The sequence below is a fragment of the Odocoileus virginianus genome, chromosome 9, assembly GCF_023699985.2.
Source record: "Odocoileus virginianus isolate 20LAN1187 ecotype Illinois chromosome 9, Ovbor_1.2, whole genome shotgun sequence".
In the NCBI taxonomy this organism is placed as follows: Eukaryota; Metazoa; Chordata; class Mammalia; order Artiodactyla; family Cervidae; genus Odocoileus; species Odocoileus virginianus.
In genome coordinates, this window is record NC_069682.1 from 53,520,900 (window position 1) to 53,662,261 (window position 141,362).

The following is a 141,362-nucleotide window of genomic DNA, read 5'->3' on the forward strand; positions in this document are numbered from 1 at the left end:
TCATGGATAGGTTCAGGCAGGACTCAAAGGGTGTGCTCTCCATTTGGAGGGAAGGTGTGGGTGGGTGGTGGGGCTGATGCTGGCCAGGCTGCTCTTGTGTGGGCACAGGGGCTGTGGGGTGATCTGACCCCTCCCTGTGCCGAGGACAGACCCTCTGACAGCCCCCCTGCAGATTACAGGCTTGGGTGTGTCTATCTTGCTACCGCCCCACCGCACCCCCCCCTCCCCACCACCTGAAGCCTGTCGGTGCCCTTTGCTTACAGGACATGCTGCCTCCGCCACCCCTACAGAGTCAGGGCTGAGCTGCGCCTCAGTCTTGGGCTATCTCGCCATAAGGCATAGCCACGTCCCCGCACTGATCACCATGATGGTGAGTCCTGGGGAGGGAAGCTGAGCATGCATGCACACACCAACAGATAACTTATAATGTGTCAGTTTCAGATGTATGGCAAAGGGATTCAGTGATACACATATATATTTCAGATTATTTTCCATTATAGGTTATTATAAGATATTGATTATTGTTCCTTGTGTTATATAGTATATCCTTGTTGCTTATCTGTTTTATAAATAGTAGTTTGAATCTGTTCATCCCAAACTCCTAATTTATCCTTCTCCTGCTTCCCTTTCCTCTTTGGTAACCATATTTGTTTTCTATGTCTGTAAGTCTATTTCTGTCTTGTATATAGATTCACCTGTATCGTTCTTTTTAGATTCCACATATAAGTGATATCATATTATACTTGTTTTGCTTTGTTTGGCTTACTTCACTTAGTATGATAATCTCTAGGTCTGTCCCTGTTGCTGCAAACAGCATTATTTCATTCTTTGCTATGGCTGAGAAATATTCCATTATACATACATACATACATATATATATATATATGTATATGTATATGTATATGTATATACACCGCATATTCTTTATCCATTCATCTGTTGATGGACATTTGAGTTGCTTCCATGTCTTGGCTGTTGAAAATAGTGCTGCTGTGAGCATTGGGGTGCATGCATGTTTCTGATTAGACTTTTCATCTTTTCCAGATAAATGTCCATGAGTGGGATTACAGGGTCAAACGGTAGTTCTATAGTTAGTTATTTAAGGAATCTCCATATTGTTCTCCATAGTGACTGCACTAATTTACATTTCTACCAGTGTAGGAGGGTTACCTTTTCTCCACACCCTCTCTAGCATTTCTTATTTGTAGACATTTTGGCGATGGGCATTCTGACCACTGTGAAGTGATACCTCATTATAGGTTTGATGTGCATTCTCTAATAATTAGTGATGCTGAGCATCGTTTCATGTGCCTGTTGGCCATCTGTGTGCTCTTTGGAGAAATGTCTTCTGCCCATTTTTTGATTGAGTTGTTTTTTTTGATATTGAGCTGCATAAGCTGTGTATTTTGGAAATTTAGCCCTTGTTGGCTGCGTCATTTGCAAATATTTTCTCCTGTTCTGTAGGTTGTTTTTGTTTTGTTGATGGTCTCCTTTGCTGTGCAAAAGCTTTTAAGTTTGATTAGGTCCCATTTGTTTGTCTTTGCTCTTATTTCTTTTGCCTTGGGAGACTGATCTAAGAAAATGTTGCTACGATTTATGTCTGAAAATGTTTTGCCTGTGTTTCTTCTGGGAGTTTTACGGTGTCGTGTTTTACATTTAGGTCTTTAAACCGTTTTGAGTTTTTGTATATGGTGTGAGGGAGTGTTCTAATTTCATTGATTTACACGAGGCTGTCCAGCTTTCCCAACACCACTTACTGAAGGGACTATCTTTTCTCCATCGTATATTTTTGGGTCCTGGCACTTGCAATGAAGCTCAGAGAGCTGGAAAGCACTTGGCATACTTGATGAAAGATCCCATGTGAGCTGGGGGTGTCCTGACCGGGGCCTGAGTGCAGGAGGAGTTGGGCTGGAGGCCCATGTGTCCTTCTCAGAGAGGCTTTTTTTTTTTTGTGATAAAATGCTTCTGCTTGTCCTTACCACTGGGATGGCCAAGCTTGCATCACCTTTACAAGGGAAGGAAAAACCTCTTATAAGGGACAAGTCTCCTGGTTATAAGAGGGTCTCTGGGGAGGGCTGGGCTGTACCAGCCATCCCCTCTTGCTGGGATGTAACTCCCCACAGTGGCTCTGAGATGGGGAGTAGGGCTGGAAACCCCGAGTCCCCCACTACCCTGCTCAAAAGGGAGCTTTGGCTGCTGACCAAATGCATTTATCCAAAGTTTTACATCCAAAGTGGATTTGAGAGAGGGACCATACTAATGGCTGCTGCACAGGGGAAGTCCTACTTATCTGCCCAAATAATGGGGGCTCCTGCTGGGTGTAGGGGGAGTTGCTGGATTTGGAAATGAAGTGTTTTTTTTTTTTTAAGATTTATCTGTTTATTTAATTTTGGCTGTGGTGGTGGTTGTTATTGTTGTTGTTTTTGCATGCAGGCTTTCTCTAGTTGCAGCACACAGGGTCTACTCTCCTGTGGGGAGCACGGGCTCTAGGTGACTAGGCTTCAGTGGTTGGAGCACGTGGGCTCAGTAGTTGCAGCTCCCCAGCTCTAGAGCACTGGCTCAGTAGTTATGGCACATGGGCTTAGCTGCTCCTCAGCATGTGGGGCCTTCCCAGACCAGGGATCGAACCTGTGGCCCTGGCATTGCAAGGCGGATTCTTAACCACTGGACCGCCAGGGAAGACCTGGAAATGAAGTTTCAAGAAGGCTCAGAGCCCCTGGTCCTTGAGATGTGCTCTGAGAGGGGCTGCCCCTCCGCAGGTGTGGAGCATCTGCTTCACAGGCTGGCCAGGCTGCTTGCTGCTGCTCTGGGCCTGTGTCATCTGGATGGCCCGGGATCCCTGCCACCTGGCCCTGAGAAGTGCACCCTTCCTGGTCGGCTACGCCAACGTCCTGATCGTCCTCAGTTTTGTGGCGGGCCTCCGTGTGTCCCGAGAGGAGCTGTTCCCCGGGGCCCCCGGCTGGCTCCTCGCTGACCTGGACCTGAAACCCTACCTGCAGCCATGTCTCCACCTGGGTGCCAAGGTGAGCTCTGGGGATGGGGATGGGGCCAGGGGATTTAACATTTCAGAAAAGACCCCAGCTGAGGGCTGGAGACAGTGGCCACGGGGGCGGAGGAGGAGGCAGGGCCGAGGGGGTCCACCTTGGCTCAGCTCCCGGCTGTGGGAGACCCTGTGTGCCTTCGTCTTCACGCCGCAAGATGCAGGGGGAACATCATGAGCACCTCGTCTGACCCCCATTGTCTCCGAGGGGCATGGGTGATGTGAGCCCAGGGTGCACCAGGCTGTGGCGGGGACACGTTCCAGCCGGCCCCCGACGCCCCCTTCTACGGAGCTGCTGCGGCTCTTGCACCCTAGATGACAGGGCTCTGAGAGACAGAAGCCTGTTTCCAGCCCCAGCCCCTGTGGCGGGAGGGAGACCATGGCTTGCTTTCTGGGAGGTCCAGGGTGAGCCGTAAAGGAAGCCGTGTTTCCACTGCAGAGTCTCTGTGCATCTGTGTTCTGGCTGCTGCTGCGGCTGCAGGTCTCCGAGAGCCAGAGGCCGGCAGAGGAGGAGGCCTGGAGGGGGGACCTCGGGGACGTGAGCGGTGAGGACCTCAGATGGACTGGCTCCTGCCCTTTCTCATGCCATTTATGTGCATGTTTGAAGTTAACCATTTCCCCTAGGAATCCCAGAATCTTAGGGTCAAAGGAGCCTCCAGGCCCTTGTTTCTGGTCTGCCTTCAGCTGGTTCCCTGCTGGCTCTCAAAGGTCACACAGCTAGTGGTCCCAGGAGACCTGGCTCATGCCCAGAAACTCAGAGCGGGGTGCAGGGGTAGCCTGTGGTCTGGGAGGTGCCCAGCAACAGGGCTTTGCTCTTCAAGAGTTCAGATCTAGAACTTTCTGGCCCCAGATGGGATATGAGCCACAAGCCCCTTCCTGAGCAGAGTGATGTCCCTGGATGGGAGGGGGCTTTGGGGGAGGCTCTCTGGGCCCTCGTGGTTCAGAGTCCAGTGTCCCAGCCCTGGAGACACCACCTCCCCAACCTGTCTCTCAGTGGAGTTGGACCTGAAGGCTCCTGTCGGAAGGGGACAGGGAAACACTCTGGCTGGAGTCCCAGAAATCTGAGTACTCCTCTGCCTCTTCCCCTGCACAGGGCCCAGCAGCGTCCTGCTGAGCATTCCTGCCACCATCGTCAAGAGTCTCCTAGTCGAGTACTGGCTCTACCTTGGTGCCGCCCTGCTCTTTGCTGTCAGCTTTGCTGGCAAAGTGGTGGTCTACAGGGTCGTCTACATCCTCCTCTTCCTGTTCTGGGTGGCCTGGTACCAGGTGAACCTTGGTGGGACCCCGAGCCCCCAGCCCCTGCCCTGCTTCTCTGCCCCAGGATGCTTCTGCCTTCTGCTTTCTGACTTTTGGCCCTGCTGTGCGGGGTTGTCTCGGGGCTGGCACTCTCCTCGTGGAGGGGGGACCACGAAGCTCACAGGCTTCACACCCACAGCTGCTCGGCCAAGCCTCTGACCCAGGTGCCCATTCACACTTATCAATAAGGCCACACAGCCTGCTCCATGACCAGACGCACCAACCCTGCCTCCAGATACGTGAGCGGTTCCAACACATGGGTGGAGAGAGAGTGCATGGAACCTGGGAGCCATAGACAGAGGGAGTGATCAATTTCCAATACCACCTGGACTGCTCAATATATAGACAGAACTCCCAATGCCACAGCTTCCTGGCTGTCCGGGGGCGGGGGGTGGGGAGGGGGTTACCCTTCCTAGTGCTGAGGTTTGCTTTTCTGCAGGAAACTTAACTGAAGGCCTGGACCCCTGACTTCACTTTGTGTGTCTCATTAAAACTTATCTAGACCCTCATATAAGAATAAGCTTGGGGACTTCCCTGGTGGTCCATTGTAAGACTCCATGCTCACAGTGCAGGGGGGCTGGGTTCGATCCCTGGTTAGGGAACTAAATCCTGCATGCCACAACTGAAGATCCCACACATCACAACTAAGACCCGATGCAGCCAAATAAATGTATATATATGTGTATATGTGTGTGTGTGTATATATATATATATACATATATATATATATATACATATATATATATATATATATATATATATATAAAAGTGAAAATGTTAGTTGTGCAATCTTATCCAAATCTTTGCAACCCTATGGACTGCAGCCTGCTGGGCTCCTCTGTCCTTGGAATTCTCCAGGCAAGAATACTGGAGTGAGTAAATATTCCCTTCTCCAGGGGATCTTCCTGACCCAGGGATCAAACCTGGGTCTCTTGCATTGCAGGCAGATTCTTTACCATCTGAGTCACCAGGAAAGCCCATATATGTATGTGTATGTGTACGTGTACGTGTGTGTGTATGTGCATGTGCATGTGTATATATAAGGAATGAGCTTGGGCTCTAAGCAGCAAAGATTTCTGTTGGAAGGAACAGTTTTGCAGAGGGAGCTGTTCCCTGTACCCTTCCCTGTGGCCCCTTCTGGTCACGGCTGCCCCTGCCCTGCCCACCTCTCTATAAACCCTGCCTGGCCTTTATCAGGACTGTGTCTGAATTGCAGATACACTATAGTTCCTGGAGAAGGAGCTCCAAGTGCTTCTGGATGCTCGTGGTCTCTTACTCCATGGTGGTCCTTTTCGCTGTCTACACTTTCCAGTTTCAAGCTGTTTCTGGATTTTTCAATGAAACCCTAGGACTTTCTAAAGAGGGGTAAGAATGTCTTAGGCCCTGGGCTGATGTATGAGGAGGTGGCTTTTCTAGTTGGTTCTGTGCTCTCTGGGCATCTCTGTAAAGCTCCCGAGCCCCTCCAGGAGTGGGGAGATGCCTCTGGCAGCTCCAAGTTTCAAGATCGGAGCCCAGGAAGAGGACCCCCTGGAGATTTTGCTGCCAGGTCGACCCCTCCTGTTCTACTGGGGTCTCAGGACTCACGGACTTGAAACCCCAGGGTGCTCCCACCTTGGGATCTCACCAGACTCAGGCAAATCCCGTCCTCAGCTCGCAGCCTGAATTTTAGCTGCGAGTCTGTTTATGCCGAGAGCACACGTGCCAGAGGTTCCCGTGAGGGCGCTGGGCTTCCCCAGGTCATGGGAGCCCACCTGCCACAGAACTGTGGCCCAGAGCCGGATTCTCGGGCTAGCACCCTGTTTTCTCCCTACTGAATCCCCCCAGGGTGCATCTTGGAGTGGGGGTGGGGAGGGTGGCTGTTGTGACTGAAACTTGATGACCCCAGCATCCTGTGTTTCTTGGCGTGGCAAGTGAGTTCTTTGTCTACAGCGCCTCCTCTCGGTCGTAAATGCAACCAACGTCTGGGAGGCATTTCATGACCAATTTTGTTCCAGGGCCCTGGGAAGTCTCCTTCCTAGATCAGACAAAGATTCTGTGGATAGGCCACGCGATGTTTTCATTTTAGGATTCACAGGCCCTGCTGATAATCTAAAATTCTCTGGATCACCTGTCTTACAAGTCTATCATAATCCAGGAGAAGTTTTGTCCTATTGCTTCTCCCCATACTCAGAGTCGCACTATTACAATTATTCCATGTGGGGTTATACACATGGCCAACTGCCTCAGGACTTTAGCCATCATTAACTCTCCTGGGAGACAGTGAAGGACAGGGGAGCCTGGTGTGCTGCAGCCCATGGGGTCGCAAAGACCTGGACACGACTTAGTGGACTGAACAACAACAGCAAGGCTCTCCAGGACCCTCACAATCAAATATCACTTGCTTATCAAGACCCTGCTTACTGAACTTAAACACAGAGTACATCATGAGAAATGCTGGGCTGGATGAAGCACAAGCTGGAATCAAGATTGCCGGGAGAAATATCAATAACCTCAGAAACGCAGATGACACCACCCTTATGGCAGAAAGCGAAGAAGAACTAAAGAGCCTCTTGATGAAAGTGAAAGAGGAGAGTGAAAATGTTGGCTTAAAGCTCAACATTCAGAAAACTAAGATCATGGGATCCAGTCCCATCACTTCATGGCAAATAGATGGGGAAACAATGGGAACAGTGAGAGACTTTATTTTTGGGGGCTCCAAAATCACTGCAGATGGTGACTGCAGCCATGAAGTTAAAAGATAATTGCTCTTCGGAAGAAAAGCTATGACCAACCTAGACACATATTAAAAAGCAGACATTACTTTGCCAACAAAGGTCTGTCTAGTCAAAGTTATGGTTTCTCCAGTGGTCATGTATGGATGTGAGATTTGGACCTTAAAGAAAGCTGACTGCAGAAGAATTGATGCTTTTGAACTATGGTATTGGAGAAGACTCTTGAGAGTCCCTTGGACTGCAAGGAGATCAAACCAGTCAATCCTTTAGGAAATCAGTCCTGAATATTCCTTGAAGGACTGATGCTGAAGCTGAAGCTCCAATACTTTGGCCACCTGATGCGAAGAACTGACTATTAGAAAAAATCCCGATGCTGGGAAAGATTGAAGGCAGGAGACGAAGGGGATGACAGAAGATGAGATGGTTGGATGGCATGAGTTTGAGCAAGCTCTAGGAGTTGCTGATGGACAGGGAAGCCTGGTGTGCTGCAGTCCATGGGGTCACAAAGAGTTGGACACTACTGAGCGACTGAACTGAACTGATCAAGACAAAGAGCAGTGGAGGGACTTTGCTGGTGGTCTGGTGGCTAAGACTCCATTCTCCCCATGTAAGAACTCTGGGTTCAATCCCTGATCAGGGAACCATATCCCACATGGCACAAATAAGATCCTGCATGCCACAGTTAAGACCCAGCGCAGCCAAGTAAATCAACAGAAAGAAGTAGAAAGAGTTAGTCTCTCAGTCATGTCTGACTCTTTGCAATCCCATGGACTGTATAGCTCACGAGGCTCCTCTGTCCATGGAATTCTCCAGGCAAGAATACAGGAGTGGGTAGCCATTTCCTTCTCCAGGGGGTCTTCCCGACCCAGGGATGAAACCCAGGTCTATTGCATTGCAGGCAGATTCCTTACTGTCTGAATCACTAGGGAAGCCCCCCCCACCCCCAAGTAAATAAATATGTCTTTTAAAAGAGAGAGAGAGAGAAAGGGCAGTTGGGCCCCTCAGGGAAGGTGTCTTTTGTCAGGCAGGACCCAGGGAACAGCAGCCTCTCGACCTCGATCCGTTCCAGGCTCCGAGACCTGGGCCTGCAGCGGTTCCACGTGGCCACGCTGTTTGCTGAGCTCCTGTTGCCCGCTGCGCTCCTGCTGGCAGGCATCCTCCACTGTCGTTGTTGTAATGAGGACCTCAGGAGGACCACCGGCCTGCATAATAGCCCCATTACCTGGGAGGGCTCATCTGACAGGTACCACTGTCCCCGGGGCAGCCTTTGGAGATTGTGCGAATGGCAGGCTCAACGTCAGGCGGTGCACTGAGTCATCCATCTGTAGGTGTTCTGTAGACGTTGGTGGGGAAAGTTAGACCCTGTGTATCTCTGGAGGGTCTACGGACCAGGCCAGGGGCTTCTGGGCAGGAATGTGCACTTGGCTTTCGCTGCGACTCTCTGGGTCAGCGCTGTCTGCCTGTCGGATGGTCTGCAGGCCTCTGGGTCTAGTTTATTTTCGTTTTCACCATTTTGGCCTCTAACTAAATTAAGACATTGGCTGTGAAACTTGGCTTTTAAAGGTTTTCTAAAATTTGAGTCACTAATAGGATAGGATATTTTGCAGAATTCTTATTTTAGAAGGTGGTGCGTCGCCAGAGCAATTTGCTTTCTTACTCAAAAGTTAGGCAGGAGGCTGTGGCCTTCTCAAGGCCTCAAGGCCTGCATCTGTTTTTCGGATCAAACTCTGCCATGCTCCTAGCACGTTTTGTGAAAAAGTACACAAAATACCATGGCTTGATTCTTTTTCTCCCCGGGGGTTGTCAAATACTCTTTTCTGTCAACATCGTGCGGTTTGATTTTGGTTTTTACTCAGCTTTGTTTGTATCCAAGGTGGGATGTGAAAGCTTTATAGAAAAGAAAGGGTGCTTGGAGCCTGTTGGTCCCTGGGTGGGGTTGGGAGGCCCTGCCTGTGAGCAGGGCACTCTTTCCCATTGCGCCCTGCCCTCCATCCCCGAAATTATGTGTAGTTTGGAAAGGATGCCTGCTTTGGAGAGAGGAGAACACTTGGGGAGAAAGGTTCTCTTTTGAGACCCCCCAGGGCTCCCTGGGTCAACTGGGATGATGTGAAGGGGTGAGGGTTTTCAGAGGTGGCTGATGATATTTGCGGACTGGGTTGTCATGGCAACATAATACGCACTCCAGCCCACCCTGTACTTCCAACCTAAGCCCCCTGTGATCTGTCTCCCCCGGCAACAGGAAGGAAACCGACGTGCATCTCCTGCCAGACGTATGAGTGCCTCTCTTTAAAATTCCTCCAATGTGTGCTATCCCCAGGGAGCATGCCCTGCGTCGGGCGCACCAGACGCGCTGCCCCTGGCTCAGTTGCCCTGTTCACTGAGCATTCAGGTGTTGATCTCATTCTTTACAAAAATTCCAGCAGAGAATCAATGCCCGTCCCTAGGGGACTGACTAAGCAAATGACGGTGTGTCTCAGAATCTAGGATGCTCTGAGAGGAGGAGGCAGCCCTGTGTGTGCTGATCTGGGGTTAGACTGAAGCTAGATGGGCAAGTGGCAAAAGCAAGGGGCAGAACACTGTATATAGGATGTGCCCTTATTGGTCCAAGGAAAAGATACCTGCACACACAGGCCTATACTGAATGTATGAAGTATGCATCTTTTGAAGAATGCACGCGAGATCTGTCATGGTGCTTGCCTTGGGGAAGGAGACAAAGGTGTGAAGGAAAGTTGTTTTTCACTGTGTACCCTTTGTGCCCTTTGAATTACTTTTTAAACTACTGACTCAATGAACATGAATCTGAGCAAACTCCAGGAGATAGTGAAGGACAGGGAAGCCTAGCGTGCTTCGGTCCACGGGGTTGCAAAGAGTCAGACACAACTTAGCAACTAAACAACAGCAACAGTGCTTTGTCCAGTCAATATAACAAATGAGTAAACTCTTAAAGATTTGTTAGAGTTTGCTGTTTAAATAAATCCAATAAGAAAGGAATACTTTTATAAATAGAGCTCTGTGTGTGTGTCTCTTTCAGGCTTAAGGTTATACCTGGGAAACTTCAGAAGAGGTAAGAACTAAAGAGTCAGAGAAAATGCATTCTTTTCCAGAAATTGATTTCTGAAGTCAATTGTGCCCCGAGCAAAGCATAAATGTGATTCCTGATGGTGCAGGTCAAACACAACTTTCCTCCTATGGCCAAGTCCTTGATTCTGTCCCCTACGCGTGTCTGCTCAGGGCTTGGACCCATTGCGTTTATGGGCTTTTATAACACAGGCTAATGAGTTGGTACCCAGTCCCCCTGCTTGAAAGTCCCTCAGTTTTCTGCCTTTGGTTTTCAGATTACGACGCAGCGGGGAAGAGGAGGCCACTCAGAACTGTGCCGACAAAGCCAGCAGCTCCGAAAGGAAGGCGGAGGAGTCTGGAAGGCTGGGGAGGAAGGTGCCAGCAGGTGGGAGATGCCACTTTCCCTTCGAAGCCCTGCATGACGCGCTCTTCGCCCCTCATGGGGCTCTTCTCCAGAGCTGCCAAGAATTCTGGGCACCCAGGCAAACAGTTGACTAATTAAAACAAAAAAATAATCCACCCAGATTGTTGACCTGGTTCCCTGATTTGACATGGTCTCAGCATACTGTCTTCACATTTTATTTTGGGGGCAGGCCAAGTGTCTCAGGTGTGAGGGGGGCTGGGATGTCATGGCTCTGTGCCATCCGCCTGCTTCCTCCTGCCCATGTTCATTCCCATGCCCGATGGGGAGCCCATTCACATCAGTTGGACCTGCAGACTCTGACAGCAGCTGGGCAGACGGCTGACATTTTATTTTCAATTAAAACACAGTATTTGAGTTGCAAGCGACTGAGGTTCCCCAGGGTCTGTTTTGCTTACCTGGGGAGCCACTGCTTACAAGGGATTGGGGGCCCTGCTTATTGTTGATTCCACTTGCGGTTTGGACAGAAACAAGAAACGGGGTGGGAGGGCATTTAGCATGGCACCTGACATATTCTGAGCGCTCAACACACGCTAGTGTCTTTCATGTTGTCAAAGTACATGCTTTAACACCCCTTGGGCAGTTTGGTATTTATTCATCCATGCTCCATGGCATTTGGTAGGGGGATGCGGGGGTGTTTTGTGCACCAGGCAAGGTGCTGAGCATTGAAGGGACATAGGGGAAGTAATTGGTGCCCCTTCCCTTAAGTAATGCTCAGCAAACTGTGGCCCCAGGGCCAAATCTGCCCCTCCTGACTTTGCAGATAAGGCCACACCCATCTACAGACGGCCTGTAGGTGCTCTAGTGCTGCAAGAGTGTGTGACCCAGACACTATGACCCGAGTCTGGAATATTTACGATACGGGGTTTCCCAGGTAGCTCAGTGGTAAAGAATTCACCTGCCAATGCAGGAGCCACAGGAGGAGGAAATGGCAACCTATTCCACTCTTCTTGCCTGGAAAATTCCATGGACAGCGATGCCTGGCAGGCTATAGTCTATGGACCGCAAAGAGTTGGACATGGCTGAGCACATGCATGCACTAATCTTTATAGAAACAACCCTGGTGTAGAGGGGACATGAGTGTTCACCAGCACCTGGGATGTGGACAGAGGGCCAAACAGACAGCTTCAGCAGCAGAGAGGAGGGAAGCCAGTGTGGGGACGCAGGGCCTGGTCACAGGCACTCAAAATTATTGGAAAACAGCTTTCTTTAGGAAAAAAAAGCACTGTTTTCCTAGTTTTCTCTGCTTTGTTCTGGCTTCCTTTGAGATGCAGGCTTCTTCCCATCGTTTTCAACAACAAAGCCAGACCCCACGGCATCACCAGGGACATCTGGTTAAAGCCTTTCTCTTCCCCCAGAGGAGGAAACGAGTGATTGGGACTTGGCAGTTGACAAGCTGACTGCTGGCTTTCAGAAGTTTCTAGAAATGGTGAATGGAACTCAAGCATTCTTGAGGCGTGTGCTGGAAACACATAGCATGAAGCTTCTGGCCCCCGTGGTCGTCTGGCTCACCCTGCAGGAGGTCAGTGGTTTCCAGGAGGACCATTGCCTTCAGGTTCTAAGACCCTTCTCTTTCTTCTGCATGGTGTTGACCTCTTATGGAAAGTCCAGTGGGTGTATTTTTAACTCCCAGCTCCCCCTAACTCGTGCTGCTCTGATCACAGGCAGGGAATAGGAGCCAAGCCAAGGTACTCACAGACTTCAACACTTTCCTTGTAGGTTTCCTTGATGAACTCTGTGTTTTACATCCTCTGGGTGTTGTCCCTGCCCTATTCCACATTACGCCCCTTCACGTCCCGTGTTTCCACGGTCTGGGCGTGTGTGATAGTGGTCTGCAAAGTGATGTACCAACTGAAGTGGGTTGTACCCTCTGCCTATGCTTCAAACTGCACACAGGTGAGCTCCGTTGGAGCCGCAGCTTCTTCCTGGCCAGACAGGAGGGCTCCAGGCAAAGGCAGGTTCTGAATTCTCACCTCTCCAGCATCTGCCTTCCTCTCTCTAAGGAGAGTTGTCAGAGGAGCCATCAAAATACAATGCTGTTGTATCTGGGAAAAGCCAGCTAGTGCAATCTCGGCCATCTCAAGGAGACAGTTGAGGCCCATTTGGGAAGGTTGTGAACGACTCACCTAAGAGCCGTACTATGTCCATTTAATCATTCAACACACACTGATGGCAAGCCTGCTCTGCACCCGGCACTGTGCTTGGGGCGAGTGCTTGGGAGATGCTGCAGATGAGATTCCGAAGGGACAGATGAACACATACAAGGACATAGACACCTTGGGGCTGGAGGTGGCGGGAGGAGGGTGGAAAGGACACTGCTAAGTCTGGGAAGGAAGGGTGGGGGTGGGGCAGGTAGGAGAGCCCCGCGACCACCCTGTGCCCAGCCTGTGGACAATGTGTCAAGAGTACGGTGAGAAACCATCTGCCTGGGGGCCAGGATCTCTGGGCCCAGAGGGAGCTGATGCCCAGCCACCGCACTGTGAGGGGGAAAGCCCAATGAAGGTGCCAGAAGGGCTGTCTGGTCCATCTGGCTCTTTTACAGATGGGGAAACTGAGGCACAGGGCCTTGCTTGGGGTCTTTCAGCTGAAGTCCTTCCCAGGCAACCCTGTAGCTGAGTTGCTCCTGGGGTCCACCATCACCCAGTGCCCCGTCATCGTTTCTGCATCCCCCTAAGGTGTGGCGAGCAAATGGAACACGGCCACCAGCGCTGCTCGCCGGAGGACTGATGGTCTCACTGCAGCCTGTGGACCCGGCAGAGTGGCTCGGAACATTAATGAAGTGTGATGGCAGAGCCCTGCCTTGTCTGAAGGTAGGGATGACATCACAGCCCGTGATTAGCAGGTGCAGACAAACGGGGATGTCAGAGCAGCGTGAACCTCCGGGGTCTGAGCACCAGGGTAGACGGGACGAGATGGAGAAGCTGGCCAGGCCAGGCATGCAGTGGGCACCCTCTCCATAAACTCAGCGTCCCCTTCCTTCCCAGGGAACATTACATTAAGTAATTGCTTTGGTGGCCAAGTTATATATTACCGCGATGAACCTGGCTCTGACTTATCATTCTCTTTTACTGTTTTGCCTAGAGAGGTTTCCGTGGCGGCTCGGAAAGCCAGGAATGAATAAGGACAGAGGTGACATTAAAGGCAGGCTGTTAGCAGAAGTGAAAATTAAACAACTCAGCCAAAATCGAAGTCTGGTCGCGCCTTGCCTGTGTAGGTGGGGAGATTAATTGCTCCCCTTCTGGGGCCTCTTCCAACGTGCTGGGAGTTTGCAAGGGATTCGCTTGTGATCCGAACTGTTTCAGCTCAGCCTGTGACTTGAGGGTGGGGGGCCCTACTTCCAGTGACTCTGAGGCTCAGAGAGGCTGAAGCACTTGTCTGAGGTCACAAAGAGCAGCAACAGTGGGGCAGAAATGAGAGCCAGCTCAGGGTCACCTGCTGGCCAGGTCAGGCCATCCTACAGGGTCACACCTGAGAAACAGGAAGTGGGGATGTCTCCCCAAAGCAGTAGGAGACCAGGTAGCAGCGGCAGGTGTGTGGAGGGAGGTGGGCACACACGCCCCCTCTCTTCGGCTGGTCAGGGGTTCCCAGACCTCAGTCTAGAACAAAGAGGACTCAGGTAGCGAATGAAAGGAGGTTGCTGTCCTAGCAGGTAGGGACCCGAAGTGCTGGAGCGTCTCTAGTGCAGAAGTTGGGGTGCTGACGGTAACCAGCTGAGTCCGGGGCCCTGTCCCTGGCACCCTCCCAGGACAACCCTGTGTCTGCTTCTGGATTCTGCCCCTTGCCCTCCACCAAGGGCACTTCTCAGAGGAGGCCTGGAATCCAGAGGCCTTGGGTCACCCCTCTAGCCCTCCAGAAGGAGGAAGCCATGTTGGCCCAGCTTTAGAGCTTGTTCCCAGAAGGAGACCACGGGCGAGGGGCCCCGTGACCCGGCTGCACCCCACGCAGCAGGGGAGGCCGCCCTTGCTCCTCAAAGAGGAAGGCATGGCATTAAGTGCACACTGTTAGCAAGGCAGGGAAGAGCAGAACCGGTTTATTTTAACAAGCTACCCGAGAAGATGGACAACAAGGCTCTGCTGTCCTCTGAGTCACCGCAGGCAGCCCCCCTGCCCTCATCCATTTCCTGGGAACGCAGGGAGCAAAGGTTCATTGTCAGACACTTTATTTTAAGACGTGTCAGCCTCCGCTGGTTACCACGCAACTCCAGACATCGCCCCCAGAAGCTCCTGGAAAAGGACCAGCCAGCCGTCCAAGCCGTCAAACAGAAGTCCTATTTAGTCCCCATCTCCTAATTTGCACTGGGGTCTCCGCATAGCCACAGGAGGCTGCTTGGAACAGAGAATCTCTATGAAGGGCATGAAAGGCGGCGAGGAGGCCGGCCACATCTGCATAGGAACCGGGACACACTTGGACCGTCTGGGGCGCCGAACAGACCTCTCTTCATTTGGAATAATTGGTCAGTCTCTCGCAAGTGGCCTCATGTTACAGCACACAGGGCATACTTATGGCTAAATATGATCTAATAAGGTAATCCTTTTCACTTCCGTGTCACATGATCGATAGGGAAAATACAGCATATTTATAACCAACAATTAGGCTTTCACTGCATCTTCCCCCCATCGCTCATCAACAAACACCCTCTTATAAACCCTGCATCTAAGTGGTTCTTCCTCCATCCATCAAGTCATCCTGGGTGCAGGAAAGATTCCTTAGAATGGCCATCGCATTGGAAAAAAAAAAAAAAAAGATGCAGCCAGCTAAGGAAGATCTTTAAATTCACACCTCATGCCCCAAGATGAATTTCAACACAAACCAGCAGCGTTGTGAAGCTACGAGAGGGAGTTGTCCTTGGAAGGGGGTGTTGGTGTACGCCTTGTGTTATAAAGTAATACAATCAACCAAAGTAAATGAACTCATTATGATCGGCTTTTTATTCCCAGCTTGTCAAGAGTCATAACTGTATGAAGCTTTCTCCACCTCGATCAATTGGAAAATCAATACCTCTGTATTTGCAGAGAGCATCTCTGATGGGGAAAAATGAGAGGAAATGCTTGGGAGACAGGGAGGGGATGTTATCTACTCCCTCTGACAGGTTGAGTGAAGAAGCAGGCCCCCCTCCCTTCGTAAGAGTTGGTGCTGAAACCAACGTTTTCTGTTGGGACGGGGCAGCCTGGTGGGCTGATCACCCAAACCACAATGCTTCTGGAGAGTGGCAGGTGGAGGATCTGGGTGTCCTGCAAAGTGGTCTGCCTAGTGGGCAGCCCCGGGAAACTGGGCTTCTGCCCCAGACGGCACTGATGTGGGTTTTCTGTGCTTGGCAGAACCAGCTGGCTGTCCTGGCCCTGACGACTCTGGACGTGATGGTGAGCCAGCGCCAGAGCATCCACCGACTTCGGGAAGGACTGTCGGGGCCCCTTGCCAGTGCCACCTTGGATACTGTCACCCGGGCGCATCTGGACCATGGGCTGCTGAGTGCCTTGCAGTATTTCATCCACTTTGGATTTTACAAGTTTGGGCTTGAGGTGACCTCTCTGTTTTTGCTTCCATTTGTCAATTCCTTGTTTTTTATTTCTTTAAACAAGAGAAACATCTGACATATACAAAAGTAGAGAGAGCCATATCTTCAGCTGCCCTGCATCCTTCAGCATCTTTAGCAATGATCAACTCTCTGCTCACCTTGTACCCTTCTGTTCCCTCTCCGGGATGTGTGTGTCTTAGTCACTCAGTCATGTCCAGCTCTTTGCAACCCCATGGACTATAGCCCGCCAAGCTCCTTTGTCCATGATATTTCTCAGGCTAGAATACTGGAGTGGGTAGTCATTTCCTTCTCCAGGGGATCTTGCCGACCTAGGGATCGGTCCCAGGTCTCCCGCGTTGCAGGTGGATTCTTTACCAGCTGAGCCACCAGGGAAGCCTCTCCCGGGACCCAGGCATTATTTTGAAGAAAAGGCCATGCTTCATGAATACTTCTGTCTTTATCTCTCAAAGATGCAAATTCTCCAAAATACAAAAGCAGACTGTTACCTGCCCGTGAAAAATGAAACATTTCTCAAAATTAAACATCGAATCTGTGTCGATTTTCCGGATTGGCTCATAACTTGAAAATTTGTCCCAGTCAGGATCCAAAGAGACTCCACACAGTGTGACTGGTCACTTGGTTGATACATCCTTTGAGCTCTTCACTTAGAGATTCTCTTTCTATCCCTGCAATTTGTGTAATCAAGGAAATTGATCAAAGGCTGTGGGGCTTTTCATCGTCTGGACTTTGCTGATTGCATCCCCATGGTTTCCTGTGAGACGGGGGTATTCTGGGTCCATCATGAGCTCCTTGTTTCTTAACTAAAGACTTCTATGAAGACAGACATTCTCTCCCCAACTATTCAATTTTCCTGAGATACAGTTTTTTTTTTTTTTTTTATAGTCAAGAACAATGCTTAAATTTTTCAAATGTGGGAGTTGGTTTTGTCGGACCCTTCCAAGAAGCCAATGAGTTTCCAGCATTTTAATCCATTGTTACTGTTGCCCCAATAGTGCTCAGATTGCCCCATCTCTGGCCAGTGGGAATGTCCCACTTTCGTGACTAGGGGTCTTTATAAGGGGCCCTGCCCTCTGCCTTGCTGTCTTGTTAAACCTCTGATCCACCGAGGGCCCTATGGAGCCACAGTGCTGACCACAGATTATCCCCCATTCTCTATAGCCCCTCGCTGTTGAGACTCCACTCTTTTCTCTTTCTGGACCATCTTGAACAAACTGATCTTGTAATTTGTCCAATTTGCTAACACATCAAATGATTGTGATGAGTTTCTGGGCTGTGGGGGCACTTTGTAAAAGCAATAAAGTAAAAATAAGTAAATGAGCCCAGCTCTTCACCATCCCCAAATCTCAACCACCATCTCATCTTGGAGTGGTGGGGGGAGACAGCCCTTCCTGCACCCGCTGTTACCTTGTTAATGGCCTTATCTGCGTCTCTCGCCCTGCATTCCAGCTGTGTTTCGTAGCCGCCCTCCACACCGTGGGGCAGCGCATGGATTTCTACGCCCTCATCCATATCATCTGGCTGGTTTATCTGCTGAAACTTCGGCGGAGAAAAGCCATCGCTGAGGTCTGGCCCAGATACTGTGGTTTCCTCGTCTGTCTGATCATCTTCCAGTATTTTCTGTGTCTGGGGCTGCCTCCTGCTCTCTGCAAAGGTAAACCAACCTGCCTGCCATGGGACTCTTCCATGGAAACACTGAGTCTTGGCAAATGCTGACTTTGCCCTGGACGTATCAGGTCCTCAGGTGGAGGGACTAGGGTTCTGTGCCTTTTGTGGGGAGATTGCTGTGCCGAGGAATCATGGGGCCTCAGACATGGTTTGGGCCAATATCTGGGCCCTGTGGTTCTAGAGGATCAACAGCCACCATGGTGTGGTCCCAGCACAGTCAGACCCACCAAGCTAACCCAGAGTTGCCACAAGAGGAATGGTTTGTCCAACTCTGCCCAAAAAAGCAAATTCAAATGAAAACAGCAGGAAATGGGAGGAATGATGCCCTTCCATCTCGTATACCCTTCACTTTGCCCCGCTCTTCCCCACAGCAGTTCTGTCAGGTCATGCCAGCCAGATGTCTGCATCCCCACTGAACAGATGAGGGAGCTGGGCTGGATGGGAAGGGAGTACCAGCTGCTGTCACCTCTCCACTGGGGAAAATGGCTCTTGGGGGCCCAGAACCAAGGAGAACCCTGTTTGCGGACTTTGGTCTGGGTCATCTTTTCTATCTTCATACAGTAAAGAGTCAAAAACCTTGTCCTGAGTTGAATTGACAGTCTCTGCTCTCTTCTTGGGTACCGTTTTCTTGGCTCACACAAGTGTTGTCTGCTAGTGACCCTCCCTAAGGTCGTGTCCATCGTCTCCATCCTATTCTCCCTGCAGAGCTCCCTTCTCTCCTCTCCCTCTCCCCCTCCCCCTCTCCTCCTCCCCCGTCTCTTCCTGCCCCTCCTCGCTCTTCCCAACATGAGACTCTTCTTCCTTCTGTCTTCTCTTCTCCTCCTGTCTCTTCCTCTTGCCCTCACTCTCTGCCCTCTCTGTCTCGTCCCCCACTACGCTCCCTGTTCCTTACCTTCCTGTCTTCGCACAGTCTCATCACCCTCCCTCCTGCCTTTGCCCCCCTTTGCTCCCAGATCAAGGCTGAAGATTTTAGCCTGATCACGCCTTCCCCTCACCCCATAGCCTTGCTCAGCCCTTGCCTCTCAATCCTCAGCAGGACTGGGGAGTCCGCCCGGGTCTGCCCCCTGCAGATGGAGCCTGAGTGGGCAGCTGTCTCCAGGAAGGACCCTCAGCACCACAAGATAGACCCCTTCGGGGTCCCCAAGCAAGTCAGCCAATGGGAGTCAGAGGTTGAAGCAGTTTCTAGCACCCTCTGAACTTAAAGTCCTTCTCTTGACCCAAAATCACATCCGACACCTTAGTCATTCCATATAATTTGAAAGAAGCATTACTAGAACACAGACTTGATGATCTTTAGAAAAATAATGAAGATGAAAAGACAATTCCTCCTTCCTCTACAGATTATCCATGGAGAACCACAAGTACAGAAATACATTCAAATCTCATTAAGTGGTTATATCTCCCCGATTATGCCAAGAAGCCAGATGCCAATCTGTTATTCTGTGAGTACTGAGGGGGTCCAAGTACCTGTACAGTTGGACAGGTGCTGGGGAACTTGGGACAACCTTCCTTCCAATATTTCTCCATTTCATCTTCTTGTAATCACCCAGACCGTACTCAGCGAAGATATATAGTTACCAGGTTCCAAGGTCTCAATCTAATTAAAAAATGCTTGCATTGGAGAGAATTTTAATTCATAAGCATTATTCTGATGGGGCTGCGGGTGGGGAAGGACTTTTCAATAGATGATTTAAAATTCAGAGATTCAATTAGACCCTAAATACAAAGTGGATGGCTGGTTTGCAAATCAGATTTCCAAGGGTTGCCTCAAAGTCCTTCCAAAACATGGATGTTGTCAGCTCCTACTCATCCCAGAGTGAGCACTCCATGTTCTTTTCAGGATTTGTCCATCTCAGTCTAGAAAACAGCCACCTTCTTGAACATAGGCTGAGTTTTACGGAGAAGATATAACTGGAAGCTGTGGAGATGGCCCATGTTTTCATTTCCTTCATCCACCTCTGAATTCGATCCTGTGCAAAATTCATTTTTTCATTCACCATCCATCCAACAAATGCTGATAGACCCAGACTGTGTGCCCCTCCCCCACCTTGGAATCCGGTGGTCCCCTGGGGCCGTGGTTCTCTCTCTGCCTGTGGCTTGGATTCACACTTTGAGGGGAGTGAACTTTGAGGGCTCCTAATGACCTCTGGAAACTCCCACAGTGTTCCTGTCCTATGTGCCCCACCAAAGGCGATGGGGGCAACGAAGCTCCCATGTGATGCTGGAGGAGGATCAGGCCGCCCGAACACTCAGGCATACTGGCCCCAGGTGGCTCGCTGTACTGTGGACGTCCAGACCGTGGGCAGGGCAGCCCCTCCTGAGGACCACGACCCCTTCCTCCTGTCTTTGCAGTTGACTTCCTGCTCCTCCTTGCGGCCTCCCTGCAGTGGCAGGTGTTTGTGGATGAGAACACGGCATCCATGAGGCTGCAGGCGGGCGACAACGTGGAGATCAGCCGTGAGCTCAGGCCGGCCGACCTTGCCCAACTCAGCCCAGCTCTCAACTTCATCTTCTGCCGGTGAGAACTGGGTGCCTGATGGGTGGGCAGTCTCCACTCCTCCCTAGCATCCTGGGCTCAAGAATTCCTTACTTTGGAGAGGAAGTTACTATGAGTTTCTTTTTAATTAAAAAATTGAATTGATGTCTAATTTCCATACAGTGAAACATCCAGATCAGAACTGTAAGATTCACTCAGCTCTGGTGGGTGTGTATCAGGGCACAAACCCTCCATCCGCCCAGAAACACCCCCTTCTCCTCTTCCTAGGGAGTTATTTGCTCAGACCACCACTGACTCGATTTTTGCATTGCAGCTTAATTTTACCTGTTGTAGGATTTCATCTGAATGGAATTGTGTGGGATGTGCTTTTTTGTGTCTGGCTACCTTTACTCATCGTAGTATATTTTAGATCCATCCATTTTTCAGCGTGTTTCAGTAAATCATTCCTTTTTATGGCTGAATAGCATTCCCTTGTATGAATATTCCACATTTTTATTACCCATGAGAACATCAGCTGGTTGTTTCCAGCTCAGAGCTAATATAAATAAATCTTCTGAGAACATTCCTGCACAGGATTTCTATGGACATATGTCTTATTTCTCTGGATAAATATTTAGGTGTTGGATAGCTGGATCACAGGGGAAATGCATATTATTGGTTTAAGAAACTGTTAAGTAGTTTTCCCTAGTAGGTGTATGACCCTCTATGAATTTCTGAGTGCCCCACTCCTAGAAACATACCATAAGTTGACTGGGCCCCTGCCCTGTGCTATACACTCATTCTTGCATTCGAAATTATTTATTGAGCACCTATTATGTGCCAGGCACTGTTTAAAGCTCTAGGAATTCAGCAGGAAGAAAGATCCTTGCTTTTACCCAGCAGGCACTTTCTTTTTTTTTTTTAAAGAAATCAATGGGGACTTCCCTGGTTGTCCACTGGCCAAGACTCCATGCTCCCAATGCAGGACCCCGCATGTCACAACTAAGACCTGCTGCAGCCATAAATAAACAAATATATATATTTTTTAAAAGAAATTGATAAATTTATATAGACAAGCAAGGACCTAGGATATCCAAAACAATTACGAAAGAAGAACAAAGCTGGAATACTAATACCACTTGATTTGAAGACTTTAAAGTCCAATCACCAGGACTGTACTATTGGTAAAAGGCTAGACACCTAGATCAATGGAACAGTTGGTTCAGAAGGGATAATCTTCTTATTGAAGGTGCTGGAACATTTTTGGATAAGTCCATATCCACAGCCCCTCCCCAATGCACAAAGAAACTTTTTATCTGTATTTTGCATCATATGTAAAAATCAACTTGAAATGGATTGTGGGCCCAAATATAAAACCCAAAACATTTACTTAAAAAAAAATATGAGAACTTCTTTGTGACCTTGAGTTGAAGAAAGATTTCTTAAATAGGACACAAAATGCACGAGCCTTCATAGGGAAAAATTGATAAATTGCATTACATCAAAATAAAAAATATTCTGCTCTTCAAAAGACACTGTTAAGATCATGAAAAGATAAGCCAATGACAGAGAGGAAAGATTTGCAAAACATATGTCTGATAAGGACTTGTATCCAGAACATATAAAGCATGTCTATAGCTCAATATGAAGGAAACAATGCAATTTTTAAAACAGGCAAAGATTTGAACCGGCACTTAATCCAAAAAGATAAGAGAATAAGCATATTTTGAAATGATGCTCAACATCATTAGTCACTAGGGAAATTCAAATTCAAATTAAAGAGAGATTGTACTAACATACTTATTAGAATGGCTAAGATTTTTAAAAACCCCAAACACAGAAAATCTGACAATACCAAGTTCTGGGAAGAATTTAGACGCAGAAATGTTCATGCAAAGCTAGGGGGAAGGCGGCATGACAGAGCCACTTTGGAAGATAGTTGGGCAGTTTATTTATTTTTTTTTAGCGATAACATTCAACTTTCATTCTGATCTTACTTACTTTAATTTGTAAAAGTAATGACACTTACTTGCTATGAGTTGTAAAAATAAGAAAATTATAAAGATTTCCTTCCCATTTAGGTGACCAAGGCACTAAGTAGAGTTTCCTGAGCTACAGTAGGTTCCCATTCGTTATCTATTCTATACACAGTATCAATAGTGATTACATGTTGATCCCATTCTCCCAATTCATCCCATCTCCCCCTTCCCCACTTGGGGTCCCTATGTTTGTTCTCTACCTCTGTGCCTATTTCTGCTTTGAAAATAAGATAATCTATACTGTTTTTCTAGATTCCACATATACAAGTTACTATACAATATTTGTTTTTCTCTTTCTGACTTCACTCTGTGTGACAGTCTCTCTGTTCATCCACATCTCTACAAATGACCCAAGGAAATCCAAAAAAGTGGGGATGTGTGTATACATATAGCTGATTCACTTTGCTGTTCAGTAGAAACTAACATAACATTTTAAAGTAACTACAATAAAAGCCAATAAAATGATAAGCCAATAAAAATTTAAAAAAGAAAATCATAAAGAAACGGAACAAAAGATTATTGTAATTTCAGACAGAATCTGTGAAAATCTTAGCATATTTCCTTTCAGTCTCTTAAAATAATTTTTATATAGTAGAGTTCATGTCCTGTGAGAAATTTTGTATTCTAATTTTTTGCTAATAACAGCCACCACAGATAGATCATTTACCATTGACTTGTAAGCATTTACTCATGACTTCAAAATGCTTTGTAATCATAATTGTAAAGGCTACTTTATATTCCATCATTTGAATATGTCCTAATTTGCTTAATCAGAAATTACCTTGACATGTAATTATTTAGACTGTTTTGACTATTATAAAGTATGTGTGTATATATAAATATATATATAAATACTATATGTATATAATATATAGTTGAAGTTTAGTTGATTTACAATGATGTGTTAGTTTCAGGTGTAAAACAAATAATTCAAATATATATACTGTATATATACACACATTTGTATATATATTCTTTTTCTATTGAAGTATAGTTGATTTACAATGTTATATTAATTACTGCTGTTTAGCAAAGTGATTCAGTTATACACATATATACATTTTAAAAATATTCTTTTCCATTATGATTTATCAAAAGATATTGGATATAATTCTCTGTGCCCTACAGTAGGACCTTGTTTATCTATTCTGTATATAAAAGCTTATATCTGCTAACCCCAACTTCTTACTCCATCTCTCCCCAACCGCTCCCCCTTGGCAACCAATAAATTCCTTTTTAGAAGTTATTAAATATAGTTCCCTGTGCTATTCATCAGGACCTTATTTTCTGGCAGGTTTCTTCTAATGTGAAATGTACGTTGGCTGTGTAACCCAGCCACTGCACTCACAGGTATTTACCCAAGTGAAATGGAAACTTAGTTCCACACAAAAACCTGCCCATGAATGTTTATAGCAGCTTTACTCATAATCACCGAAAACTGGAAACAACCCAAATGTCCATTAACTGGTGAGTGGCTAAATTGTGGCGCATCCATACCACGAACCACCACTCAGTAGTAAAAAGGGACGACTTACTGACACGCATGACAATCCAGTGGGACTCACAACAGCATCGTGCCGCACACAAAAGGTGACACGCTGCCCGGTGCTGTGTGCGTGCTGTTTTGGAAAACACAAGACTATAGGGACAGAAAACATTGCTGGTTGCCTGGAGTTTGGGGGAGAGGATTGGCTACAACGGGCACAGGGAAATTCGAGGCTGATGGAAATATTCTGTGTCTTGATCAGGTTGGTGGTTACAGGACGGTATTTGTTTGTCAAACCTCAAAGAACTATACCCTTGAATGCAGTCTGCACCTTGATAAGCCTGACATTGCAAAAGACCCTAGGCTCTCGGATGTTCCCATCTCATGGGCGTGGCCATGGGTCTCTGAGGGTCTCCTGCTGGCTGCATTTCTCTCTTTGTCTGTTTTCTGTGTTTCCTTCTATTTTAAGATGACTTGTGGGAGGTACCTTTGTGTCTGTTAAATGACATCATCTTTCCTTTTCACTGGCCTCTTCAATCTTCCAGCTCCTATCTGGACATGGTCAAGGTGGCTGTTTTTCGCTATCACTTCTGGTTTGTGCTTTGCCTGGTGTTTCTTGCGGGAAAGACACGGATCCACATCCTGAGTGCTGGGTACCTGGCGGCCTTTGGATATTTCATGCTGCAAGGGAGCCATCTCCTCCTGCAGCCGGCAAAGACCATCCTCCAGCCGTGGGACTGCCTGGTCGCCTACTCGGCGCTGGTGGTTGCTGTGAAGACTTTCCTGTCGGTATGGGATAGTCCCTCTCTCAAGGCTGCTCTTTGTTTTCCTAGCCTGACTGTCTTAATACCCTAAAAAAGGTACTGCCAAAACCAACAGTCATCTTAAAAGGCCTTTTTCAAAGATATGTTTACCAAAGGTGGAAAGAGGTAAAACGATCCGCCGTGTGTCACGCATGATGCTGCCCGTGCTTTGGGGAGTAGCTTTTGATGTTGAAGAGCTCTGAACCCAAGGAAATCAAGAAGGGAAGGGGAGGACGCGCAGCAGAAAACATGCTTTATGGTCTAGCTAATCACCTTAGACGATGCTCCAGAGAACCCGTGTTCATTGCGCGGGACCGTGCTCACATTTCAAAGGAAGAAGTGCAATAACACAGAACTGCGAAGATTAATGCAGCAGTTTGAGGGCTAGGAAAGTCATAGGTCTGAAGCTGGAAGGGGCCTCCCTCCCTGCCTCCATCTTGGGTTGGTAGAACTTAAGGCTTCCACACAAGAGATGCAGACAGACAAGTACCAGAAGAGGCGAGCCCAGTACCACCCCCTGGTCTAGCAGACCCTGGGAGCCCCGTCTGCAGACCCCAGTGCTGGTTGGTTGTCTGACTGGCTGTGCCTCGGGCACAACTTGCAACCCAGGGACACATTAGGACTTTGCTCAGCAGAATGGAGTCATTCTTTGGAGGTCTACAAGCCTCAGGTCATCCTTAAGAATATTGGTCCTCATTGGCTTGAAAAGTTCCAAGTGATTGCCTATCAAACAAACCAGCTTTTACTGGAATGGTGACAATCGTCACCCCAGTTTATCTTATTGCATCTCCATGTCCACGGTGGGGATACCACAGTGTCCTTTCCTGTCATACATCTTAGGACTTCATCCTCCTAATGGCTCGTAGGTCTTCCTTATAAAATCACAGGTTGTGAGAGTGGGGAGGGGTCTCCAGAGATGACATGGTGACTTTGCAGATGGCAGCACAGGGAATCAGGGGAGGGAAGGGCAGTGATCCACTCGGGGCCACGCCGTTGCTCATGGCCGCTGGACTGCTGTCACTGGGGCCCTATTGACATGGAAGAAGCTCCCATGGCCTCTGGGTTAAGCCCTCCTTGTGTTCTCGGGAAGAAGCATGATTAGACCTCCCAGGCTGGATGGCCAAAGGAGGATGCTCTTCTCGGGGACCAGCGCATTGGATGTTACAACTAGGGAGACAAATGGTAGATGACACTGAACAGCAAATCTACGCTGGGAATGGAGCAGGCAGCATGTCTTTCCTCCTCTCTCACAGGTCGGCGCGTGCGTGTACCTGGAGGCCTTACTCAAATCACACTGCTGGCTGGTCCACATTTTTGGCCTATCCTGCACGGTCCCAGGTTACCAGTTAGGTAAGTGCCACCAACCCCCTCCCAGCCCCAGTCCAGCACAGCCCATGCAGAGCCCACGTGTGTCATCAGAATAGGAAGATGGAAGGCACAGAAGAATGGAGAGAATTGCACAATGGCCACCCGCCCCAGGCTGAGATCTAACAGTGCCTTCTGCCATCTTTGGCCCACCTGTGTGTGGGTGTATGTACATTTCTTTTGTGAAATTTCCAGAAGGAATGGAGCGTACACCAAGACGTTCTCCTGCAGAACCAGGTTCTCATCAGCTCATCCTGAGAAAACCAGCTCCTGCCCCCTAGTCACCTAATGCCCAGCCTACGTGCCAATGCCCCCAGTCACTCCTTACTGGGTCCTGACAGCTATTTGTTGTTATTATTATTGTGTTATCTGGACTCCGGATCCAGTCCAGGTTCAGGGCTGTAATTGACTGCTTTGCCAGACCACTCTCTGATGGGAGATGGAGGAGACCCCAGTAGAAATTAGGAGACCTCCATTCTCTCGGAGAAAAGCCAGGCACCAGATGAAAAGCAGAGAGAGAGAGCAGGGTGGTTCTGCCTTGCACCCTGAAGCTGAGTCAAGGGCACGGTGCCCTCCGGTCCACGGCCCTGGGCTTTGGGGGCGATTTCAGGTCTGTGCCAACGGCACTTCCGTGGGGTTTGCGAAACCCCAGCCACGCTGCTGACTCCTGGGCTTCGGGCCTGTTTGGAGAGGGAGGAGACCTGGGTTCTGCCCGACTGGAGCTGTCACCGGTCTCCTTTTATGAATGGAGGGGAAGGAGAAATATGTTTGTTTTAACTGCTGCCTCTGAGTGACATCCTGGCCTCGGTTCTCCCTCTTCTCAGTTTGTCAAAAAAAAAAAAAAAAAAAAACATGTGAGATCACATTTCTCATCTTTCACGAACAAGCCTGGAGCTTCCGGTCTTAGTGCCATGGCCATGGGGAGTAGGTTTCTGGAGGTCCCAGCGAGGCTGAGATGGCGGGGGGTGGTTCTCAAGTCCTGTGGATTACCAGTCCCCCTCACTATCAGCTCCACTGCTCACCTTGGACTCTGCCTGGGTCCCCTCAAGGAATAGGAAAGGGAGGGCCTGGGGCTCCAGGGTGGGGCTGGTGCAGATGGGGGGCCTCACCTCCTGGCTCCCTGGGAAAATAACCAGTGGGGGCAGGATGGGGAGGGAAGGACAGAAGAAGTCGCCGGGAAGCAGAGCAGGCTTTGCCCACAGGAGCCCGGGCTCCTCCCCTGGCCATAAGACTCCTGGTTTCTCCTGTCTTCCATGCAGCCATCCCCGAGGACGAAGCCTGTGAACCCCCAGAAAAGGAGGCGGGGATCCTGTGGGACGCCGTGTGTCTCACCTTCCTGCTCATCCAGCGACGGATCTTCCTGAGTTATTACCACCTTTATGTGGTGGCTGATCTGGAAGCTGCTCAAGCCTTAGCATCCAGGTACCAGGAAAGCCAGGAGGAAGACCTCAGCTGTCAGGGGCTCGACCAGACACAAAGGAAGCTTTAGCTGAAGGATTGCCACCCTTTAGAACTCACAGAAACCTCAGACCATCTCATCTCACCCCTCCCCTCAGCAGAGGAAGAGCTGACACTCAGAGTGGGTCACCTGCCTGGTGATGCAGCCCCTCCAACACACGCTCCTTCCTCCCAAGTCTGGGATTCAATCCTGGTCAAATTATGTCGGGCCATGAGATCTTAGGAGGTACTATACTGACTTGTAAACACAGAGGTGGGACAAGGGCAAAGGACCAGCTCTCTTTGCCAACAGTAACCCCAAGTCCGTAAGGGACCAAGTTCAGCTCAGGGTTGAAGGAGGAGGTTGGTGGACTTCTGTGAAGAACCAGCCCTGCCCTGCAGAGGTCCGGGGCTTCCAGAACTTCTCTGGGCAGCCTGCCACCCCAGTCTCAGGCTCCTGCCCTGGTTTACATGTCTGTTTGGCCAGCTTCCCTGACAGCCCCTTCTAGTGTTGGTTCCTCATCTGATACAAACTGATCGTCCACCAACCCTAGGGTGTTCACCTGCAACGATGGGTGCCGTAACTGTGCCACTCCCAGGGAAGGGACAGACTCAATTCCAAGGAGTCCCCCACTGTTTCCAGGGTATAGGCCCGAATTCAGATGTACCTTGAGCACGCTGTCCTCTCAAACTCCACTTAGCCTCTCATCCTGAGATCCCGTTCGAGCATGGCCCATCCTCATGCAAGTTGCAAGCATCTACTCCCATACAAAACCTCCATGGTTTGTTGGGTGTTCTGTCCTCAATCTGTTGAGCTGAATTTGGTCTTGATGCTCTGGAGGTTTATGTTCTTTGGGGAGAAATGAGAAAAAAAAACCCTTTTGTGCAGCTGGCTGGACACATCTTGTTTTATGAATTGACATATGGTTGACACATTTCACCTTGAATTTTAGTGCAAAACCTGACATTGATAATGACATTTTACCAACAGAATCTACAAAGATTCTCTATAAGACACAAATAAGATTATATCTATCTTATATATATATCTATATATATATCTCCTTTATCTTATGTATCTTGGAAGATACATAAGATACTTAAAATACATACAAGATGATTTCTTAAATGTATTTCTTTGTCCACACAGGGGTGCTGAGCTCTTGGCACTGTCCTTGAGGGAGGCGTTGGAGCACAGTGAGGAAGATGAGAAAAAATGCCTATGGGTCATCACGAGGCAGTTACGTTGGCTTTTCTTTATTCATCCTGGAAGCATGGCCCTTCCAAAGGAGATGCCATCTTATCGCTTATTTCTTTCTTTGTTACAGACTTCTTTCTCTTTCTTTCTTTCTCTTATTTTTGAATTTCTCCAAGAAAAATAGCCTAAGACCTGAGATGCGCCATTGTTCAGCTTATGGGGCACTAACGAGCCGTGAATGTGGGTCAATCAGTGGATGGAGGTGGCAGAAATTGCAGGCTGATTCTTCCAACCTGAAAACAAAGGCAGGGCTCTTGAGTGTGATGAGAACATGAGTTTCTCCTGGAAAGATCCATCACTTAATGTAATTCTTAGATGAGGAAGAGACGCTTTGAGCTCTTGATGGCTCAGACTTTCTGCTTTGGCTAAAGTCATTGTTCCCCAAAAAGGTCATTTGCTTTCTTTGCTCTGAGCCTTGATTCAAGCTGTCCCTGGCTAAGAGGGGCCACCTGCTACTCTGCTTAAGCCATCCGTCTTCCAGTGCTCTATAATGCACGCACCCCAGGTGGTACCCAGGAAGATTTTGGTGGTCATTCATGTATGTATTTTTCATTTAAAGGCTACATCATTTATTTTGATGCACTTTGGAAGCGGTGAGGGGAACATCTAGACCACTTGTTGAGTGACTTTAAGGATTGCTTAGGGTAATGTCAAGTCGTAAAAGTGACTTCACTGTAATCAACTTTAAAAATTATATAATATTGGAGAAGTCATGACATGCGCATGATGAAATTGGCAGAGTTCTTTCTGTTTTGTTGCCTGCTTAAGTCTGAATTCTCAAGCTATCTGAGTCCACCAAGACCCCCAGCCCCAGTCCCTCAGCTGCCTAGCTGTTGTCTGGGGCTAGCAAACCCCGCTTGAGATGCTGCCCTGTTTTCTGGAGTGGAGAGCAGTCAGCCCCCGGGCATCCCACTGTGGATCCCAGGCAGTACTTGGAGCAGGATCCCATCCATCTGGGTGCCCAAGATGCTGGCTGTTGGGTGGGGCGGGGGTGTCGCCTCTTAAGTCGGGAAAGGTGGGAGGGGACATCTAGGCAGCTCTTCCTCTGTCTCAGGCTTAGGGGCAAAGCCAAGAAAAATGGCAAAAATGTTTTGACCGCAGGAGAAAAAAACGGCCTTCTCTGTGTATCTTCAATTGCCAGGATTGAGAAGATCAAAGCAAAGCAAAGGAAAGTTGCTGCTTTGCAGAGGGGCAGCAGGAGGCCTGCTTCCCCGGTGGTTAGTGTGAGCTGTTTGCCCCGGGAGGTCGCTGCCACAGGGCCTAGCGTTCCAGGTGAGCTCGGGACATGACCTGCCTCCCCCCAGCCCAGCTTGAAACAGGGATGTTACACTGAGCCTTCTGCCATAGCGCCACCAACTCTCCCGCCCTCTCCCGCTCCAAGCCAGCAAGAAAACGGGTCTTTCCCTTCGGACCTGAGGCGTTAGAGTTGCCTTTTTGTCTGATGCATCTGAAGAGTTTAGAATCAGAACGGTGCTCTGAGGTGAAATTCTGAACTCCGACTGAAGTCCCAGAAAGGATCCCTCCCTGTTTGCAAAGTGAAAACCCATCTGACAGGCCCTGACTCCCTGGAAATCCATGGATTACTTACTTAAACAGTATTTTCTTCTTTTCAGTTTTGAGATTTTTTTTTTTTTTCCCTTCAGAAAACGAGTTCCTCAAAGGGCCAGTGGCTAAAGGCAAAAGTCATTTCATTTTTTACTGGTCAGGAAATAAATAAAATATCCTTCAAAAAGTTGTTCTTTTTCAAATGGACTGGATTTGCTCTTCCTTTCAGCTGAACAAGTTGAAGGGAACAGTGTCATCACCTGGCTACCAACCTCTGAGATGACTGGGTTTTATCTGGCAATTCATATGCAGGGTGTCATCTATGGGTCAACCTTCCTAATTGGGGGACACACTGTCTGAATTAGCGGCAAAACTGAATTACAGTGCTTTTAAGAAAAGAGATTCCATTTTAGTGCTTTCGAGTTCCTGAAACCGTTAGAACTGGTCTCCTCAAGGATCTCCCAGCACAGACCTCCCGGGGAGTCTCCTTGAAGCAGAGGGAAGACGAGGTTGTCAGCTTATGTGCTAGGCAATCTTGAAAACACGTATTACCTCCAGTCTCTTATACGTTTCCTTCTCAGATTTTATTTGCACCAAATGATTTGTTCAAAGGAATCATTTTGTAAGGATGGGGGAGGGCAGTCAGTAAACATTCAGTAAGGTGGTGTTGATCTCTTCAGTAGACATTTCAGCCCGGAACCTTTTTGGAATGACCACAATGTGTTCCAGGGTGGGAATGGCTGATGGATTTGGGTTTCTTTCATCTTTATTTAGATGATCTTAGTACGACAGAAAATGAAGAGGAGAAAAAATGGTGGCAGCCTTGGACGAAGCATCCTTCCAGTAAGCTGGGACTGTTAACAGCTGCCTGGAGCATGGCCCTTCAGGATGCTGAAAAGTGGGGGTGTGGGTGGGTGGGGGGGCCCACTAGGTTCCAGGGTTCCCTAAAACAGGTCCATTCCCTAGGACAAGACTGTCATTTGAGGCAACAAGGTTGTGGTGAGGAGGCAGGTAGATGGCTCACGCCGTCTGCCCCATAAGGACACGAGAGGTTGTGTGTTTGTGTCTTTGGGGACAGTGGAGGAGCAGGGTCCCCTCCATCTACCAGCGTGGCAGGTGAGCTGGCCATGGATGATATGGGACAAGACTCGTGGAGTGTGAGCAGCTGAGGAAGATGGGAGATTGCAGATTCCGTGGCTAACAAGGGAGATTGATGGTGAGGGGAGACAGAAATCCACAGGCGTCTAATGTGAAATGTCAATACTAATACATAATTTAAATCCAGTTAGGGAATGAGATATACCTGTTTTGACAGCCTTCCCTTTTGTGGTAGAATGTGCCAGAGGGAGGAAACCCCACATGTAAAATAACCCGGTGCCCATCAGGTCATTAAGATGCCCAGCATGTCTCAGGCTGGGCTGGGCTTATAGTGAGGTCTGCGGGCAATGGAGTAGGAGGCCGTGTCTTCCAGAGTCTTTTTGTGGACATGCTTTGCAGTGCTCCAGGACGGCAGCTACACCTTCTTTGAGACTGACAGTGAGGAAGAGGAGCCACAAGAAGAAAGCGAGGCAGAAATAACAGATCGTCAGCCAAAGCCCAGAACAGCTTTCCAGGTAAGTTTTCTTTGCCTTGAACTCGAGCTAACGCTGGTGAAGTAGACACATTCTGTGGGCTGAGTGGTCCTCACTGAGGATGCTCTTGCTTTAGAAGCCTCCATGGGTGCCCATGGCATGGCTGGACCTGCATGTGGTGGAGCAGACTATGCAGAACAACGACCTGAGCTTAGCTTGAGCCCAAGTTCATTTGGATCCCTCTGGGAGATGTCCCATTATAAAAAGAACAACAGGTACCTCAGAAGCCCATGGCTCTGGATGCTGGGTGCTTGTTTACATGTGGTGAGGCAGTGACTCTGAGGGTCTCTACTTCCCTGTAGGGGCTCCCTGCTGACTACTGGGGAAAAGTGGTGGGCTCATGGGGAAGCCAGTCAACTAGTCCTTCTGTATCAAATTGCTCAACTAGTCCTCTTGGTATAAATTACTCCTGTTATGGGCACATGCAAAACCGAGTGGAGAACAGGGGTACTCATTTGGAGATGTCAACCAATATTTGGGGGGTATTGCAGGAAAAGGGATAAGTTGTTTGAAAACATGTCTTAATTTTCTTTACCATGCCTACACATGTGTGTCTCTGTTGCAGCCTATTTAGAGTTTTTCCTTAAGCGTGCATTTTAGTTGAAAGTTACTTGGAAAAACATAGAAGGAAGAGCAAAGAATTCCATATATTACTTACTCTTTGCTCCTGTCTTAAGGAATCCATTTTTCAATTTTTTTGTAAAACCAGAACTACTTAAAGCAGACACAAGAAAGGCTGTCACCCACTTTAGCCTTTATACCAAGCAGCACTGACTTTTCCAGGAACAAGGAAGGAGATCATCCAGCAAAATTCTGTTTGGGTTTGACTTTGATGTTCTGATGTCTAGATGCAACTTTAAACATCTTTTAAATTCACAAACTGCTCCTAAGAGCCTTTCCTCTTCTAAGAGGAAATTACTTGGAACAAATATGACATTGATTTTCCATCTCCCTTGATTAGTCTCATTTGGTCTGATTTTTATTATTTAAGGCTTACCGACAACGAGAATATACAGTTAGCGATGGTTCTAATTAGATTTTGTGACCTTTAAAGAAGAAAAGGAGGGTCTGGGCCTGGAACTGCCGGAGCACACAGCCAGGTTTACGACTGTCTCCCTGCAGCTCGCCTATAAAGCCTGGACCGACGGTGCCGCGTGTGCTCTCCGGATGAGGATGGAGGATGAATGGGGGATGGGAAACCCCGAGTGGGATGAAGAGGGGCTCCGGTGGCGCCACAGTGGAGGTACTACTGTCGACGGCAAAGCAGGGTTTGTGTGGTAACTTAGATCAACAGATGGTCGACTAGGAAACACTGGCGTCAAACAGTTCTGGCTGGTGACTGGGTCCATTGACAGCAAGTGGAGTGTGGAGGGAAGATGAGGTCATGGGTGCATATAGGAGCCTAGGGGAACTTTTATATATGCTGATGATGGAGCAAGTGCCTTATGGAGGTGTCCACACCGCTTGGACAATGGTATATTTGCTGACGGGCCAACTGGTTATTCTGAGATATGGGGGGTGGGGGGTGGGGTGGAGAATCTGCATTTTTCCAAGTGTGTTTTCCATAATGGCTTGAGATTTGGAACGCATCAACCAGACCCAGGGAGAGAAAAATATGTGGTCTGTCGGGTGTCCAATCTTTCCTAAGTGAGGCATTCACTGGCGGAAAGCCCTGGACCCTAACAAGTAGTGGTCAGCAGCCAATACAAATTTGAAAGGCCTTCCTCTCTAGGTGGACCTGCTTTGCTGAGCGTCTGCAAATGAAGACCAGCTGATTTGACATCAGGGCCTGTAGAGTCCCAGTGACCCCAGTAAAGGGCCCACGATGTGATGCGTGTTTCAGGAGGACTATTATTTCCACACTCTCGTCATCATGTCCACCTTAGACACACAGACACCCCCATGGGGCGTAACAAACATTTACAAAAAAACATCAATCAAAAACAGACGGGACTTTCCAGTCTATTTTTTTTTTTTTTTTGGTGACTCAGGAGGTGAGAGACTGGCAACTCGTGAGACTGAAGCTGAAGCCAGAGCAGAAAGTTCAGATGAACCTGGTAGGTTTGGTTGTCCTACCGTATTCAAAACAGAAAGAAAAAAAAAAAACTATAGGAGGGGAAACCATGTCATGGATCAGGGTTGACATCAGACAGCCTCACTCAGAGATGAAAGGCCAGTTAAAGAGGGTGATGAAGTGCTTAAATGCCTTGCTCAAGGGCCCTCAGCTGGATCACAAAGCCAGCTCCTCCACCTCCCATCAAGGGATGTTCTTGTCTTCCAGCTCATCCCATGGGCAGGACATCCTTTCCATTCCTCCCTATCCCTTGTCTTTAACGGCCATTCCTTCAGCGCAAGTCTGGGTGGCCTGCAATTAGACCCACTCCCACCCCCTGTGCTCAGATCCCCTCCCACCCACCTCCCCTTCACTTCTCTGGTCCTCGGTTTCTCTGTGAAAGGAAGACAGTAAGAGACCATGAGCAAGAGGGATGCTGTAAGATTGAAGGGCTGAACCATAAGATCACCTCAGTTCCTGGTACACAGTAAGTGCCTAACTCGTGCTAGCTATTCAGAATGCTGGGTAGAGACCCTGATGCTGAGAAAGATTGAGGGCAGGAGGAGATGGGGACAACAGAGGATGAGATGGCTGGATGGCATCACTGAATCAATGGACATAAGTCTGAGCAAACTCAGAGACAGTGAAGGACAGGGAAGTCTGGTGTGCTGCAGTCCATGACTCGCGAAGAGTCGGACACGACTTACTGACTAAACACTCAGAATGCAAACCATAACAGTGTGGTCCTGTCCTCCAAGTGCGCTCAGAGACAGTCACTCTCAGGCCCGCCCCGGTGCCCGTCTGCTTAACCCGGGGCCCCCACTTTGGACGAGAATCCATGACGTCTAGAGAAATTCTTCCCACGGGGCAGCCCCCTCAAGGTTTAGTTGATGGACTGGATGGAGTTTATTGTCTTGTTGCTCCAAGGCAAGTTGGCAAAAAGAAAGAGCGATGGTCTCCGTGGGGTTTCACGGGCAGTGTGTGTGTGATTCCTGCTCTCGCCCCACAGGAAGCCTGGCCCGGAGGCTCGTCACTGTGGCCCAGTTGTGCAGGGTCCTGGGACAGGTGTTGTTGGACGATGTCACCGAAGCCCTGCGTGCACTGGGCGGGGACAGTGCCCGGGTGTCCAGGGCCCTGCGGGGGTTGCGCCATGGCTGGTGGCGAGCTGTCACTCAGGCAAGCTTGTCACCTCTCGCCGTATCAATTGCCTTTAATTATTCCTCGCGGACAAGCCTCTCCATCGCTGACTCATGGTTTATGCCTCGCCTTAGCTCCTGCCACCCACCCTCCCTGCTGGTGTGGACCGCTGCGGCGGCTGGTGGGGGGAGGGACGCGGTGCTCTGCCACCTGTGTTCAGAACTCCCGGAGGGGCTTTAGGGCCCCTTGGTGGTCCCAGCTCCAGTCCTGAGATGCAGACTGTGAGGACCTGTGTTCCATCCATTTCCGGTCATGCAAAGTACACCCACTAGCTCCCTCCCGGACTTCCCCCTCCTTATCCACATCTGCTTCCCTCTCTTTTTTCCTTTTCTTTTTGGCTGCTTCTCCCATCATGTAGAATCTTAGTTTTCCTGATGTAAGCCGTGCCCCCTGTATTACAAGCATGGAGTCTTAACCAGCGAACTGCCAGGGAAGTCCCTCTTTTTTTCCTCTGTATGATGAAACTCTGACATTTCTCTGTAGGGGAAGAAAGCCACCACAGAGGACATTCTCAGAGGCTGTCATGCCCGCTTGCGAGAGTCCCTGTGCGCAGCCCCAGCCAGGAGGGAAGAGAGACCGGAGGGGCATCCAGAAGGCAAAGGGTTACCTGGGTCTTGCCCGGAAGACGCCCGATCGCCTGGAGAAATGGAACGGGGCCCGGCCCCAGAGGATCCTCGCAGAAACACCTGCAGGTCCAGGCAAGATCCCCCCCAGGAGGCACTGGAAGACCCCCTGAGGCAGGGAGCAGGTTGCCCTCAGCCCCAAGGAGCCGCCCTGCCTCAGGACAACCCCAGGTGCCAGGGCCCCCAGTGAAACCTCGGTCTCCCCAAAAGTCAAGACCTTGTGTTTGGAGGGCTGTAAAGGGATCATTTTCGCTAATGCCACAAAATTATGCTCTGTGTCCAAACTACAGAGGCCCATGGCAGGTAGAGAAGCAATTTCCCTCAAATGCGAAGTGTGGCTTTCAGAAGGGCCCAGTGGATGTGGACAGGCCGCCTTATTCTGGGCATGATCGGTGGACCATATAGGAGCTGTGATCTTGTGAACGGGTCCCTTTAAAAATGTCACCTGGGAGGCCTGGGTGGAGGGGGCAGCGTTGAGGGGGATGCTCATCGAGGAACCTGAGGAAGCTCATCCCCTGACCATCTCAGCTGTGTCCCAGACACCGGGGGACAGACGAGGACAGAGCCATGGTGATGGCTGCGTGGGCGGGGACAATGGCCATTCCCCACGCTGACCCCTTTGCTGGGCTGGTCCTGAGTCATTTTGCAACAGTTAACCCCCTTAGCTACCAAGAGCCCAGGGAGGAAGGTAAGAGTATTCTCCCCATTTGACACAAGGGGGAACTGAGGCTGGACAGAGCCCATGGCTCAAGATCACATGTGGCCGTGTTCTGCCGTCTCACCTGGACGTCCAGGTGCTGCGGATGCAGCCCTGACTGGCCCACCATCCCAGAAGGAACACCTCATCTTCCCTCCCCCCATCTTTCTCCACGTACCCTCACCGCTGTCCCAGGAGTTGGGGCTTTTCCCCCATCCTAGGCTCTCTCCCATCTGTTCCACTTTCTCCATGGGTTCTGTTCCCAGTCCTTTCCCCTCCACTCCCTTTAGCAACCCAGCAGACTGCGGTCCTCTGGGGGCTGCAGAAATCACACCCCTGCCCCTCGTCTCTTCACCACCAGACATCTTGAAAGGGTGGAGGGGCAGATGAGCCTTGTCCTTCCTCTCCGTCCCCTGTGTTTTTACAAGACCCTCTGACTCCTGCAGCCTCCGCTCTGTGGGCCTCTGCCCCACTGTCCCCTTCCTGTCCCTTCCTCAGCAAGTGTGCTGAGCTCCAGTCCTGGGGTCCCACCTGCTTAGGAGCCATCTCTGACCTTGTAATGTAATGAACTCAAGTTCATTACTTCCTTTCTCCACGGACTGGTGCCCCTCCCCCCTGGCTCCCAGCAAAGTCTTTGTTGGCAAAAGCCCTACTTGAAATCTCTGGCAAAACCTTCACAACCATCCAGCCTCTAGTGAAGTGTCCCAGGAGGACATGTCAGCGTTGTTCTTCTTCTTATTTACCATGTCCAGTAGGGGATGCAGCGCCCAGGGCTCTGTTTTGAAAATCTCTCTCTGGATTCCACCTACAGCCCCTACTGTGTCCACTGTCCTGCTCTGACCATCATTGGTTCTAGCCTGTCCTACCAACCCATCCTGCCCACCACCAGCTCCTCCATCTGATGCACCCTTCACACCAACCTCAAATCCCCCCAGCCTGCCCTTGTCACCTCCTTCTTCACCCTTCCAGGGCTTTCCTGTCTCCTGCAGAATGAAATCCAGACCCTCAGCCTGGTTTGCAAGGCCCCTGGTGATCTGATGGCTCTAGTCCCCGGGCTCTGTTTTCTGAACCGCAAAGGATCTAACCCTTACCTGGATTGTCCATTCTCCCTGCCTCTCTGCCTGGAGGGTTTGCCTCTTGTCCTTCAAGAGCCAGCCCAGCCACCCCTCTGGGAAGCCTCCTGGCTCCCTGTCCTTCTCCAGACTTCCTCAACTCCTCAGAAGTGGCTCTCACCCAGACCAACGGCCCCAGACCCATGCCCCCAGCGACATGAGCCCCATGAGGACAGGGGTCTGCCTTGTCCATCTCTGTGCTCCTGTGGCCCAACTCCAGGTCTACAACAATGGCCTTCCAGGGCCTGCTTGTTCAACCAAGCAGTGCAGCCTTCATAGAGGATGCAGGAATAAATCTCAGACCATCCCCAGTGATTGCAAATTCCATATGATAGGAGTCTGGAATCCAAATTCATGAGGCTTTCAAAAAATTTTAGAATGTCCTTTGAAGCAAAAGCCCAATCAATTAGTCATCAAAAGTTCTTTTAAAATGATGTCTTTAGGGTCTACAGAGGTCACAGAGATGGTAAGGCACAGTAGCTAGGGGTCAGCCAGGAGGGAGGACGGGTTGAGCAGGACCTCACCACTGGCAGGATGTCCCTCCAAGACAGTGGGCTGGCAAGTCCAAGACCTGCCACACCCCGCCTCCTGCCTACCATCACCACCCACCATCCTGTTCTATCCCAGTCATTCAGAGACTCAAACAGACCAGCAGCTCCAGCAGAAAGTTCCTTTTAGGATGTTTCCAGCTAATGATCTGTATTGTAACTTAAAAGGCAAGAATTATCTGTAAATTGAGTCAGAAACAAGCACATTTTTCTTGCTCAATGTGGCCGCCCAAATTGCTGTTCTTGGGTCAGAAGGTGTTGCCCTCCACAGGCTAGGAAGCAAAGCAAGTGGTTCTTCGAACTTGATTACTTGCTTGAAAAGACTACTCAATAGAGAAATTGTGAGCAATCGAGGTTTTTTGTTTTTTTTCCCCCCCAAATCACATATTTTTTTTAATGCATCTGGGGAGTGCATGTTCAATAGAAAACTTCGTGGCTGAGCACTCTGGGAAAGTAGAAAATTGCTCCCAGTGTAGAGTTTGGGGAAATGCAGTTATTTTTTACCTACTGGATTTTCTCAAGACCCAGACATGCCTGCCCATCCAGGGCCGTGGGCCTATCTTTCCTGGACTTACAGCAAGTTATCTCCCTCCCTCTAGGCTGCCCCCGGAGGAGGACGAGCTAGAGCAGTCGGACAGGTTTTACCGGAGCCTGCCTCGCCTGGTGAAGCTAACTTTCGCCTTGCACCAGGCTGCCGTGGCCAAGTCTGAGACTCTGTGCTATCTTGTGATCATTCTCAACCACACGCTCTCGGCCTCCATCCTCTCCATGGTTCTGCCCATCCTGTCTTTCCTGTGGGCCATGCTTTCTGTCCCCAGGCCCTCCAAACGATTCTGGATGGCAGCAATCTATTACACAGAGGTAGGTGCCAAGGGGGCCCCCTGGCAGACCCAGCCCCTGCCAATGGCTGGACACCCCACCTGCTGCCATTGTCACCAGCGCATGTGTCTTTTTTAAAAAATTTGAGTGTATTTATTTGGCTGCTCTGAGTTTTAGTTGCACATGTGGGATCTAGTTCCCTGACCAGGGATCAAACCCAGGCTGCCTGCATTGGGAGCACAGAGTCTTAGCCGTTGGATAACCAGGGAAGTCCCCATCTCACACACTTTTGATGCTGCCTTGGGGGCAACACATCGAGTGCTGGTGTCAAGTGAGTGAGGGGGCTGGGGGAACCCAGAGAACAAATGGAACCCCTAATGTTCTGCTCCGGCACTCACACCACCCCCCAAAGAGCACCATAGCTTTTGAGAGTCAGATGCAGCTATGAATAGTGTTCCCATGCACCGTCCATGTAATAGGTACACAATAAGCACGTGTGGATTTATCCCATCAGGCTTCGGCAATGCATGTTTATATTATTTTAATTTTTTGGCATCTTGGATATAATTTACCACCAGCCTTGCTCTCTGCTGCACTTTTTGACTCAGATGCAACATTTGCAAACTTGAACACCGCCTGTCTGTGAAATTAATTAGTGCAAAAGTTAAGTACCTGTCATTAGGTTGTTTCTCCCATCACATCATTTTTATCAGCCTAGGAGGGGTGTGAATGATGGCTCCCTTGCCTCCCAGAGTCCCAGACAGGGAGGGAGGAGAGCCTCCTGGCTCTGGGTTCCCCCTACAGAGTCACTGAAAATACCCCCAAGGGAGGCGGCCACCAGCCTGGGTTCTGTCTGCTAGGGACCCTTAAGCTCTGCCATCCTAACATTTTTGAGCTAGGCAGAAAGCTTTTGGTTTTTTTTAAAAAAAAAAAAAACAATAATAAACACTTTTGTAAAGAATATTTTAATCCCCTGGAAGGAATACGCTTTTAAAAGTCCATGGTACATTTTGTGTATATAAGAAGATCCTCCTAATTACAAATGAAGCTGATCTCTTTGGATTTACTGCTTGTAACTGAGTCCAATAAAATTTAATCTCCCTAAAAGTCTTCTGACAATTCTGACTTTCAGTTAATACCATCTTGCACTTGAAGGGCTTAGTCTGGATAATCTACATGTTCCACTGGGGCCTCTCAGTTGGGTGTTTGGAAGGCAAGTCAGGCCGCATCTCTGATTGTAGAGAGAGGCAGCGGGTGACAGGCCTGAGGTCACTGACCGTCCCCGCTTCTGCCTTCATGCTCCTGGGCGTCTGCTGTCTAGCAGGAAAGGACCACACTCTTTAGCGTGCATGCGCCCTTTTCCTAATCCACCCGGGTAGAGCAATCTCCCCCATGATGCCCCATTACTGCCCCAGATTTACCTTTACCTCCTAGGAATCTGACGTGGTGCTCAGGATGCAACCCACTCATTCCTGCCGTGGGTCTTTGAAGTGCCAGCTCTTACCTGCAGGGCAGAGCCTCTGATGGCATTTCAACACAGGGTACTTGACAGAAAGATAGTCAATGGACACCAGCGTCTGATCCTGACCCTACAATGAACTGTCCAGGGGTTTCATCAGCCTAGAATTGGCTGTGGATGCTACATGGGCGCCCTTACCCACAGGACTGATTCTGCCTCCCTCTTCAGATGGCCTGACAAAAAAATGTGTTCCTACTTAAGGAACTACCAAGGGCCAAACTAGAAAGTGCCTAAAAGATGCTCTGAGTTCAGTTCAGCTCAGTCACTCAGTCGTGTCTGACTCTTTGCAACCCCATGAACCACAGCATGCCAGGCCTCCCTGTCCATCACCAACTCCCGGAGTCCACCCAAACCTAAGTCCATTGAGTCGATGACGCCATCCAGCCATCTCATCCTCTGTCATCCCCTTCTCCTCCTGCCCCCAATCTTTCCTAGCATCAGGGTCTTTTCCAATGAGTCAGCTCTTCGCATCAGGTGGCCAAAGTATTGGAGTTTCAGCTTCAACATCAGTCCTTCCAATGAACACCCAGGACTGATCTCCTTTAGGATGGACTGGTTGGATCTCCTTGCAGTCCCAGGGACTCTCAAGAGTCTTTTCCAACACCACAGTTTAAAAGCATCCATTCTTCGGCACTCAGCCTTCTTTATAGCCCAACTCTCATATCGTATGGATGTCATGCTCTAGACTGGCTCTTTAATTTTACAGATGAGGAAACCAAGAAGGCATTGGGTCCCAGGCAGCATATTGGACCCCCTTTTCTACACTGAGTGTGGAGGTGGGGGTCCTTCACCCATGGTTCTGCCACTGGCTGCCAGCAATCCTGGGATGGAAGAACAGTGGCCACCCCCTGCCCATCCCCTGGGGACAGAAGGTGCCTCTCCACTTCCTCCCATTTCCAAACAGAAACATCACCACTCAACCCTTGAGGATGCCCTTGGAGGCCCAAGACTGTTTCCCTGGCCGAAAAGACTGACTTTTAGAAGTTTGTGAAACAGAAGCATTGGAGAGATTCTGCATGCAAAGTGACTTTTGAGCACTTGCAGCATAAAAAGACAATCTCTTAAAATCCTCTGCTACTGGCCTGTGAGAAGAGGCAGGCTGGGAGAGCCATCTTAATCTGCCTGCCTGCCTCCGTGCTAAGTCGCTTAGTCGTGTTTGACTCTTTGCAACCCCATGGACTGTAGCCCACCAGGCTCCTCTGTCCACGGGATTCTCCAGGCAAGAATACTGGAGGGGGTTATCATGTGATTCTCCAGCGGATCTTCCTGACTCAGGGTTTGACCCCGCATCTCCTGCACTGCAGGCCAATTCTTTACTTCTGAGCCACCAGGAAGCCCCTTACTCTGCCTACCATGCATCAGAATGGTTTAATAGTCAACAAATGTCAGGAGAAATTAGAAAGGGAGTAATAACACAAATAAATTAAAAAAAGGCTGACCAGGCTTCAGCAGGGGCACATGGGGCCACCTTATGTTTTCGTGGCAGTTTCTGCTTTTTTATTTCCTTTTAATCTCAAGCCTCTGCTGATGACCAGTCAGTTCCTTACATTTGTGAAGCCTGGTAGCTTTCCTGGGTATTCACTGGTTTTATGGTTGTTTGTGTGAATGGTGTGTGTGGCTGTGTGTGTTTTCAGGTCAGTCGCAATGACCTCTCTCTTCTTCCCTTCTTTAGGCTACTGTTGTGGTCAAATACTTTTCGCAGTTTGGACTCTTCCCGTGGACCACAAAGCGCTACGCTGGCATCAACAGGGAAAAGCCGTTTTCTCTGCCCAACATCCTCGGGGTTGAGAAGCGAGACGGCTCTGTGTTGGGCGACCTCGTGCAGCTGCTGGCCCTGTTTTTCCATCGCAATACCCTGCAGGTGCGTCCACCTCCTCCTTCCAGGGGCTGTGACCTTTGGCTCCACTCCCCACGAGTCCTCACTTGCTAGTCACGACCGTGAGAGGTGGACTGGATGAGATCAGGGTACTCATTCCCCTCTCCAGACCAGGAAGGGGAGCCCCCCTGGCCCGGACATCTCAGTTGCAGAGACTGATGATTAAATTTTGAATGCCCAGCTCAGCCTTTAGATGTACTGCTGCTCTGTTCCCCGTTGGAGAGTGTTTTCTTTTTCGTGACGTTTAAATCATTTGATTTGATATTTTCCTGTTCCCAGTAACCCTCCAGGAGCTGACTCTGCACCCTGGATGCACCCTCAGGCCCTTCTCCCCTTGCTCCCACCCCCTGCACCCTCGGAGCCCCTTGCCCCTTCCCATTCTCTCCCCATCTGGCCCCACACTGCAGAGACTTCTCCCTGACACCTTCCTGACCTTCCTTAGAAACCTCCTTCTGCACCCTTCCCATCTCCCTGGCCTCCAGCTGGTTTGGGTGTGTGAGAGAGAGAAAGAGTGTGTGTGTGTGTGTGTGTGTGTGTGTGTGTGTGTGTAGTGGTGGTGGTGCAAACTCCTCATGCCCACCTTGTCCTCCAGGGCTTGGGGCTGTGGGACCAGCCGCCATGTGACCAGGCTCATTGCAAAGGGGAGAGAAAGAGCAGGAGGCAGAGAAGAAATGCCAGTGGAGAGTCTCCAGGCGGTGGGAACCTCCGGAGACGGGCGGATCTGGACCTCTCCTCCCAGGAGCTGCCATTGTCCCCGCCAGCCCCCAACTGGGCCTTCTGGAGGCGTTGGTGGGCCACGGGACACAGAGGTAGGCTGCACCCCAGTTGCCCTGGGCCCCAAGCCCTCCAAGGTCTAGCCCAAGGAGGTACCCTCATTGGTCTCAACACGGCTGCAGAGCCTGGGAAAGTGTAGGCTACTGGGGTCCCCAAATCTGGGCCAGGAAAGGGTCTGGGGATACTTCTTCCTCACCCAGTGCCCAGGCCACCCTGCCAGCTTCCTCACCCCACCAGGCTTTCCTTTCTGCAGCCTGGGGACCAGACCAGGTCCCCCAGGATCAGGGAGGCAACAGTGTGAGCCCATGCCCTGGACTCAAAGGCTGGTGGCAACCACGTGGCACCTGGTTCCTTCCCTCCCAGCCCTGGGGTGGTGGGGGCAAGGTGGTCCCAGCCAAAGCAGCTTCTGGAGGAAAAGCTGAAGGGGAAGGCCTGTGTCTTTGTGTCTTGCCAGGGGGTCCCCAAGACCCAGGATCCAGGAAGACATGGAGCCTCCTTAGGAAGCAGTCACTCAGACAAAAGCAACTCAACAGAAGCTTATTGGAGACACTGGAGGAAACTGGGAAGCTGGGTGTTAGGAGGTGATCAGGGGAGCTCTTCTGGGAGCTGGGGGCCAGCTGAGTCCTAGGGGCTCCTGTCATCCCCCTCCTCCCCACAATGAAAGCTTCCCTGCAGGCAGATCTGCCATGAAGACCTCGTGGTTATTGTGGAGCCCGGTGCCTCTGGGTGAGGACCAGGGCCTGCATCTTCCCGGACCAGGAAAAACACCACGTGGGAGTCAGATCCCAGACTTGCATCTGGGAAAGTTGCAGCCTACTTTCCCACTTGCTGGTCTGTCTGTAGGACTACAGTGAAACTGTGACCATCCTTTCTTTTTGTCCAGGCATTTCTCAGACCACACTTTTGGTCTATCTGTCTGTCCCATTATCCATCAATTTACCCATCTTTCCACCTTTCTTCCTTCTATTGATCTATTGTCTCTGAATGCAAACATTCTTCCTTTCTCCTTTCCATTCATTCAACCATCTCTCCATTTGCCCATCTGTTGACCCACCCACCAGCCTCCTGCTTACCCATCCATCCCTCTATCCATCCACCCACCCATCCATCCACCCACTCATCCATCCATCCATCTACTCATCTATCCATCCACACATCCACCCACTCATCCATCCACTCACCCTCTCACCCAGAGTCACCTGGCTGCCCTCCTTTTGCTCTGTAGGACCCCTGTGCATCACAGGTAATCACACATGGACACTAGACTCTCTCTCAGTCTCAGAACTGTTTCACACCGACGCCAACATTTTACCCCTATAGCCACCCCATGGCATGGTTGGGCCAGGGCTTGTCATCCCCACTTGGCTGGAGAGGAGCCTGGAACTCAGCAGCAGAGCCACTTGCCTCATGTTGCAGAGAGAGGACTTGGCGGGGAGAGGGTCCGCCACCCCAAGCTCTTCTCCAGGCTGCATCTGGCTGGATTCTGGGCGAGACCCTCGAGAGCCTATGATTGGGTTAGTGATGAGGTTGGACCTTAAGCAACCAGCCTTCATGGAATTGGAGGAATTGGAGATGAAGAGAATACAGGTGTTGGGAAAATGAACCCATGTGTGGTCCCCACCTCTGCATCTCCCAGCCACAACTTCCTCCCAGAACTTTCCAGCCAGTCCTGAGTGCGGTCAAGGTCAAGCCTGCCTGAGGAGGGCAGGCTTCAGCATCACCCTGTCTCCTGCAGGTCCCTCCGGATCTATCACTCCATCCGCCGGTTCTTCTCCAACCTCCGCCAGCCCCCGGCCAGCCCTGTGCGCGACGTGTACACCCTGGCTTTCCTGGTGGAGGTGCTCAACTTGGTCATCGTCCTTTTTGGCTACTGGGCCTTTGGGGTGAGCCTGCGAGTCCCAGGCCCATACAGGCTTCCAGACTGCCCCACTGAGCACTTGGCTTTCCTGGGAGCCTCTGCCTAGACCCCTGGGTTCTTGGGGCTGCAGTGTCCCTCCACAGTTGTGGGGGGGTGGCCATTAGTTCCTTAATAACCGGGCAGATGACTGGCTTTCTTAATAGCAGAGGTGGTCTGTCTCCCTCTCCCCGACTCTCTCCTCCCCTCGCTCTATTTAGAATAGCAACTCTACCAACCCCATTACTGAAATCTCTTGTCTTCCGTGGCTTGTCCAGCTTGTTGTTGTTTTATTGCCTCTCTGAAAAGCTTGTACTAAGTAAGGGGAAATTGGATACTGATGGGGCAGGGGCTTCGGTGGGAACACAGGGCCTCCCCCGTGTTGATGGCTCCCTTCTCTGGTCCAGAGCCTCTGTCCCCTTTGCCCATCCCCAGAATTCATCAAGGCCCAGACCTTCACGCCTGGGACCGGGGCCCCTTGCCAGTGGGAGCAGGGCTGGAGGGAGGCCTCACCTGCCCGGAGCTCCCTCAGGTCTGGCCTGTGCTCCACGGTCCGAGGGGAGAGGGGAGGTGACATCCCATCCCCAAGCAGTGCACTGGGGATGGGAAGGGAGTGGGAGGGGAGCTCAGGAGGGTTTCTGGAGTTTGGAGGCATTGGAACGAGACTCAAAGGGCATCAGGACAAACAGAGAGAGAAGGGCATCCGAGTCCAGGGGTTTCCAGGGGCTGAGGGAGGGACCCAAGAGCAGGGACGCCAGGAGAGTGAGGCCTCTACAAGAGAGGACTTGGAGGCTGGTCTCCAGGTTGAGAGGCGGAGAGGCCCCGAGACCGAGGCTCAGAAGGGAGATGCCTCCTGAAGCGTCTGAGGAGCAAGGCTGGTGGGGACACAACCAGGGGGCTCTTGGCCACGCATCGCCCCGCCGGCCGCTTCCTAAGACGCCTTTCTGGCTCCCGTAGAAACACTCAGCCGCCAACCTGGCGGAGTCGCTGTCGGAGGAGACGGTGCCCGGGGCCTTCCTGGCGATGGTGCTTGTCCAGTTTGGCACGATGCTCGTGGACCGCGCGCTGTACCTGAGGAAGGCCGTGCTGGGCAAGTGCGCCTTCCAGCTCCTCCTTGTCATCGGCACTCACCTCTGGCTCTTCTTCATCCTGCCCGGCGTCACCACGAGGTATCTTGGTCACCTTGCTGGCTCTCCTTTCTCCCTGCCCTCCCCACCCCCCGCCCCACCCCGCGAAGAGAAAAAGGCAACAGACCACCTGCTGAGGGAGCATCTTGCCACTCCCGGGGAATGAGAAGCAGAGGGCTGAACCACCGAGGGACCCCCCACCCCTGCCCCCGGCAGCTTTGTAAAAAAGCCCGAGGAATGTTTATTAGGCTTTGTGAACCTCCTCCAGGGACCTCCTTGGCTCCACTGAGCTTACGTTCATTCCCCAAACCCCAACATAAAGGCCAACACTCGGCCTGCTGGGGAGACTTGGAGACTTGGTCCCAGCTGAGAAGTGGTGGGATGCAGGGTGGTTCTGGGCCTGGGGCTCCAAGCCCAGGTTTGGAGCAGCAGAGACTGAAACCTCCCTGGTACCCCAGGGCCTGGCTCTAAACTTTCCTCTGGAAGACATTCGCATGCAGCCTTGCTGGGGCTCATTTCTCCCCGTTCTGCCAAGAAGCACGTCAGGAACTTGCTGAGGCCCCCTCTGATTAGATTGTCTCTGTTGGTCCCATGAGAGGATTTAAGGATTATCTTAATGATAAACCAGCAGCAGCCATCCCGGGAAGGGCATGTCTCTGACAGGGCAGCTGAGGCCCTGGCTCTTCCGTCAAGAGGTGATGAAGGGGGAAGTAGAAACTCACCTCTTCCAGGAAAAGTACGGGGAGCCCAAGCGTCCCCAGGGGCCACCTGCAAACCAAATCATTGGAGGAAAAGCAGTTTTCACTTTTTCTTCCTTTCTCCCCTGGCTAACAATTATTCTTGAAATAATAGCCCCAGATCTCCTCTTGGCTTTGATGAGTCCAGAGCACAGTGTGGGTCCCTGAGGGTCCAAGGCTGCTGAGCAGAGAGGCCCATGCACAGCCAGGATAACCTGCTTTTCTGGGCGTTTGCAGGCGGTTTAACCTCAACCACGTGGCTCAGACATGGTACCTGGTGAAGTGCATCTACTTTGGCCTGTCCGCCTACCAGATCAGGCATGGCTACCCAAACTGGATCCTCGGCAACTGCCTGACCAAAAACTTCAGTCTCGTCAACCTCATCTTGTTCAAAGGGTGAGTGAGACATTTCAGATGCACCCGGCAGGGTCCCGCAGGGGACTCTTAGGACCCACCCAGGACAAATTCTGGGCCCACATCTGGGAGGACCGGGTCTCTCCAATCTGGCCACATGCCGAGGAGGGTCCCGGGACCCGCATGCGGCCTGAACCAGGGCAAGAGGGAACCGGCTGTGTTTATCTCTCTTGTTCACCCACATAACCTAGATACTTAGCATGAGGCTGGGTAGCGTGTAAGATTATTTGTTAAAAGGATGGAGAATACATGGGGTGGCTGGGATGGAGTGGGATGAGATGGGAGGACACAGGAAAGGATGGATGAGACAGTAGATGGCACTGAACGGATGGATGGGGTAGGGGAAAGGACAGGGATTAGACAGCATCACACAGACAAGTGCGATGGATGGATGGGCAGGACCACTAGGTGAACCAGCACCCTCCAGCTTCCCATGGTCTTCCCTGCTCCCAGGTTCCGCGTAGTACCTTTCCTCCTAGAGCTAAGGGCTGTCATAGACTGGATGTGGACTAACACTTCCCTCAGCCTGTCCAATTGGACTTGCCTGGAGGACCTGTACGCCAACATCTTCATCATGAAATGCCACCAGGAGTCTGAGAAGGTGGGCACGCAACAAGTTTCCTGATCTTAACCCTATCAGCCTGGAGCAATGAGGGTCCTGCCCTGCCCAGCAGGCAAGGTGCTCCCCTCACAGTATAGCCCTGGCCCAGCTTCACTTGGGATTCAGGAGTTTGTAGTTAAGTCCTCAAGGAAATGGCAGACCTTGTGCTAAGCTCTCCTACCATCACTTCATGAGTGCTCCACTCCTTGATGGAGCAGGTACCATTTTATTCCCATTTCACAGAGAGGCAGGCTGTTCAGAGTGCCTTTTTGCTCAAGGTGATGCAGCTGGGAAAATGTGGGGTCTGCACTTGGGTCCAACTCTCTCTGAGCCCAGCTCTGTGGACCACTGGACATTCCCTGAATTGACCACCTTCCCCCAGCTTTCAGGGGGATCATTCACCAACCTGCCTCCCTTGAGTCCGCATCCTTCCCTGACCTGCAGCCCTCCACTCCTGCAGAAATACCCCCAGCCTCCTGGGCGGCCGCAGAAGAGGGCCGTGAAGTATGGGCTCGGAGGCATCGCCACATTTGCTTTGGTCTTCCTCATGTGGTTCCCCCTGGTTTTCATGTCCCTAGTGAAGACAGTGGGCGGCGTGACCAACCAGCCCCTGCAAGTGTCAGTCAAGATCGCCATCAACGGTTATGAGGTGTCTGGAGGGGAGGGAAGGTAGAGGGTGTCTGTGCTTGGATGGAGGAATGGGCTGGCACCTGCTTTCTTGTTCTCCAAGCTGTGGTCCTGGGTGTGGGTTCAGAGCTCAGACCCCAGCTCCCGAGCCTTCATCCTTGTTCTTTTTCCCCATGTGTACCCTTCCCGTCTCCTTCTCCTGCTGCTTTCACATGAGAAGAGATCTGAATCTCTTCCCCAAGTCTGACCTCTTGGCACCTTAGCTCATTGCACCTCATGTGCTTAATTCCGACACCCATCTCCCCAGGGAGGACAGAAGTTCTTTGAGCACAGCTTGGCGGTTTTGCCCCCATTTCAGTCACTAGCACGGCCAGCTTTCTGAAGCCCACCTATTCATCCTCCTCCTCTCTGCCAGACCCTGTTCTCCATGAGCGCTCAGCAGCACAACCTGGTCCCTTTCTCGGACGCAGACTACGACCGGCTGACCCAGCAATACGCTCTCCATCTCGTGAGTGTCTCACGAGTCCAGAGGAGCCCCCAGCCCCCCAGGCCCCACCCGTGCATTTCCTTCTCTCACATCACAACCAGATATGGACACTTCATGATGCTCCAGCTATTAAAATGCAACAGACCTGGTGGGGGAAAGAGAGGCAAATCAGCTCAACAAGCGCACAGAGATGAACCCAAACGACAGATGACCCTAGAGGCGCGTTGCCTTCTGATACATGCTTCCCTTCTCCTTCTTCCCCCAGTCTGCCATGCAGTTTTTAGCGGACTACAGGCCCGAGGACATCGTTCTTGCCAAGATCAAAAGTCATGCCAGCCTGCTGTGGGGCGTCAGCCCCACCGACCGGTCAGCCATGGTCCAGGAGCTTGCCAACACCACTGCCATCTGCATCACCACTTCCTGGGCTGTTCAGAGGTAACCTGGCACCACGCAAACCCAGAGCCCTGTCTTAATTCTCCTCCCCAGCTGTTTGTGAGATCTTGCAGATAAACCTTAGGAAAGTAATAGTCGTAACAACTGACCTTGAATGAGGACCATCGAATGTCAGGCATGATGTTCATCCTTCTTTCCTGTCTCTCTGGCTTCTTTGCTCTTCTCTTTCAAAAAAAAAACCCCAACTTCTACTTTGAATTTATTCATCATTGGCCAGTCTTTCACTATGGTTAACTTTTAAGGGTTAATTTATTTCTGTTTTTAATTTTATACAAATACAATTGAGAAACACTGAGAAAAGTGGATGCATATATATACATATATACATGAGCATATACGATAAGCACAAAGTTTCATGAATTGTTACACCATGAATACATATGTGTGATCAGCACCCAGATCAAGAAATAGAACCTCGCTACCCCTTAGGACGCTCTCCTTGTGTTTCCCTCAGTTGTACCCTCTCCCAAGGGAAGCCACCATCCTAACTTCTAACAATACAGATTAGGTTTGCTTGGCAAAAAAAAAAAAAAAAAAAAAAATCAGTTACTGTATTTTGCTTTTATTTTGTGATACAGAACACCAGAATTAAACAAAAACTATTTGTTTTATTTTTAATTATATGGTTAGAAAGACATTTTTTTTTTAACATTGTGTTTCCTTTTCCTTTTAGCAAGTTAGCATCTCTTTATTTTATTTGTTTTGGCTGCACAGTATGGCTTGTGGAACCTTAGTTTCTCAATCAGAGATGGAAGCAGTGCCCCTGCATTGGGAGCACAGAGTCTTAACCATTGGACCACCAGAACCCAAGAACATGGCTTTAAAATGGACTTTCTAAGGGACAAACAATATGTTACTTATCCCCTAAATATTTTGACATTGTGTTAATAGACTGTTTATTATTGTTTGGCTTTATGTTCTTTTTTGTGTTTCGTTGTAGGTTTTTTGAGGAAGGAATTTGGAACTTTTTGGGGTATAACAACATATAACAAGGCTGAACAACAATGTATATTCATAGCAACTGTTTCACTGAGGCAAAAATTACATACAGTAGATTCACAGATAAGAGTACAATTTGATGAGTTTTGAGTAACCAAATACCATGTCACCACCACCCCAGTCAGAAGATAGCATCTCTACTGGCCCAGAAAGTTCCCTCATGGTTCTTCTAGGCCATGCACGCTGCAAACACTTCTCTAGTTTCTATCACTGTTAAGTGAGTTTTCCCTGTTCATGAACTCCGTATACACATAATCATAGAATATGTGCTCATTTGTACAACATAATGCTTTTGAGATTCATCTATTTTGCTGCATGTATCAGCTGTTATTCTTCTTTCACATGCTGAGTAATGCCTCCTTGTATGCATATATACAACAATCTAATTACTTATTCTTCTATTAGCAGACATTTGGGTTGTATCCACTTTTATAGACATATGTTCTCTTTTCTCCTGAGTAAATACTCGGGGGAGGGGGGTTGTTTTATGATGGGATGGGGTTAACCTTTAAAAACTTAGAACAGTTTCCAAAAAGAGTAGACTGTCTTATACTCCCACCAGCAATGCAAGTGAGTTCTCATTGCTCCACATCCTTACCAACCACAGAGCGCATCAAGCTTTTGAATCTGACCGTTCTGACAAATGTAAGTGATACCTCATTGTGCTTTCCATTTGTTTCCCTGATGACTAACGATATTGAGTAATTTTACATGCTCTTATTGTCCATTTGTGTACCTTCTTTGTGTTTACTCAATCTTGTTCTTTTTGTTTGATTTTTGAATTGTAGAGAATTCTTTAAATATTCTGGATATAATCCCTTTGTCAGATACACGTATTTCAAATATTTTCTCTCCATCTGTGATTTGCCTTTCTGTATTCTCAGTGTGGAGTTTTGATGAAGAGAGGTTTTCGGTTTTGAGGTTCAATTTGTCAACATTTCCTTTTGTGGTTGTGCTTTTGTGAGTCCTTTCAAGAAATCTTTGCTGGTCTCAAGTTCATGAAGATATTCTTATACTATGTATTCTGCCAGGAACTTTATAGTTCTAGTTTTTTGTGTCTAGATCTCCTGTCTAGCTCAAACTAATTTTAATGTGTAATGTAAAGTAAAGGATAAGGGTCATTTTTTTTTTCTGCACTTTTTCCTAGTTTTTCCAGCCCATTTGCTGAAAAGATGTTTCTTTCTCATTGAAGGTGCCATTGCCTTGATACCTTTGTAAAAAATCAATTGACTGAATATGGATAGATCTATCTCTGGATTTTTCATTATGATCCATTGATCTATTTCTCTGGGATGCCATCTTGATTACGGTAGCTTTTGACACACTTTGAAATCAGGGTGTGTGAGTTCTCCCACTAGGCTGTTTATTTTGAAAACTGTCTATTTTAGCTACTCTGTATTTCTGTTTAAATCTTAGAAACAACTTGTCAGTTCTGAAAAAAAAAGTCTTGTTGATATTTGGGTTGGAATTGTGTTGAAACTATAAACATTCATAGTTCAATCTGGAGAGAATTGGCTTTGTAACAATATTTAGTCTCCAAGCCATGAACATCATTTATTTATTCATTTAGCTCTTTAATTTCTCTTCATGTTACTTTCTACTTTCTATTCATTTATTTTTGGCAATGATTTTTTAAAAACATTTAATTTCAAATTGGCTTATAACCAATTAACAAACAATCTTGAGGTAGTTTCAGGTGACCAGTGAAGGGATTCAACCATACATAGACATGTACCCATTCTCCCCCAAACTCCCCTCCCATCCAGGCTGCCACATAACATCAAGCAGAGCTCCATGTGCTAGGCAGCAAGTCCTTGTTGGTTATGCATTTTAAATATAGCAGTGAACTTACTTGCAAAAACAGACTCACAGACTTAGAGAACAAACTTATGGTTGCCAGGGGGAAGGATGGGGGAAAGGGATAGTTAGGAAGTTTGGGATGAACACGTACATTCTACTTTTTAATATACAGATCTTGCACACCTTTAGTCATCTTTAAATATTTTATGTTTTTTATACTATTACAATGAAATTATTTAGAAATTAATTTCTATCTACTTGCTGCTAGAATTGATTTTACATATTGACTTTGTGTCCTATGATCTTATTAAAGGTATTTATGAGTCCCAGTAGTTATTTTCATATATTATTTAAAAATCTTCACATGAATAATCATTGACTCTTTGAGATCCCATGGACTATACAGTCCATGGAATTCTCCAGGCCAGAATACTGGAGTGGTAGCCCCTCCCTCTCCATGGGATCTTCCCAACCCAGGGATCGAACCCAGGTGTCCCACATTGCAGGCGGATTCTTTACCAGCTGAGCTGCAAGGGAAGCCCTAACATAAATAATCATGGCATCTGTAAGTTTAGGGAGTCTCGTTCTTCCTTTCCAATCTATGCGACTTTTTCTTTTCCTTGCTCTACTATACTAGCCAGGAATTTTAGTACAATAGTGAAGAAGAAAGGTGAAAGCAGACTTTCTTGCCTAGTTCGCAGTCTCAGGAGAAAAACCCTCAATGTTTCAGCAATAAATACGATGTTAACTAGCATTTTCACTTTTCTCTTCTCAGATTGAAAAGGTGCTCTTCTCATTCAAGTTTGCTGGCAGTTTTGGTCACAAATGGGCACTGAGTTTTGTCAGATCTTTTGAAATGATCATATTATTTTACCCATTTATTTTGTCAATATGGTCAATTATATTGGCTGATTCTTAAATGTTATACCATCTTTGCATTCCTTGGGAAAACTCTACTTAATTATGATGTATTATCATTTTATATATCACTGGATTTCATTTGTTAGTATTATATTAGGGATTTTTGCATCTGTTTCATGAGGAATACTGGTCTGTACTTTTTCTTTTTTTTAACAATGTTTCTGTCAGGTTTTGGTATCAGGCTTATGCTGACTTCCTAAGATTATTTGAGAAACATTTTCTTCTCAGTTTTTGGAAAGAGTTTGTGTAAGAGTTGTATTATTTCTTCTTCATGTGTTTAATAAAACCTCCCCCCTGCAGAAAAGCACTCTGGGCCTGGAAATTCTTTTCATGGAAACAATAACCAACTCAGTTGTGTTAATAGATATTGGACCATTCAGAGCATCTATTTCAAGCTGTATCAGTTTTGATAAGTTTCTTTTTCAAGGAATTTGTTCACTTCATGTATGTAGCTGAGTTTATTGGTGTAGAGTCTCATAAAATTTCCTTGTTTTCTGGTGTCTGTAGGATCTGTAACAATATCCCCTCTTTTATTTCTGATCCTGGTTATCTGTGAGTTTTCCTCTTTTCTCTCAGCTCTGTTAGGGATTTTAAAAGATTTATTGAGGTATAATGACATAATAAAATGATCAGATTTAAAGTATATGATTGGATGAGTGCTGACATTCATGTACATCTGTGAAATGAAAAGCACAATCATGGGTGGGAGGAATAGGGAGACCAGGATTGACGCATATACACTATTGATACTATGTATAAAATGGATAACTAATGAGAACCTACTGTATAGCACAGAGACCTCTGCATAGTGAAATATGGTGAATAGGAAGGAAATCCAAAAGGGGGAGGACACATGTTTATGTAAAGTTGATTCATTTTGCTCGTACAGTAGAAACTAGCACAATATTGTAAAGCAACTATTCTCCAATAAAAATCAACTTAAAAGACTCCCCCAATCAAGATAATGAGCACTTCCATTGCCCACAAAAGTCTACTCATGACTCAGCGCAACTCCTCTCTCCCTCCACTCCCATCTCCAGGCAACCATTGATTTGCTCTCTGTAACTAGGGATTAGTTTGCATTTTCTAGGAGTATCTATGTTTTCATACACAAGCTTGAAGAGTTCCTTCTGCATTTTGGAGAACAATCCTTCATCAAATATGCCTTTTGCATATATTTTCTCTGTCTGTGGCTTGACTTTTTAATTCTCTTGACGGTGTCTTTCACAGAGCAGAAATTTTTTAATTTTAATGACATACAGCCTGTCAGTTCTTTCTTCTCATGGATTGTGTCTTCGGCGAGATTTGCACATGCTCTGAATTCCCCCTGACTCCTTAAGGGGGCCAGGATGGCTGTTGTGGACTGGGGTTGGATATTTCTTGTCTCCCAGGTCAGTTAGGCTCTGGTAAAAGCCCAGCAGGTTAAGCTCTGATTAACTAGTTTCTTCGGAGGTTGTTGTTGTTAGTTACTAGGTCCAGTCCTACTCTTCTGTGACCCCAAGGACTGTAGCCATATAGGCTCCTCCATCCATGGGATCTCCCAGGCAAGAATACTGGACTGGGTTGCCATTTCCTCCTCCAGGGGATCTCCCAATCCAGGGATCAAACCCACGTCTCCTGCATTGACAGATGGATTCTTTGCCACCTGAGCCACCTGGGAAGCCCCAGCAAACTGACCCCTCTGTTACAAGCAGCATGCTCTTTCATATTTCAGAACAATTCCCCTTCCCCTATTCCTGCCAAGAGTACAAGATGGGGTTTTCCCCATTTGCTGTGAGGACCTGGTCGACCTCCAGGAGGTAAAAGCCACAGAAATGTGGGTCCCCTTGGCATTTCTATCCCTGAGATTTGTCCCCACTGAGCCTTCCACGGTTCGTCATTTACAGCCCAGCTTTCCTTACCTTGTCACTGGTTCCTACCAGGTTTAGGCTTGTGGGTTTTGACTCTAGTAAGCTGCAGTTCTCTGTATTTGCCTCTTCATCTTTGCAGTTTGGGGGGCCGTAGTTTGCCCTGTGACCTCACCTCTCTGACTTATTGGTTTTTCAGTATGCTCACCTTTGTACTTGTTTAAGTACAAAGAACGGCCAGTTCCAGCTTCTCACATGCCAGACTGGAAACTGGAAATCCACATTGTGTTTCAAATGTTGGTTCCCTATGTTCATTGCTGGCATATACAGATGTGGTCAATATTTGCATGCCGATCTTGCAACATTGCTAAATTCATTTATGACTGCTAGGAGGGTTACTTGAAGATGCCTTTGGATTTTATATGTAGACAATCATGTCATGTGAAAACGCAGTTTTATTTCATTTATTTCATTCTTTCTAATCCCAATGCTTTTTCTTTTCCTTCTTGATTTTTATGTTTTTGCTTGCTTTTTGTTTTTGGCTTGTAGGATGTTAGTTCCCCAACCATGGACTGAACTTGGGCCCTTGGCAGTGAAAGAGCAAAGTCCTAACCATTGGGCAACCAGGGAATTCCCTTTTTCTTGTCTTATTAAAGTAGCTAGAACTTTCAGTTCTATGGTAATAGTGGTGAGTTGGACATTCTTGCTTTGCTCTCAGTCTTAAGAAGAAAGCATCCCTTCCCATGAATTATGTTAGCTAAAGATTTTTGAAACATTTATTAAAGGTTTAATATCTCTTCTATTCCTAGTTTGCTGAGAGTTTTTATTGCGAATGGATATTGAATTTTGTTAAAGGCCTCTCCTACACCTGGTGAGACGATCCTGTTTCTCCTCTTCTATGGTCTGCAGACAGGAATTACATTGATTTATTTTCCAATGTTAAACCAGTCTTAGTTCCAGGATAAACCCCCACTTCATTATGAGTATTAGTATTATATATATGCATATATATCATTGGATGCAACTGGGAAGTATTCTGTCAAGGAATTTTGAGTTTGTGCTTATGAGGGACACTGTGCTATAGCTTTCCGTTCCTATGTTAATCTGGTTTTAGTCTCAGAGTAATGCTGATTTCATAAAATGAGTTTGGAAGTACACCCTCCGGTTTTCTGGAATTTTGCATAGAATTGGTATTATTTCTTCCTTAAATATTTTGTAGAATTCACCAGCACAGCCATTTTGGCCTGGAGTTGTCTTTGCAAGTTTTATCTCAGTTGAATTTATTGACAAATCGTTACATTCACTTAATATCCTTTTCTTGCCTATAGGCTCTTTAATGATGTCTCTAATTCTGCTGTGGTAATTTATATCTTCTTTCTATTCCCCCCTGATAAATCTGACCAGGAGTTTATAAATTTTATTGACATTTTTAATAAGTTTTTGCTTTTATTGATTTTACTATATTGTTTTTCAGTTTTCTCTCATACTTTGGGCTTATTTTACCTTTATTTATTTATTTTTGATTTTTATGGTGGAACTTTAGATCTTTTGAATTTTTCCCTACTTTTCTAATATAAGCATTTAATGCTTGAGATTTCCCTTAAAGCATTAACTGCATCCCACAAATTTTAAGTCATGTTCTAATTTTGATTCAGTTCAAATATTTTGTTATTTTTATTTGGATTTCTTCTTTAACCCGTGGGTTATTTAAAAGTATGCACCTTAGTTTCAAAATCTGTAATTTTTCAGATATTCCGAAACTGATTTCTAACTTAATTCCATTGTGGTGAGAGAATATTATTTGTAGAATTTTTAGTCTTTTTAAACTTATTGAGTTATTTTAGGGTCCATAATATGACCTGTCTTAACGAATGTTTCATGTGTCCTTGGTAAGAATTGTGTTCTGCCACTGTTCTTGATAGTATTGTTAATTCTTCTCTATCTTTACTGATTTTCCATCTACCTATTTTATCAATTATTGAGAGAAGGCCATCAAAAACCATAATTAACTCTGGATTTGTCTGTTTCTCCTTTGAAATCTATCCGTTTTTGCTTCATGTATTTTGAAGTTCTATTACTTGGTGAATAAATACTTAGTACGATTAGGTCATTTTGATGAACTGTCCCCTTTATTGTTATGAAATGATTCTCTTTATTTTTTTAAAAAAGATTTCAATCCTGTATTGTTAAAAAGTGAAAGTGTTGGTTGCTCAGTCGTGTCCAACACTTCGCAGCCCCTAGGACTCCTCCGTCCATGGGATTCTCCAGGCAAGCACACTGCAGTGGGTTGCCATGCCCTCCTCCAGGGGATCTTCCCAGCCCAGGAATTGAACCCAGGTCTCCTGCATTGCAGGCAGATTCTTTACCATCTGAGCCACCAGGAAAGTCCAAGGAGTATAGCCAATTAATGGACTTCACACATACACATAGCCAATTAACAATTTTGTGATGGTTTCAGGTGGATAGCAAAGGGCTTCGGCCATACATATACGTGTATCCATTCTCCTCCCAATCTCCCCTCCCATCCAGGCTGCCCATAACTTTGAGCAGAGTTGCCTGTGCTATACAACAGGTCCTTGTTGGATATGAAATGGTTCTCTTTAACCCTGTAATTGTCGTTGTTCTTAAATCCACTTTGACCTAGTCAATATAGCAGCTCCAGCTGCTTTCTTCTGGTTAGTGTTAGTAATGTATCTTTTCCCATCCTTGTATAAGTTTAGAAGTGGGTTTACAGACAGAGTTGTTTATTGTTTTTATATCCAATGTTACAGTCACTTCCTTGGTGCATCTAGACTATTTGCAGTTAGTGTGATCATTGACATGGTTGAGTTTGAATTTTCTTGTTGCATTTGTTAATATGTGCCATTTGTTTTCCATTTCCCTTTCCCTCTTTTTCTTTGTGGTTGGAAAGAGTTTCAAGGCCACAGCACAGGGAGTAGAACTGCAAATGAAGTCTAATGGTCCCCATGAGTTGAGCAGAGTTTGGAGTCTCTGGAGGCCATGATGGTGAGAGTTTGCAAGTCAGAGTAGGGAGGAGAGAATCCTGAAGACAGAAAAAATATTGGACATCTGCGGAGGGTTCCTCTGAGTCTGTAGCTGAGTGTTGATCAAGGAAGCCATCAAGGTAGTAAGCAAAAAAAACACTGGAAAGCAACTGGGAGAATAATATCTGGAGCTCCAAATGGCCAGAAATAATTTATAATCCTGTGACCCATAGTGGAAAGATTTCATAGAACATGGGGTATAGAGTATGGTCCCTGAGCAGGGACCACTGTCTAAGGTGTTGCTTGTTCTTTATTAAATTGGTTTCTGCTTTTATCTTTCTTATTTCCTTTATTCTCTTACTTGGGCTTAATTTGCTCTTCTTTTTCCAGCTTTTTAAATGGTAAATTATATCATTGATTTTAAACCTTTGTCTCTTTTCCAAAATGAATTAAAATCTATAAATATCTCTCTATGCACTGCTTCAACTGAGTCTGACAGCTCTTGTTGAATTTTCATTGTCATTCAGTTGAACTATTTAATAATGTTTCTTTGTAATTCCATCTCTGGGTCATGGGTTATTTAAACATGTGTTGCTTAATTTACAAATATTTGGGAGCTTTCCTATATGTCTTTTTTGATTTCTAATTTAATTCTATTCAGTTTATGCATGCTCAGTCACTTCAGTTGTGTCTGATTCTTTGTGACCCAGTGATCTGTAGCTGGTCTGGCTCTTCTGTCCATGGGATTTTAGGCAAGAATACTGGAGTGGGTTGCCGTGCCCTCCTTCAGGGGATCTTCCTGACCCAGGGATCAAACCTGCATCTCCTGCATTGAAGGCGGATTCTTTACTGTTGAGCCACTATTCTGTTCTTAGGGGAAAAGAAACCTCTGTAATTTTCAGTCTTTTGAAATGTATTGAGACATTTTATGACCCAGCACATGGTCTACCTGGGTACATATTACATATTTACATGAAAGAATCTATATTCTGTAGCTTCTGGGTATGGTGTACTGGCTATGTCATAAGGAAAAATAGTCGATAATGTTGAAATCTTTTGTATGTTTAATTTTGAGGGTCCCCAGTTTTACTATCGATTTCAGAGAGTGTTAAAATCCACCTATGATTATGGAATTTTCTATCCCTTTGATTCTATCAAGTTTTTATGTCATGCATTTTGAAACTTCAGCTTTAAGATACATATACATTTATGGTTGTCATGTTTTCTTGATGGACTGTGGAATATTTTCATTGTTGTTATGAAATGTTTTATCATTATGAAATCTTCCTTTTTATATCTGGTAATATGCTTCTTGTAAGTAAGAAACCTTTACCCTATCATTTTGCTATTTGTTTTTAATGTTGTTTTCTTCTGTTTTTGCCTTCTCTTGGATTAACAGAAATTCTTTTTTCTATTTTTAATATTCCATTTTAATTCCTTATTTTCTTTTCAAATATGCATCTTTATGCTTCTTTTTTAATGTCTGTTCCAGGGATTATAATAGGCATTACTTTTCCCCTAATTTTTTTAATTTTGGTAAAACAGGCCTAAAATTTACCATCTAATCACTTCAGCTATTTTCAGTGGTCTTAACTACATTCATTACCCACTGCCATCACCAGCATCCATCTCTCGGACTCTTTCTATCTTGTAAACCTGAAACTCTATCCCCCCTAAACATTAACTCCACATTCTTCCCTTTTCCCAGCATCTATAAATTAGCATTATTTCTGTCTCTGTGACTTTGACTACTCTAAAAACCTCATATGTAGGTGGGATTATACAGTATTTTTATAGCTATTTTACTTAGCATAATGTTCTCAAGATTCTTTCATGTTGTAGCAGGTGTCAGAATTTCCTGCCTTTATAAAGCTGAATAAGTCTAGTATATGTGTAAACCAAATCTTGCTTATCTGTTCATCCATTGATGGACACGTGGGTTGCCTCCATGTTTTGTGAATAATGCTGCTAGGGACACAGTTATACCAATCTCTCTGAGACACTGTTTTTAATTTCTTTGGGTGTAAACCTAGAAGAAGAATTGCTGGGTCACAGGGTGATTCTATTTTTAAATTTTTTAGGAATCACCATAATGTTATGTACAGAGGTTGTATCCTTTTACATTCCCACCAACAGTGCACTAGAGTTCCAGTGTCTCTACGTTCACACCAACAATATTACTTTCTGATTTTTTTTTAATGCTAGTCACCCTAATAGGAGGCTTCCCTGGTAGTTCAGCTCGTAAAGAGTCCTCCTGCAAAGTGGGAGACCCGGGTCGATCCCTGGGTTGGGAAGATCCCCTGGAGGAGGGCATGGCAGCCCACTGCAGTATTCTTGTGTGAAGAATCCACACAGACTGAGGAGCCTGGTGGGCTACAGTCCAAGGGGTTGCAAAGGGTCGGACATGTCTAAGCACAGCACCCTAATGGGTTTTAGGGCAGTTAGTTCATTGTAGTTTTGATAGTGTTTTTCAAATAATTATGAGATTGAGAATCTTTTCATGTGCTTATTGGTCATTCATAGATCTTCTTTTGAGAAATATCTGTTCAAATCCTTTGCCCATTTTTAAAAAATCGAATTGTTTGGGGATTTTTGGTAAGTTTTATAAATTCTCTCTGTTTTCTGGATATTAATTCCTTATTGGTTATACAATTTGCAAATATTTTCTTCCATTCTATGAGTTGCTTTTTTATTCTGTAGATAGTGTCAGCTGAGGTACATGTTTTTAAAGTTTTAATGAAATCTTTTTCTTGCATGTGTCTTTGGTGCCATGCCCAAGGAATTATTGCCACATCTAATATCATGAAGATTTTGCCCAGTGGTTTCCACTAAGAATATTATAATTTGAAGTCTTGCTTTAGGTCTTTTATACATTTTGAGTTAGTTTGTGGACATGTTTTTAGATTAGGGTCTAACTTCATTCTTTTTCATGTGAGTGTCCAGTTTTCCCAGCATCATTTGTTGAAAGACTGTCCTTTCCCCATTGAATAGTCTTGACATCTTCATCAAAAGTCATTTGACCGTATACGCATGAGTTTGTGTTGTTCTTGTTCAGTCACTAAACCATGTCTGACTCTTTGCAATCCCATGGACTGCAGCACACCAGGCTTCCCTGTCCTTCATATCTCCCAGAATTGTCTCAAACTCATGTCCATTGAGTCCATGACATCATCCAATCCATTGGTCTATATGTCTGTTTTTATGCCAATACCACATTGTTTAGATTACTATAGTTTTGTAGTAAGTGTTGAATCAAAAAGTATGAGTCTTTTGTTTTTTTCTCCTTTTTCAAGATTGTTTTGGCTATTTGGGGGGCCTGTGAGATTCCAAATGATTTTTAGAATGGGTTATTCCGTTTCTGCAAAAAAATGATATTGGGGTTTTGACAGTGATTCCATTGACTCTATAGGTTGCTTAAGGTGGCATTGACATTGTAACAATATCCAGTCTTCCAGCCTGTGAACATGGGATGTGTTTCCATTTACTTATGTCTTCCTTAATTCCTTTCATTTTGTGGCTTTCATTATACCATCCTTCTCTTTGGATAATTAAACTCCAAAATATTTTATCCTTTTTGGCACTGTTATAAATGAAATTGTTTTCTTAATTTTTTTGTTCACTGTTAGTGTATAGGATGCAACTGCTTTTTGTCTATTGACTCTAAACCCCACTACTCTGTAGAGTTCACTCTTTAGTTCTAATAATTGTTTTGTGGAATCTTTAGAATATTTTACATCTGAGATGATATCATCTGTGAATAGATATAAGTTTACTTCTTCCTTTCCAATTTGGAAGTCTTTTCTTTCTCTTTTCTAATTGCTTGGGCTAGAACTTTCTGTATTATGTTGAATAGAAGTGGTGAAAATGGCTTGTCCTTTCCTTGTTCCTGATCTCAGAGGGAGATCTTGTAGTCTTTTACTATTGAACATGATGCTGGTTATCAAGTCATCTGTGATGGACACTTGCTCTGCGTTCACTTTTGGCTATTGTGAATAATGCTGCTGTGAACATGGGTATGGCATGTCATCCAATGTCTTTAGTTTTGACATCAGGAGAATGCTGGCCTCATAAAGTGAGTTCAAAAGTGTGCTCACTTCACCTATTTCCTGGAAGAGTCTGGCGTTATTGGTATTAATATCTCATAAAGTGTTTGGTAGAACTTGCCTGGGAAACAATCTGGGCCAAGTTTTTCTTGTTGGAAGATTTTAAGCTAAGAATTCAATTTTTTCAGTAAATTTGGGCACATTTATGTTATCTCTTGCTTGAGTTTTGGTGTTTTGTGTCTTCCAATAATTTGTCCATTTCATCTAAATTGTTGAATTTATGTCATAGAGAGATCACCTTAGCATCCTCGTGTGTGCGTGTGTCTGTGTGTGTGTGTGGTCTTAGTTGCAGCATGTGGGATCTAATTACCTGACCGGGGATCGACCCAGGCCTCCTGCATTGGGAGCACAGTGTACTAGCCACTGGACCATCAGGGAAGTCTCATCATAACATCCTTTAAATTTTTGTAGCTTCTGTCATGATAGTCCATTTTCCATTTCTGATATTTATAATTTGTGCCTTTTCTCTGTTTATTTTGGTCAGTCTGCCTAGAGTTTTGTCAAGTATATTGATTTTTCAAATAACTAACTTTTAAAAATTAATTTATTTTCTCAATTTTCAGTTATACTAATTTCTGCTCTTTATTGTTTCATTCCTTCTGCTTTCTTTGGGTTTAATTTACTCTTTGTTTCTAAAGTGGAATTCTAGATTGTTTATTTGATACTTCCTCTCTGATCTCTCTGTGATTTAGAGATGGGTTGCTTAATTTAAAAATATCTGTGGATTTTCCAGATATCTGTTATTGATTTCTAGTTTAAGTCCATCATGGTCTGAGAAAATACACTGTATAATCTTAATTCCTTTAAGGTTGTTAACTTTTTAATGGAATGTACTTCATTTTGGTGAATGTTCCACTTACACTTCTAAAGAACCAGTGTTCTGTTACCACCGGCTAAAGAGGTCTATAAATGTCAACTAAGTCAAGCTGATGGGGTTGTTCAGCTCTTCCATATCTTTGCTGATTTTCTGTCTGCTTATTCTGTTGATTGCTGAGAAAGTAGTGATGAGGTTTCCAAATATAATTGTGGGTTTGTCTATTTCTTTTTCGATCAGGTTTTATCTTGTAGAGTTTGGTCCCTGGCCATTGGGGCACCCATGTTTGGGATTGTTATATCTTTTTGGTAAATTCTTCTCCGTACGTAATGGCCCTATTTATGCCTGGTAGTTTTCTTTCTACTGAAGTCTTCTTTGTCTTATGTTAATATAGTCACTTCTGCTTTTTTTTGTTTCTTAAGATATGTTGTTATGTGGGTCATTTTTAAAGTCTGTATTGAATTTGTTGCAACACTGCTTGTTTTATGTTTTGGCTTTCTGACTGTGGGACGTGTGGGGTCTGAGCTCCCCAACCAGGGATTGAACCTGTACCCCTGCCCCACCGCACTAGAAGGAAAAGTCTTAACCCCTGGACTGCCAGGGTACTCATTTTCAGCTTTGATTTGTGTTAACTGTGTATTTGATTTTATTTTTTCCCCATCCTTTTACTTTTAATCTGTCAGTGTGAGCAGCCAGCAAACTTTTTCTGTAAAGGGCTAGTAAGTGAATATCTGAGGCTTTGTGACCACATATGGCCTCTCTCTCCTCTTCTTCCTCCTCTGCGTCACAACCCTGAGCAATTGTAAAAACCATTCTCTAAATTAGGTCATTTGCGGGATTTGTCCTGTGAGCAAGTTTTCTGGTTAAATTTAAGATGCATTTCTTAGAGACAACATCTAATTGGATCATTTCTTCACCCAATCCAATTTCTGTTTTTAATTGCTGTATTTGAACCATTCAGGTTTAATGCAATTATTGCTACAGTTGAATTTAGGTCTACCATTTTATTATTTCTCTATCTTTCTCTTTTTTTTCCTCTGTTCCCTTTTCTGACTTCTTTTGAATTACTTGAAGTCCTTTAATTTTAGCATTCCATTTATTTTGTCTATTTGAGTTTTGGCTGTATCTCTATGTTACTTTTAGTTGTTGCTTTAGATAATATTTATCTCTCCAACTTTTCACCATCTGTTTAGTGTTAATATGTTACTACTGTATGTAAAATATAGAAATCTTATAATCATCTTTACCATCTCGATTCTATACTTCGCCTTCTAATTATTACATATCTTACATCTACATACATTGAATCTCCTGGATAATGTCACCAAGATTGCTTTGTAAAGTCATACATTTTTAAAAGTACTCAAGAGAAGAAAAGTATCTGTTATATTTACCCAGATATTTATCTGTTCTGTTGCGCTTCCTTCATTCCTGATGTTCTGAGTTTTCCTCTGATATCATTTCCCCTTTGCCTGGAGAACATTCTTTCAGATTTCTTTTTGAGCAAGTCTGCTGGTGATGAATTCTTTCCGTTTTTGTTTTTTTTTCTTCTTCTGACTAGGTCTCTATTTTGCCTTCACTCTTAAGAAAAATATTTTTGCTGGATTTAGAATTCTGAGTTGACAGTTCCTTTGTTGTGAATTTTCAAGGATGCTATATTATTTCCTTGTCTTCTGACCACCATTGTTTCTGCTGAATGGTCTCCAGGCGTTACTCACCTTCAGGGAAGGCATCATTTTTCTCTGTCTGCTTTCAATCTTTATCTGTGGCTTTCAATCCCTTGATTCTGATGTGTCTGGGTGTGGTTTTCTTGGAGTTTATCCTGTTTGGAGGTCTTAAAGCCTTTTGAACCTGTAAAATTTATGTCTTTTGACATATTTGGGGAAGTTTAGCCATTATTCTTTGAAAAAATTGTTTTGCTTGGATTCCAGTGGAAATAGCGAATGTTTGGCCTCTCAAAATACATAAGTTCTGGAGATCTACTGTAAAACACAGGGCCTAAGCTTAGCAATACTGTATTGTATACTTTATTTTTTTGGCCATGCCACGTGGCATGTGGGATCTTAGTTCCCCATCCAGGGATTGAAACTGCATCCCCTGCGCTGGAAGCATAGAGTTAACCACTAGACTTCAAGGGAAGTCATTGTATACTTAAAAAAAAATTGTGAAGAGGGTAGATCTTATGTTAAAAGTTCTTAACACAAAAGGAAAAAAAAAACACCAGAAGCAGGAGGATTCTTTGCAAGGTGATGGGTAAGCTTACGGCATTGATAGGGATCTGATAGTGACAATGGTATCCCAGGGCATGTTGTTAGCCCCAGACACAATTATCTATAATTTGTAATGTAAATTACAATTAAATCTATAATTTACTGTGTTAGCTATCTATAAAGTTTTATGTCAGTCATATTTTCCTAAAGTAGTTGAAAAAAATTTTTTCTGACCCTGTCTCTCCCTCTATTAGGAATTTCAATGACGTATTAAGTCTTACAATATTGACTAACAAGTCCCTGAGGCCCTCATTTTTAAAAATCCTGTCTTTCAGTTCTAAGATTAGATCATTTCCATCGATCTGTTTTCAAGTTTACTGACTCTGTCCTCTGTCATCTTCGTTCTTCTCTTAGCCTATTCAGTGAAATGTTTATATCTTCTACTTTGCTTCTCAGATCTAAAAGTTTTATTTCTTTTTAAATAAATGTTTTCTTTAATAAAATTTTACATTTACAGGAGGCTGTGAAGATAACAGAGAGTGTTTACAAATACCCCTCACCTAGTTTTCTGTCATTTTTGAGACTGCACCCAAGTACTGCATTTCAGATTCTTTTGTCGACTATAAAGGCTACTCTATTTCTTCTAAGGGACATAGTGAAGGACAGGAAAAACCTAGCATGCTGCAGTCCATGGGGTCGCAAAGAGTTGGACACAACTGAGCAATTGAGCAACAACAATTTTCCCTAATGTTAACATCTTTCTTTGCCACCGTGGCATGTTTGTCAAAACTAAGATGCCAACGTGGGTACATTATTATGCTAAACTCCAGACTGTACTCAGATTTCACCAGTTTTTACATGAATGTCTTTTTTTTTTTTTGCCGGGGATGGGGGAGTGGATTTCCAAAATTCAATCCAAGATACAAAACCACATCACATTTAGTGATTCTTCATTATAGTTTGTCTCTCTTTGCCAAAACTTCTGTTTTTTCCATTCATTTCAAGCCTGTCCGGCTTTGCCTCACAGAGGATAACTAGCACAGCCGCTTCTCAGACCTCGTCTGATAATCCCAGCAACTGGGTTGTCTCAGGGTTGTCATCTTTTGATGCTCTTTCCCTCGAGATTTGATCGATGCTCCTGGTTCTTGGCATGCTGAGTAACACGGGATTTTTATTCTGGACATCTTGTTTGTTTGTGTTATGTGAGAAGACTGGATCCTGTTAAAAACGCCCTGGAGAATGCAGGCTTCCTTCTTCTTTTTTCCATTTCCCCCTCCCCTATCCTTTTTCTGGGCTTCCCTTGTGGCTCAGCTGGTAAAGAATCCGTCTGCAATGCAGGAGACCTTGAGCCGCAAGTTCTATCTCTTTCTGTGGGTGCGGGCTCCTGCCCGTTCAGCCTGCCAAGCTCCAGTGGTGCTGTTTTCCAAAGCCCACATGCATCCCACTTGGAGATCAGCATGGACTTGAGTGCTGGTGTCTCAGGCCTCAGCTCTCGGGACCTCCCGAAGCCCCTGGCCCTGGGACAGGGGCATGTGCACCTGTGCTCCCCCGGGCACCCCTGTCCCTCCAGCCATGGGCCCTGCAGGACTCAGCTGCTGCCTCGGGGAACCTCTGCTGGACTCTGCAGTTCTCTCTCTGTGGGCACTTCTCTGCTTTCCAGGTGTCCACCCGGCAACCCTGGCCACCTCAGCCTACCTGAATCCTCAGCTCTGTCCCCCTGCTGCTCAGGGGGCCCCTTCTGACTGGGGTCCTGCGGGATGTGATGCAGCCAGGGGTGCGGGGTGTTCTGGGCCATCAGCTGGGGCATCTGCACTGCTCATAGCATTTGCCCGCCCCCTCACCCCCCACCGGGGATAGTCCTCTCATGCACCTGTTTTCTAGTGTCGGAAAAGCGTTGCTTTTGGCACATTTGTCTGCTTTTCTTACTTGCTTACGGCAGAAGGGTGAATCCAGTTCCCCTCCTTCATGGTGGTTGGAAACGCGTATCAGACCCACTCAGGGAGTCTGGTTTAAACATGGGCTTTTTGCTTCTTTCCAGGCAGAACACCCAGCCCTCCCTCCCCCCGCAGCCCCATCACCATGACCCCAAGCTCCTCTCATGCACCCCTGCCCACAAGACAGTGGCTTTCTGGTGGAATTCCCACCACCCCCAGGCTCGAGGGACTTCTCACTGTTTGTCATCCTCCAGTATTTTCAAATAGCTGTGTTTCCTCTTTGTTAGGAGTTTAGACTTGCCCACCATGGGTCGTTTCATGACACCATTTGACCCTCTCAAGATGAATGTTAGACCCTATTCTGTTTTTCACCAATGGAGGGACTCAAGTGTGGCCCATTAGGACACTGGGGTCAGGTCACATGACCAGGAAATGGCAGGGCCGCTAAGCCTGTCCCACTCGTGCCATGCGCAGGATTGGAACAGGCGTCCATGACTGCAGAAGCGGTGAACAGCTCTTAGGACCGTAGGCTCTATGATGCTGGCTTTCACCGGCTGTCCTAAAATAGTGATCTCCACTGCAGTCTGGTTGACCCTAGCCAACCCTGGGTGTTGAAGTGGGTTCCCTCTGCACGTGGGAGGCAGGGGGCAGGTGTCTGGTGATGTGCAGCAGAGGACTGTCCCGAAGGTGTCAATTCAACCTGCCTCTCGTCTGCATGAAACTCATCCACAGCTCCCCTTGGGCTTAGAATAAAAACTTGGCTCCCGCCTGTGGCCAACAAGGCTGTGCTGCTCACAGCCTGGCCCCATCCTCATCCCCATACCCCTCTCTCCTTTCCAGCCACACTGGCCTCCGTCCTGCTCCTCTGGTTTGTCATGGCCTCGGCCACCCCAGGGCCTTTGCACAGGCCGTTCCCTCTGCCTGAAATTGGTTTCCTCCATTGTCTGCATCGTCTTACGCTCACTCATCCTTGCAATCTCAGCTCAGACAGCACTTCCTCTGGGCAAGCCTTCCCACCTGGCCCTCTCCTCAGACCCTTCTCAGAGCTGGACCATCCTCTCTGCCATGACTGTCTTCTGTGGGCTGATTATTTATAGCACGTTTCCTTGCCAGAGCTGGGGAGGAAGCGGGGCTGCCTTGTCTTCCATCCACAGGAGGAAATGACGCCTTCCTTGGGGGCCAGCAGGCCTGTGGGACCGTGCTCACCAGGTCCAACCCTAGGTGTGTTTGCTTGCTTGCTGACAACTCCCTCATGAGCCCCCTAGAGCCAAGGCTGGAGGGTCCTGCACTCTGAACCTTCTCCCCAAGGCTCCCAGGACGGCTGGCTAGAGGGAGGGATGCAGGGCGTCTGAGTTCTGTGCTGTCTCTTGCCATGGGCCCGGAGGATAGCAGCTCCCACACGTGATGGGGTCCCTCTGCTGAGGACGTTCGCGTCTCGTGAAATGTGGCCAGGCCACCTCCTGTGGTCTAAATGCCAGGAAACCCTCATTTCAGAGCACCTGCTCTGCTTCTGCCTCCCCCGCCTTCAGACAAGGTGGAAACCAAGGCTCGGGGGCCAGCGAGGGGCCAAGGCAGGCAGCCCGGCCGTGTCCACTGTCTTTCTGCATTGAGCGCCTGCCTGGCGTCTTCCCAGCAGCCTCTGGGCGGAGGGGGCAGGAGGACACCTGCCGGCCTCCTGGGCCTTCAGTGATGCTCAGCCGTGCAGAGCCACCGTGCCCACCCAGGTGCAAGTCCAGGGCTGGGAGAGGCCCGGATGGAAGATGGATGCGCAGAGGGCAGGGGGTGGGTGCTGCCTGATGAGGACCCCGGTCTCCACAATGGCAAGGCCCTTTGCCGCCCTCTCCTCTGGTTTCAGGATCTGAGATGAACACGGTGGTCACTCAATGCATCTTAGTGGCAGGAGAGGGGTCACTTAGCGCATCTTAATGGGGAGCGCGGGCAGCTGGGCCAGAGGGAAGCTGCCCCATGTGCCCACCAGTTTGTTTCTCAGCCTCCTCTCTCCTTTCCCTCCACCCTCAGGAATGTGTCTCTGGTCAAGAACGTGGAAGCATCCGGCAAACACATGGTGTGTTACAGAGACGCGGAGATACGGGACCAACTGGTGTACACAGTCAGCCTCGTCCGGAAAGAGCCTGTGTAAGTGTCCCCTCTGGGCATACACGCACACACGTGTGCGCACACACACACTAGCTTCTGCACCCCTGGGTGGGAACAAGATAATTTGCCTTGCACGAGGCAAGTTGCTTACAAAATGCTCATCTATTAGTCGCTAATGACATCTCCATGGATGGTACAAGGAAGCAGAGTGTTTGGGGGTTGGCCTGGAGGCCTCTTCTGGCCTCATGCAGCCCAGCCCCCTCCCACAGGCTGGCTCTGGCTTGTCAGTCGGGAAAAGACCGAGCTTCTCAGGGGTGCACACAGGTGGCGCTTAATAAATACTTTTGGGAGAGGAAGCTGGCTTCCTGCGGTCCCCGCACTGGACCAACTTTGTGGACGCCACAGAAACTCACCCAACCCGTTAGCAAAGCGGGGGAGTCAGGCATGATAAGAAGTCCAAGGTCATAGAGTTGGGGGAACTAAGTGGACTTGGGGGAGGGGGAGGAGGAGGTGTCTGAGCCATGGAGTTTCCCACGCAGCCACTAGGAAGACCCGCTTTCAGACAGCGGCCCCCCAACCATGTTTGAATTGCACTAAAGGTCGGTGAATGTAAACCAGAACTCTGAGTTTTTTTGACTTTGTTTTCCTGCCTGAAGAATGCTCCCTGGCCTTATTCCCAAAGCCCTGAGGACCACAGAGGGGACTGAAGTGAAAATGGCCCACCAGTTAGAAGTTGGTAAGGACCCACCCCCACCTTGCATCCCTGCCCCCAGATGGTGCTGCCAGGGAAGGCAGGGGAGGGCAGCTGCCCCCCCCATCCTGAGCCCTGCAGGTGGGCCTAAGCAGGGCCCCCGTGAGCCTGCCTGGCTGGGGTGCAGGGCTGAGCCAGCCACTGGCAGGTGACACTGTCTCCAATGTGCGTGGGACCTGGTACTTTTCCAAGCGCTTTTAAATGCATTATCTCGCTGGAGGCTCATTTGAGGCGAGGCCTCGAAGCCGACTGGAAAACAGCTAATTTACTGAATCCTGAATGGAGAGGAAGCAGAAGGCGGCGTGTGTTTTTGCTGAATCTCAAACCAAAACAACCTTTTGTTAAAGAACAAACAAATAAACAAAACCGTTGAAATCAATTCACCCGGGAACAGTACGAACAGGGGTTCTGGGCAGAGCATCTCAGCAGCAAATTCCAACTCAACCAGTGTGGACTGGAGGAGGGGCTGTTGGGGTGACGGATGTGCTCATGGGGTGGGGGGAAGTTGGGGAGGGCAGAGCCCCTTGAGGGAGGGGCATCAGTGTGCACCAGGGGACCAGGCTGACCCTCCCAGGGAGACCTTGAACACTGGCTCCTCGGGAGGTGCTGCTGGGGAGGGGGCCTCCAGATGGGGGCCCCTGAATAAGGCAGGAAGAAAGAATGCATTAGGGGCAAGGGGCCAGGCTGCATCTAAGCAGAGGTTGCTTTGCCTGCAGGGAGGGCAGGGGAGTGTCAGAGGTTTTGCTCAATCAGCATCCATCCTAGCTCCTTGGAGGCAAGTCCCCTGACGTGGTTGTCATGGGTGACATGGGGTCTTCCCAGGCTGCAGGCGACCCCAGGGCCTGACGCTGCCTCTCCTACACAGCCCACCCCCAAAGGCCACGGGACGTGGACCGCCTGGCCTTCTTCCGCAACGCCACCATCCAGCTGCAGCAGCTGAGGCCGGTGGAGGACCCCGTGGCCAGCCCAGCAGCTGAGTGGTGGATGGTCCAGGAGTGGCGGCCAGGCTGTGAGCAGAGCCGGGGCTGCAGTCAGGACCTGGAGCTCGTCATCTTTAATGACAAAGTCAGCCCCCAGAGCCTGGGCTTCCTGGCAGGATATGGGTAAGGCTCCCCCGGCCCCAAGAACCTGCCTTGTGGCCCGGAGGCTTCAGAACTTTCTGCCCCTTCTCACCCCTGCTCACCAGAACTGCCTGGGACAGGAGGCACAAGTCCCCGTTCCCTTGGCCCCAGAAATACACCAGGATGGTGACTTACTGTCATACAAGCTGCTAGCAGAAATGGGCATTCCCACTGTCCCACCCCTCCTTCCTGTCTGTAGGGTCATGTGTCATCCGGCCCTCCAACCCCAGGTCGGGGCTGGAACCCCAGCCCCACCCACAAGAGGTCGTGGGGGCTGCGAGTGGTCAGCACTCGCACTTCTATCCCATCGGGCTGAGTAGGGGCTGTGCCCTCCTCTCCTGGGACAGCAGTGCTGACACCCCCTCATCCCCCCAGCATTGTCGGGCTCTATGTGTCGGTGGTGATGGTTGCAGCCAAGTTCATCCGAGACCACTTCCTCGGCATTGCCCGCTCCATCATGCATGACCAGCTACCTGATGTGGACCGCGTGCTAGGGCTCTGCACAGACATCTTCCTGGTCCGTGAGCTGGGTGAGCTGCAGCTGGAGCAGGAGCTGTTCGCCAGACTCACCTTCCTATACCGCTCGCCTGAGACCATGATCAAGTGGACGCGCCAGTGCCCACCCACTCCCTGCCTGCCCCCCGCCAACCCTGTTGCTGCGGCTCCCGTGGAGCGGCTGGAAGCAGCCGTCGTGTCCTCAAGCCCTTTGGCCTCAGAGAAGTAGGGTCTTTGCCGTAGCCTTGCGTCCCCCCAGTGCCAGGCCCTTGGCCTGCAGCTGCTGCCCAGCTGGGTCGCCGGGCCTGAGGCCCCCTTTGTGCCTGCACAAGGAACACTCAGTCCCCCGGCTCCCTGTAGCCCCTGCAGGGGGTGTGGACAGTGCCAGCTGCCAGGAGAAGGAGCTGGGCCACCTCAGTGACCTCTGGCTCCTTCAGGGCTTCTCAGGGAGAAGCTGGATTGAGCTGCCAACACTAAGGCCATTAAGCACGCTAATGACCCATGAAGGCTCCTGGCCCCTCCGGCCCCCATGCCTCCCTGAGCCCACTGACCGCCTCGTGACCATGATTACTGCAATTTAACACGTCGGGCCAGGGCTTTCCCAGACAGGGTGGGGGCCCTGGGACTGCCGCTTGCCTCTTCCAGGCCCAGCCTGGGGCTGTGCACACAGCAGGCAGTTAATAAATACATGCTTGGGACCATGCCCAGAAAAAGTCACCTTGATTTCAGGGCAGGGGAAGGGACTTGAAGTTTAGGGAGCCTTGGGCAGGGGTGCAAGGTCAAGGAGCCCAGACACAGCCAGGAGACGTGTGGCCTGCAGCCATGTTCTCGTCCTCCCGTCGCCTGCAGAGGAGGTGCCGGCTCCATGCCAGGCGGAGCCAGAGTCCCGGATCTCCTCTGCGGGGCCCAGGCTGGGCCAGGCTGTGCCCTTCAGCTCCTAGGATCTTGCCCAGGGGGCTTTCGGTTGACCCCATGTAACACTTGTCTTGTGCTGTGCTTGGGGGTCATTAACACCTTCCCTGCAGACTGCGGGTCGTGGGAAAGTCCGAGATGCCTGCCCTCCAGAGCCTGCACGCTGAACCTCAGAGCCCAGCTGGCCCCGAGGGCCCCGGGCTCTCATCTGCAGGAATGAGTTTGCCAAATTCACCTCAAAGGCAGGTGCTGGTTTGGGAGGAGAGGGTGGCACCCGGAGCCTCAGACCCATAGGCAGGTTGTTGGGCTGCTTTCTAAAGTGGGCCGGAGAAAGGAGACAGAGGCAGAGGTGTGACGTGGTTTAGCCATGTTTAATTCAACCTGCAGTGAACTCAAAGGGGCCCAAGTAGACATTCCTCTTGCTCCTTAAAACCTGAACCAAGTCGCCCCATCCTTTCAAAGGGGTGGTCTGTTGGAGGCAGGGGCTGCCCCAGCTGGAGTGGGGCCTGGGTGCTCTGCAATGTGGGTGCCATGTGCGAGGCCTGGGGCTGCAGACGGGGCCAATGGCACCCACCGTGGGCCCTAGGCAGGGGCGGGAGTCTTGAGGGCCACGCGGCCAAAAGCATCAGGGCCGCGCATGCATCCTGGGGCCCTGGGGTCGTGCAGAGGCCCCAGGGAGGGGCATGGTCTGCAGAAGCTGGCAGGGAATCAAACATAAAACAAGCCCAGTGCTGCCCACTCACCCCTCCCTGGGCCCCCCGAACCCTGAGCTGTCTCCTAAGACACAAGAAGGAGCTGTTTCCGTCACCATGACAACTAAAAACAAAACAAACCGCAGCTCATCTTAAGGTATAATCTTCCAATTGCTTAGAATTAATCAGTGCAAAGTGAGGTAAAGCGCCCAGTGTCACCGGGCAGGGCGGCTGCATCACACGAGCCTGCGCCTCTTGGAGTCCCTCTCCGTGTCCCCCTCCTGGGCGTCCGCCTCGCAGCCAAGTGGGGACACCAGGTTCAGTAGAGGGTCCTCGGAGGCCTGGCCGAAGAGCGCCAGCAGGAGGGCCACACCGAAGCCTGTGGCGCGCTCGCCCTGTGGGTGAAGACAGCGGAAAGCTGTGCGGCAGAGCCCCCCCACCCCAGCAAACCCGCCACCGTGGGAGGGCTCTCGGGCCAGGGCGTCTGACCCCCCGTGTGCCCCCCAGCCCCCTTCCCTGTCCTGTTCTACTTAGAGCGGCGGAGGATGAGCTGGTGGACACAGCCCTGGTTCTCCTCCAACCACCCCCCCACCGGCTCCTCGGGAGGGAAAGGGTGAGACCGGGGCCCCTGGGCCTCCTGCCGAGGACAGGCGTGTTGGGAAGGACTGCACACAGCAGTCACACTGTTCCCAGGGACGAGGAGACCAGAGGTCAGGGGGGACCACAGCTGGCCGTGTGACCCTCACACAGAATGTTTCCGATGAGCTCAGCCCGTGCTCTGGAGCCAGAGAGGGGCTCTGGATGCAGGAGAGAGTGGGAGCAGCCAGACCCGCGGGGAGGGGCCGGCAAGGGAAGCAGAGTGGCTGGCCGGCCAAGGAAGGCCTAACGGTGGGGGGGGCAGGGGCACCCCCGTGCCCTGGACTCACAGCGTGCACGGGCGCAGCGATATCCAGGTGGACCCAGACCCCAGGCCAGTCGAAGCCGATGTGTGAGGCGATGAAGAGGCCAGCACAGGAGCTGGGGCTGTTGTCCCTGTCCTGGAGTAGAAGGCAGTCATGACCTTCTACCCCAGCCATGGCGGGGGTGGCCACGGTGGACACCCTGCGCCCTCCTGACCCCCATCCTCAGTGACCCCCATCTCCCGATGTCTGCAAGAAGGGGCCTGGGGTGGAGGGCCCAGCGTGGAGAGCAGCAGAGAGGGTCCCTGAGGGCCTGGCAGCTGGGCTAGGGGGTCTGCTTTCACCCTGGGGGCAAAGGGGAAGCCAGTCATAGACCTGATGGGGGACTTCAGAGTGGGGAGGATGTCCCAGTGCCTGGTGAATGGATATGCTGCAGGGAGACCAGTGAGAGGGCCATCCCTTCCCCTGATTTCTTCCCTCGCCTGCTCAGAGCCCAGATCTGGGGCCTCACAGGGGGACCTAGGTCCACCCTGCTCCACACCTACCGCCACTGAGTTCTTCATGTCGGCCACAGCCGAGGTGAATTCGCTGAAGTGCAGCTCTGGGCAGTAGACCAACGGGTGCACCAGGTCCCCGCATTGCCGCCCGGCCTTCACGCAGGCTGCCTCCCACTCGGCGCTGTTGGTGAGCACAGCCGCGTGGTACTTGCCTGTGGCAATGCCCTGGGGATGCGGGAGAGATGTAGAGAGCATCACGTGGTGGGTTGGGGGACACCGAGGGCAGAAGAGAGGCCGATAGAAAGCAGGTCAGAGAGACAGGCCGAGAAAGAGGGCCTGAGCACCGCCCCATGGGGGCCCTGTGCTAACGTTCCCTCCAGAGTCCATGGGCCCTGTGCGCCTGCACCCTCACAGACAAGCTCTGACCTGGTGACGAAGCAGAAGGGACAGTGGGGCCCACCTGAGCTCCGGTCAGCGTGGCCATGTCCAGGATGATGTCGGCGCCCAGGTCCTTGCAGGCGTAGGACACACCATCTGCCAGCACCAGCCTGCCCTCGGCATCCGTGTTGTTGATTTCCACAGTCCTGGGGATGGCAGACACCCCACTTAGAGCCCCTCCTCCCTGTCCTCAGCTGCAGTGCAGTGCCTAAAGGCTGGGAAGGGCTTGGCTCCCTGAGCGGGGGGTGGGTCCCCAGACTCTGTGGGCCCCCGAAACCTTGAAGAGGGACCCAGCCCCCATCACAGGCACCAGGGGATCCGGGACAGCACGATGGGGTGGGTGCTGTGAGGCGGGCAGGTGGGGTTGGCCTTACTTTCCAGAGTACAGCAGGTGGATGTCGTCTGGCCTTGTGGCGTTGGGCCCCACGGAGTTCTCGGCCAAGCAGAACACCGCATGGAGAGTGTCTTTGAAACCCTGGAGGCAGCAGACGAATGGATAAGAAAGCTGTGGTACATATACACAATGGAATATTACTCAGCTATTAAAAAGAATGCATTTGAATCAGTTCTAATGATGTGGATGAAACTGGAGCCTATTATATAGGGCAAAGTAAGTCAGAAAGAAAAACATAAATACAGTATATTAACGCATATATATGGAATTTAGAAAGATGGTAACGATGCAAGATAGCAAAAGAGACATAGATGTAAAGAACAGACTTTTGGATTCTGTGGGAGAAGGCAAGGGTGGGATGATTTGAGAGGATAGCATTGAAGCATGTATACTATTATATGTGAAATGGATCACCAGTCCAGGTTCAATGCCTAAGACAGGGTGCTCAGGATGACCCTGAGGGTTGGGATGGGGAGGGAGGTGGGAGTGAGGGTCAGGATGCGGAACACATGTACACCCATGGCTGATTCATGTCAATATATGGCAAAACCCACCACAATATTGTAAAGTAATTAGACTCCAATTAAAATAAATGAATAAAAAAAAAAACCCTGGAAGGACCAGGGCAGAGGCTCCAGTTATAGGCTGGGAGCATCAGGGGCAGGAAGGATGGTGACTGGCTGGAGCTCTCTGACCCGCAATAGACAGACAGACGGGTCCAAGGAGCAGGTATCACAGCCCCCTGCACTCCCCACCATCCTGGCGGCGGGCCCTAGGGCAGGGTCCCAATAGAGGCCAGGCGATGCAGCATGCACCCGAGAAGCAGAGCTGCCTGCTGGGTTTGAGTCCGGGCCGGCAGCTCCCCAAGGGCCATGCTCAGCTCCCGCCTCCTATCCATACAATGCGGTCAGTGGTCACAGTCCCTAACCGTACAAACCTGCTGATCTTTAAGCTTTTGAGGTTGGGCTTTTGACTTTGATGACCTTGACCCTTGGCTGTCGCCCAGTACCTACACTGAGGTTGAGTGCACTGAATCCATGGAGGCACAGTGACCCCCCACCGCTCAGGGTCCCTCAGGGCAGCCACAGAAACAGCTGTGTGGGTGCACTCCTCACTCCCACGCCCACCACACTCAGCTCTGACGTTACCATCTGTCGATCATGCTCACCTAAGACAATTACTATGCTGTTGTTTGCCAAAAGGTGGTTTCCCGCCTCTCTGCCTCATATTGTTAGCAACAGCATGAGGAGGCCTGCCTCTGGGAGGCCACTGTGAGGAGTGACCTGTTCCCATTGGTATGAGTGTGGACTCTCATTTCATTCTGTGAGTGACGACCCTCATCATGTACTTTAGGGCTCAAATTGAGGCACATTCCTTTTCTTAAAAAATGAGCTACAAGCAGGAGAAATCTGAGGACCACTTCCAACCACCAGCTGATGAACCAGACTTAATTGCCAAGTGGTTCCTCGCCCATAGGAAGGGCCCACCTGCTGGGACCCCGCCCAGCCGCCTGTCCAGATGCCAGGACGGACCCTACATGGGTGCAGTCACCCCAAACTCGTAGCTGAGACATCATGCAGTGCAGCCGCGCGGGCCCCCCTCCGGACCCTTCCCCATGAGCCCTTCCCAGAGCGCCCCCGGCCCCTGAGGCCAGGTGAGTCCTTTGCATACTTTATGAGTTCATTACGGAGGAGGTCGCGGGCCTGGCTGAATCCAGGCAGGTGGGCTGGGTGCTGCTGAACGAAGGCTGCATGACGCCTCCCAGCACAGTTGAGACCCCCCCCCAGCACCCCTTAGGCCGAGCCCCCCTCCCCTCCAGCCTTTCTGCTCCCCTCTCGGGCGTGGCTGGGCAGAAATCGTTTGCCAAGATCCTTTTGCTTTTCTTTTCTCGGGAAGTCTCCCCCTGGGGGCATGCTGCTCAGGTGGTGCCTGTGAGGAAGAGGGGCTTATGTTTGGTGACCGGAAGGGCTGGGCTTTTCAGAGCTGCCTGAGAGGTGAGCGGACCTAGACGGCCAGGGCGCCCAGCGCCTCTGCTGCATAAACATGCTCTGCGGTGTCAAAGGGCAAACGTGGGCAACAGCCACCACACTGTTATCGACCAGGCCCCCAGTTCGGGAATTTGGTTCCCATTGTTGGGCTCTCTGAGGCCTGTGTGTCCTGGGTGGGGAGCGCGGGGGCCTCTGGTTGCCCTGGTGTTTGGGCTCCGTGTGGCCGCTCCTGGTATTCCAGGACAGACCCCAGACCTCTTCCACCGAACAGTAGCCAGCCCCTCCCCAGACCCCCGCCCTGAGCGTCAGAGCCCAGGGGTGAGGCAGGCAGTCTGCTGCACAGCACCCTTCCCATTTTGGTCGGGACGGGCGAGGCTCTTAGGACTTAGCGGGGGGCCCATGATGCCAGCAGGCATCAGGCAGAGGTGACATGCCCGGGTGGGGTGACACTCTTGGCGGGAGGAGCCCTGACTGAAGCAAGGAGCCCTGGGGGCCCCAGGGACCCGGCGCAGGAGTGTGGAGGGGGATGGTGCCAGCCACGCAGACTCAGGGGGCTCTGGGGAGGAGGACCAGGGAGGAAGACAGGGCCCCCCTCACCTGCTTGACAGCGGCTCTGAAGGCCCCCAGGACAGCTGCGGCGCCCCCACAGTCCCTCTTCATCCCCGGCATGGTGGTCTGTGGGGACAGGAAGGGGCGAGAGAGAGGTGAGTGGATGCTGACCCCACAGCAACAGTGCTCCCCACCCCGCTCCCCACACCGGGGCCCCAGAGGCACAGGAGCTGGTGCCAAGTCAGCTGAGTGCCTACAGAACCCAGAAAATGCCACTAGTCACCTGGAGATCCTCCAGAAGCAATGAGAAGCCAGGGTCAAATGTGCTGGCTTGGTGGGGGGGCACGTCCAGCTTGAGCAGAGCTTTGGGGGTTACTGAACAGAACTGTGAGATTCAGTGGGGGCTTCCAGAGCGGCCTGGCTCAGAGGCGGAGCTGTGCCCAAGTCAGCCTGGGGATCTGTCTGCAGCTCCTCCATGTCACGACCTTGACCACCCATCTAGGTTAATGTGAGCTCCTCCTAAATGTCACTGGTCACTGTGACCCCATCAATCCCACTCCTGCCCTGAGGGCGCCTGACACCTGCCCGCATTCGCGTTTCCTGGGTGACGGGGTCTAGGGAGGGAGGCGCTGGAGACTGAAGTGTCCTCCTGCCACAGAAGTAAACACCATTTCCGATATACTAGTTGAGGGCAGCTAGGTACTTTTACGGTTTATAGGCTCTTGATGCTAATTGACAGGCTCATATTTTAAATTAACAACAGGTCATCAGATGTAAGGATTTGGGACCGAAATGTACGATTTTTCTGAGCCCTTATTGGATTACACGAGCTGAGAGTTTTAATGGAAAGTATTTTTAGATATAAACTGAGCTGTTTTTACAATTAAGTGGAGCAAAAATGACTCAGCTAGCACTATTGGAAATAAGCTGTTTTGACCTAACCTGCGAGAAACCACGGGATTGTTTAAATGGAATAATGGGGCCTCAAACCGAGAATCAACCCCCCTGCTGAAAGGTCACATGGAAGATGGCTGGAGATGGCCACTGAATCCCCATGTCCCTGGACACAAACAGAACAAATGTCCCACCACAAATGCAGCTCCATAGACTGAGTCAGCCTCATGGACCCCACCTGGCATTCCTGTTTTTATCAAAGAAACTATTTCCACAGGAGCGCCTTTGTCACTGTTGGGTTGCTGTTTATACCGATGGGGCAGTGGTGACCTGGGGCCTGTGGGAACTGGTGGTCACTGGACTCATTTCCAGGCCTTTAGGAAACAAGGTGCTGCCAATTTCACTCGAGTCTCCTTGCAGTAAAGCAGTGAAATGATTAGCTTTTTGGAAACCTCAACTGTAGAGAAGAGTCATTCCCAGCACTGTCCTGATGGCATGGAAGGGGTGGGGGAGGTCCTGCACTTGCTTCCTGATGCCCGGCGCTCGGCTCTGCTCAGTCAGCTGGAGCCCAGGCAAGAGTGGGCGCCAAGTCCTGAGCTCAACGAGCCTCTGCTCTCCCAACAACACTGTCCTGGAGTTGGGGTGGGGGGAACCACTGACAGATTCCGGGGGTCCAGATGCAGGTATATGCGGACATTGTCTCGAAAATGGCCAGAGTGAGCCTCTCACCTCCAGGAGGACAGCTGGCCTCACCTGGTAAAACTGGAGCTTTCAAGCAAAAAAAAAAAAATCAGGATTTTGAAAAACTTGTATCTGCTTCCATGATGGTTTCCTAATACTCAACTTTCTACATGAGATAGATGCTGATATTAATGAATGTGACTTTTTAAAATAGTGTATGCTGGAAAGATGTCAAAATCTGGAGGTTCGGCATAACTCTGTGAACAGTGTTTTCCAAATGGCACATATGTAACATCATAAAATCGTGCATTCAGACTTCAGGATGGACCCACAGATTTCAATGCAGCAGAGCTCACAGGCGTGGCTTTAAATCCCCCATCATAACCAACCTTTCAGAAACTCCCACTTGTCGAGTTTTGGTGTAACAGCAAAGAAGAAGGCCCTCAGTTACCTGAAGAAGGTATTAAAATGCTTCTCCTTTTTCTAACTGCTGAAGGACTGGGACCAGATTTTCTTTTTTATATTTCAACCAAAACGTATTGCAACAGACTAAACGCAGAAGCAGATATGTGATCACAGCTGTCTTCCACTAAGGCAGACAGTAAAGAGAGCTGCAGAAATGTAAAATGGTGCCACTCTTCTGGTTAATTTCTTCTTTTCATTTTGGAAAATACAGTTCTATTCATAAGACTGCATTATTTACAGTGGCATGCAATGGGGTCATATTGGTCTTTTTAATGAATTAATAACTATCTTTAAATTTTCCCAGTTTCAATTTCTAGTAGACAGCTAGCAGACATCGCCCTCATAAATAAAATCTCTTTCAAGATCAGTATTTTTCAGAGTGGAAGAAGTTCTGAGATGAACATATCTGAGGCCCCTTAATTCACACTGATCCTGATTTGCCTTGAAATCTTTGAAAATAGCCAGGACTATTCCTGCAAAATTGGGAGAGGGTGCCACCAGCAAAATGACTAACCCTCTGGAAGCCTTGCTTCTCACTCCACCCTCCAACAAGCCAATGTCCGAATGAGCCCACAAATCCATCCCCCCAAAATGCAACTGCTAAAGGGGCAAGAGCCCCTATCAAGGATGTGGGGTGAGGATCAACACCAGGTGTTAAGAATTTAAGAACAATAATAAACCAGACTAAAAGCTGAGTTGGATCAGAAAGAATGCTGATCACCAAAGAACTGATGCTTTAAATTGTGGGGCTGGAGAAAACTCTTGGGTGTCCATTGGACTACAAGGAGATTTAACCAGTCAATCCTGAAGGAAACCAACCCTGAATATTCATTGGAAGGACTAATGCTAATGCTCCAATACTTTGGCCACTTGATGCGAAGAGCCGGCTCATTGGAAAAGACTCTGATGCTAGGAAAGATTGAATGTAGTAGGAGAAGGGGACGACAGAGGATGAGATGGTTGGAAGGCATCACCAACTCAATGGATATGAATATGAGCAAACTCCAGGAGACAGTGGAGGACGGAGGTGCCTGGCGTGCTGCAGTCCCTGGGGTCGCAAAGAGTTGGACACGACTTAGCAGCTGAACAACAAAAGCTTGTTTGTTTGTTGTCATCAGTGGTAAAAGTATTCCTCCAGAAGAAACCCTGTTGTTGGTTGAAGTGAGTCCTTACCATATAAATAAAAGCTTCAGACCTGCCTGTCTTAACTCTTCCTCCTTCCAGAAGCATTATCCTATATGGACACTAATCACTGCCAGGGGCACAGACTCCTCAAAGCACCCTGGTTCTGAGTCAGGCAGGCTCTGCGATGCCTGGTGTCCACGGCACCTCTGACAGTGAGCTCCTGCCTTCGGATGGTGGATTCGGCGTAAACCCCAGGAGCAGTGAGCCATGCTGCTGCCCAGTCTAGGGGAACCACCGGGGTTGTGCTGTACAAGACATTTTTACTCCACAGATGTTTGAAAGCTGCTGGAGTCCACCTCAAAGAACCGGAAACATGGACATAGACGATTTGGGGATTTTCTTGTCAAGTGGGGTCTTTTTTGGTCTCTGCCGAGGGACCCTTCCATTAATAGACTTTCCCTGAGTATTCGTACATCAGTTGCTTCATGTGACAGAAAGTCTTCAAAATTAAAGTTAATTGTGCCCTTTTGGATCAACTATGAGTGCAGAGACTGACAAACCTGGCACCTCCATCTAGCGAACATAAACATGTGAAGAAGAGCAATGTGATAGAGTCACTGACAAATCGACAGAAGTGAAGGCTGGATGGCAGGGTGGTGACCCTGGCGTACGTCACCACGAGAGAATGACATGGAGGCGCCAGCTTTTTCTGTCAGAAATTACTTAATGCTATTTACAAGTGTTAACCGATGACTGTTTTCTTTATCTGTACTATAATACTCATAATATTTTATTGCAGATGGTCACAAAGACAGTGGGCATCACCCTAGGACCTTTTCTTCTTCTTCTCTGGATTTTCTGTGTCCTGACTCATTGCAGGCACGAACTGTCTGCCCCTTGGAGGGGACGGGGCCCCAGGGCCTCCCTCCTGGATGCCCCAACAACTTGCTCTTTCCTCTGACACCTGAGAAGGGGCCGCCCTTCCCCCACCACGTCCCCCCAGCCCTGGTCCTGCACCTCACCTTCCCCTTCATGCTGAGACCCCCGGTATCGTAGACGATGCCCTTGCCCACCCAAGCGATGGTCTGGGTGGCTCCATCTGGGGTGTGGCTGAGGACGGCCAGGGCCGGGGGATGGATGGCGGCTTTGCCAACACCGTAGATTCCTAGGGAAAGCACAGGACTCGTCAGTGAGGCTCAGGCCGGGCCGAGTGGAGGACTCCTGGGAGTCCCCCAGAAACATTGCTCTCCCCACAAACAGCTGCTGGCCTGTGGGTGTTCCTCTGGGCCACAGAGCCTGGCCATGTGAACCAAGTTCCCCGCCCTCTCCTGCTCCTGGTCACTGTGGAATTGGGGGATGCAATTGAGTTCTATGTGAAGTAGTGTTAGGCAAGAAGACTCGCTCAGGAAAAAAAAAAATTGTATCATTCCCAGAAAGCAGTGAACAGGACTGCAAAATGAAGGGATTTTGGACAATGCTTCAAGGCTGTTCCAGCCCTGCTCACCCTCCCATCACTGACCCCTCCATGCACTCAACGGCCACCTCCCTTTCCCAGCTCACTCCTGCTGCTGCCTTGCTGTCAGTTTACACACCCCAGCTTTTTGAGAAAACCCCGGCTTGCTGTGGGCAGAGCCCACGCCTCAAGGTCCCCCTGATAATCTAACCGAACAATCTTAGCAACCAGGACAAGCCAGTAGTGGTGGCCTGACAAACTCCTAGTCATCCTGCAAGACCTGCTGCAAATGTCACCTCCTCTGTGATGCGTTCCCTGACAGGACTGCCTCCAGCTGCAGCTGGCTTATGTGACTGTGATAGGCAGCTCGAACAAGCCCCCACGGATCCCCTCTGGGCATTCATGGTCTTGTGGATCCTCTCCCCTCCCCCATGAGGCAGGACTGTGTGTCTCAGCTTCTTGGGATGTGGCAGGAATTGTCCAAGAGGAGGTCACAGAAACAGAACTGGCCTCTGTGCTGTGTGCTTTCTTCTCTCTTGCTCAGAGACCTCTCTGAGAGAAGCTGCTGCCACGTTGCAAGCTGTTCAAGGACAGGCCCACACGACAAGGAACAGCCAGCTAGGCCCCTGATGGCAGGGCCATCAGTGAGCCTTGCTGGGAGCCTCTCTTGGGCCCCGGTTGAGGCTTCAAATGACTGCAGCCCCAGTTAACACAGGTATCATGGCCTGGAGAGACCCTGGGCCAGACCCAGCTAAGCCACGCCCAGTTCCCCACCCACAGACCGGCACGGGAAGGATGGTGTTGCTTTCAGCTGCTGCCTTCTGGGGTAACTGGTTTTGCAGCCACAGATAACAACCACAGTGACCTTCCCAACCCTGTTCCAGTTGTCATTGCACCTTGGTGCCTGGGAGGTGGGAAGGATGTGCCTGGCAGTCAGGGAGGGCTCTCTGAAGAAGTGGTCTGTGAGATCATATTGGGGGAGAGTATCACAGGGAGAAAGAGCCACGAGAGCATGTCTTGATGGGGATATGAGCTTGCGTATTCGAGGAACAGAAAGGCCCTGCTGGGCTGGCCTGGGGAGCAGGAGAGCAGCGCGGGGGAGGCTGCAGAGAGGGCGGACGGGGAAGGACTTGGACCCTGCGGCTTCCAGGATCTGAATCAGGATCTGAATCGCTGCCTCCTCTTTCCCCCGGGGATGGGCTGCTTCCCAGGATCTGGCCTGGGGGCTGGACACAGGCGGGTTTCCTGTAGGGTGAAGCTCGGGACAGCACGACATGTGGCCTGGCAACCCCCCAACCCCCCAGGTACCCCAGGCCTCTGCTGAGGCCAGGACCCAGGAGGACTGGCCCCCACCCACCTCCAAATCCTCTCGCCTTCAGCTCCTCATCCCGGATAACGGTTGGGACGATCCCCAGTTCTTTTCCAACTTTCTTAATCTCCTGGATGCATTCATGGAAAAAACAACAACACACAACACGTGAAGATGGCTTAAAATGAGGGTGAGGCCAGGGACGGGGTGAGCAGATGCCTTGTGGTGGGAGAGGGGTGGGCCGGGAAGCTGAGGCCCTGACTCTCGGCTCTAAGCATGATTAAACCCAGGAGAGGTTTAATCACCTCCAAACTCTGCGATTTCCTGTGGCTCATGGCTCGAGTCCTGCATGGGGGCCTCAAAGAGGAGGTTGTGTCCTCCCTCCACCCCCGGCTGAGGCCCAGGGGCCCCTCGGCTCCGGGTGGATGGCAGGACTCTGCAGCGGCCCGTGGCTTCCCCAGATGAAGTGCAGAGACTGTGGACCACCCCTGGCAGCCCTGGGATTCCTGACTGTCCCTGGGGTCGATCAACACCATCCCACCCCAGCTGGACCCCAGGGCCACGAACCTCAAGGAAGGTGTCTGTGTTCATCTCATTGCAGGGTGTGTCCACAATTCGGGCTGCTAGCCGCACGCCTTCCGTGGCACTCGTTAAACACTAGGAGAAAGAAAAGGCTGTCACTCGGGCCCTGGGACAGGTGGATGGTGTCCCTCATTGCCAACAGCCAGGACCCACAAGTGTCAGAGGCACACGTCTCCCGGGGGAGGCCGGGCAATGAGGGCAGGTGGAAGGGAAGCGAAAGTTGTACCCATGACCCCAGCCGTCTACAGAAAGACCCCTATGGCTGCAGAGCCACAGAGGAGCCCTTTGGCCTAGCATCCTCTCCTGGTCTGCATGGGGTCCTTCTTGCTTTCTGAGCCTCGTCTCCTGTTCTGCCCCTTACTCTGGTGGCAGGTGATCTCCTGCCTGGCCCTGAGTGCACACCTCGTCCAGCCTCTGCCCACTGGATCCCCCCCGCCCAGGAGGAGGTGATACCCTCTGTTATGGGAGTCTGAAGCCCTGACCACCAGAGGAGGGTATCAGTAGGGTTTGGGAAGGTGCTCAGGCTTCAGTGAGGTTAGAAGGATGGGACCCCATGATGGGATTAGTGCCCTTGTAAGAAGAGAACGCAGCTTGTGGAAGCCACCCTGATCTGGGATGGCTAGGCTCCAGGATGGCCAGCCTCTGGGAGTTTGAGAAACAAGCATCTAAACCCCTGTTGAGGGGCTGGTGTCACGGTTACCCAGGCAGACCAAACACCCCTGCTTCTCTAACCAGGGTCCCAGCCACCCTTCAAGGTACTTCTCAAAGGCCACATGCTCCAGGAGTCTCTCGGAGCCTCGCAATGGAAAAAAGGCTCCTGGACCCGCTGGGGAGGCGTTTTTCTTGTGTGGGCCCCATGGGGGTGTCCCAGACCCTCACCCTTCTTCCTGGGCACCTGATGCAACACTGCTCTGGCCACAGGGCAAGAAGGGAAGGACATAGACAGCTGGGCCTTGTGCAGAGGGCATGCTCATGTCTCTCTCCCCTCAAAGCTTCTGCCAAGAGCTCCCATGCACCTGACTCAGCCCTGATGCTCAGCTCTGCCTCCCTGCTCTGTCCTACCTGGCCCCCCAGCACCTGCCCCAGGGCCTGGCTGCCTTGAGAGAGAAATGCAGTGTGGGTTTGGCAGGGATGTGGACAGCATCCAGTTTCTTGTTGCCTCTTCCAGGCCCACAGGAGTGGGGAGGGCAGCGCTGGGTCCCTAATGCCAGCCCAGCCCCCTCCCAGGTCCCTGCCTGTTCCCAGGTAATTAACCCCTAAACCTCAGAGGCAGAGACTTGACAGCTCAGATCTGAGACATGCCATGTGGTCCCCACAGCTTGGCAGCAAGCCCTCCCCAGGGAGGGTGAGGGTCCCCACTGGTGGGCACCAGAGACCCTTGGCTGCTGTCTGGGGAGTGCATCAGCACTCTGAGGGTTGTTTCAAGGGAGGCAGGGTGCCGGCCTCATGACCTTGTGAGTGCAGGGCTCCTCCACGCGCGCAGCCCTGACTCAGGAAAGAGGGCGCACCTGCAGGGAGGGGCCCGCACCTCACTGTGCCTTGATCTCATCAGAAAGCAGCAGCATTCACTCACTCATCCATTCATCCACATCTACGTGGGCACCTGCCATGCGCCGGGCTCCACACTAGACTCTGAATCCACAGATATCCAAGGACGTGAGTCCAGCAGAGACTCACAACATTGTTTCATTAAATGCTACGGAGGAGGAGGGTATGAGAGGCCACAGGGACCCAAGTGGGAGGGAAAAGCCACATGCGATGTCAGAACCTCACACTTATGATCCCAGACGGGAGGGAAAGAGGGCTGATGGATGGAAGCTGTGGTTAAGGCCCGGGTCTACCCCTTGCTGGTTGGCTGAGCTCAATCACTCAGTGTCTCTGAGCCTCAGTCTGCTCAGCTCTCAAGCGGGGAGAGTAACAGGACCCACCTCACGGGGCAGTTGTGGAAATCAGATGTGTGTGCACATGTGTACTTGGAGCAGAGCCTGACATCTGACAAGCACCCGGGAAGCACTGGCCCTCCCCTGGTCATGAGGTTGGGGGAAGTGGGAACCAGAGGGGGGAATCTTGAGGCAGCCAGGCCATTAGGAGGCTGCTGCCTGATCCCAGGCAGGCACCGTAGGATGGGTGGGGTGTCGGGGCCAGGGAGACCCACCAGCCCACTGGCTCCATCACACACAAGAGGACTATTATGCATGGGACCAAGTCGGGGCTCCCACACCAGTGGGAGGCTAAACTCATGTACAATCCCAAGTGAGGATGGCTCTCAGGTGGCAGGTGGAAAGGGTGTGGGGAGGAGAGAGGGCTCCAGGTGGGCGGGGGCTCTTCAAGGAAGGATGACAAGTGCTTGAGTCTGGCAGGTTTGGGCCCTAGAGGACGGTGTCAGGAAGGGGATGGGCAAACTCCATACTGGCAGGCTGAGTGAGGAAGGGAGTTAAGACAGGCCAAGCAATCAGACCATGTTATTAAAAGTTTGTAGAGCAAGGTGGTGAGATAGTGGACAAGGGGGTGCTAACAGGGCCTGAGACAGAGTGAAGGGTGAGGGAGCAGCAAGGACCATCTGCGTCTGGCGTTTGGAAAGGGGGCTGCAGGTGGGAGGGCGAAATCACAGCCACAGGTCTGGGAGGGTCACCTGGCAGCCAGTCCACACACGGACTGAAAGCTGGAAATTACCTCCAGCCTTGCCTCGCTTCAAAAGGATTATTTGAAGAACCAAATGAAATAACATATGTAAAAGCGCACCATAAAGGGTAATGTGATATATACACGGGCAGGATTATTAGTATTAAAACATGAAAGCGCCTGGTGCGAGGCAGGTGCTCATAAACACTGGCTGAAGGGAACTGAATCCTGAGAACAAGACCACCCTGAGGGAGGGAGCCTGCAGCCAGGCTTTGGAAAGGCCCCGGGGGCCGGCTCTCTCCAGCAGCAGCAGCCCTATCCTGTCCTCCCAGGGAGTGTGGGGGAGGGGGGGGGGCGGAGGGGGCACGGTCTGAGCTTCCAGACACCCACTTGCAAAGTGGACACTTCCACTGGCCCGTTGTCTTGTCCAACCAGGAAAAACTCCACCGTGACGGTCTTCTTCTCCTGGCGCCGAGATGCCCCTGAGCGGTGGGTGAAGAGGGGGAAAGCGCGGGCCAGGGCGCAGGCGGAGGCGAAGGCATCAGACCGCTCACAGACCATCTGCAGCACCAGAGAGCAGAGCTGTGGTGAGGGGAGCGCAGCGGGGGAGGGGATCCCGGGGTCGCCCCATGGGAGCCCCTGTCAGGAAGTGCTTGGGCCCCACAGCTGGGTCAGAGGCCACTGTGGAAACAATCTGGCCAGAGATACCCCAGCAGGGCCTTCATCCCAGGGGCCTTCCCCGGAACCATGGTCCCATGATGGGAGAAAGAAAATGTCAGCCACCAGATGTGGTCCACTGCCTCCTGAGACCGGACAGCCGGACGTGCAGGGCCACACGGTGGATGTGGGCTCAGGAGGTCTGGGTCGGAGGCTCAGATCTGCCACCCACACTGGGCTGGGGTGCTTATGTCTCTGGGACCTCAGTTTCCCTGTCTGTAAAGCAGGGGTTGCAATCTCCAGCCGTGGAGCAATATCCACCTCTGAAGATACTGTGGCCAGAGTGCTCAGGGGTCCCCAGGGCTGAGTTGTGGGAGACACAGGTCACGGCCAGCACAGCCAGCACACTGTGACCTGCAGCCCAGGTGGGGGTTGTGTGGGGCCAGCCTCTCAGGAGCACTCACCAGAATGCACCGATGGGTCCCCGGCGGCAGGCAGGTCCGCACCAGGCGGGTGATGAAGTGGGCGGCCGAGGGGCTGTTGTGGCGGCTCACCCTGGAGGGCAGGGCGGCCACGGTGGCATAGTTCAGGTAGAGGGGACAGCTGTCCGTGGGGTTGGGGTTGAGCGTGCTTAGCGCAGCCTGCCAGAGCTGGATCAGAAGGGGAGACACAAGACAGACACCAGACTTCAAACGGCTGCCTGCCAGGAGCACTGCGTGCGGACGCCGGCATCGCTCGCTAAATGGGCACTTTTGCAGCTTCCCTGGCACCCTGGATCCCTAATTAAGACGTGTCACTTCTCACTAGATAAGCGCGTTGTGCGTCTGCTGGCACACGTCCACCCTTGTGGGATTAAGCACTGGGGCCTTAAACGGCCAGTTTGGGGGCTGCTTTGCCACAAAGGCACTGGGGTGAGACCAGTCAGGGGTCCTGGAAAGGGGTGGGCGTCACTGCCACGAGGGTTCAGGAAGGAGGGTTCAGAAGGCGGCGTCAGGGCCCCTCGAGGGCACTTCCTTCGCGCCTAGTGGGCTCTGCCAGGTCTGCCCACGAGCCTGCGGCCCGGGTGGGTGCGGGGCACAAGTGGCTGCCGGGCGGGGCTGCTGGACGGGAGCCCACGCCTCGGGTTCTTGGGAGGCGGGCGGCCCCGGGCCTCGCCGGCAGGCCTAGTCCGCCAGGCGCACCCGGCCGGTGGGCGGGCGGGCGGGCTGGGGGCGCCGGGCGGCCGAGGCGGGGCCTCCGCGGCCTCCCCGCCGGCCCAGCCCCGCCCGGGCTCCGCTGGCCGGCGGGGCGGCGCATGGCGGCCGGCGCGGCCCGCTCACCTCCTCGGTGACCCGGGGCTGCAGCTTCCCGCGGACGTGGCTCCAGGGCACGCGGTGCAGGTGGTGCAGCTGGCCCAGTAGCAGCAGCGGCCGGCTCTGCGGGTCCGCGTCCCCGGCGCTGGCCTGGAACTGCAGCCCCACGTTCGCCATCTTCGCCGACCCGCGCCCCCCGCCCCGGCCGCCGCGCCTGCCGCGCTCGGGCTCCCGCTCCGGCCGGGCCTCGGCGCCGCCCCGGCCCTGCCCGGCCGCCGGCCCCGCCTCCCCCGCCGCTCCGGGCCGCTCGCGAGACGTGCAGGGCCCGCCCGGGGCGCGAGGGGGCGCCGGGCCGGCGGGGCGGAGGGCAGGCCCCGGCCCGGAGCTGGCCCCGAGTTCCGCCAGGCCCCGGACTTGCGGGGCAGGCCCGGCCCGACCAGGCCCCGTCCCCGGCAGGCCCCAGGCCCGGCTAGGCCTCAGACGCTGTAGGCCGGCCCGCCCCGGCCCTGACCCCCTGGTCCTCCCGCTGCGAGGGAGGAAGCACTGCACTTCCGGGTTGGGGCTCCGGCCTTGGCAGGCTGCCAGTGGACCCTGGTAGCCCTGACCTCCAGCGGGTCCTGAGCAGATGCGGGCCCAACATCAAGTCTGCCCCAGCCCTGTCCACCAGACCAGAGTCTCCGTGAGGCCTGAGCCAGCCCAGCCTCAAGGAGAGGCACGCCCCGCCCCCAGTCTCTGAGCTGCGGTGGTGGTCCAGGGGAAACCGCCTCACACCTCTCCCCACCACACGCCAGTTTGGACTGGCTTGGGGATTCTTGGATTCCACGGTCCCCTCTCCTCACTCAGGGAGTTCTCAGACCCCCACTGTTTCCTGGGCACCGACCTTGATGTGAGGGCATGGGGGACTGGGTTTCCATCCAGGTCGCTGCTTCTGGGATGGCCAGTTATAAAGCCAGGCGTCACCTGTGGGTGGATGTGGGGGCCTGTCCAGCCCACGTTGGGCTGAAAGCTGTCCCTGCAGCCTCCCACTCACTTAGGGAGAGAGGAGGGTTACCTGATGGCTTACAAGACCTCTGAGCCCACCTCTCACTGAGGATCTAAGGCTAGTGGAGGGCTCCTGGACTGGGCTGTAGGACCTGGATGAAGCTAGCAGGTGTCTGGTGGATGGTGGGTACGCCCAGCTCCTGGCTTAGATACAAGGGTCGGCGGGTGAGGACGCCGTTGAGGAAGCTCCTCCACTAGGAGTCATTTAAAAAAACCTGTTGCCCCATGGTGTCCACATCCTCATTGCTCAAGGGTCCCTCATTGGCACCCCTCTCTGTAACCTCAGCTATTTCCATGCACCCATCCTCATATTTAGAATTTCCTCTTCATAATCAACTTTAAAGAACAGCAAAGCCAACTCTAGTGTGGCAGCCAAGGCCGCTGACCTCCCAGCGGTCCCCGACTCCATGAACTGCCACCCACCCCCAAGCCACACTCTCATCTTCCCTGTCTGCTCCCTCCATGTCTGTCCCTGGGCTTTGAGCCATGGCCCCAAGCATTGCTCTGGACTAGAGCTCCGGCCTTCTGAAGGTAGGCCTTTGTGTCTGCCTTTTTCTCAGGGCCTTGGCACTCAGTTTCTGACCGAGTGTAAGGAATTCCTTCGAAACCCTCAGCTTTCCTGACACAAAAGTCGGTGCTAATTGGATCCTATTTTCCTCAAAAGATTTTACAGCAGCTGAATGTTTTCACACTTTTGTAAAGGGTACGAAGAGCATGTACTAAGATCTATCACTCTTTCTTCTGTTTGCAAATACACTGCAGACAGGCAGTCGGCACTCTGCAGGGGAGTTGATTTCCTAGAAGGTGAGGGACATAAGCCCTGCCCAAATGGGTGAAACAGGACTTGCAGGCTAACAAGACAGACCCAGTGTCCACAGGGCTCTGAAACCAGAGCTCAGAGACTAGGGAACAGGAAGAGCGTGGGGGGTGGGGGGGCGGTGAGGTGGGGAGGGAACATGGGGAGTCTGATTCAATCCACAGACTTTTGCAAACTGAGGGAGGATCCAAGCCACATTTTAGAAAGCCGGATCTGGCAGTTTTTGTGTACAGGGAGTTGGAGGGGGAGAGAAACTGTTGGTAGAGAGATCACCTTTCCCTTTAGAATTCTTTTATATTTAAGAATACACTGAATAACCCCCATGGCCCCAAGAAAGGGTGAACAAGATGATTCAATCCAACCAACATTTATTGAACACTTATGTACACAATGCAAGAGAAAATGGGAGACGCTTGTTAGAAGCAGATATTCCTGATTCTGGTTTTAAGCCACCCCTGAACTGAAGAAATCCAAACTAAACAGACACTGAGGAATGACTCCATTTCACATGCCTGCCAATTTCCTCAAGATGCTGCTTGTGACAGATGTAACTATATTCCAGGAAAGTACTTTCCCCCCTTTTCACTGTGGACTTTGCAGACTTCAACATAAATAAGGCAGGCCCCACTTTGTTTAGATAAGTTTTTATGAAGGTATTAATCCATGGCTTAGTATATACTTCACTGTCAATGAAAAATTCACCTAAATTTAATTTTCTTAAAAAAATGAAAATTTAAAACAACTTACCAGGCTCTTTAATGCAACCCAAGAAGTAACTCATGTTTCTGACGACTTGAAACTCATTCCAAACTCAACTGCGTCTTCAGACTTAATTTAGGAATTGATGAAAAGACTAAAAACTTCTGGAAGAAATCAGAATAAAGTTCCCAGGACATATTAGGAAGATTTTGGTACAGGTCACATCTAAAACATTTTTTTGTTGTTGTTCTCATTAGTTATGTATTTTTTATAATTTGTGGTTGTTCAGTTGCTAAGTCATGTCCGACTTTCTGCAACTCCTGACTATAGAAACCCCAGGCTTCACTGTCCTTCACTATCTGAGTTTGCTTAAACTCATGTCCATTGAGTCAGTGAAGCCATCCAACCATCTCATCCTCTGCCACCCTCTTCTCTTAACCTTAATCTTTCCTAGCATCACAGTCTTTTCCAATGTACGGCATATATGTCAATCCCAACCTCCCAATCCATCCCAACCCTCCTCTCCACCTTGATATCCATACCTTTGTTCTCTATGTCTGTGTCTCTATTTCCCTTTGCAAATAAGTTCATCTAGACCATAGAACATATTTCTTAAGTCATATCATATTAGATGGCTCTCGGTGTATGACATGTGCATTTCTGTGTTAATTTCATGCCAGAGTATCTATATAAAATAAAAATATATAAGTATCAGTTCTGAAGAGCTTCAGGCCAGATGAGGCTTTGGGGATGGGGTGTGTGTGTGTGTGTGTGTGTGTGTGTGTGTATGTGTCTTGAAGGCAGATGTGGGCCATTCTGGAACCACCGTGGCTTCCATGGCTTCACATACAGTGTGTCTTGAGAGGTATGCTAAGCCCTGGCCTTTGGACTTGATCTTGTGGCCACTGAAAGCCAGTGAACATGCCTCAGTCAGGATCAACCTGAAGTCAAAGGAGGGCTTGTTCCTGGTTGAGAATGACCTGCTACTTCCTATGCCCAGAGGACATGGAGGAAGGCTTAGCTCCAACCACTCTCCATGGGGCAGGTGGCCTGGAAGTGACCCCCATCCAAGAAAGGCGGTGGGAGACCTGTTCATGACCTCCCCAAAGTCTGCCTGTATCCAGTGTGTGCCCTTCATCACCACGCCTGGAGCTCCGGGAGCCTCCCTGTAACATTTAGTAAATACTGCATCTGACTTGCCAGCTGGAAGATTTGCAATCCTCAGAGGATTAAAAATTAACTAATTGCCATAAACATCACATTTCCCTAAACACTTTTTTGAAAAATGCATGAACTTATGGGAAAGTTGAGAAACCAGTACAATAAACTTGTATACCCTTTACCTAGGTTCATATATATGTGTGTGTGTGTATGTGTATTTGTGTATATATAGGTATTTTTCTCTGCATCATTTAAAGTTAGCTGCATACGCTTAACTCTAAATGCCTGTGTGTATCTCTTAGAAGCAGGGGACTCTAGTCCTCCTGATGACAAGAGCCATGGAAATTTAACATTGAGGCCATTCTAAATGTTATCTAATATACAGTCCACATTGAAATTTCTTTAATTGTCCCCAAAATGTCCTTCATGGCCTTTTCTTTAAATCCAGGATCCAAATAAGGATCAGGCGTTCTGCTGGGTTGTCAAGTCTCTTTGGTCTCCTTTAATCCAGAACAATCCCTGCCTTTGTCTTTTCTGACATTGACTCGACTCCCAGAAGGTCCCACCGCCTGGATTCGCCTGATTGCTTCCTTATGATTAGATTCGGGTTAAACGTTTTTGGCAACTATGCCCACTGCGTTTCCCACGGCACCTCATCAGGAGTCACATAACCTAGGCGTCTCGCCTTACTGGCTAAGGCTGTTTACTTGGCTTAAGTGGGGTCAGCCAGATCTCTTCATGGTAAAGGTAAACGTGCCCCTTTATAACTGATAGAATGGAAATCAGCTTCCTCTTTATAATGCATGGAGTGACACTCTGAGACTATTAGAATGTTCTGTTTCCTGACAACCTCTCCCCCACGGCTTTCAAATCCAATAATGATCTCTGCCTGAATCAAGGATTGGTTGCAATGTGGTTATTTTCCAGCTATCTCATCCCTTCTACACTTACTGCCTGGTGTTCTTGAGTAAAGAACATCATCATTTGTGGGGACCAGGGCAAAAATAAAAAAGCAGAGCCTCTTTTTCAAAAATGAGTTTCAAGATGGTGACAGAGCACTGAATCCAAAACGGGGTCTGTGTGACTAGAGGGACTGCAAACCCAGGAGGCCGGCCTTGCCCCCCACCATGAAAAGTGGAAGTGTTAGTTGCTCAGTTGTGTCCCACTCTTTTGCGACCCCATGGAGTCTTTCCCATCAGGCTCCTCTGTCTATGGGATTTCCCAGGCAAGAATACTGGAGCGGGTTGCCATGCCCTTCTCCAGGGGATCTTCCTGACCCAGGGATAGGGATTGAGGCTGAGCCTCTGGCACAGCAGGCAGATTTTCTCCTGTCTGAGCCTCCAGGGAAGCCCAGTGGACGCGGTTAAGTGTATCTCTCAGTGTCTCTCCTCAAGCATCTCCATTTAGGCAAGTGATCGCCTATCAGGCAGGCTCCTATGTCTTTTTCACATGTTCCTATCGGGCGTTGTGTACATCTTCCCTTTTGGGAACAGTAAGACGGTCCCCGGACTCATATTATCCCTCCTGTGCCCCACGTTTAGAGTCAGTCATTTCTCCAAAGAACCCTGTTACTTTTTGGTTGGGATAACTGCTGTTAAGAAAGTAACAGCTTCTATTTAGAAACCCAGAACTGCATACCAGAGGTGCTCACAGTTCCCTGGGTGTCACTGCTTCTGATCCTCTTAGAGGAGGGCAGTAGGATTTGCTTTATAGGGATTATCAGTTATTCATTTCTACAACTCTCACCAAATAGCCTCCACTCTGATGATAAAGCCACCACATCAAGTTCAAGATTTTTTCCTTCTTTCCTTCCTCCTCTCTCCCTTCCTTGTCCTTAGAATGCATCCCATGGATATATCCAAATTTCCTTTGTGTGTGTCGTCTATCTGATGTACATCAAGATTCCTGTTTCGGTCTGTTCAACATAAGGGTCTGCTGGGTCAACTGAAATAATGCACATGAGAGCCATGAGTTCAGTTCTACCTGGGGACTCACTGAGGACTCCAGCCCAGGGCACAGTCTCTCAGCTCTGAGAAGTGCTCCCTACAGGTGGGGGGGAGGTCAGTATACATGGCATTTTAGAGAAGGGGTAGGTGCAATCAAGCATACTTATTGGTGGTAGGTTACTGTTAGTCATGAGGCACAGATACCTCATTCAAGATTGTGGTGCTCTTTAAAGTATGCAAGAATCTATGCTCGTGAAATTTTCTCCTGACAGTATCTGACTATCTGAAGGCCAGTTCTGCTTGCTTTCTCAGTACACAGAAAGCCTCATTCCTGATCTCCACCCTGAATTCCTCTCAGGCTGTACGGTAGCTAGAATTGGATGGTGGGCAACATTCTTGTTTTACAGCTGTTTTATGTATGTGTGGTTTTTTACATTTTCAGTTTTTCAATATGTAAAACATTTGTGTGGTTCCAGAGATGAAGCTGTGAAAAGGAATGCTCAAAGAAGTCCACCCTTTTCACATTCTCCCACAGTAACCATTTTTATTACTTTTTAGTTTATAAGAAAACTGTTTCTTCTTGAAAAATAAAAACAACAAGATTATGTATATTCATGGATCTTACGCCAAAGACAGCATATTGCACAAAATCTTTTGTACTTTGCTTTAAAAGCACATTTTGTAATCTCATCTAAACTGTGTTTTTTACCTTTTAGGATCAGTTAGATGACAGAATGTGTTAATAAAAATGTTACTAGTGGAATCATTTATTAACAACCAAAAGCATTCCTTCTAACATCAGTTTTCAGAGCTTCTCGATAAAATGAGGGGCTGAATTAGTTGCTCTGAGGTCCCCTGCTGTGCTAGCAGCCGAAATTATTCTCCGAGGAAGGGCAGAGTGTCAGACAGTAATAACCCTCACGTCTTGGGAACTAAATTTCTATTTACTTCTCAATACCGGCAAAATTATTTTCATGGTTGCAAAAGTTTTCAAGGGCATACTGAAGACCTGGAGCCTGGGGACAAGGGGGCTGAAGGAAGTAAGAGAGAAATCATTAACAGAACAAACTTGGTTCTACATTCCTTGAAGCAAACTCAGCATATAAAATGGAGATGTATAGGAAAGCAAAATGAGGGGTCTGTGTTTATTTTTGATCAAGAAATCTTCAGAATGAGACCCACAGAGAGTGAACTTATGGTTGCGGGGGGGCGGGGGAGCTAGGGATAGTTAGGCAGTTTGGGATAGACATGTACGCACTGCTGTGTTTAAAATGGATAACCAACAAGGACCTGTTGTAGAGCACAGGCCACTCTGCTCAGCGTTATGGGGCAGCCTGGATGGGAGGGGAGTTTGGGGGAGAATGGGTACATATATCTGTATGGCTGAGTCCCTTCACTGTTCACTTGAGACTACCACAACATTGTTAATTGGCTATACCCAAATACAAAATAAAAAGTTACAAAATCAAACCAAATGAAAACAAATGTTTCTTTAAGAAAATCTTCATTTATTGGATCCTTTGAGATAGTAGGCTTTGCAAGTACCTTGAAAATGACTCAATCTTCAAAAACCTGAGTCACATTTTTCCCAGAAACGCTCTTGTGGAAAGCAGCACATCTATCTTAGTAACTAAATGTAGATCTCTTAAAAAGTGAAAAAGAACCCTGAATCTGCTGCTGATGATTTTGGCAGCTGAGCAGGGTGGAGGTAAGGGTGGGGGAAGGGAAAACTAACCAGAAATTGTTGGTTTTTTGTTTTTTTTTTAAAGGCTCATGAGAAGGAAATTCAGTATTTTTTTCTCACTGAATCTGGAAGGCTGCCTATTTTGGGCCAATTCCTAGTTGTGGATGGGACGTACGAAGATGGAGCAACTTTGCCTGTATCACCATGCAGGTTAAAATGCTAGGTTTAAAATAAGCTCACTTATGAAACTTGAGTGACATTAGAACCCAAACAGAGTAAAAAGCATTCCAATCAGGTCTGTGGTTCTCTTAACATCTTCATAAATTCAGTAACACTTAAATATCACCTACGAGGACCATAAAAGACATTCTCAAGTCTTTTTCTTAACACGTTAGGGAAAGCGTAGTAAATATGTACTATAAAATGCTATTTTTAAAACATGATTGATTTGCTACGTTATAAATTCAGCAGCACATGAAACCAAGGAGCATATATACCAAGAGCTGCCCTCCTTTTTTTTTTCAACGAGTAGCTACTTCTCATCTTTCAGTACTCTTGGAGGCAGACTAGGGAGCGGGGAGGTGGGTGGGGAGCAGGGTCTGGTGTGGGGGACTTGGCAGTTGGAGGGGAAGGAGTGACAAGGGCTGGATGGCAACCAGCTCTGGAACTTACCAAGTCAGGTACCATGATCTGCCCTGTGTCTGTATCCCCAGTGAGGAATTTTTCCTGGCATTATTGTGCAGAAACATACAACATGGGCCTCCACAAGGCACTGTGTAAGTGCTGAAGTCCTGTGTAAATTTAATTATTAGCATGAACTGAAGGTACTGTCATCGTTTAACTCAGCCGACCTTTTAAATGGATAACCAACCTTGAGGCTTAATTGGATTTAAAAAAATCAATTTCTAGCCACTGCCTAGTGTGGAAATGAAGCGCTACATTCTCAGGCAATTGTAAAATCAGTTCTGCTCGGGACTATTTTTTATTATTTACAACAAGAACATGACACGATCCATCTCAGCAAGCATTTTGTGTAGACGCACACCTTTTATATAAACAAGCACAGACGGACACGTATGCACACCGAGGCAGGTCACCAAAGCAGCGTTGCTGTCTGCCCAGCGGCAGCCTGAGTCATCGGCAGCAATCTCTCTGCACCAATTACACGAAAAACTGAACTCAGGGTAATGACATACCACTGTTTGCACATCTCTTAGCCTTAGTCTGCTCTAATCTCTGTAACAAGAAAAAACAATCCTTGAAGCTTTTACCAAATCACATCTTGACCATTAAGTCTTTCTGGAAGAAGGTCATTTAATTTTATGGAAAGAGATGAACAATTAAAAGGGCATAAACAAAAAAAGTGCTGATCTGAAAATTACAAAGTTGAAGATGTGAGTTCCCGCCGCGGGTTTCACTGGTCATGTGACCTTGGCGAGCCCTCGGTGGGCTCTGTTTCCCCATCTGGGAAAGGGGGAAGTTTCTGGGGGAGAGGGGGAGTTGCTCTATTTCCCTGATAGCTGATGAAAATGGAGGTCTATTATGGTGCCCTGAGTCAGAACACCAAGTTAAAAAACACACACAAAAAAACATTTGATTCCCTCAGCACTTCCTGTGAGAAAAAGAGATGAAATGATGCTAACCAGAGCCCTTCTGCTTCCACCTCCATTACGACATCTACAAAACGAGAGAAACCATCATTACTGATGGTGGAATTTGGACAATTAGCTAAAAGCAGTTGTAGACTAACAGTTGACAAACGAACTGCTAAGCCCAGTAGTCTATGTTAACTAAGCCCTATTTAAATGTGCATTGTGTTGAATGCCATCTCACTTAAGGGATTCATTTTAGGCAGATTATGGAGCTGAGATAGGGACCTGTGTGTGCAGTTATCCTTAACATTCAGGACAGGCCAGAAAGCTCATTTGGACAACTGGATAAACGATTCTTTTGCCTCAATTGACCAGATAATTGTTCACAAGTCCTTGCCATCTGATGCTGTGGAATGTCCCTTTGTGCTGTAAGAAGACAGGTAGACTGCCGACAGTGGCATGGAATCGGGGAGGGGTCTGCATACAGCTGATGCCCACTGTCCAACTCCAGGTCCTGAGTTGGAGGCACTTTCAGACGTTACCTTCTTTGGAAATGATCTATCATTCCCCATCATTCCACTTAGCCAAACTCTACGGTTTCAAGGGACCCAAAAGATCTAGAGAAACTGTTTTTAAGTGACATACCCTAAAATGTCACCTTTCTTAAAGAGTTCCCCCACCTAGAGCTCTCTAAACTTCTTGTTCCCAACCAGGAGGATGAGAGGACCTGTGAAAACTTCCTGAGACTTGAGAGGAAGTCAGCCATCACCCACCCCCAAACTTTTTTTTGCTGAGGAATCTGGCCACTGAGATCACGTCCGTGAACTTATAGGATTGGGGTGGGGGTGGGGGTGGTCAGTGTAGGGCTCAGGAAAGTTTGACATCGACATGTGGAGGTTCCACATGTCCACCCAGCACCCTCATTACTTTCATTACCCATCATTTTGAAAGGGGGGTGTTTCCCCTCAATTTGAAAACAAAACTAAACAAAAACATCAGGCAGCAAGGTGAGAGGTGGCGTTTGGGTGCTCAAGGGAATTTGGAGAGAGGAAATTAGGTATTTTAGGCTCACACACAGAGGAATCTACAACTTGGGCCCACATGTCCACAGGGCTGAGTTTCAAAGTGTGACTGACATTAAACATACCAAGTCCTCTAAGTCTGAGAAGAGGACACTTAGGAAAACTAGTTAATGGATCAGAGTACCAAAGGGCTGTCCCATCCTCCCTACACCCAACTAATGCATGTTTCCTCTGTGGAGACAGGGAGCTGGTTTCTCGAGATGGTGCCCACATTTTGACTAGAATAGGGGATCCTGGTGATCAAAATTAAGCAGGTAGAGTAACATGCTGATAAAATGAGAAACAAATGATGCCAACCCAGGTGAGGCATTCTGTTGGGGCTACACGACTAAGACAGACAAACCAAGAGTTCTAGGCTCCAACTCTGGGTTAGGCTCAGAGTCCTGAAAGGATGTTCAGGACATCAACAGGGTCAACTACACGCGGCCTGTCTTACCACCAATGTGGGTCCTCGGGAGGAACCACCCACAGCACGTCATGCCTGAGGACCAGCACCCAGGGAGCTCGCTGCCCACAGGCAACATTTCCAATCACCATACCTGCAGATGCCTGGAGGTTCACCTCAAGAGAAAGCCACCCAAACCTCAGTGGGAACATGACCCACAAGGTCATCTCTTCAGAGCATGAGCCCAGCAGGGCACACATGTGCGGCTACTTCTCCCACAGCCCATCAGGATGGAGGGTTTCTTTAATGTCTCGTGTTAGCTGCTCAGACGTGTCCGACTCTTTTCAACCCCATGGACTGTAGCCTGCCAGACTCCACTGTCCACGGGATTTTCCGGGCAAGAATACTGGAGCGGGTTGTTATTCCCTTCTCCAGGGGATCTTCCTGACCCACAGATTGAACCCGGGTCTCCTGCGTTGCAGGCAGATTCTCTATGGTATGTGCCACCAGGGAAGCCCTTGGAGAGAACTGACAGTGGACACAGCCAACGGCTGACAGCAAGCTGGGGGCTGGAGTTCTGGTCCAGAAACAAGGTGAGCGCACAGGAAGAGGTGGTGGTTTCTTTCACATCGTTCAATGGGCTCTGAAGATACGGCACTGCTCCGAGCAGGGGGCAACCTCCAAGGCCTGAAAGCCCAGTGGGCCCAGGGGACCCACCCGCAATCAGCTCACACATTCGTGTGGACAGACCCTGGGGTGTACCCAAAGACAGATGCCTGGTGCACCCCATCCCCCAGGGGCACCTCCCACCAGGCACACATGGGTGAGAGTTAGCATTGAGTTAACACAGAACCATCCTGACCTTTGAGAAGAAATACAGTCCTGGCTTTGAGTACTACTGGCAAACACTATCCCTGAAAATTTCAGAGTAGCAGGGCAGGAGAATGTCAAAGAAGTTCAAGTTTCTGGGAGCCTGTGTGTAAGAATTACTTCTCAACAAGGCACACGTAACTACAGTTTTCCTTAAAGACCTCCAGTGCTTCTCCGTGTGTGCCTAAAGCATACATTTTCTAAGAAATGTAATTATCTGACATTTTTGTATGAAAGTCAAAGTGTTAGTCACTCAATCATGTCTGACACTTTGTGACCCCATGGACTGCAACCCACCAGGCTCCTGTCCATGGGACAGTGGGGAGCATACTGATGGATCCCCTTGAAAGCATTCATCAGACAGACAGACTCCCCAACACTGAGGCAAAGGCCTCAGCACACAACAGTCATTGGTCCCCAACAGTCACATAGCAGGCCAGGCTCCCCCAAAACACAGACGCACTTGAGGAAAACAGGCAGCCCATCATTAAAATTACCACTAGGATAACAGAGTGTTCTTGAATCTGCATGATTGCTTTATTGTACAAAAAGTTTCCAGTAACAGTAAATTAGTTTTCTAAAAAGGACAAAAAAAAAAGTTGTTTTGGATAGAAGCGCTTCACTAATTGCTTTATTTAAGCACACACACACACAAAAGTCTTATCTGACCAATTAGGTTGGAAGGTTTTTATTACCTTTAAGAAGCCATTAGCTAGGATAAAACACTGAAAGCACTTGTGTCAAAACAAATAAATAATGCTCTCTCAATTAGCAGAGACTGCGGTAAATTCGTTAGAGATGAACACGGCTTCACGCCCAGGGTCGGCAAGTCAGCACCTCCCCCCACCCCAAATTAATAGAACAAGAGACAGTAGTGCTCAGTTCCCATCTCAGGAAAGATCAGGAGCTCCAGGGACCTGACAGGCAACGTCTACGGGTCCCCCCTCCAGCCCTGGTCAACAGAGCCACGCAGGCCACGTCACTGAGGGCAGGGGTCCAGGCTGAGCCTGGAGGTGCCCTCCCGGCGGTGAGGGCAGAGCCGGGAGGGGCCACCTTTGCCACCAGAGCCACAGGTGAGACGAGGAAAGAGAGGAGGACCCTCAGGTGCCAGGACACTAATTGCTAACTTCCCCCTCCAGCCTGCAGTGCTGCTGACCTGTCCCCAAGAGGAGGCTCAACAGAACAAGACAGAGTTTCGTGGAGCCTGGCAAGTTGGAGCACGTGCTCCAGCTGCTGCTGGCCTGGGGACACGGTGATGGCAGCAGATGGCTGGGCTTCAGCTGGTGCTGCCGGGGATCCAGTCAGAGGGGGCAGCCGTTGGGATCCCACACAGGATCCTTCAAGCCATCCCTAGTCAGATTCATTATTTTACCCAAAGGAATTGGGTAAAAAAATCCAACTCATCACCCTGTTCACTAAAAATAAATACAAATAAATAGTGATCCTTTCTTAAAGGATTACGTTCCTTAGAGGGTCAGTGAGCCTGAGCACTGGAAAAGCTCCCACAATAACCCTTAACACCAACCACTCCAGGCTGTCTAGGAGGGGAGCCCCTCATCTGGACAGACCCCATCCTGGGAGCAGCTTGACTCCCTGAGCTCAAAACCACTGAGGCTAAAGAGCCTACAGCTGCTCTCAAGGACCAAGGAAGCCCCCACTTCAAGGGCAACTGAGGAGGGGCTGGACCTTATTCCCAGCCTTCCTCCCTAGTAAGTAGCTGTCAGGGAATGCCACGCTACTTCCCGATATGCCAGGGACGCCTTTAGATCACCCCATGCCCACGTCAGGAACAGGGAACCAGGGACTGTCCAGCTTCATGAACCACTTGGGACAGAAAGGCTGGGCAGTGTCTGGGTTTTAAGCACATGACCTGTTTGGACAACTTGAATCTCAGGGTTTGAGTTTAAATTTCTGGAAATAACTTCAAAGTCAATTCTAGAGAGACAGGTTATGTGACTGGTCCAAATAAAACATAGCACACTTAATGAGGTCATGCTCTTTTAAAACATTTTACAAGAGGTAAAAACAATGGAAAGCCATCAAAAATGACACAAAGACCATTAAAAAAAACTATACTGGTGTCTCGAGACCCATTAAAACATGAACAACTTCAGGTTTCAAAGTTATCATCACTTTCCACATTACTCCACAGGTCCAGGAATATGTTTGAGCACCATATTGATAATAGGTAAGTGAACCACAAAGTCCTGCTTTGGAGAACAGATTCATGCTCACACAAATGAGGGGTTTTCTGAGCCAAGATTTTCACAAATGGCAGGAATATGCCTACCTTCTGGGCATGTTCAATGGCAATGGAAGGGCCAATAAATCAAACCACTGGGGGAATATTTTACTTTGAAATGGAGTCATGTTTGGTTAATAATTTGAGACCCACTAATCCTAAATGGGGTGACCCATTTAAAATGGCCTCTGTGTAAATTCACAGTCCATTAAGTGGGGTCTAGCTTGAACAGGTCTTTATGCAGTTATTATATAAGTAACGGACTGAGCAAGGATGGCTGGGGACGGGCACGGGGACACACCGACCACCTCTGGTGACTCTTCGACACTGCCGAGCGCCTTTTTGATGTGAGGTTCTTTCAAATCATCAACTTTTGCATTTGGGTGGTTCTGCTTAGTAACCCCTTTCGGTTTACAGGAGAAAATGCAGTGCACAAATCTGAGATGAGGAATACTCCATTTACAATTAATTTAAACTTATGAAGCTGTTTTAACTGGCCCATCTAAATGTGTTAATTAACATCGATGATGGTTTCTTATTTTTCACACTTTGTTACTCTGATCATTAACAGTGATGGAAAAGTTAAATTAAGTTAATGGGGAACGGATTATAAATTCTTAAAGGATTTCTCAGTTTGTTTTCAACTGGAAAATATATAGACAAAGATGAAGAGGCATTTTTGCCTCTACGCATAAATTTCTGGTACCAAATTTCTTAAAAACCAGATGGTTTAAAAAAATTTTTCCAAAAATTCTTTTAACATGCTGCTCAAACATGATTGCTTAGAAAAAAAAAAGAGCATATACAGGTATGATACATCAAACAGCGTGAGGAGGCCTGTAAACATTCAACTGATATTTTCTTTCTTAAAAAAAAAAAAAATCACTGAAGTGAGAACTCATCTCTATTCCGCAGCAGTATCCAAGGTCCTTCACATCTCGACAATGAAGGAGAACAGATGCCCCTTCCCCTCGCGTGAGCACGACCGGGCCGAGGAGTCCATGGGGCCGCCACTGCCCCGGCTAGGCCGGGGCCGTACCTCTGCCAGAGCCCACGGGCGCCGGGCCTTGTACCCGGGGCCACGTGCCGCACACACCAACCCGACGCTGCTCAGTGAGACTTCACGCCGACGAGGACAACAATGAGGACAATGATGATGACAAGTAATATTAAAATCACAAGCATCTTCCGATTCTTCTTTTGATACTGCTCTGCCTACAGAAAGAGGAGGGAGAAAAGGTCGTCATTCTCTCCAAAATCAAGTCTGGCTTGTTTCTAGTCCTAGCTTCTGGCTGTACCCGCACACCTGACACCTCTGCCACCGGCTTCACCAGCACAATTGTTGCTATTAACTCCTAGGGTCCAGTCGACTCCCATGGCCCCCGAGTTCCCTACCTATAGGCTTCACAAATCACCTGCTGGGAATCCACCATCACCTGAGGGCCACGGGAGGAGTCCAAGGCTCTGCCTTCAGCTCCACACAGCCCACCTCTCCTCACATCCCCCTCCACCAACCACAAGGACCCAGTCTTTCTACGGAAGCCTCTTGCTTCCAGACACGGTTCTCTGAAGGTACGCACAGCTCCTTCATTGAGAAGTCAAACTTCTGGCTCCAGTTACCCCAGCCAGAAAGGAGAGAATTGAGGGCCCCAGAAAAGCTCTTCTACCTCTTCTGAGTCTGCAAACAAGAAGAAATTCATCCTTGGAAGTACTGAGTTGGACAAAAAAGTTAATTCAGGTTTTTCCGTAAGATGCTATAGGAAAACCCAGACAGACTTTTTGACCAACCCAACAGAAACAGGAAAGTTGCCCCATGGGGTCAGGTGCAGAAAGAAACCACCTGAGATGAGTCATCCTGTGTGTCTAGCGACACACGCCTATCGTGCCGGAACGTGACCCAGGGAAAGGAGAGGGGAGGAGACAGTAGCGAAAGTATCCCTGAGCACATGGGGAGAGCACATTCCCCACACTCCTGTAGGCAGCACCGCCTCACGGCAAAGGTGAGGGCAAAGATGAAAGTGAAAGGAAGGAGGAGATAGCTTGAGGGCAGCGCGTGCTCGGAAGGCCCAGCCTCCCGTGCCCACTTCCCCATCCCCACCAACCTTCTGACCAGCAGTTCTGTGTCCTAAGTGAGCCCTCCCATCCTCCAGGAGCCACTCATCCACAGGAGGAAACCTCAGGACACGTTCACCTGTCTGGAGAGCCTGGCCCGGAAGAAGTGACTCCAAGGCCCCCACCAGCCTCAGATGAGCCAACCGCCAAGGCAAAGGCCAGCCAAGCCCGAGAGAGGACAGTACGTGCTCACTCTTGTAGTCAGTAATCACCACTGAAACTGACACCAGGTGATATACTTATTTAAAACCTCTCAAAATGATTTATAAAGTCGAACCTTAAACAAATTTTTAAGTTCCCACTGGATATGTACACCCCCGCAGAGAAAGCTTTTCCCCTTTATCTCTGTTGAATTACAAAACATGTTTTGCTAGTTTTTATTTAAGAAACTTCAAAAGTGATGCATAATTCAACAGCATATGAAGGCCCAGATATTACCGAGTGAGAAACTAAAGTTAGCTTTCACATTTTTAACACATAAAATGCGGCAACCAAATGAACCGAATGCTTAAAAAATTAAAAAGCCTCCTGTGTCCACAAGGCAGACCTCCTCTTTCTCAGTGTCTGCTGGCGTCCCACCCACTACCACCCTGCACATGGTAACAAGCATACAGAAGAGGAAGGTGAGCGTTTCTGGTCAGACCTGTGCGAGGCCTCACCTTCCGTAAACCTGACACCGCGGTCAGATGCGGTCACCTCTACCACAGGAAGTGACTGGTCTCAGAGAGATGATAGAGAAGTACATTAGTGAATCGAGAATATCACCATTACACATGGCTAAGAGTACCGCTGTCCATGAGGGGATGGACAGAATTTACTTCATCTGTGAAGTATTTCATTCCTTCTAAAGAAAACATGCACCCTATTATATATAAGAGTCACGCAGCAGTGTACATATGTGTTTCTCATGGTTGATTACAAGATTTTTAAAGATGTTTTCCATTTATTTTTAACAAACATCATGAAAAACATTCCAGAGACAGCCATCAGATTATTAGCAAAGAATGAGAAAGCTAATACTCTCACTTCAACAGACTACTCTCTCCTCAAGGTGGTACACAGATATACTGTGGTAATTAAAAGAGAAAATTAGATTTTTATCTTCTCCAGAATGAATCCCCACCAGCAATTCATCAGAAAAGTATCACAACAAGGGAGGTCTGAGTCAGCAGCTACCAGCAGACAGAATGCGCAACACGGATGTTAACAAATACCCACTCGATCGATTCCCTAAAACAAGAGGGCCTAGCCAAGGAGTAAAATATTTTCTAAAAGGAAGAAAACCACGACTCTTTCAGAGTTTGCTGTCACAGAAGGGGGTTCTCAGCAACTTCAACTCTGCATGTGGGGTGCACCGGGATTCACTAACTTCAGGCAAATGGCCACAGCCCACATGGTGGGCTCTGAATAACATGACAGGCTGCATTTTCACAGCCCCATCTAGAGCTGATGACAGAGGAAAGTGCCGGGGACAGTTAAGACAAAAGACAAGCCTCGTATGAATTCTTGATATGGGAAAACAATTCTTCAAATTCTCAGCCACTGAAAAATATGCCATTACCTTGTGGAGCTGTTTCAAGCCGTCTTCAGTTTTGATACAGGACTGCTCAACATTATAGTCGATTCTATCAAGGACAGTACCCTGGGTGATAAATGACAGTCACAGACAATCAACAAGCGCAACTGGGAAAATGGAGCTTCAGAAATGAGAGATGCAGATTGCAGGCATCGTCATCCACGGGATTATCTGTCCTGCTTGACTGTGGGGTAAAGGGACACCCTGTCAGCTCTGGAGTCCATCACCAAGCAGAGTGAGGTGCTGGGTGGCAGAGTGCTGCCGTCAGCTGCAGGGAAGCCCAGCTCACGAGAAGAAAATACTGACAAATTGAGGTTTCTTTCTTGGATTTGGCCACTACAGGATACTCCATATTCAGGCTTACTGGGGCTTTAAGAAATACATGGTTCAGTGGAAACAAGCTCTGAGTGGTGAAGGGCTTGCTTCTGTGCCCATCTGTGGCTTAAACTCGCAGGTTCAAGGAAGCAGAGAAGGCCAGTTAAGCCAGGACTGATTAGAACGAGGTCTGGAAACTGACTATCATGTCTGAACATCTCCACGCGCCTCCATGGGTCAGAGCAAACACAATTAGCTCCAACACACCATGTAAAATCACACATTCGCCTCCAGGAAAGTTTTGCTTGTAATTTTTTAATTGCTGAGTTCAAACAGGAAGAAGGGAACACCAGGCTCCATGGAAGGAGGGGGCTCTGAACAGAAGTGTGCTGCGTCGGGAGAGACGGCAGCACGAGCAGTTCCGTGAGAGCCCCGGGAGTAATTAACTTAACTAGATCTTCCACAGCCTCGTCTGCTCCAGTCTGCAGCTGGTTTCGGGGGATCAGGACCCAAATCCCCACTGGCAAGATAATAAAACACCCTAATCAGATTGTAACAGTGAACAAACAATCTAATTCTACTTGAGGGCTAGTGGTTCCAGTTGCTGTTACACAATAACCTGCCAAAATTAGATGGGAAAACTTATCCATCGTCAGAATCACCGCTGAGCGTGGACAGAGCCAGCCAGGCCCCCGGCATCAGGTGCTCCTGGGAGCAGCCCTGGGATGGAGGCAGAGAATGTGAGCACTGTCACGGACACCTGTTTCTCATCTAAGAAATAGTTTATTAGTGTTTTTATGGGGCATGACAAGAGTCTGTATATAATTTGTACACATATATACATACACACATACATAGTGAGTCGGGAAAATTCCCTGGGAAACGGCAACCCACTCCAGTATTCTTGCCTGGGAGAATCCCATGGATAGAGGGGCCTGGCGGGCTACAGTCCATGGGGTCACCAAGAGTCGGACACGATTGCGCACACACATTGTATATACACAGAAGGAATGGGTTCCAACTGCTTTCCTGACAAAAGTGCAGAATCGAAAAGCCTGGGGAAGAATGAGGTATCAAGGCAGGAGAGCCCACTGACGAGGCAGGTAAACACACACACCTGTTCTACGATCATGGCTCCCAGGTCCCTGAATATCTCGTTCAGGTCGGATATGGACTGCACGATCTGGCGGATCTCCCGCTCCCGCTCCTCCACCAGCAGCGTGTTCTGCTCCACCAGCACTAGCTGCTCGTCTGTAAAACCCTAGCCAGACAAAGAGGACAAAATGTGCACATCAGAATTCTTCCCAAGAAAGTGATGGCGTGCCATTTTACATATAACTTATAAGAAAACAAAATCTGAAACTATTTCTATAGAGCATATAACACACAAGCACTTATTTTTCCCTAACAAGAAAGATCTGATCTCCCTGAATCAGGGGGCTCTAAAGCATCACCAGCCAAAGCGGGGGACACAGAGAACCTCTTGTCTGCAGCTGCCCCAGGTCCAAGTGGCAAGAGCACCAGGGAGAAGCCCGCACGTCTCAGGGTTCTTCTGGGAGTGGGGTGTGCAGACTGCTTTCCAAAAGGTTCTGGAAGGCAGCTAACAGGGTCTCCCTGCAGTCTTTGGAAAGGAAGAAACAGTATGGCCCCCATGACTGTTCTCCCACCAGCTGCAAAGCACTTGATGGATGTGCACACCGCGCAGTGCCGATCCATCTGCATCTCAGGGAAGATAAAGGTCCGCTAAGAGAAGGGAACAGAGCGGAGCGCACATGCGCAGCGGGCGGGTCCGTGGCCCCGACACATACCCGGTCATACAGAGTATTATCCTCGCCATCGTCCATCAGCGGTACTGATGTAGCAAAAAAATGCTGGGATCTTTCCTCTCGATTCTTCATGCCTATCGTGGACAGGAATTCACTTTACTTGAATACGTAAACCATCCTGGTTACTGTTCCACCATTAAAAGGGGGTATCTAGAGTAAAACTCAACAGTCAAAATGGAGACATTCTTAGCCACTTTAGAAGCAGCCCTGCTCACCTCCAGAGGTGGGGGACAGTAAAGGACCACAACCATGCAACAGCAGGCAAGCATTCAGGGTTACTTAGGACAGAAATCACACTGCAAATGTGAACAATTCACTGGATGCCAGGTAAATGACAATGTAACATAATCATCTGAGACTCTCTAAGTGAAGCAGAAACATTTAACTGCTGTTAAAAAGCATTAAAAAATTAAGTATTTCTCTCTAAAAGTATCTCTGGTAAGAATTCCAAGTGGCCCTAATAAAATTTTAGAAGTAGTAAACTGAAAGCACAAATACAAATATGCCAGCTGTCAGCACGGAGAAGTAGCTTTTGGGGGAGCCTAAGGGGATATCATTGATTTGATTACAATGGCAATACAGAAAAAACCAGTTTATGGGTGCTCTAAATGAGGATGTAGCTGAAACCTGACTTCGCACTATTTGGGAAGGAAGCGAGGCTGGGAGAGAATGTGTCTGCTTTAACTATTCCCAGGTAAGGTGTTCAGACAGATAGGCAAATATGAAGCTTCAACATGATTCCAACTATTTTTATCCATTTATCAGCAGCTCCCACAAGCCTAACACCTAGAAAATGATAAGCTTCTAAAATATGCTAGATTGATTTTCGAATACTTTAAACTTGACAAGGGTAAGTTTCTCTTTTGTTTTTTTATAGGAGGACTGTCAATGCCCCATGGGGTGGCCTCAGTCTGGATGTGGCTCCCACCGGGGGCAGGAGGAGCTACTTTCTCCCCCGTGCGGTAGGAGGATATGCCAAGGCAAAGGACAAAACAGAGAACGAGCAGAAGAGGAGGCCAGAGACACAGAGCTGCCCCGTGCCCCGAGCGCTGGGACGCTCGTCACTCAAGAGCCTGGTGCGGGTGGACACTCACGTCGGAGGTAGCCGGACTGTGCGTGCCGGAAGCTGGTGGACAGCTCCTGCAGGGCCTGGGCCAGCGAGGCCACCACGTTTCGGAGGAGCCGCTCCTCCTGCTCCGAGCAGGCCCGGCGGGCCCGGCTGGGCAGCGCCTGTACCGCACGCTGACACCTATGGAAGAGCTGGGAGGACAGGGGGCGCTCACAGTGGGCCGGGGGCCCCGAAATGCCTGCATGCCAGAGTGAGACACACAGCGGCTCTGGCCGCACAGGTTGGCGCTGAGGATCGCCAGGAAGTCGGAGCTGAGCCAGACTCGAACAGATGCTGTGTGTGCACATGCCATGTGCATTGCTCCTCACAGCCTTCTCATTTAATCCCGACAGCCACCTTAACTAGGTATTATTATCATCATTTCCACTTTACAGATAAGAACACCGGGGTCTGAGGAGTTAAATGAGAATCATGCTACTGTTAATTGCTAAAAGCCAGGACCCAAAAGCTCTTAACACCCCAGGGCTTCCCCACCCACCATGCCCCATCTCTGTGCAGCAGCAACCCAGGAGGTGTAAACAAATGAAAAATGTAACTGCTTGTTTACACACTAGTCACACTGCTTTTTAAGATTTTTAAAGTATCTTTTTAAAAAGGCTTTATTGAATTTGTTACAATACTGTTCCTGCTTTATGTTTTTTTTTTTTTTTTTTTGGCAAGGGGGCATGTGGGATCTCAGCTCCCCCAAACAGGGATGGAAACCATGTCCCCTGCGTTGCAAGGCGGATTTTTAACCACTGAACCATCAGTGAAGTCCTGAGTCTCGTTATTTTAAAATTACTCAAGTTTAACATTTTACAAGAGACACTTCCAGGAGGCTGAGGTTCTCTGGGATATTAAGAGATTCAGTCTGGGCAACGGCTCCCCATCTGTTCAATTACAACTACCCTTTTTTTAAAAAAAAAAAAAAAACAAGAAAAAAATTTGCACACTAGTATACAATAGAAGTTACACATCTTAAAATCAAATGATTGAACTCAATAATGCTCTGAACTTAATTTTCATATCAATCCACAGTAGTACTTAAGAACAATCAAAAAACAGTCCCCACTCCCGCAGGAAAAGGAGTGCAGATGCTGAAACCTGGAGGAGCTCAGGGCCTCCTGGATCCCTCTGTGAACTTCAACCTGGGAAGCGAAACTCTAGGACTCATTTAGCACTGTACCGTGGCCTGGCTTTTGAGAGGGTGAGGAGGGCGGGAGACCAAGTTCCCACCTGAGGACCCCTTCCCCCCTCACCTGTGTGATCTCCTGTGTGGTTATCTCGATGGCATGCTCCTGCTCACTGCTGTCATCCAGGGTAGGTCGGTTTAAGTGCTGGTCATGAAGGCTGGCTAACTCCTTCATCTTCTGTTTAATCCGCCCAACATCATACTGTATCTAAACAAATGAAATCCCAGAGCTCCACTCTCCCTCCAGGTGTCTGTCTGCCTCTGAGACAACCAGCTACACTCAAGAGTACAGAGCTCAGTCTTCAACCAACTCATCGTTGACTGAGCAACCTTTAATTCAAACCACCAGACATTCAAATACCACTCTTCCTGGTTACACAGTTCTTCAGTTTCTTTCTGTAATTCAGCTGTTGTTTAGTCACTAAGACATGTCCAACTCTTATGCGACCTCATGGACTGTAGCGTGTCAGGCTCCACTGTCCATGGGATTTCCCAGGAAAGAACACTGGAGTGGGTATCCATTTCCTTCTCCAGGGTATTTTCCCGACCCAGGGATCAAACCTGAGTCTCCTGCATTGGCAAGAGGATTCTTTACCACTGAGCCACCAGTTACTACTAAAACCAAAATCACAAGCATCCCACAGACACACACACCTTTCTTGTGGTGTGTGACCTGAATAATTCTAAAGCTAACACACTTAAAAGGACATGCATTCAAATGTAGCCAATCAATCTTTATGGCAGATATTTTAAAACATGTTATAATTACCTCAATAAATAAGAGTGTGAAACAAACATTCCACTTACTTCATCCACTCCATCCACCCATTTAGGAGGGGACCGCTTTGTCACACCAATTGCGGCTTCTGGGTCTAAGCTAATGCCTGACACCAGAGCCATGCGATCATCAGCGAGCTACAAAGAAATAAAGGGACATTAAAAAATTATTCAAATTCAGTCCAGACAAGCACACTCTTACTCCATTTTAAACGTCGCTCACTAAGACACAGAAATAGAGGAGCAAATGCACTTGCCTGGGTTACAAACTTGCTTTTGATACTGCTAGGATATGGAACTGTTTTCCTATCTTTCCACGTACCACTTCTTAATTTCCTTGGACATACTTGTGAATATGAATTTGACTTGATCTGGCTTTGGAAATGTCATGAAAAAGTCAACAAGAGACCCTTAAAAGAAAAACCTTTGTATTGTACTATGACGGGATGGCATGAAACTCAGCAATTCATTTGATCAGACACGTTAAAAAAGAAAACATTCTAGGCTGTAAATGGAATGAACAAAAACATTTCAAGGTTTACTTACAGACACTTAGCTTATTTCGTAAATAGGGCTGATCCAGGTATCTTAGTCACAAGATCATTAACCAGGTGTTAAAATGCGTGGAAGAGCTGCCTAAAACAGCCAGCAAGTTATCTACCATTTGGCAAAAGCAATCCTTAACATCTCAAGGCAATCTTACACTCATTCCCTTTCTTTGGTTAAATGTCCACAGGTAGCATTTTCCCTTATTTTCAAATGATCTCCATAGTACTTGTTTATTTTACCTATGTAATACACTGCCTTAGAAAGCTTTTAAGAATGGGAGGGAAATCACAGGTTTGGTGTGGTTAAACTGTTCTATTGCCTGGAGGCAGTGAACAGCTGAAAGGATCTTGAGGTACCCCTCCAGAGTTCAGAATTTAGAAATGCCAGTTTCAAAAGATACAAATGATGATCAGAAAATAATGGAAAACAGCATATAAAAGTCTGCTACAGGTAGGACTTTGTACATTTTCTAAATCACACTGCAGAACTGGGTAGAGAATGTATATTGCTTTTCTTCACCCCTCCCTGCATTTATCTAAATTTATTTTTTCACTCATTCAGCAAATACTGTTTTTTTTTCCCCTAACAATAAAGGAACAAGGCAAAATTTTTAACATCCTCGGATGAAGGGGGTTAAAAAAAAAAAAATCACATAAGGAAAAGCCTAAATCAAAAGAATTCTTCAAGCAACAAGCCCCAAACCCGGAACAGGGAGATTACAGCAAAATTCCTAAAAGCACATTGGAGTCTTGCGTCCAGCTCTGTCACAGCGGGGGAGGCACTGCCCCCGCTGGCTCAGGGGGCGCGTCTGACGCAATGCCCACGCTGAAGGGACCAGCCGCCCCAGCAGTGTTCCCCGGCATCTGAATCGTGATCAGGCCCAGCGCCTTCCGCAGCGGCGTGGACCCTGCAGGGCCAGTGCCGTTTCAGGTCCTGAACAAACGGTGCGTCACCCCACCTGCGCTATCGGGGCTCTGCGTCTGTGCTGTGTAATTCTCAACCACAGCCACCTTGTTTGTTTTTAAGAGTTCACTAATAGGAATTTTACCTTCCTTTTATTATTTTAACCGTCACACAAGCTAGGTGAGCTAGGGGCTATTATTCCAATCTATAAATGAGGAAATTGAAACCCAGAAAAGTTAACTAGTTTGCCCAAGGTCACAAAGCTATTATGTGACAGATTAAAACCTGGGTTGACTGACTCCGGAAGCCCCAATCACCCCACCAGCTGCCAATCACTTTGGCAGGCCCATGAAATACAACTGCAATTTGCTAAGAAAATGTTATCAGGATAACAAGCCCTCACCTTCAAACAACAACAACACAAGACACAGTCCTCGGATCCATTTCCCACCAGAGACAACAGGGACCACAGGATAGGCTCAGCTGAGCACAGAGGCATGGACAAACTGGCCTCTGCAGATCCAGCCCCTCACCCCACACACAGCTGTGTATTCCTCAAAACTCCCCCCAAAGCCACTGAGAACCGTGCAACCTTGGAGTGGGCACAATGACCAAACCAAAAGTGACCAACCACAGACCACCACCCAGCACCTGCTGGCTGGACAGCAGGCACTGGGCACAGAGCTGCTGCCTAACTGGAGCAGAACTTAAACCTCCAGCTGTTCACACAAAGCGACACCTGTGGGTCATAGAATTTCCACTGTGCCAGTTTATCATCTAACACACTGCACGTTACTATTGCACCAAATCTCAGTAAAATAATAGTAGTAACTTGTTTTATTAAGAGATTCTAAACTCACAATTTTGTACTGTTGTGACTGTTAACCAAAATACACTAAACCAAAAAAAAGATACAGAGACAGTGTTTACCTAAGTTTATCTGCACAGTAGTAACTGGTATCAATTCTCTGAAACAAGTGAGAAATTTTTATAATTCACATATGAAGTCAGTTGAAGTGGATTCAACTCTTTCTTAAGCAGTATTTCGTTTTACCTAATAGATGTGTGTCTCCCAAAAATGCACATAAGAGAGTGTGCGCACACACACCCTCTTCAGGGGTCTCAGGGAAGCTTGCTGAGGGCCAAGGGGAGGCATAACTCCCCAGCTAGCCAGCCCCAGCTTTCCCACAGGTTGTATCAGGATTGTGCCAATGAGACAGAACAGCTGATTCTCTGAGACTAAAAAATTTATAAACAGGGAATAATTTGTCCCCTTTACGATATCATCTATAGCAAGAGTTTATCATGATAAAGAAAAGCAGCCTTAAAAGAAAAGTGTCATTTATTTGATCAGAATTGGCTTGTAATATGTATCACAGTATGTACCATTTTTTAATAAAGGCTGTTTTAGGAAGGGAAAATCTAATGGAAGGTAGCTGTCAATTAAAACTGGGAATATGAACATTAAAAAAATACATTTTAAATGCAAAACAATCACCCTTTCAACTTCAGAAACGTCACTTCCCATTTCAAGGTTTTCTCATTTTTAAGATCCAAAATATGTCCATTTCCGAGCTGCTATCCAAGTCAACTCAGGCCTGAAAAGCTGTCCTGTTTCCACTCCCTCTACTTGCTGCTGTTCCATTCCATGTCCCCCCAGTGAGGAGACGATGATGGTCACTAAAGCTTTTCTTAGCGAACTTAACGCTTCTGAAGTTAAAAAAAAAAATCTTTCCATGTTCTTTAAATAAGAAAAAATATATAAAATTGTACTCATGAGAATTACGAATTTAAGAATCCTTATCTCTGTGATTTGTAACTCATGTCCTCTAAGAACTATAGGGCATGTGACCCCACTCCAGAGCTACCCAGCTCTACTGCATCCATGCAGGAAAATTTCAACGGTTGCTCACAATGGCACGCCGACAGGCTGCTTGTTCAGTTCATCAGAGTTATCGCTGCCCTTGGTCCACTTCAGACGTTGACAACTGTCCCTTTAAAGAACACCTGACAGCATGGACAAGTGCTTGATCTATGGATAGAAAACACACACACACACACACACACACACACACACACACACGAACACAGTCTTATAAATCTTGCTGTTCCAACTATACAGCCTTCCTCCTCTTATAAAACCCGACCTTTACGAGAAGGCTGATTTAGTGTTCCATAAGATTAAGGCTATGCAAAGCCTCTGGAGAGATTAGAAAAGTCAAATATATCCACACACACATGCACACTCATCTAAAAAAAAAAAATAATAAACTAAGTTCAGTCATAATGCACTGGTAATAAGAACCAACACTGACAATTCTGGATCGTTTGCAGCAACACACATTTAGAAAGTCCAGAAGGGACGTTGACCAAGACCGCCTGGTGGCTCTGGTTTCCACCTGAGACAAGGTGGGCATGTACGTGGTGCAGTCAACTCACTGTGCTGGGATGGCTAACAGACGTTTAAGGCTGAAGAAACCTCCTTCCCTTGAGGGAGTGAGGAAGCACGTTGTATAAAAGAGTTGGGGGCTATCAGCACTACAGATTTTTCCTTCTAATCTGTGATCGTTTTAAAATAGTGTTTACCTTTTCTGATTATGAAAGAATAAATGTTCAAGACAGCCATTATTTTACGTGTGCAAAAAATACAGAATTAAAAATTCTGACAACGCACCACCCAGATAAAATGTTGCTAGGTTCACTAACCTTCCTTTTCCCCCCTCAACTTTCATATACAAACTTAAAAAAAAAAAGTAGGAAGCAACTTGTCTGAACCCCGACTTTCAGCCCAACGACAGACGGCTCCCTGTTCCTCAGACACGGATACCAAGGGGCTGAGACTCCCCTTCTCAATGCTGCCCCCAGCAGGGGGACCAGGGAGCCTGCCCGTGCTGGCTGGCCAGCGCTCCGGCCACTTCACCCTGCCCTTCCCAGGCTATGTGGCTTGGGAACCTGATGCTTACATCTTGTAATTTTAAAAATCATTCTTCCTACGAATTAAAAAATCCAACATTTTGGGAGACCACTCTGTCTAAGGCCAGACACTGGGCAGGGGAGTGATGGGGGTGGGGTTCTCCTGGAGCACCCCTTACTTGTTTCTGGAGAAGAGCAGAGCCTGGCATCCCCAGGGTGCAGCTGATTTTCAAGGTGACTTGAGAAGGAGAAATGACAAACCCATGTGGCCACCATGACACAGTCAGGACAGTGTGCTTGGGCCTCACTGATACAGGGATGGCCTCCATTGGACCCACGTCGGGGGTAACTGAAAGCCCAACTGCACCCTGGCAAAGCTGGGACTCTGGACACTGTTCCCAACACACGGCCCCGCTTCTTGCTCTGCACCAAGCACGCAGTTGTAATAAACACACACTCATAATTAGGGTGTGAGTCAACGATAAATGCAATGAATGAATGAAGTAAACATAAGACATGTCATGTACAATTCACTCCATAACTGATATGCTGACTCTGGACAAAGGACAAGAAGGGGAAGTGAGCGGGTGGCGGGCTGAGGGGCCATGCAGCCCCAGAGTGGACAGGCTGGGCCTCCGGGCATGTGGCCGGAAAGGTGGCTCTCCACTCTGGGTCTCTGCTTCAGAATGCGGCAAAGAGAACTTGGGGTGGGGCGGGGGGAGCCAGCGTCTGGAACTTGCTGCCTGAAGAGGAAGTAGGAGAGCCTGGAAATAGGTTCAGACAGCAGAGCCCTCAGCAAAGATGACCCTGAAGAGCCGAGTGGGAGAAGTGTTCAAACTGAGGCCACTGTGGCTGTTTCCCCAGCACTGCCCCCCCCCCAACCAGGGCACACTTCTTTTTGGGGGCCACAGGTCCCACATTTCCAAACCACTCAGTAAGGGCAGCACCCACTCCTAGGTGGATGGGTTTGGTTTTCAATACTAATTGGTTCTTAATGACTCAAGCAACAGACATGCATGGTTTAAAACTATTTGCCCGACCTAAGAAAACGGTCGGCAGTTTCCCTTCCACCCCAGGCTTCCTGGAAGTTGCCCATTGTCAACAGCTTCTTGTGTGTCTTTTCAAAAATCTCTTAAAAGTGCTCACAAGCCTGAATGTGAGTTATTTTTCTTAAAACATAAATAATTTTTTTTTAAAGAGTGGGAATTGCAGTATCCATCATTAAAAATCAGGCTTCTTCCCACGTGGCCGTGTATCTGGGAGCTCATTGCCCTGTAGGCCTGAGACAGGAACAAGCGAGGCTATACACTTCATGTAACCAGCTCCCTGAGAAGGATCTTCAGGCTGTTTCCCATCTGCAGTTATTATCAACAAGTAAGGGACCCCACTGGTTTTGAAGACAGTGGGCCTAACCCCACCTCACAGTCCATACTTCTAAATTAAAACAAAAACCAGGGACACCCTCCCACCCTCAATTTTAAAAGGGCCCTTTTAAAAATGTATATCCTGAGGAAGAGTATTTCCAACCCCTTCCTGGCTGAAACAGATAATAGAAAACACAAAACCAACCATCACAGTTCAATCTCTTTTTTCCTCCACGCTTTATTAGCACGACTGGAATAAAGTGCTGTGAACACGTACCCTCTCCATCTTCCGGGAGAATTGCTAATAAGTAATGAAAAGGCCAAAATCGTGCTGCTAGGAAAGGGGCCACGTAACCATTAGTCAGTCAGCACGACCCGAGGGTCACTCGCTCCGTACCGGTGACACCTCAGCAGACAGCTCAACAGGTCTGGTGGCTCTGGGGCCGGCTTCCTGAGGGCTTCTGCCAGACAGCACGTCCTCCTGCACCCCCCCCCCCCCGCCCCCACGACCCCCCTGCACAGCCTGGGGAACCAAGGGAGCTTCGTGCATCATCTGAAAACAATCTGGCTGATTTTAAGTGGGAGAACGTGTTCAACCTTTACTGCCTCCAGAGTTGAGACACTTTCCCAAGAGTAGCAGATACTGTTACCAAGCCCTTCTCTAAATCATCAATTCACCTGGTGTGAAAACACAGTAAATGAATCCCAAGGATTAAATCGTAAAACACAACAAGAAGTAATCATGACAAATGCTAAAATATGTGTAAACTCTGTTAGCATTTTACATATGACCAAAGATTTCAGAGAAACAGGCATTAATTGTATACACTGACATTCAAAAATATTGAAAACACAATACCTCATCCAGCTCCTGAAGAGATATGTTGTTGCCATCAGCCCATCCAGTTAGGGACAGCAGGGGGAAAAAACCAAACAAACAAAGGATGGGGACAGACAGACAGATAAGGGATGGTCAGTTGAGAAAACACTGAGATTTCAAGCAACTCTAAAGTTGACTAAAAATACAGATCTACTAATAAAAGATTAAAAAAAAAATCTCCCCCTTCTAATTCTTCCTTAAAAAAAAAACTATATCAGTATTTAATTTACTGTGTTTTTTACTTTTATTTACTGTGCTTGTTTTGGCAAAAGAGGTAGGAATCAAACAATAAACAATTGTAAAAGTTAAAATACAATAGAAATAAAACATACTTGTTTTAAATGCAATAAAATATAATGGTATTTCTATTTCATAAATGTCAAATAGCATATACAATATTCTAAATTTCCCTTAGGAAGACAAGAGAGCAAAGCTAAAACATAATTTCATTGTGTCAAATAAAAGTAAATTTTAGTGTGTAAATCAGTGCTGCAAATGCAGCAAAATCAGAACGTGAACAGCCCACAAGAATTGTCTATGGCCGTATTCAGATGATATTTGAGTGACCACATATGTAAGGGCTCTGCAAATTAAATCCCGCAGACACGGCTTCCTCCGTGGCAATAAGCAAGCCGAGAAACCACTTGTCCCCGGAGAGACACAGGTGGTACAAGAAAAGGAAAACTCTCCCCATTTGCTTGGCATGTATTATTATAAGTCTAGGAGGCACACTGTTACTATAAGGCTATTATTAAAAAAAGTAAAACAAAACCAAAAGGAGAGGTTTGTTTTTTTTTTTTTTAAGAGGAGCAGGAAGGAAGAAGCATCGGCAGGCAGAAGATTAAGTTTCAATTTAAAAGGAAAGGATCTTTTTACGATCAACATGGAACTCTATTTTCTAAACAGATCTTTACTAATGATAGATAATCTGAACAAATAGGTCCTTTTTTTCTTTAACAGTATTGATCACTGAAATACTTAGTGGTGAATTTCAATAATCAACTGTGTTGATTTTTTTTTTATCCTGAGCAGTAAATTTAGAAAATAAAAAAGACATAACTTCCTTATTTAAAAATTAATAGTGCAAATGAAACTGGTCTATCAGAGCCAAAATACTATTAAACAGTGACAGTAATAACAGTGTAACCACACAACATTCCTCCGTGTAAAAATTCAATTAGCTGACATTGTAGGAAGCTGAAAGGCTCCTTCATTCCTTCTACAGTTTGCCATGAGCAGAGAATTGTATTTCTGTGTATACCCTGCCACGACAGCAGTACTACAAGATGCTCATAGAGGAGACGGTGTCACATGCAAATCTCATTTAATTACCTTTTACTTTAATAAAAGAAAAACCTTTTTTTTTTTTAAAAAAAAGCTAACATTTTCAGCATGAAAGCACTGAGGTGCTTTTATTAATAATACAAGACACAGGCAAAACCCCTAATTCGGTATCTCAACCTGCACATCTACCCATTTTGCAGGGGTTCCTTGGCGTCTCATCTTTGGAAAAGTATTACTGCAAACCCTGGTTAAGATCTCTGCTGCACAGGAGCCTGGCCTCTTGGATTATTAATGAAGCACACAGCCTGATCTCAGTCTCTGCAATTATTAGTTAACAAGAGGTGAAATCAGAATCTTGGGTATATTTTTCTTTTTTTCTTTTACAAATAAGAAAATCAAGTTTAGAATATATAAATTCATTTCCCCAAAGTCACAGGGCTGAGATTCAGACAGACCCAGGTGTTTAGGCCTCTTTCTACCCCACCTTCCAGTCTCTCTACTTTTACCAGCACTTCAGGGAGTTACTAGTGATAGGCAGCTACTACCACATCACGAACTAGATTCAGGAGATTATCTTTTTGAAGCACATCAATCCCTCCGACTTTGCTACTAAAATTAACAGGTTTTGAAACTCCCCCTGCCACCAATTCACCAGGAAACTTTGTCAAGACCTGAATTAAAACATTTAGAATTACCATCAGGAAAAACCAAAACAGAGCCAAAGAAAAACACGATACTACACATCATCACCTTCTAAATCTTTATAATGTCTAAATCTAGGCTTCTGACCTGCCAATGGCGTGCAATCAAGCAAATACTGAAAACTCCAAGCAGCATGTGGAATTTATAGTCTAAAGAACTTTCTACATAAAACTGAAAAATAAGTGGAAACCCATCTGTGTTTACTCAGGAAGTCTGGAAAAGTTGAGCAAAATGAGTTGGAAATACAGGTCTATGCTATAGTGATATTTACTTTATTTCCATTACTGCCAAAATAAAAGTTTGCTTCACTTTCATCCAACAGAGTACCCTTATTCTCAAGTAAGCCTCTCTGCTCAAATGGAATCTTTAGAAACAGAAAAGCAAATAGATCTAAAGAGAAATATACAATGATTTCATACTTGGATTCTAAAGACAGGGGACTAATTTTCCAACTGACTCGGCATGGACTAAAACTTAGAATCTTCAATGTGCAAGTTAAAATGGACTGGCGTGATTGTAAAGTGAGATAAAGAAAGATGTTATAGTAAAATATACATATATGTATATATGTGTATATATATATTCTTTTAAATGGGTTCTTCCTTTCTCCGGGACCTGCAGCACATGTCCGGGAAAAGCTGCCAGCACTCCTGTGGCCCGTTGGGCAGCAAGGGCTCAGGGCCAGGCCTGCCTGTGTTCCTACCCCAGCTCCCGGGCTCGCCCTGTGGGCCCCACTGAGCAAATTTCCTAACTCCTTAAAACCTGTTTCCCGATCTGTATCAAGAGAAAAAAACAGCAGCACCTGTATGATACAGCTCTGTGAGGACTAAGTGAGGCTACAAGTGCAGGACAAGCCCCAAGCCAGGCACATAGTCAGCACTCAATAAATCTTGGGCTAGTATCACTGTCAAGATTGAAGAAGGACTTCAGATTTCTTATAACGATATTTAACCTTCAGTCTCCCCCCCCCAAAACACACCATGTGTTTTATTAAAAATAATGTGCTACTTTCAAACTAATCTAAGACCAATTAAGTTCAGCTTCCATTTATAGATTGTGTATTATTTTAAAGCAGAGAATAGATTAGGCAGTAAACCCTGACAAAGAAGCTCAAGTCCCCTCATAAGATCTTTTTCAGGAGATGAAAGGCAATCACATAGGTCACACAACACCTCATCAGATCAGAACAGCAACCCAGCATCTACCTGTCATTCGTTTAAGACTTTACATAGTTTTTCTTTTTTTTTGAGTGATTATTTAACACTATAAATTCTTAGCTTCCTAAAGCTAAGCTGCTTAAAGCTAAGCTGCCTGTAACTTTTTCAATGAGGTGTTGCCTTAAAACCTGCACTTGGCAGATGGAATGTCAAAGCTACTTCTCCACAGTGCTGGAGCCACTTTTGAGGATTTTTGCGGTAACATCTGGCTGGTGGACAGGGCAATGCTGTTGACTATGATTTCCTCCTTTTCAAATTAAAGCTAAGACTGCAAGGCTTGGTTAGGAGAAACAATGCATTAAAAGAGAATTTGAGAAAGCACTGCTGAATCCACAGGACTACTTACTAGAAATCTCCCCTAACTCAAACCCTCAATTTACAAATCAGGCAAAAGATGTCAGAAGAGATTAAAAGCTTGCCCAGAGACCTACATTCTGAGTCAGCCAGAGTGTGACTTGGCCCTAAGTTCCCAGGTTTGGAGTCCAGTGCGCTTCCCTGTATTTCATGCTGCCCTGAGGCACAACCTTGATGGGCATCTGAAACTGAGGCCAAAGCAGAATGAATGGGAAATGGCAACAGCTGCACTTTGCTGGGAGTCTAAAAAAAAAAAAAAAAAAAAATATCAAACCCCTGGCCTTTCACAATTAGTTTTACTAATATCAACACAATGGGGAACACAGTTAAGTAGAATTTTGTTCAGTTCTGGGCGCTGAACTTTAAAATGCCCACGGGGAAAAAAAAAAAACAAAACAGAAAACTAGACTTCTTGCATAGGCAAGAAACTTAACTTCCCTGCCTGAGCCAGGATTGCTGAGTTACAAAAAGGTCCGGGGCACAAGCAAGCTGCACTGTTATCTGTCCTGCAGGAGAAGGAAGGGGCTTCCTGTGTCAGAGACCCTAGGGGCCAGGGCCATGGCTGGGATCACAGGATGCAGGACGCTGACAGATGGGGTTCACGGACGCAAGGACTCTTTGGTAGTGAGAGAGGTGGGAGTGATGCCTGCCGGAATTTCCTATCCCCATCACAGAAGGCAGTCAAGGCAAGCAGGCAGAGGGGTTATCACAGAGGGGATGTTGGGTCAAATGACCTTTAGGTCCCCTCCGGCCCTTCGGACTTTGTTTTGTCACTGCATATCCTCCTTCAATTCCTGCTTAGCTGTGACATATTTGCCTGAAGGATGCAAAAACCTGTTTTAGTGTGCATTTATAGGTGCACACGATGAACTGCACCACCCTCAACCACCAACTTCCAGTTTTTTCCTCCAACAAGGATGTAAAAAAAAAAAAAAAAAAGCCTGTTTAAATTTTCTAAAGAATATACAGTTTTATGTGAGCTTTGTTTTGAGGTGTGTCATACGCACATTCACGCAAACACCACTTTCCAATCAATTTCCACTGCTTTCACCCAAAATGAAGTGAAAATTCAGGCTTAAAAAAAATTAGATGTGGTTTATTTCTAATTGTGAGATAATCTGCCCACCCCAAAATCAACTTCTACAGCCTTTTCTTCTAACTAGAAAGTAGAAATCTCAGTTTATGATTTTTTTAATTAAGTTATACACTAGAGCTTTGTTATTTCTTTTTTAATTACATGAGTTTTAGTAAATATATACAAATTGTATTTTGTCTTACTTGTGTTTTCAACATGACAGGTATTTATTTTTTAAGTTTTTATTTATGCTTTTTCAAGCACCCAGAAAAGTATGTAAAATGGCACAGCCTCCCCTGAAATACTCATCAGGAGACTTAACAATTAGTAAGTAACACTCTGCCTTATTGTTTCCTTTATTGTGTGTGGGGGGGTGGTGATTAACTATATAAAGTAAGTGATATCTGGACATTTCAATAGTAAACATTTCAGTAGATCTCACTAATAAATCTAACACATTTATTGACTTTTAATTAATTTCTTAATATCACCTAAAACCAGTCAAATTTGACAGCATTAATTTTCTTTGATTTGCTACAAGATTTTGAAATTTACAACTCAGAAGCGAGGTTTTTAAAATTTGTATGAGCTAGATATGCAGTTAAAAATATTATTTAATAAAGTTTAAAAAAATTGTGTTAGACATGGCTTTTTCCCCAAAATATTTACAACATTTTTTCAACTTGAAGAAAAGCTGAAAATATTATACCCTCTATGCAGTCATGCTGTCTTGCCATATTTGCTTCTGTGTGTAAATGTAGAAATGGTTTCTGTAGAATCAATTGCAAGCAAGCTGAAAATATAATAATTCACCCCTAAACACTTCAGAAATCTATGACATGCCATGTGTTTTTTAATGCACACAAAAAATATATAAACATGTGACTTATTTAATTCTAAAGTTAGGCAAACCATGTTTGTTTAATTGCAAAATCTATTTTTAGATAATCTGAATTGACTACAAGGATTTTTTTTTAAGGACATTTTAAAAGATCTTATTCTTATAAGGATCTGAGAAAGATTTTAAATAGTCAAACCAATATACATAACATTTTCAATGGTATATTAGGTAGAAAATATTTTTTAGTGTTCTGAATTAGGCATGTATTTTCAGTTTGACTTAGAAATCTATTTTCAAGAAAATGTCTCAGTTAGCTAAATATACCTGTACATTTTCTGACATATCTATTTTTCCAACTTGTACACATGAGCTATATATTTTAATTATATGGTTTAGTTATATATATATATATATATTTAAAATTACCTAAGAAATCCATTTAAAAAATAGGTTTTATTTAGAGATGCACCTTTAAAAAAAGGCCGGCTCAGACATCAGGTTTTTAAACTGTCTGACCAAATGGTTAACAACAACAAAAAAGCCTCACGTTATCCTATGGTTTAGTGTATTCTGAACCTTATATGGTTAAAAATTTTAAAGCAAACACGTTTTAAAATCAGTTAAAAACTAATATTTTAGAAATATTAATATGAGTTTTAGTTGTTTTTTTACTTTCTACAAGGTAGCATAAAATCAAGCCATTTGAGGAAAATGCAATTTTTAAATCTTAGCAAAACTAAGGTTCATTGAGGATTTTTTTCCCCACTGAATTTCTACTCTCTATTTCTTAGTTTATTTCAGGACATTCTTTTCAAAATTAGTGCTGGAATTAGCCTGTTTTCAATTTTGCACTTACTTCAGTATATTACCTTTTTTTTTTTTTTTTCAGTTTACAAATGTAAAAAATCTTCAAATTCTCAAGTAACTGAAAACCTACACACACTCGGTCAGTCCCTGTTTTATATGCTTTTTGATTTAAGTTTACCGTGATTTTATTCCTAAAGCTGCTCACACAGTTTACAACAGCTTTTCTACATAAGCAAGATGGACAAATACATTTTCCTTTTGTGATTAACAAAAAGGAAAAACTGTCTTTGTAGGTGCTCTGTCAATAATCAAGACAGATGGCCAATTTTTTTGTGAAGCATTTAGATCAAGTCATAAAAAATTTAAAAGGAATATAGTCTGTAACAGGTGAAGTAAGTGTCAGAGCCCCAAAACTGCTTATGTCAAGCATAATCCCCAAGAATCCAGTCTTGGGGTGATTTTACTCTCCCCACAATGCTGCTTCTATTCAAACCCAACCTGTCTACAGCCAGGAGCCCCCCTTACAAATTAGTTTCATATCTTTTCAATTTAGGCTACCCAGGGCTCATCATCACCCTCCTGTTTAGACCATCTGCACCCACTTCCTTGTTCAACAGAGCAGGAGACTGAGGTTTGCACTGGGAAAGTAGCCCTTTATCATAAACAAACAGGAAAACAACAGTCTTCCTTCCAGGTCCTCCCTCTAAGAGATTCTACAGCTGGGCTAAAGAAAGGTTCAGGTTAATTAAATCAAAACGGTGGACTATTTGGGGGGTTAATTTTCACATACACACCACGTTCGTTTTAAAAAGTTCTTATGGAAGAAAAAGCTTAATTTCCTGTTTGGGAAATAGAAAACGAAGAAGCAAGCACCTTACAGCCTCACAAACAAGAACCCCCATGAAAAACAGCAAAGCAATTATTCACAGGGAACACGGGCACACAGAGGGCTTCGAGACCATTAAAAAAAAACAAAAAACAAAAAACAGCCCCCCCCCCCCCCCCCAAAAAAAAACCCAACTCCTTCCTCTCTAGGGAGGGCATCGTTCATTTGCAAGGATTTGGATCTGCCAGCCTGCAAACCGACCATCAGAACCAAAGTGAGGCTGTCTGCGGGGGCGGACGGGGGAAGGAGGGGGGCGCTTAAAACAAAACGGAACAAAAAGGCTTCAGGAAAAAAAGCCTCCAAATCTCAGTGCTAAAACATATGTAAATTGGAGGCGCCGGTCGCGCGGGGACAGCCGGGGGGGTAGAAGGGGGAGGACGAAGAGGGATGCGGAAGTGAGGAGAGCGTGCAAGGCAGAGGTGGAGCAGGATCTAGATGCTTCTTCCCCAGCCAGGGTTATCGAAGCTCGCGGACCCCAGCCAACAGACCCCGCATTTCCATGCTAGTCTTATCTTCTTTTTTAAACAGACAGACAGACACAGACAGACAGACAGGCAGAGCCGCAGTGCACACAGGGCGTGTGTCGGAGAGGCCGCCTGGAGACTCACCGCAGCAATGCTACGTGAATGCAGAGGGCTGGAGGTGGTGTGACTACTCACTTGCTCGGCTAACAGCTGCCGGTTTTGGATGGAATTATTCCGCAACAACAAGAAAGCGTCGGTTAAACGCCTCGTGGCCATGTCTCACCCTTTGTGACCCCCAGCTCAGGGGCCCCCTGCCCACTTAAGAGTCCAGGTTTATTCACTCTTGGCCTAGCCTGGTCCCCTTCGCAGGCCTGCAGCCAAGCAGGTGCTGCTCTGTGCTTCCTCTGAGCGCAAAGACCCCTCCCCAGCTAACACCTCGGCTTTCCAATTGTCTGACTCCCCCTACCCAGGGCCAGCCTTCGATCTCTAAGCACTTGAATCCCCCCAATCCTAGCGTTGCTAGCCAACTTCCCAGAGACCCCTCCCCAATCCAACCTTGGATCTACAAGCGTCTAACTGGCCAATCCGGCTTTGGACTGGGAGACTCGGAAGCCCCCTACCACATCAGTCTCTCACACCCCCTAGGGCCCGAACCTCCTATGTCTAACTGGGCTCACACGCGTCTGGGCCGTGCTTTCAGGCCTGCCTCTGGCTCAGTTTGCCCTCCAGAGGCCTGAGAGGCCTGCTTGAGGGCCCTCTTTGGACAACCGAGCCAGGCCTGGGCCCTGAAGGCCTGCTGCTTCCTGCTGGGGCCTGGTCTGAGCCCTCTAAGGCGGGGGCCCCGACCTCCTGACCCCTTCCCTTTATGGGTGGCCTGGTCCTCCACTGCCACAGCAGGCTGCCGGCCTCCAGGAGGGCAGCAGAGCCTGCTTCCACGGCCTCCTCACTCCTCTTCTCCGGCTCCCTCCATCCCCGGATCTGACTGCTGCTCAGCCCCGGGGCCGTTTCCGTGCTGTGGGTCCCGGGTTCTGGCGTTCCCCCCTGGCCCTCTTCCTGTCCGTCTCTCGAGAGTGCCCCCCTGCGACGTTCACAAGGCTTGCTCGCAACGTTCCGGGCGCGGGAGATCCCTACCCCCCTGCCCCGGGGCACAGGAGCGCTCCGCCCTCTCCCGGGGCGCAGCCGGGACGCTGGGTTCCCCCTTGCCAACTGGGCCCAGGCGCTGAGAGCGGGCCTTCGGGCAGGCCTGAACCTTGAGAACGTGGGCCCCACGTTGCAAACAACTGCCAGGGGCCTTGGCGCGCTTGTCAGAGTGGAGTCGAGTGGCAGGCAAATTTGGGCTCTAGCAGAGCCGAAGTTTGAGGCACGCGGAGTTGGGGCGGGAGAGGAAAAGTTGGAGACGACTGCCTCTTGGAGGCCGAGCACGCTCCACTGCAGGCGGCGGCTCGCTCTCGCTTTGGTTTTTTTTTTTCCAATTCTGAAAAAGAAAAAAAAAAGGTATCAGGAAAACAAGCGTGGGGGGGGGGGGGGGGGAGCAAAAGCTCCAGCTAGAGCTGCAAGCCGCCTGGGCCGTGCCGCCGCCCGCAGTCGGGGGGTCGTGGGGACCTGCCCGGCTGCCGCGTTCTGTAGGGGGCACTGCAGGGTTGTACAATCTCAAGTGGAAAAGTTCCCCGAAACTTTGACAGCCCCCCGCCCCCATCCACTTCTCCCCGCCTAGTGGGCCCACGCGCCCGTGTGCCAAGCCGGGCCCCGCGCCCCCCGCACCAGCAGCCCGCTTTCCCGCCCTGGAATTGGGTCGGGGAGCCCCCCCCCCCGCCCCCCGCCCCCCCAGCACTTGGTTGCGGACTCGGGTTGGCGGGATTTGGGCAGGGCTGCGCTGGGGCGCGTTGGAATCGAGTCGCCCGAGCCCGAACGCGGCAAGCAGGGGCCAGGTGATCGCCCCTCGAGCGAGGCCCGAGTCCTGCGGGGTGTCCTGCCCGGGGCCACACCATGGGCCGTAGGAGGCCTCCCTACTGGCCGCACGAGGTCACCCCCGCAGCGCCCAGAGGCCGAAGCCCTAGCCAGAGACAGCCTGGGCTGGGCGCGCGGGCCCGAATGGGTCGGGGTCGTGGAGCTGGGCAACCGCGCCTCCCCAGGGGCTAGGAGCTGGGGCGGCACCGGGTTCCCCTTCCCGGGGCAAGCCGGGACCACCGTGGGGCCGCCGGGCCGCACTCGAGAGTGTAGTCTTAACAAAGGAAAATCGCCCCGGCACCCGGGAACGGCCCCGATCCCCGCAATTGTTTCCGCATGAAACAAACTTTACATACACACGTGCATTTTCCGAGCGTCTTCCCCGTGCTAAGCGCCGAGTTTGCAAAGGAAAGATAGCAAACAAGGGAAACACAAAGCCGGTATCGGCGCTCACAAAGGGCGGCCGCCGGGCCGGCGCGGAGACCAGCGCGCGGCTGTCAGCAGCACCCGCGGGGCGCGGGGCGAGGATCCCGCCGGGTTTCGCCGCGTCGCTGGAGGCACCCTATACATACATATATACATACATACATACATACATATAATTTTATTTTCTAAAGGAGAACGTTTCTGTGCATCTGTTGTGTAACTAAAAATTACTGTGAAACCTATCTTCAGGAGGGAAATGTCCAAATGCATAAAAAGAACCCGGAGAGCCAGAGAGCAGGGCTGGCGCGTTGTTTTGGAGGAAGGGGCTGTGGTTTCCGGAGCCGGGCTGTGGGCGAGGGGCATGAGCAGGGAAGGGGGCTCGTTCGCGGGCTTTCGCGGACGTTGGGCGATGCCCCGGCGAGACAAAACCTCGCCGCCCCGTGTCACCGCGGACAGCGAGCTGCCTGCCTCTCCGAGCCGGCGGCTGCGGCGGGAGAAAGCCGCTGCTCCAGAGACAGGGACCCCGGTTATCTCGGGGAGGGAAATCAGGGAGCCTGTGTGCGGACCCCCGGCAAGCTCGGCACCCCGGGACATATGTGCCTGTTTGCCGAAAGAGGGACAGTCCTGTCCCCACCCACAACGCGTGCGATCCCCGCAGTGAGACCTGACCCAAGGCGCACGGCTAAGCCCCCTACTCCTGCTTCGGAGAACAGACAATGTAAATAACAACCGAGCCGGTGTTAGGCAAGACATCAGATAGAAACGTGGTCGGCGTCGTGTTCCTTTCTCTGGAGCTCTCATCACCTTGCAAAGCAGGGACATGTTTACTTGTGGCTTTCTCCCCCAGGCTAGAACGCGATCTTCTTGCCTGGCGCCGTGTTTTATTCATCTTTGTACCCTCGGCCATTACATTAACTTGGTACTAGGCTTCGGATAAATGTTTTTTAAATATGTGCATGAGTGAATTGGAGACCTGAGATATCCTCCACAAACTCTCTGACCGCCCTGGAGTGACTTTAAGCCTTTAGAGCCATTAACGGCTAGGAAGGGGAAAATGTGGGGTTTTAATAATCCATGTAATGTGTTCCCTGTCTTCCTCCCCGGGGCTATTGTGAAGATCCAACAGGCTAAGTGAAAACCTTTGTCAACTATCAGGTGCTGAGCAAATATTATATAGGATAGCTGTTCATTCATTCCCTTTGCTGGGAAAGCTTTACAGACTCCTGGGCTTGTGTTTTAGTAGATGGTGGTCGCCCTTCCTGGTCAGTCTTAAATGTTTTTTGCAGGACAATCTTGTTCTTACGTTTAGGAAATCAATCAAGCTTCCATTTCTTTGTGAGAAATGAACAGGCACTTGCTCACATAAATAATGGAAGAAAAATCCTCGTATTCCCAGAACAGCCACCTCAAGCAACCCAAGAGCCCAAGAGCACGGAAACCATGAAGCATCCATGAGATTGGCATAGCAACCCGAAGGCAGCACCGTGCAGTAAGAATCCGGCTGCATCCAGGCATGGGATCGTGTGCGTGAAATAGTGTTAAGTGAAATGGAAGCCCTGGCTGGGACACGCACCCTGGTATAGACCATGTCCAGTCTGTGTACACCCTGACCCATACTGGGAGTGAGGTGGGTTGGTGGGGGGAGGATATAAATCATTATATTTGAATGTTCCTTGGCTGTTTTATTTTCCTGTCAAGTGGCTTAAGCCTGACTTTTTTTTTTTTTTTTTTTCCAAGCATTCCCTCATGGCCAAGTATGTGTTTCCTTGGAATTGAAATCTGGGTTGATGGTTTTATATTTTAAAAGCTTTCTTTGTGACTCATTCTTGGCCTGCGATAGGATTCTGTAATACTCCCCAAGCTCACAGAGCCTGGGTGTCCTGTTTCTTGGGCTTTGTACCCACTTTCTAACATTTTGTCAGTGGATCCAAGAAGTCACTTTGGGAGACAAGTGTTTCATTGTCTTCTTGTCATCGTCATCAATGCGGAAGGGAACCATAAACATGGACTTTCCCAGCAGAAGACAGACAATGGCAGAGGCAGGAGGAGGTTTTCAAGTGCTGACAGGTTAGTGGTTGGACAAAATGGGTCAGCAGGGCGAGACCCACACCCTTCAGGGAAGACATTTAGATGAGATAGGGCTCACGGAGCCCTCACTCCATGGGCCAGCACGTAGTAAGTGCTCCTTATATGGCCATGTGGTTGACTTCAGCAGCACAAAGGTCACACAGGCTACACTCCCTGCTGGAAAGCTTCACAGCAAACTCCAAAGTGTTTGGAGTATGGGGGTGGGTCCTGAATACCTTTTAAGATTCAGATTCTATGGTTTAGGAATCCAGATGTGTCTAAACAGGTGGAAAAAGGGTCGAAACAGTCTCAAACGGACACCTTTTAACTTGGGCCTTCCTAGCTCCTCTTGGAAGACAGATGGTCATTGTTTTTTTTTTTTTTTCCCTAAATCAGGATGAGCAACAGAAGCCCCCGAGTCTAATGAATGTCTCATTTGCACAGATCTGACATAACAGGCAGATTCTGGCCAGATTCAGGAAACAGGAGCTTTGTGTTCTGTCACCCCAAATAGCTCCTCAAAACCCTGAGCATTTCCAACCTCTGGAAACTCCCTAGCTCTGTCTGCCTCTAGCCACGACACCTCTCATGAGCAGAGAGATGCCGCAGAGAGGCAAGTTTTGTTTTGTCCAGACTCCATTAGGTTTTTAAAGCAGACAATTCAATTCAGGAAACATTTCTAAAAAATCTTCCAGTGGCTCTGCCTAGCTCTTGCCAGGCACTGCTAAAAGGGCTGAAACAGAGCAAAACTCTTGCCTTCAAGGAATGCAGCCTCCATTAACTCTGCCCAAATGCTGGTTCTCATCGTGTGTGTTTCTCCAGCAGCCTAACACATGCTCTCTCTTCCCTCCATCCATCCTCTACCCTGCAGCCATGGTGACCTTTCCAAAGCACAAATCTCATCATGTCACCGCCTGATTGAGGCTCTGAAACAGCTCCCTCTGGCCCATACCAGTGACGTTCAGCAGAAAACAGGTGCTCTCCAAGCCAGGCCATCGCTAATAGTAACTAATGATGGTCTTTGCTTGGTTGGCAGAAAAAAATTAAGCTAATTGATGGAATAGTCTTCCATGTTAAGTGTCTCTCCCCCTCACTTTTTCTTAAGCTTTTGGTCCCTGCTACCCCTTGGCTGTTTAGAATATAGTATAAGACTATATCTGATTTATTCCAGAATCACGAACTTTACTGAAACTGTCTTTTCACATCTCAATATTTCCTGGGAACTTCCCTGGTGGTGCAATGGATATGGAACCGGGTCTGGGAAGATTCCACATGCCTTGGAACAACTAAACCCATGTGCCGCAACTACTGAGCCCTAGCTCTGGGGCCTGTGCTCCACAACAAGAGAAACCACCACAATGAGAAGACTGTGCATTGAAATGAAGAGTAGCCCTGGCTCGCCAAAACTGAAGAAAGCCCTTGCAAAGCACCAAAGACCCAGCATGCCCAAAAATAAATAAATAAAAATTTTAAGAAAATGTCCTGCTGTTCTGCATGTATGTGTTCTAATGGTGGGGGGTGCCCTGGGAGGGAGGCCAGGCATTCAAGACCCTTCCCAACAGCCCCTACCCCTCAAGCAGTGTGCTTGTCCCTCTCCAGGCCTTGGCTCATGTGGTTTTCTCTGCCTAGATTGTGGGTCTTTCCCCTTTTGCTTTGTGAACATTTCCTTCATGTCTTAGCATCACCTGTTGTCTAAATGTCACAAATGTTTTTGGAATAGATGAGTGGATGGATTGACAGATGGAAAGATGAGAGGAAATATACTCGGGACCAGCATACACCAGAAGGTCAAGTCGCCCGCCTCTGTCCCCACCCCTCACTCACCTTACTCCAGCCACATTGGCCTTCCTCCTGGTTCTCAAACCACCTCAGAAGTTGCTGTTCCTGCCTACTTCACACAACTGGCTCCTTCTCAGGACCCAGGTCTCAGACCACCTCATATAAAGTGATCCCCCAACCTTGTCGGTGCAATCAGAAAAGGAATGTCCTCTCCCAGGGCCCTGGGCCATCATGCCATGGGACTGTGCTGGATCAACTTCAAGACGCAAAGAACATCTAACCTCACAGCTTTTGGTCTTGGAGGTCCACAAAGAAACCTCTTAGGTAACAGCTCACACCAGCAAAGCATACCTTTGGTTTTCTTCTGTAGGATGATGTTGACACGTGTATCATCAAATAAATCAGCCTTCCTGTCTTCACCATCTTCCTTGGCAAGAACAATTAGTTGAAGTGCCAAGCTGGGGCTGACCGGGATGACTCAACCCTTGAAAAATATAAAGGAAATCATTGTATTTTCTCACTAACAGGTACTGAGACTCAGCCAGCTCCTCCATTTCTAGTTTGTTCTCACCCCCACCCCCATGGCAGTAACCACTGGCCTGACATGGTATTCTAAGTGATGTCAAGTACAGAGCTGGACCCAGTCTTCTCCAGATGCCACTCTGGTAACCAGCAGCCTCTCATTAACCATGTGGCTTTGTTAAGAGTCAAAACTCCTTGGGCTGCAAGGGACAGACCCAAAGCAAATTGGTTTAAGCTTAAAAGCAAATGTATTGGCCCAAATAACAAAAGAAAGAAAGAAAAGGAAAAAGAAAAAAGAAAAGAAATATCTAGGCATAGCTGGATCCAGAGGGTAAATGGTATCCATAAGAGTCTATTTCTCAGCTCTTCCTTGCTCTGCAGGGTTTTCATGTTCAGGCTAGTTCTCCCCAGGAGGTGGTAAATTGACGTCTGGAAGCCCAGCTCTGGTGTCTCACACCATAGCAACCCCAGTAGAAAGTACACTTTTCTTTCTTAATAATTTCAACAAAAGTCTAGAATTGATTCTCATTGGCCTGTCTTGAGTCCCATGCTCATCCCTGGACCCTGAAATGCCAAGCTAATGGCCAGAAAGTAGTGATCATCTGATTGGTGGGGCTTGGGTCATGTGACCACTTCTGGACTCAGGAAGGTGAGGGTGGCCAGGTCTGAGTCACTCAAACAAGAAGCACTGTGAGCTTCCCTTTTTTGAAGTCACTGTGTTGAGGTTCCCAAGGCTTCCAAGGTGCCACAGTGGTAAAGAATCTGCCTTCCTATACAAGAGATGCAAGAGAAAAGGGTTCAGTCCTTGGGTTAGGAAGATCTCCTGGAGAAGAGAATGGCAACCCACTCCAGTATTCTTGCCTGGAGGATTCCATGGACAGAGGAGCCTGGTGGGCTACAGTCCATGGGGTCACAAAAAGTCAGATATGACTGAGCACACACACATACAACAATAACACAACATGTGTTGGGCCCAAGAAAAAGAATGCTGGGTACTATATGCAGCAGATTTCTGCCTCAGGCCAGTTTTCAATCCTTACTCTGTGCCCTTCACACATGGCCATCTGCCTCTCCTTAAAACTCACTCCCTTGTTTTCAGTCTGTCTGTAGGCTGGTCCCCAGATGTTCTGTTCTTGCTGTCGTGTCTTAGCCTTTACCTGCCCGTGGTTTCAGATACCAGACTCCATCGTGTCCACCCGCACAGAGCCTCCTAGATGTCCTGCCCACCCTTCAGTGAACCGCTGGCTTCCTGCCTAGGTATGCTCCCCCTCCTCCTGGATCCCTTATCTCTGGCACCAAGAGTCAGTCTTCCCCCAAAACAGAGCCTTTGGACTCATCTGCCATTCTGGCTCCTCTTTACCTGAGTAAACATACCATCCACGATCAGAGTGCAGAAGATTCTGCCTCCTACCTACTGACGGTCCTTCCTCCCCTCCCTGCTCACAGCCGCTCCACTGGTCATTCTCTCTCTTGCCTCGAAAATCACAACAGAAGACTCTCTGCCTTGTCTCCATGCCTCTGATGCTGGTCCCTGATGCAGGATGTTCTCTAAACCATCACCTTTCCAAAAAGATTAATCTGGTCATGCTCCTCTCCTGATTAGACGCCTGCTCTGTCATCTCACTGCCTACGGGGGGAGAATGAACTCCATAACCGTGCCTCTAAACACTTGTAGTGCCCATGCCTTTCAAGCCAGACCTGCCAGGAATCCTTCGCCTTGTGGAATGTTCTCGGCACCCTCCGTGGTCACCATTTCTGTGCCTTTTGACATTTGATAGCTTCTGCTTTGAATTCTTTCCTCCACTTGCACCCACTCCTCCTGGAAAACTCACTCACCTTCGAAGATGAAGTTCCCTGTCACTAGTGAGCCCTTCCCCAGCCCCGCAGGCAACATCAGTCACTTTCATTTCTTAGAGCACAAAGCTCCATGTTCATTCATGACGTGGAGGACGTGCCACCCTGTCTTGCGTTGATCTGTTTCCACATCTGCCTCCTCCACACAACGGGGACCATGGGGAGGGCAGGCACTGCCAGAGGAAGCACTTGCTCATGGAGTATGACCAGATAAGTGACATTTGGGCATCGCTGTTGGGGGATGGGGAGGGAAGCCGGCTACAGAATATCACAGTGTGAAGATGGATTGTTGTTTAACCACCAAATCCCAGGGTTTGGGATGTGAGGTTTGTGAGCCAGGCTGGGCAAAGAAAATCCCAGTAGATGTCTTGAGGGCCAGCTCTTTCTGATCAGGCGTCATCCATAAGCTCAAATGGCTCGAGGTATTTTGGCTAATGAGAAGGTAGTGTAAAGCGAGGATGGGGTTGGGGGGTGGAGATGGAGAAAGATCCAGCTGAATTTTGCATCTCCAGTTGGCAGATCTCCTATCTACCAAAGGCCAGCTTGTCCTTAGCCTCAGTCCCAATCAATTTGAGCCTCAACGTTGGATTGTCGGTGGTAAACACATGATTCTGTTACCCTCTTTCCCTTTTGTTGCTTTCAAAGTCCAGTTGCAAACCTGGTTAAATGTTTCCTTTGTCTCTATGAGATGTAGCTTCACTCTTCTCCCCTGATGGGATGGATGGTGTGCTTCATGTCTCTTTGATGGAAATGGAGGCTGAGCCAGTTGGACTGGAGTCAAATTACCTCTGGAAATATGACTGGACATGGGTCTGGGTGAAATTTATTTGATTCTCTCTGGGTGCTCTATGTCTCCCGTGGATCCTGGGAAGCAGGGCATGCGCTATGTGCAACATGCAATGGACAGATATGTTCAGGCCCATGGGGACTGCCGAGTGACAGGACTCCCCGGAGACCCAGTCTGAGCAGGCTAGGGAAGAGCCAAGCTCCCACAGGCTGTTCTACGTGGGTCACATCTCCCACTTCAAAGATTACCAGGATGGAGATGCTTAGCGCCTCCTGGGTGCCCCAAGGACCATTTCCAGCCCTTGGTATTTAGATCTGACTCAATTGATGGAGGTCCCCATTGCTTTACCAATACAGATGTATTGAACAGTTACCATGGGCATGGCATTGTCGAGCTGCTGGAATTTCGAAAGATGCTCCGCTCTCAAAGAACTCACAGTCTAGCTGGGGACACAAAACCAACAGACGGGAAACAATTAGTGAGCACTGGAGCTTGAAAAAATATGCCGAAGTGACTATGAAGGCAGCCGCAGTTCAGAAAAGGGAGAGATTGATATTTCAGTGAAAGCTCCCTTCATGAAGGAGGCAGGGGAGGACCTGTTCCTTGAAGGAGGGGCCAGGGCTTCAGAAAGGGGAAGGCACCCCAGAGAGGGGGAAACGGCACATGCGAAGCTGGAGAAGCAGGAGAAGAAGAAGAAGGTGGGTGAGGGACCAGGAGAAAGCTCCCCAGAACCCAGTACACACTGGGGAGGCGACGATGCAGAAATTAGTCAGGGTGGAGCCAGACTTGGAGTTCTCTGGATGTCAGGGCTTTAAAGGTGATGTTCAGGGACTTCTCTACTGGTGGCTAAGACTTGGTGGTCCCAATGCAAGGATCCTGGGTTCAATCCTTTATCAGGGAACTAGATCCCACGTGGCACAGTCAAATCAAATCAAATTTTTAAATATTTTAAAAATATCATAAAACAAATGTGACATTCATGCAATTTATAAGCACTTATCTCGTGTGTAACAGGCACTGTGAATCATGCTGGAGGCTCAGAAATTAAGAAGATACAAGGAAAGTCAGACACTTTAATAAATATCCTTCAGTAAGTGTTACAGGGAGATACCCCCAGGAGCTGCGAAGCCAGAGATGGGCAGCCAGCCTCACTTAGCAAAGATTAACATGGGCTTCATGGAGGGAAATTTGGAGGGCATTGGAAATCATCCAGGTGTGGAAGAGGTAGAAGCATGACCTGGCCATGTACAAAGATGTTCAGAGCAATGAGAGGGTGGACCATCTGAATTCTCAACAAAAAGACACTGATGAAATAGATGATGGTCCATCCATATGATATCCCTGTAGAGCAGTTAAAAAGGATAAAGCTGTTCAGTATATATTGATTTGGAAAGGTCTCTAAGATGTAGTATTAGGAGAAGAGGAAAAAAAAAAAGCAAGATCCAGAACAAAATATATTGTATGCTCTCTTGCTCTCTTTCATGTGGGGAAAAATGATGTATGTGTTTTGCTGGTAAATGACTAGACATCTCTGGAAAGAGATGCAAGAAACACGGACTGATGGTGGTTTCCAGGGAGAGGAGCCAGCCGGGGAGCCCAAAGGAGGACTGTGACTCAGCCTTGGTGTGAAATGACTCCAAAGGGAGACATCGCTTGAAGTTTAAAACGTGCTGAAGAGCAGCCAGTGGATGGGTGAGGAGCTGTGTTCTGGGGGAGGGGACGCCCAAAGGAGCCTACGCTGTTCCAAGGCCCTTAAAGATGCTTGGGAGGAAGACACGCAGGCAGAAGATGCACCTTAATGAGAATGATGTTCCAGGCTAAGGAGTTCACACCTTAGCCTGGACACACTCACTCACTCCATCAGTCGATACTGACGCGGACCGAGCAGGATGGCTTTTGAGTGTGCTGATTTGGTGTCTCAGTTGCAGGGTTAAATCCAACAGGCTGCTGAAACAAAATGTTGCAGGCTGGTTGTTGTTCAGTTGCTCGGTCATGTCTGACTCTTCACAGCCCCATGGACTGCAGCACACCAGGCTTCCCTGTCCTTCCGGGAAGCTTATTTCCCGGAGCTTGCTCAAATTCATGTCTGTTGAGTTAGTGATGCCATCTCATCTTCTGTTGCCCCTTTCTCCTCTTGCCCTCTATCTTTCCCAATATCAGGGTCTCCTCCAATGAGTCGACCCTTCACATCAGGTTGCCAAAGTATTGGAGCTTCAGCTTCAGCATCAGTCCTTCCAATGAATATTCAGGGTTGATTTCCTTTAGGATTGACTGGTTTGATCTCCTTGCAATCCAAGGAACTCTCAAGAATCTTCTCTAGCATCATAGTTCAAAAGCTCCAGTTCTTTTGCGTTCAACCTTCTTTATGGTCTGAGTCTCACGTTTTACATGACTACTGGAAAAACCATAGCTTTGACTACATGGACCTTTGTCGGCAAAGTGATGTCTCTGCTTATAAACATCAGAAATATACTTCTCACAGTCCTGGAGGTTAGGAAGTGCAAGATCAAGGTGTCAGCAGTGTTGACCATTGGTGAGGGCCCTCTACCTGGTTAATTTCTCAGGCGGGGGTGGGGAGCTTGGGGGATCTCCCTTTGTAGGGAGACCCCATTCATGAGGCCTCCACCCTCAGGACTTCATTACCTCCCAAAAGTCCACCTCCTGATGCCATCACCTTGGGGGTTGGGATTTCAACATGGAAATTCCAGGGAGTTGGGGGTGGGCACACAGATATTCAGATCATAGCACTTGGCCAGGATGAACTACATTTCCTGGAACCCCTTTCTTCTTTGTCTGTAGTCAGGATGGGCCACAAGGAGGTCCTTGCAAGTTTCTGGAGGCCCCGTTCCCAACTAGGGATCCAGGATGGGCAAACCAGTGTGCTGTCTGACCTCCTACAGTTCCTTTTCAAGAAAGAAGAATCAGAAAGTAAACAATAAATAAGGGGACTTCCCTGGTGGTCCAGTGGTTAAGACTCTGCGCTCCCAGTGAAGGGGGCCTGAGTTCGATCCCTGGTCAGAGAACTAGATCCCACATGCTGCAACTAACAGCTCACGTGCCCCAACCAAAGAGTCTGGGTGCCTCAACTAAGACCTGGAGCAGCCAAATAAAAAAATTTTTTAAGTTTATATAAAAAGAAAACAGCAAAAATAATGAGATCTCAGAAAGTAAGGTCATGCCAGCAGAAAACTAAAACTAAGTAGACTGCTTTAGGCCAAGAATGTTTCAGGGAGGTCTCTCAGAACAAGTGACCTTGACCTGAAGGGCAGCGGGGACGGCCCATCGGCCAGCTGCAGGGGCCCAGACTGTGGGTCGAGGGCTCCGAGGTAAGCTGCGCTGGGGTCTTTGAGGAGCAGGAAGGAGCTGAACAGGCTGGTGGATTGTGAAGGAGCAGAGAGCGTGAGGAGTGGGGTTGGAGCTGAGGGGCTCGATGGCCTTGCAAGTCAGCGTCTGGATTTTATTCTAGAAGTGTCCTGAAGTCAAGGCATCTTTCAGAGTTGGCCATGAGAGAGCCCACACAGAGCTCTTCCTTTGAAAAGTGGGGGTAAACCATGCTCTTGCTGTGTGTGTGTGTGTGTGTGTGTGTGTGTGTGTGTGTATGTGTGTGAGGGATGGAAAGAAATTTCATGTCTTGGTCTTTGCCTCGGACTGACTTGCAGATCCTTCCACCCTGTGTCCTGGCTCCCTGCTGGTCTCACCAGAATTCCATCTTTCCAAGGAAATCAGACTTCCTTCTGCTAAGAAGATCTTTCCAGGCCCTGGATAAAAGAATCACGCAAAGCTGAATAACTCACGCAGTTTTACGTTTCATTTCCCAGGGATGCCATTAGCAACACTGAGCCCTTCTGCCTGTGTTCAACAGAATTTCTTACCCTGTTCTGCCTGGAACAGAAGGGAAACGAAAGGGGAGGAAGGGTCTCGGGGAGCCAGGCCGGGGAAGGGGGTGGTGCAGCGCCCACCTTTCAGCATAGGGAGGACCCCTCGAACATGACAGATGTTAGTCACCTTCCCCAGAGTTCGTAGGTCAGCTCCATGTACCCTTACTCCTGCTCCAGACCTCCTGGCTGCAGCGTTTCTATCTAATTGATTTAGAAATAATGGATTTATTGGATAGATGCTTACAGACCATGGAGGCCAGAGAAGGGAAGCCATTTGGCCAAGGTCACACGCTGCCCAGTGGCAGGATTTGGCCGTAAACCCAACTTGACTCCCAGAGCAGCCCTCTGGTGCACAGTAGAGTCCCTCTGAGAAGAACTGGTCCTTCCCCAGAGTCCCTGGCAAAGGACGGCACATCCTCCGTGTGGTTTTCACAGAGTGTTGGTCCTGTTTCTCACTAAATTACTTAGATCATGGCCTGTTCATGAGCAGGAAGTGGGTCAGAAAGAACAAAAGCAGAGGACCACTTACAAATAGGGGATGGACTCGGACCCTTCAGCCAAGCCACACACGGGCTTAAAACACAGCCAGCTTCTCTGGGAGCCGCCCAGTACTTTGTCTTCAACCAATTTGGGGTGGATGGGTCAAAAAGTGGCTGATCACTCTGTCAGAGTTCTTGCTGCTCACCTCTCCCTTCACTTAAGACCCAAATTGGTGCCTCCAAGAAGCTTCCTGGATGGATGGAAGATGAAGGGACTCTTTGGCCTCGACCAGCATTCCTGGACTCATGGGTCATTCCAGTTAAAGTTCTAGAATTGAGTTTCATTGGCCAGACTTAGGTCACCTGCCTCCCTCATCTGGAAACCCATCCTTCATTCCTATTGGGGATGGTGGTGGTGGTGGTGGTGTGTGTCTGTCTGTCTGTCCTGGCCTGGTTCATCTACCAGGGCTGAGGCAGGCTGGGGGAGATCTTCATGAGGAACATCAGGGCTTTGTCACCAGAATCAGAGAAAGTGGAGGCTGGGCCGACAAAAGGACCAGCAAGCCCCAAAGATTGAAACACAAATTTCCTCATCTCCTTTCAGATCTGCAGAGAGCTGCAGGACCACATGTTCATCTCTATAATATGCTCGGGCAGGGCAGGGGCTTTGTCAACATTTGTGGAGTGAATGAAAGAATAAATGAATTGTTCAGTGAATTGTGGACCTCCTGGAAGTAAGAGGCAGTCCCCACGGTGGGAATAGAGCAGGGACTCTGACAGTTGTAGGGGACGGCCCTGGACCCCGCGTCTAGCTCATGGAGAGCACACAGGGCCCCAGCAGGCTGACTGCCCCCTGCCAAGGGCACATGAGCTTAATGCTAAGCTGGAGGCCGTGTGAGCTGGCACGCTGGCGGCAGGGCCATGTGCTCAGGGTGCAGCTCCCTGTGAAATGAGGGCTGTTCTTCCCCCGTGTCAGCCTTGGCCCGTGGCCCTGGGCCTGGAGAAATTTTCATGGCAACAGATGGATCCAGAGTGATAGGAGGGGGCCCTGGGAAATGATGGCTTCCTTGCTGGTGGGAAGCTGAGCCATCACCACCCCAGAATGGAGAAATGTAGGTAGGCTTATCTCCTGAGCTGAGGGGGTATGGGTTTCCAGGGGCCTGAATGACATCCAGGAGAGATGGCGGGGAAGCATCCCTTCCTTGGGGGTTGGCCTGGCCGGAATGGGGCTCCCTGGGCCCTGGGGAACAATGCCGGGCATAGGTAACAGTGACTGAACAGGCAGCTCTATTGTTTCCAGTGTGGGAAGCTCTGATGGGCTGTCTTTAACATCTGGAAAGGGAGGTGGGAAGGGGCCAGGCATGTCTGAACGCTAAACAAGGCTGCTTTGGGATGCTTTTCATGCAAATCCCATGATTGAGTTTCCCATGTGTGGGAGCGGTTTTTTCACAGCTCCTTGGTCTTTTAAAATGAGAGGCGAATGAAGGCTGGAATGATTTGGTAGCCCCCAAAGGAACTGCTGGGGAAAAAAAAAAAATCCCCAGGCTCTTGGCTCACAAAGAAAAAGCATCCCATTTTTCAACAAACTCTGCCTAACCATACTTCTCCTTGCCGGGAGGGGTGTGGAGGTTCAACTGCTCCTGATAGCAGTCATCTCAAATAACCCTCCTGATAGTTGTAGGGGCCAGTGTTTCTGAAGTCATGGAGAGGCAGAGCCAAGATGGAACTCAGGTCCGGCTGGCTCCAGGGCACATGCCCAGCTCCTCAATCATGTGGATTTTGAAGAAATCTACTACTGCCACCCACGATGATCTTGGTTAAGCCCACTCAGCCAAGAGCACCTTGTAAGCAAGTCCTCAAGGACAAATGTGTCAAGAGGTGATGTTGGAGCAGAGAATGGCTGGGAAAGAGTGTCTCAGGGCAAGGGAATGGTGGCAACTGTGATGTTGCCAGAAGGACTTGGGGTTTGGCTGAACCGAATCAGGTTCCCTCTCCAGTTGTGAAACCTTCACTCCCCTAAGGGCTGCGGTCTGAGATCAGCAATTCCCCTCAATCTGAAAGCATCCATCCAGTCCCTCCAAGCTATAGCCACAGAGGAGGATCTGAG

General features: G+C 48.6%; 3 protein-coding genes and 2 long non-coding RNA genes across 9 annotated transcripts; 3 read left to right on the forward strand and 2 right to left on the reverse strand.

Annotated features, from left to right (window-relative positions):
* The first annotated feature begins 9,270 nt into the window (after positions 1 to 9,270).
* LOC110145039 (uncharacterized) lies at positions 9,271 to 10,614 on the forward strand. The gene is made up of 3 exons (XR_002316072.2): positions 9,271 to 9,436; positions 10,079 to 10,111; positions 10,383 to 10,614. It is a non-coding gene; the product is annotated as an uncharacterized lncRNA (long non-coding RNA).
* Positions 10,615 to 13,970: 3,356 nt separating this feature from the next.
* LOC110145016 (piezo-type mechanosensitive ion channel component 2-like) lies at positions 13,971 to 71,669 on the forward strand. Its single transcript, XM_070471820.1, has 33 exons — positions 13,971 to 14,057; positions 15,847 to 16,047; positions 17,511 to 17,715; positions 19,070 to 19,171; positions 20,082 to 20,247; positions 24,276 to 24,519; positions 25,787 to 25,883; positions 27,158 to 27,320; positions 28,486 to 28,575; positions 29,735 to 29,865; positions 30,913 to 30,981; positions 31,636 to 31,751; positions 32,892 to 33,012; positions 33,761 to 33,846; positions 34,051 to 34,123; positions 34,832 to 34,998; positions 35,094 to 35,240; positions 38,546 to 38,860; positions 42,010 to 42,198; positions 42,806 to 43,022; positions 43,442 to 43,568; positions 43,663 to 43,713; positions 44,723 to 44,870; positions 45,839 to 46,050; positions 46,983 to 47,141; positions 47,613 to 47,760; positions 48,221 to 48,409; positions 48,803 to 48,895; positions 49,140 to 49,309; positions 68,959 to 69,075; positions 69,693 to 69,772; positions 70,653 to 70,890; positions 71,284 to 71,669. Exons 2-33 carry the CDS (start codon positions 15,886 to 15,888, stop codon positions 71,630 to 71,632), a joined length of 4,941 nt encoding a protein of 1,646 aa, XP_070327921.1. The 5' UTR covers positions 13,971 to 14,057; positions 15,847 to 15,885; the 3' UTR covers positions 71,633 to 71,669.
* A 1,002-nt stretch (positions 71,670 to 72,671) lies between these two features.
* On the reverse strand, positions 72,672 to 89,301 carry NPEPL1 (aminopeptidase like 1). The gene is made up of 12 exons (XM_070472463.1): positions 88,880 to 89,301; positions 88,025 to 88,210; positions 87,294 to 87,464; positions 84,267 to 84,356; positions 83,748 to 83,829; positions 81,960 to 82,102; positions 77,821 to 77,898; positions 75,216 to 75,316; positions 74,864 to 74,987; positions 74,452 to 74,628; positions 73,934 to 74,044; positions 72,672 to 73,402 (listed from the first exon to the last, which is right to left on the reverse strand). Exons 1-12 carry the CDS (start codon positions 89,027 to 89,029, stop codon positions 73,244 to 73,246), a joined length of 1,572 nt encoding a protein of 523 aa, XP_070328564.1. The 5' UTR covers positions 89,030 to 89,301; the 3' UTR covers positions 72,672 to 73,243.
* Positions 89,302 to 100,642: 11,341 nt separating this feature from the next.
* On the reverse strand, positions 100,643 to 126,563 carry STX16 (syntaxin 16). 5 transcript variants are annotated; one of them, XM_020905189.2, is made up of 9 exons: positions 125,712 to 126,563; positions 117,866 to 117,877; positions 111,308 to 111,415; positions 110,568 to 110,708; positions 109,295 to 109,460; positions 108,183 to 108,274; positions 107,492 to 107,635; positions 106,045 to 106,125; positions 100,643 to 103,586 (listed from the first exon to the last, which is right to left on the reverse strand). In XM_020905189.2, the coding sequence occupies exons 1-9, from the start codon at positions 125,790 to 125,792 to the stop codon at positions 103,482 to 103,484; spliced, it is 930 nt and encodes a 309-aa protein (XP_020760848.1). In that variant the 5' UTR covers positions 125,793 to 126,563; the 3' UTR covers positions 100,643 to 103,481. The 5 variants fall into 5 exon arrangements, with proteins under 5 accessions (XP_020760848.1, XP_020760847.1, XP_020760849.1 ...); XM_020905188.2 differs by lacking the exon at positions 117,866 to 117,877 and having other exon boundaries at positions 125,661 to 126,563; XM_020905190.2 differs by lacking the exon at positions 117,866 to 117,877 and having other exon boundaries at positions 125,712 to 126,562.
* Positions 126,564 to 129,598: 3,035 nt separating this feature from the next.
* On the forward strand, positions 129,599 to 131,434 carry LOC139036503 (uncharacterized). The gene is made up of 2 exons (XR_011489264.1): positions 129,599 to 129,956; positions 131,128 to 131,434. It is a non-coding gene; the product is annotated as an uncharacterized lncRNA (long non-coding RNA).
* The last annotated feature ends 9,928 nt before the right edge of the window (positions 131,435 to 141,362 follow it).

What these genes read in the sequence shown, in the direction of transcription:
- LOC110145016 (XM_070471820.1), top strand. Translation starts at nt 15,886, where the DNA reads ATGGTGAGCCAGCGCCAGAGCATCCACCGACTTCGGGAAGGACTGTCG. An exon ending in GTGGGCCACGGGACACAGAG is followed by an intron (nt 43,023 to 43,441) that starts GTAGGCTGCACC and finishes GTGTCTTGCCAG; the next exon opens with GGGGTCCCCAAGACCCAGGA. An exon ending in AGCAATACGCTCTCCATCTC is followed by an intron (nt 48,896 to 49,139) that starts GTGAGTGTCTCA and finishes TTCTTCCCCCAG; the next exon opens with TCTGCCATGCAGTTTTTAGC.
- NPEPL1 (XM_070472463.1), bottom strand. Translation starts at nt 89,029, where the DNA reads ATGGCGAACGTGGGGCTGCAGTTCCAGGCCAGCGCCGGGGACGCGGAC. An exon ending in TCAGAGCCGCTGTCAAGCAG is followed by an intron (nt 75,317 to 77,820) that starts GTGAGGGGGGCC and finishes TGCTGCCTCCAG; the next exon opens with GGTTTCAAAGACACTCTCCA. An exon ending in TCGCTGCGCCCGTGCACGCT is followed by an intron (nt 73,403 to 73,933) that starts GTGAGTCCAGGG and finishes CTTCACCCACAG; the next exon opens with GGCGAGCGCGCCACAGGCTT.
- STX16 (XM_020905188.2), bottom strand. Translation starts at nt 125,792, where the DNA reads ATGGCCACGAGGCGTTTAACCGACGCTTTCTTGTTGTTGCGGAATAAT. An exon ending in GGGTGGATGGAGTGGATGAA is followed by an intron (nt 110,709 to 111,307) that starts GTAAGTGGAATG and finishes TCATTTGTTTAG; the next exon opens with ATACAGTATGATGTTGGGCG. An exon ending in ACAGTCCGGCTACCTCCGAC is followed by an intron (nt 108,275 to 109,294) that starts GTGAGTGTCCAC and finishes TGTCCACGATAG; the next exon opens with GCATGAAGAATCGAGAGGAA.